General features: G+C 39.2%; 1 protein-coding gene across 1 annotated transcript; it reads right to left on the reverse strand.

Annotated features, from left to right (window-relative positions):
• Positions 1 to 17,208: 17,208 nt before the first annotated feature.
• Positions 17,209 to 100,196, reverse strand: LOC127635124 (zinc finger homeobox protein 4-like). The gene is made up of 13 exons (XM_052114921.1): positions 100,139 to 100,196; positions 81,510 to 84,109; positions 74,200 to 74,702; positions 57,483 to 57,714; positions 53,222 to 53,256; positions 52,872 to 52,893; positions 45,933 to 45,938; positions 33,295 to 33,417; positions 28,337 to 28,470; positions 27,628 to 27,828; positions 27,288 to 27,408; positions 21,934 to 27,144; positions 17,209 to 21,539 (listed from the first exon to the last, which is right to left on the reverse strand). The coding sequence occupies exons 2-13, from the start codon at positions 84,061 to 84,063 to the stop codon at positions 20,056 to 20,058; spliced, it is 10,626 nt and encodes a 3,541-aa protein (XP_051970881.1). The 5' UTR covers positions 84,064 to 84,109; positions 100,139 to 100,196; the 3' UTR covers positions 17,209 to 20,055.
• Positions 100,197 to 144,179: the final 43,983 nt, after the last annotated feature.

Here is a 144,179-nt window from a genome sequence, read left to right on the forward strand (position 1 = left end):
AGTTTATATGTAGGCGCTTTTCCGGGTTTGACCAAAAGACGGAGACAGGCCTGCCCTCGTAAAGGGCCCCCCATCCTATTTTGGAGGCATCTGTCGTGATAATTTTTCTCCACGTATTTACACCCAGACTCACGCCGGTTTGATACCAGTTGACGGCTTTCCAGGGCGTCAGGGCTTTTATACAGCCGTGATTCGCTTTGATCAAAAAGATAGCACGCTCTTTGCAAAATTGATTGTCAGACCCAGGCATTCTAAATGGCTGATAATCCAAGATCTGTGCGTCGTTAACTGACCCTCTGATTGTGCTATGATTACCAATCGTCGAGGTAATTCAGTATTCGCACTCCCCGCTGTCTCAGGGGGGAAAGTGAAGCGTCCATACATTTCGTGAATGTACGGGGGGCCAATGATAGGCCGAATGGTAGTACTGTGTACTGGTATGACTGTCCCTCGAAAGCGAATCTCAGAAAAGGCCTGTGATGAGGCGCTATCGGAATGTGAAAGTAAGCGTCTTTCAAATCCACTGATAGAAACCAATCCCCGGGGCGAACTTGCGTGAGGATATGTTTGGTTGTTAACATTCTGAACGAGCGAATCATTAAAGCTTTGTTCAGATGTCTGAGATCTAGGATGAGGAGGAGGCCACCATCCTTTTTCGGGGATCTAAAAATAGCGGCTGTAAAAACCCGCCTCGCTCATAGAGGGAGGAACAGTTTCTATAGCACCCTTCTCTATCAGTTTGAGCACCTTGGTGCGTAGAACATGTGACACATCTTTCCTCACTTTTGTCTCGACCACCGCTGAAAAGCGGGGTGGTCTGTGAGCGAATTGAAGTGAGTAACCGTGTTTTATTATGTTCAAAACCCATTTCGGCATGTCGGGGATTTGTTCCCAGGCTTTTGCTCGCACAGATATGGGCTGAATGCTGGCTGGGGGCATGTCGCAGTGACGTATGGGCCCCACCGGCAAATTGCCTTGTGCTAACACTGAGTTTACAGCTCTCAGTGGCGCAGGTGCTTCGGGGAAGAAAGGAGAGGGTCTCTGTCGAGGAGCCTGCCGGCGCCCCTGCAGGAACCACTCGTCCAGCCGGCTGCGGGCGGGTTCTTCCGGAGAAGACCAATCGAGCCTGAGGTCTTCCACGGCTTTGGACAGGATGCGGACGATCTCAGAGTCCATGCTGGTGCCCGTGCTCGTGTCCGCTGATGTCGATGGCGCGGGGTCTAAACTCGAGCCCGGCCAGTCGTCGGATGCAGCGTCAATAGAGAGGCTGTCATCCTTTTCATCGTCATCCCTTGACGTGCCGAAAGAGACGAGTCCCACCGCTCTGCTGGAGGGGTGCTGGTCCTCAGGTAGCGGTGAAGCACGCGGGGACTGGGCCGGCGTGACGTCACTGAAGTCTACGTGCTCTGGCAGCCTCTGTGAGCGGCGCTTTTTCTTGCGCGGCTCGAACGGAGGGGGCGGCAGCACGGTGGAAGCAGGCTCGTTTGCGGCGAAAGCGGCAAAGCGAGCGCGCAGCTCGGCGAGACCCAGGGAGTCACATTAGGGGCATCCGCCCTGAATGAGAGCAGCTTCTGCGTGGTCCGGTCCCAGGCAGCGAGTGCAAATGATGTGACGATCCCCATCAGGAAGAGGGCCTCTGCACGAGGCGCAGGCTGAAGGCATTTGCAACAACGCCTTGGAAAATTACTCTTTTACTAAAAAAGCGTCGCAGAGGCAAGCGCTTGCAGTAAAAGGATATCGTTGCGCGCCGGATGGCGTAGCAGAAGGCTTCGAAGGTGGCTGAAGGCGCCGGCGTCCTCTTTAGCGGTCCTGCTTTAGGCTTTCCGACGGCGGGCGAAAGACTCCAACAATCCGGAGGATCCAGTGAAGAACAGGTCTTGAAGAGTGCTGAAGGAGATTAAATCTAAAGAACTCTCATGACGGGGCGCCTAATATATAGCCCTAAGCCACGCCCATCTTGGACTCTGAGCCCATTGGTCACGCGTTCAGAGTCACCCCGTCATTGGTTCGAGCAAGTTGCTGCAGCACAGCCAATGACCGAGCTGCCTCGCTCATTGCTGTCTGCTGTGCAGCTGCAATGCGTTTTACATAAAGACTTCAATATTTCTTGAGAAACGGAGTTTTCCCATAGCGTAAGCTACTTACGCAATAGGAGAGACCTCTCGATAGGGAACTGAAGTGCAGCTTCAGTTTTTTTTGTTTTTGTTTTTAAAGCAGCATTCTAAAACCAATGAAAATTAATTCTAAGAATCATAAACAAGTCTATTTTAATTCAGTCAGAGTGTGGGTCCATACCATTATTTTCCAAATAAACCTCAAGATCAGTTCTACCAGCTACAAAATGACAGATCATAGAGAAGGCATCTAAATACTGAGGTGTTATTTGCTGTATATACTTTTGGGCATCAAGCAGTTCCAGTTCCCACATATTTAATTTTTTTTAATGTAAATCTATTCAAAAGACACTTTAGCTTTACTATTAATTCTTTACCTCTACAGTGTTGAAGAAAACAGAAAGCAGAAAGACAATAACCACGATGAACATGTACTTTCAGTCTGTAGTAGCTATGCCCTTTTTATGCAGTGGTTTGCTGGGGAAACAGCATCAAAGGGGCAGATGCCTACAGGATAAATAAACTGCTGAAGAAGGAAAGGTCTGTCCTGGAGACTAACCTGGATTCACTGAAGGTAGTGACAGAGTGACAACTTTGCCCAATTATTTGATATCATTGTACGTTATTGGAGCACATTCAGTAACAGACTACTGATTCCTACCATCAGCCTGTTTAATTCACTCTTTTAAATTGTGTTTTTAATATAATAATATAAAGTATTAATATATATATATACTAATACTGTGTTTGCCCCCTTTCACCTTCAGAACTGCCTTAATTCTACGTGGCATTGATTCAACAAGGTGCTGAAAGCATTCTTTAGAAATGTTGGCCCATATTGATAGGATAGCATATTGCAGTTGATGGAGATTTGTGGGATGCACATCCAGGGCACGAAGCTCCCGTTCCACCACATCCCAAAGATGCTCTATTGGGTTGAGATCTGGTGACTGTGGGGGCCATTTTAGTACAGTGAACTCATTATCATGTTCAAGAAACCAATTTGAAATGATTTGAGCTTTGTGACATGGTGCATTATCCTGCTGGAAGTAGCCATCAGAGGATGGGTACATGGTGGCCATAAAGGGATGGACATGGTCAGAAACAATGCTCAGGTAGGCCGTGGCATTTAAACGATGCCCAATTGGCACTAAGGGGCCTAAAGTGTGCCAAGAAAACATCCCCCACACCATTACACCATCACCACTAGCCTGCACAGTGGTAACAAGGCATGATGGATCCATGTTCTCATTCTGTTTACGCCAAATTCTGACTCTACCATCTGAATGTCTCAACAGAAATCGAGACTCATCAGACCAGGCAACATTTTTCCAGTCTTCAACTGTCCAATTTTGGTGAGCTCTTGCAAATTGTAGCCTCTTTTTCCTATTTGTAGTGAAGATGAGTGGTACCCGGTGGGGTCTTCTGCTGTTATAGCCCATCCGCCTCAAGGTTGTGCGTGTTGTGGCTTCACAAATGCTTTGCTGCATACCTCGGTTGTAACGAGTGGTTATTTCAGTCAAAGTTGCTCTTCTATCAGCTTGAATCAGTCGGCCCATTCTCCTCTGACCTCTAGCATCAACAAGGCATTTTCGCCCACAGGACTGCCGCATACTGGATGTTTTTCCCTTTTCACACCATTCTTTGTAAACCCTAGAAATGGTTGTGCTTGTACCTGCCTCCCAGTAACTGAGCAGATTGTGAAATACTCAGACTGGCCCGTCTGGCACTAACAACCATGCCACACTCAGAATTGCTTAAATCACCTTTCTTTCCCATTCTGGCATTCAGTTTGGAGTTCAGGAGATTGTCTTGACCAGGACCACACCCCTAAATGTATTGAAGCAACTGCCATGTGATTGGTTGATTAGATAATTGCATTAATGAGAAATTGAACAGGTGTTCCTAATAATCCTTTAGGTGAGTGTATATTATAATAATGCTTGTACCACATTGAATAACACGTGACATTTTTTACTATATGTTTATGCTTTGTGCTGTTTTTCTATAATATGTGTCATAATGTATTTCTCCCTTGTAGTGTGTTTAACATCTGAACTTAATGTGTTGCTATTAGGGCCGTAGCAAGTGGAGTGAAAGATGGTAATGATTCTAGGGGCCCAAAGTTCCAGGGGGCCCCATAAAAAATTAGAAACTGTATTTTTTTTAATAAGTAAGGTGCCCAAAGCAATATTCAATCAGTGGGCCCAGGATTTCTTGCTACAGCCCTAGTTGCTACAGCAACAAAGACATTTTCCCCTGTTGGGATTAACAAAATATTCAATTTCAGTTTCAGTTCAGTGATGGAAAGAGTTATGAAAATCTTAACTTAAGTATTTCCAACTGAAGTACTGAAATATGACTCAAGTAAGAGTAAATAAGTGGTTTGCTGAAAAATGACTTAAGTAATTACATTATAAATGACATGGAAATTATATTATATTAGGTAATTATATAATATAATAATATATATCATATAATACTTAATATAATAAAATTATATTAAGTAAATACTGTATACTCAATTCAGTTTTTAGTTAATGACAAAGCCCCATTTCCTGCGGTCATTATAAGTCTACTGAATAATATACATCTAAACCTTAAGAAATAATTTAAACATGCTAATTTGGTACTCAATAATTTGCTTTTATTATTATTATTATTATTATTATTATTATTATTATTATTATTAGAACAGTTGAAAGTTGCTGAGGTATTGTGCACACTTGCATTTCTCTATAGTCGCTTTACAATTGCAGGTAAAATATTGGCTTTAAAAATGGCCAAAAAGAACCATTTATTTACTGTAATTCTTGATAAATATAATGTGACCATGGTGAACACAAGCACCTGAGAAGCATTCCTTTCTTTCAAAAACAAAATGTCAAAACGTCTTGGTGTTCTATATATGGAACTGAAGTGTTTAGCAGCCTATATAATCTATAGTATATTATGTAGTATATAATATTCGATCTAAGTGTATCTTTTTTTTTTTGTAGTCTCTAAAAACTATTATGGACATTGCAAATATGGTTTCTGCCTCTTTAAGAAAAGTGCATGTAAAAAAATTCAGATTCTGAAAATTACATTCAGAATTTTAATTCAGAATATTACCTAAAAAACATGATAGTGATAAAGAACCTGAAATGTTTGTGGCATTGTATCTTTTAAAGGCATTGTGGCATGGGGGGCGTGGTTACGTGTCTGTCTGCGGAAGAGGGAAAGTGGTGTGGCTCGTCACCTGGGTTGTAATTACTCTAACACTTGTCTCTCATTATAGTGATGGCGGAGGGAGATCTGATAAAGCAAGCCAGAGCCTTTGAGGGGGAGAGAGAGTGTCCGAAGGAAGTAGTGTCTGTGTGTCTGCCAGCGCCATATTGGGGCTGCATTTCAATTTGAGTCTGCTACTGAGAGCCTATTTTTGTTTATTTGTGTGTATGTGTTTATGTGTGCTGGCCACTTAGGTTACGAAAAGAGTTTGAACTGTATAATGGCCCGTTTCTTTTGGCCGGGCATTCACAGCGACGTACACGAATGGTGTACGCCGTGCCATGAATGTCAGTTGGTAAATCCACCGGAAACCCCAAAAATGACATTGCACGTTTTGCCGTTGATCGAGGTCCCCTTTGAGAGAATTGGCATGGACCTCGTAGGGCCATTAGAGTGGACTGCATGTGGCCATCACTTTCTATTAGTTCAGGTAGACTATGCAACATGATATCCGGCAACAGTGCCTCTACGCAACATCTCAGCGTGTAGTGTTGCGGAAGCACTCTTCAAAATTATCTCCCGAGTGGGGATTCCAAAGGAAATACTCACTGACCAAGGCAAAACATTCATGTAACGTACACTACACACACTGTATGAATTATAAGGCATTAAATAGATTCGCACTAGCGTTTAATCACCTGCAAACCGACGGGTTGGTTGAACAATTTAATAAGACCTTGAAAGACATCATTCATAAGTTCGTACACAAAGACGCTAAAAATTGGTAGAAGTGGCTCAAACTCTGTTGTTTGTACTACAAGGAAGCCTCCACAGGGTTTTCCCCATTCAAGCTACTGTATGGGCTTTGGCTGCGCAGCGTGCTCAACATCATACGGGAAGCTTGGGAGGAAGGACCTTCGAATAGCTAACCAAATTCAATACAGGCGTGACCTTAGAGCAAAACTCCACACTTTAGGGCAGATAACACAGGAGAATTTGCTCCAAGCACAAGAACGTCAACACCGACTGTACGACAGGGGCATTCGATAAAGAAAATTCACACAGGGAGGTAAAGTGCTTGTATTGCTGCCCACTTAGAGTTCCAAATTACTTGCCAAATGGCAAGGATCCTTTGAGGCCACACAACGAGTTGAAGATATCGAATACAAGGTTAGGCAAACAGATAGGAGAGAAGCACGTCAAATCTACCACCTCAACCTCCTCAAACCATGGAGGGAGGCGGTGCCTGTAGCGACGGCTCAGTCCGGTTCTGTGTTGACTAACGGAAAGTAAATGTGGTGTCTAAATTTGATACTTATCCAATGCTGCAAATTGACGAGTTACTCGATTGGTTAGGCATGGCTCAATTTTACTCGATGCTGGACTTAACAAAGGGTTATTGTCAGATCCCTTTAACTCCAATATCCAGAGAAAAAAATTGCTTTTTCCACACCGTTCGGATTACACCAATTTGCGACGCTTCCGTTTGGTTTGTCCAGAGCCCCAGCCACGTTTCAGTGTCTCATGGACAAGATCCTCAGACATATCTAGCATATCTAGACTATATTATACATATCATATATATATATAGTAATGACTGGTGGCAGCATATGCAACATCTGAGGGCTGTCCTGAGAGCGCTGTGACAGGTGGGACTCAAGGCCAACCAGAAGAAGTGTGCAATTGGGCAGGTGGAAGTTAGGTATGTGGAGTTCCACTTGGGTAATGGGCAGTTGCATCCATAGGTTAATAAAACCTGTGGATGCAGTTTTGGGGGCTGGCTGGCTACTACCTGAGGTTTGTGCCTAGTTATTTTTATATCACCAGCCCGCTGTTCGCAAAAAGTAGTTAACTTTCACCTTTTGCTGACGCTTTATGCTTCGCAGAGCTAATGTGTGCTTCTAAATCACTTGCACATTTATTAGCAACTGACACATAAGTGCAGCTTTACATGTCATACATTCTGCTTCCCACGGATCTCGACCTGTACGAAAGCATGGGAATTTTTTTGTGCAAATCTTCTGTAAATTTGCACTTTTGTTTGGGCATTGTTTCCACTCAGTGGTCTTTTGCTGCTATTGTCAAGCAACTGTTTGATGCCGAACACAACAGCGTTCGTGGAGAGATTGACAGGCAGGAATTTGCCCAATAGTTTCTGCAAGCCTCTTATAATCGACCAATTGGTGTGCGAGAAGGCAGGACTTACAAAGAGGCGTTAAAGCAAAGCAAATATGCACGCGCACACAATGAAGTATTAGACCAGATGCATATCATAATGCAACTAAAGCCGAATCCTGGACATTTTCGCAAATGTAGAAATCCCGGCCAGACGCTTTTTTAAGGTCCGAAAAAGAGGACATGTCCAGGAAAAAGAGGACGCATGGTCACCCTAGGTGAAAATGTTTAGTTTGAAGTGCCTTGCATTTTATATTGATGCATGATACAGTGTTGTCTACTCTTGTCTTCATCAGTGCTGTTTAAAATGTCATGGTTGTCTTTTCAGATGTTTGATATCCTCAAATAGCGCTTTAGAGTACAATATTCTCTGTAGAATTCAAATATACCTCATAAATTGTGTGCTCTGCTCAGTGTTATCGAGTGAATAATGCAGGACTCGAACAAGAGATTCACACTCTCCTATCTCAGGGAGCAGAGAGATCAGGAAGCTAACTTTCATATAACATTCCAATTGGCTGCATTCAATGAACTGTCTGAGAACAATGAGGAATTATCATCAAACACTAGTTTCATGAGTAACCAATATGCTTATATACTTTTTATTATTATTGTATAGCTGTTACAACACTAATATTGTGTTTCATGGAAGAAAGAAATATGGTTTTGGAAAAAGTGAGTTAAAGATGTCAGAACTTTCTTTGATGGGTGAGCTATCCCTTTAAAGATGGTTGCCTGCAATTATGGCTATAAACAAAAATGCAAAGCCTACTATGGCATACTCATACATACACATACTACTTTCAGTGTTTATGCATGAGTAAAAAAGGGTGGCAAAGGGTCCATACCAACTAATGACATCACTTGAGTTCAGCAGACCTGATCATTCAAAGCACCCTGTATTTGCCCTGTATTACAGATCTGACAAGCCCCTTTGAGCTATAAACACTTTAGAGCGGAAAATGTTTGTAATCCAGGTCCCATGTTTGGAAATCAGAAGGTCTTTTGTTTAGCTCTGATGCATGTGTGATGCAGTGGTTTGTAATTTACATATGGCTGTGCTTTTTGCAAATATGCAGTCAGACATGTGATACCAAAACACATAACAGCTATTCTAGAACACAACGGCTGTCCTCTTGTTCAACAACTTCGCAATGAATAAATGAATAACACTGCAACAGAAGAAGTCAATGCATGCACTCCGATTTTCATTTCAGAGTCTGAATATGCATAATGCTGAAATGTTTTGTGAATTTACTAAGACTGAGAAATAGGATGTTGGCTACCTAAACATGTGTCAATGAATTGTTTAAATTATTCCTAGAGAAACAGTTAAACAGATAATGACAAATCATTTTGGTTACTGTAGTACTACACAAAGATCATTAGTTACCTAACCCAAAAGTCAATAGTGCAATACAGCAGGTCTATAGTTCACCAAAAAAATAATAATCTGAATCATTTACTCACCCTCACGTTGCTCCACATCCATATGACACTTTTTCTAGCAATTAAAACAAAACAAGCTTTCTTGCAGAAAGTCAATGCTGCTCTTCCCCATACAATGAAAGTAAATGGTGACCATGATTGTCCCTGTTCCCCATGCACCTTCACTGTGTATTGGTACATTGCAATTGCATCTTCACTGTATGCTGTCTCAGGGGTTAGTTACAGAACAACCAAGACATCAGACCAGGATTCTTATTCACTGTTACTTTATTCACTCATAATATCAGCTCTATTTCTGAAAACGACCAAGCGCTTATAAAAATTCAGGCCTCTGCTTAAATACATTTTAAAATATATTTAAAGTTTTATGAAAGATGACATGTTTACTGTGGTTGCCATAGTGTTGTTTTCAATGTAAGAAACAATTAAATACAAATACTGAATTATGCTATTCATGGCAGTCCCAGCGGTACGTGGGTTGGAAGTAAAATACAAGAAGGATTTGGGCTTTGGCTGTACTTCCCTTGAGTAGACATTGAGGAGAAAAGCAAATCCAAACTATTTTACATTTATATTTACAGTGTTGCTCTTAGCAGATGCTTTATGACTAAAGAGACTTTCCAGAGGTTACTACTGTCCCTTACAACTCAAGGCATATATAAAACGTAAATAAATATTAGAAAACAGTAAATGCAACACTGTAAATCAAAGAGATAGTACTCTCAAAAATGTAAGTTCTGCCATAATTCACACACCCTCATGTTGTTCCAAAATGTATTTTGTGGAACACGTAGGAAAAGGTTAGGAAAATGACAGCCTCAGTCACCATTCACTTTAACTGTATGATAAAAAGTGAATGGTGACTTAAAGGAAAATTTCCCCCAATTTCTTTTATTCTCTCATCATTTACTCACCCTCATGCCATCCCAGATGTATACAACTTTATTTATTTGACAGACTACAAACAAACATTTTTAGAAGAACAGCTCAGTTCTGGTACAGTCAATGCAAGTGAACAGTGGCAAGAACTTTAAAGGTCCAAAAAACACATTAAGGCAACATAAAAGTAATCCATACAAAAGTAATTAATTTTACAGTGGTTAAATATGTCTTCAGAACCAATGTGATAGGTTTGGGTGAGAAACAGATAAACATAAAGTATTTTTTTGTATATATAAATCTTCACTTTCACTTTCACATTATTGTTCTTTTGTTTTTGGCTATTTGCAGTATTCATGCATATCACTACCAGGGCAGGAAGGATAATTTAGAGTAAAAAAGGACTTGAATATTGATTTCTTCTCACCCACACCTATCATATCACTCCAGAAGACACATATTAGACCACCTGGAGTCGTATTAATTCATTTTAGGCTGCCTTTATGTCCTTTTTGGAGCTTCATATTTGTTGCCACAATTCACTTGCATTGTATGGACCTACAGAGCTGAGATATTCTTCTAAAAATCTTTGTTTGTGTTCAGCAGAAAAAAAAAAAAGTCACACATCTGGGATGGCATGAGTATGAGGACATGATGAGAGAATTTTCATTTTTGAGTAAACTAACCCATTTAAGCTGCCAGTCCCTAACATTCTGCAAAACATATCCTTTCATGCTCCACGGAAGAAAATCATACTAGTTTTGAATGACATGAGAGTGAGTTAATGATGACAGAATTTTCACTTTTTAAAAAAAGAAATAAGTAATAGTGTAATCAACAAATGCTTCCTTTTTTACTTATTTTATACTTGCTTTACTATAAAGACACACATTTTTGCAATCACATTTTCTTGTATATACTATCCAAATTAATCCAAAATGTGTAAAAAAATGTGCATAAAGTTGTTAAAATACGGTTGCATTTTTTTTTTTTACTTTGATCTGCTGACTTCTCGCGTGATCATGTTGCTATATTATAATGGCATCATACATACACACATAAACATAACAAGCAATATATTATATTTAGGTTATACATTTGTTTTTGCATCTTAAAGATTTTCTATGCATACTGCACAGATTTTGTGTAATTCAAATACACCTTAGGTTCGATGGGTTTAAAAAAAAAAGCATCTGCTATTTCAGCCTGCTCAAAGAATGCTCTCCCCAAGCTGAAATACCCATGACTATTTGTTGATTTTACAAACATTAAAGCCAAAAGTTATAAAAGACATTTTCCTATTAAGCAATCTAAAGAGCTCCTAAAAGCAAGAGTTTTACTTTGAGGAAGAACATTTTTTTTAGGCTGGAGAGACAAAACAGGCAGTTTTATGACAAAATGGATCTTTAAACATAATACCAAGAAATACGTTATTTTTGTTTTTGTATAAATAATGCAAAATGATGCTTTTCGTTTGTTATATGAAATCTACAAAACTGAGTGCTGTTCTTCAAATGTTGTCAATGCCTCAGGTGTTCAACAATTCACAGGGTTTCTTTAGATGTATGGCCTCAACAAAAATGCATTGAACATCAGCAGAGAAATATTGTTTTGTTTGGGAGAAGGAAATAAGACATTTCTCTGTGAGGGATGGTATCATACAACTAGTTTTATCTGTCTTAAGCAATAGTGTCTACCAACCTTCATCTCAAGCCATCTGGGAGGTGTGGTTTTCTGAGCATATCGGAAAACATAACAGAACAATCTGCCTGGGAAGTCCCAGCGGGTTCGAAACTGCATCTTTTTGCAAGCATTTGTTTCAGAGGTGTAACTCTCTGGCTTATTTGGCTATCTCCCAGGTCTCCTTACACTCTCATTCCTTATACAGTTGTGTTTGTTGAGCACATTGCGTACATGGATATTGGTGATGTTAGGAACTATTTCACTCACAGAATGGAATAATTCTTGAGGTTACTTTTTTCTTTCCTCCATTTATATTTTATGTTATACACAGTATTGTATTGAAGTTTGAAATCCCAGACATTAAACCATGCTAGAAGTAAGTCTTGATGTGGTCTCTCTTATCATCTGTGTTTATTATGGGCTTCTTGCCATTATGGGATAGGACAATTTAGAGCGACGGGGAGTATTGTTGAGAGAGGGGGGAAATAATAAGAATAGGACATGACACAAGCACAGGAACTCTATCAGGCCATGTGCGCATATCAAGATTTTCACGTAATAATTTCTTACATTTTGGATCGTATATCATTCTGTGGTGATTTTAGTGACACTTATTAAATTTATTTGCATTCCATCAAAATCATATTAGAAAGTATGTTTTTGTAGTTTAACACACCTTTTAAAATCAATACAAAGTACACCTAGACAGTAACTAAGACTCAAAATTATATATATATAAAAAAAAGGAATTAGGGAACTGGTCTATGTCACAAATCTAGAATCACTATATTAATACAAGGCATCTTAAGTCAGAGCAGCATAAATTATTAGCAATTTTGTCAAATATGTGAATGCACACACATCTGGTGGGAGCGCTCAGGTGCAGCATGGTAAATGAAGCGCAGGTGTGCAGAACAGAGTTTATGAATCAAAGAACAAACTCTAAAATAGCTCTTATGATCAGTGGTGAGAGCAGGAGAGAAAGAGATTAAAAAGAAAGAGAAAAGATTAAAGAAGGACAGAAAATAGAAATCCGCAAACACAAAACAGCAAGCAAACCAACAAACACAGGAAAAAGAGTAGGGAAAAACCCTGAATGTGGAATGATTTGTTGTTTAATCATCTGAGAGACTGTTTAATAATAATAATAATAGTAATAATAATAATAGTAATAATAATAATAATAGAGCTGTAAGTTACCTTGGTAAAAAGGAATTGCCAAGAACATGGATATTAAAATGAATAACTGGAATTCAGATCATTTAAAAAAGCTATTTATATAAATGTGCTAATGTGCTTTGCTTCTTTGTGTGTGTGTGTGTGTGTGTGTGTAATGTATGTATCGTTTGGTAAGACTCATGTTTTCTATAGTAAATTATGCTAATTGTGCTGCCACTGTTTTCTCAGAACTGGCAATGTGCATTGTTATTATGGAAGTCACAGCAAATTAAAAAAGAAAAACAAACAGCTATATTTTCATGATATATATATATATACACTCACCTAAAGGATTATTAGGAACACCATACTAATACTGTGTTTGCCCCCTTTCACCTTCAGAACTGCCTTAATTCTACGTGGCATTGATTCAACAAGGTGCTGAAAGCATTCTTTAGAAATGTTGGCCCATATTGATAGGATAGCATATTGCAGTTGATGGAGATTTGTGGGATGCACATCCAGGGCACGAAGCTCCCGTTCCACCACATCCCAAAGATGCACTATTGGGTTGAGATCTGGTGACTGTGGGGGCCATTTTAGTACAGTGAACTCATTGTCATGTTCAAGAAACCAATTTGAAATGATTCGAGCTTTGTGACATGGTGCATTATCCTGCTGGAAGTAGCCATCAGAGGATGGGTACATGGTGGCCATAAAGGGATGGACATGGTCAGAAACAATGCTCAGGTAGGCCGTGGCATTTAAACAATGCCCAATTGGCACTAAGGGGCCTAAAGTGTGCCAAGAAAACATCCCCCACACCATTACACCACCACCACCAGCCTGCACAGTGGTAACACAGTGGCATGATGGATCCATGTTCTCATTCTGTTTATGCCAAATTCTGACTCTACCATCTGAATGTCTCAACAGAAATCGAGACTCATCAGACCAGGCAACATTTTTCCAGTCTTCAACTGTCCAATTTTGGTGAGCTCTTGCAAATTGTAGCCTCTTTTTCCTATTTGTAGTGGAGATGAGTGGTACCCGGTGGGGTCTTCTGCTGTTGTAGCCCATCCGACTCAAGGTTGTGCGTGTTGTGGCTTCACAAATGCTTTGCTGCATACCTCGGTTGTAACGAGTGGTTATTTCAGGCAAAGTTGCTCTTCTATCAGCTTGAATCAGTCGGCCCATTCTCCTCTGACCTCTAGCATCAACAAGGCATTTTCGCCCACAGGACTGCCGCATACTGGATGTTTTTCCCTTTTCACACCATTCTTTGTAAACCCTAGAAATGGTTGTGCGTGAAAATCCCAGTAACTGAGCAGATTGTGAAATACTCAGACCGGCCCGTCTGGCACCAACAACCACGCTCAAAATTGCTTAAATCACCTTTCTTTCCCATTCTGACATTCAGTTTGGAGTTCAGGAGATTGTCTTGACCAGGACCACACCCCTAAATGCATTGAAGCAACTGCCATGTGATTGGTTGATTAGATAATTGCATTAATGAGAAATTGAACAGGTGTTCCTAATAATCCTTTAGGTGAGTGTATATATATATATATATATATATATATATATATATATAAAAGAGACCATGCAGCAATGATACATTCCCATGTGCCATGAGTTTAATTATAGCCGAGTCTGTATAAAATGACAGCCGTGAGTGCAGAGACCAAATACAGGAATTAAAATTCCACACTTGAGATTTCAGTGGCAAGAGAGACAAAGATCCAATCACTTTTTTATTTAGTTTACTGTCTCACCTGACAAATGGTTTGAGAAAATTTCAACCATAAATCAGTCAATAAACATTAGCATATGACACACACAAGCTGTGCATCATCTTTTTGACTGCGTAAGTAAGTACTATGACAAGCATCCCATAAGGATAGCATTAATTATCTGTTTGGCTGATACGATATTGAATTTCCAAGTTGGAGAAATTTAAATAATTACAGATTCTGCTTTTTCATTTAATATTCCATCTGTCAGACTATTAAAGGGATAATTCACTCAAAAAATTATTTTAATTATGTCACCATTCTCTCACCCTCATGTTGTTCAAATCATGTTGTCTGTTCATGTTGTCAGTACCATGTAGGTGAATGGTGACTGAGGATAACATTTTGCTAAGCTATGTTTATTTTCCACAGATGAATGAAGCTCATACTAGCTGGAGCTTACTAGCCATTAGGATTTTCGGGCCCCTGACAACTTTGCTCTCATATCTTATTGCAATAAATTACTAAATGTATTTTTTTTTTTTTTTTTTAAGTTATCATTAATAATAAATGTGGATATAAGCATGAATACACATTCAATAAGAGACCAAAAAATTATCAAAAATGAGCTTGAAAAGTTCATTAAAATATTACATTACAAGTACATTAAAAAATTCATGCAAATAACACATTTTATGAATTACCACGGGTTGGACCATGGATGGCTTATTATTGAATAGGTCAGTGGAACTATGGTTTCTATAAAACAAATTATAACATTTGTTATGAGGGAAAAAACAGTAGCCAAAAAAATTAACATATATAATTAAAACTGCCTTTCTTCTAATAAAACTAAGTAGACTTCTTCCTCTTTTATAGTTTTAACAAGAATCTATAACTTGTTTCTATAGTTGGCGTTACGACAGTAATGGCAGGTCTTATGAGATGTTAGACTTTCTCCATAGTACTTTAAAGTAGAAAATGAACGTTTTCATTCAGGTTTTGTGGTCTATGCCGTGCTGTTTAGCACACTGCACGATCCAGTCAAGCCTGGTTTATGACGTGTCCAGTGAAAGGATGCACTTTGCTCGGAACTGCCCACAAGACTTTCACCTACTGTTGCAGTGTTGTACATGGTAGTGTGACAATAAAGTGATTTGATTTGAACAAATGGTTAGCACATTTATCGCTTAAAGGTGCTTTTGGGACAAACCACTCAAAGCCTTCAGTTTTGGGGGTTCTGCTGGGCCCCCTGTCTGTCCAGGGCCATTAGAATGTCCTAATCCCCCCATTATGTCACCTCTGCATACTAGTTTGAAACAACATAATAGTTAGTAAATAATTATAGTACATGTTGGTGAACTCTCTTTATGAACTGACAGTGAATGCCTTGTGAAATATGAAAACCAGTCCCAAAAGTGATGATGATGTGTAATGAAAACCATTAACAAGGACATGTGACCGTCTGTGGATTAACATCAGATGTCCTCTCATGGAGCAAAACAATACAACAATCCACCAATATCACGTGACACGGGATACATACAGAGCTACTGGGATAGGTCTCTGAGTCTTAAATGTCATCAAACAACTGTGAAAAGAGAGAGAGATGGTCTGTAGAGAGGGCAGAACTGAAATGCCTTTTGCTATTGTTCTTCCAAAGAACAAACCAAATCACAGAATAATGTGACCCTCCACTTATGGAGTGGTAAGATACAGGAAAAATAAATAAATAATATTCAAGTGTCCACAGATCCCTTTAATGTTTGCACTGGGAGGCAAAATAGATTTGTGAGAAACTTCAGTCAGAATACAAAAAAATGGACAATTATGCAAATAATAATTTGGATGTGCTGAGCAAAGGGATTATGACTCCAGTCAAAGATATTAGCTCTGTTCAAACTGGGCTAAATGCCTTGGCTTTGTAGAATAGTTTACTTGTCACAGAAGTGGGAAAGGCTGGCCTGGAGTTGGACTGTGAAGGGGAACTGTTGGATGAAAGATGGTGTTCTAAACATTGTACTAATCTGAGGGTGGCTGCAGAAAATTGGTGCAGTCAAAGATTGTCTGGTTCATCCATCCATCGTCAACCGCTTATCCTGTGTACAGGGTCGCGGGATTGTCTGGTTCATTTTAAATAAAAATGTAACTTTTTATACACCATGCAAGAAACTGAAATGATCCTTTTTGCTGTGTGTGTGTGTGTGTGTGTTTGATTAAAAATGACTAGGGATTAAAACAAAAGTACCTGTAGTCCTTTAACTTCAAGCCCCTTTCACGGTTAGATGATTTGCTTGGTAGATCTATGAATTATCCATTATATATGCATTATCTCTGCCAAGGGAGAAGCTTAGAAAAATACCTGCTGAAGGATTGACACTTCTAGAGATAATCCATTGCTTCTGGATAAAGACAGATTACAACCAAATAGCATGTAAAGGCATACTATGTGAAATTAAAAGTGTTCTTCTCAGTATGGATTTAGGGATAATGTGACCTCTGCCTTTACTTCACTGACAGTATGAGCTCAGTGCAATTAATTGAGACACACCAACACAGAACTATAAATGCAAACCAACCCGTTGGCCACTACGTGGAGCCTACGCCGTAGGTTCGACACAGAAGTATAATAAGCCTTAAGGATGTAATGGATAGATGTGAAGTGGGGACTCCTTGATTTACAGTCCATATTTTACTTGTGATATTGCAATTTTAAATACACTGTTATGTAACGATACTGACTGTAAGGGGTGTTGGCGTAACAGGAGAGAAACAAAGACAATATACCAGGCCCAGAAATGGTTTGCAGATACAGTTTTTAATGTATCACAACAATGAGCAACAAACATACTTGATGAACTATTTCCAGAAGACGTTATTCAAATACCATCTACAATAAATGTCATTTCAACTATGACAACAGGTCTGTGACAAAATAAAAAAAGTTTCAAAACCATGTTATTACCGTAATACGGTACAGCTGAGACCTCAAACATTACAGTAACAAAAACTAATGAGACTACTCTCTATATATAAAACATCAATAACATTTTTGGTTTAGTTTATTTAAAGTTTTAGCCATAGGGGCATCTTTTTTATTAAAACCTTGGGGTGAACTTCCTATGTTACCCAGGCGTGAAAAGCGTATTGTGTAGAATATGATTACGCCTTGAGCATCCCTTTGATATCCAGAAGAACAATCCCAATTTAACCTTTAGAAGGTTGTCCTCCTATGTTTGACACTATCCATCTGTAGAAAGGTTTTTTTTGTTTTGTTCTTTTTTTTTTTTTTTTTGGCTGCTGTGCAGTTGCAACAATTATGTACAATTACATTATTGGACAATCCTTTTTTTTTTTTTTTTTTTTTTTTTTATAATAATTTTTTTATTTAGTTTTTTTTTCACTTTACCAGTCCTTTGAGTGGGAAGCATTCTGGTCCAGGCTAACACCTTAGCGCATGGTGCTAGCTGACAGCTCAGTCTTGAAATGCTGTTCCACATACAGGGAAAGGCAAAAGCAGAGTTCTAAAAGCCTTTGGAATCAGGACAGTTGCTCAGGTTTTGGACAGAGGCAGGATTGCACCTTAGGAGGCCAAGATGTCTCTTGTGAAACACAATCAAAAAGTGTCTTCAGGATTAAAATAAGCATTAAAATATTAAAAATCCAAATAAGAACATTAAAAAGTCCACAAAAAAAGAACTGTGATTTTACCTTTAACAAAAAATAAAATCACCTGTACAGCAATTAAAAGTAAGTGAAATGTTACATAATTTCATCGTTTGAAACTATTTTTAAGCATGATTTGATTTAACCTGTCAAACAGTTGCATTACATGCTACTTGTTCATCTCAGAATAGGAATACCAAAAGCAATACATTTTTGCATTTCTTCATATTAATAAATTTGTACCATGCACAGCCAACTACGAATATGTACAACAACTTAGCTTTCTTTGTTCACAAGCCTTTTACTTTCATACCTTAAGCCTTCTGTTACTTTGGAATGAATCACATTGTCCAACTGTCTCCAAACAGAAAGTGATTCATAAAAAAATTAAACACCCTTGACAGCGTTCACATTCTTTAAGTTACACAGCCAAAAAAAAAAAAAGAAAAAAGAAGGAAATAGAAACCAACAAAACAAAAACAGTAAAGCAATGTCATTCATGAATCAGTACTCTGCCTAGAAGGAAGCTGAAAATGTATGGCAAGCGCTAAAAAAAATAAATAAAAACAAATCTGACAAAAATAAAGACAAAAACATTACACAGTAGCAGCATAACTTTGTAAGATAATATTTTGTAACCCACATATCACTAAACATGATGGAAAATTGAATATTTGCATGACATTAACAGAAGTGCCCAGAGTACAATGGAAGAAACAGCCTATCCACTATATGGCAGTGTACAGGGGTAGCACTGTTTTCAGTCCTACAAATACAGGAAAAAATAATTTCATGTTTATAAAACACGTTTTGCCCCCCTTTTTAAAAGCAGCTTTCTTTTTTAAATGAAGCAAATGTTCATACCATATTCTATCCAACTTGCACTTTTACAGTTTCAAGCATACAGTACTACTTTCATGGATGCACCAATTGTTAAATGTCTCTGGATCGTTAGGCTTCAAATTTCTAACAAATGTGGTCCAATCTGCTGCTGAACTAGACACAAATACTAATTAAAACAAACAGACAGATAACAAACGAACACTGAAAACCAATATCTATTAAATTAAGACATGGTGTACCTCAAATAAAAAAAAAACTATATATATAAAATAAAAATAAGTGCACTGTAGTCCAGACACAAGCAAGTACTGTAACAGTATAGCAATTCACAAATGAAAAATGTCCTATTCACATAATCTTCAAGAGTCTATCAAAACTAGAATTATTACCTCTTAAGAAAAGGGTGTGATGAGAGGTAAAAGAAAGGTAAGAGTTGGCACAGATCATTAGTATATTCTACAAGGACAGAGGGTGTTGTATATAAATACAGCTTGTGGCAATCCAAACTGGCAAACACAGGGGCACACATTACTTCACCTTTCTAAATTCCCTCAGTGGTAAAACCATACTCTTTTTGTAGGGCAAACTAAAAGGATATGCACGCTGTCCTGTAACAGTTATATTGTCTCTTGGTACACTACACACATCAAGGAAATGCCTCCAATAAAGCTTGACATGTTTTGGTAAAAGCCATTTATAAGCAGGCTTCTTCGCTGTTTCAACAAATGAGAAATGTTATGTACTGACCTGAGAATTTAAAGCTACTGAATTACACCTAACTAAACTAAGAGAAATTCTCTTTGAAAGTTCTGGATCATTATCCCATACAGTACATGCTAGCATTTGGAAATCAATCCAGCTGAGGTGCAATTTGCTATCATGAGAATTTTTGGCTTGAATCAAGCTCCAAAAGAACTTGTGAAAGTTTTCCTATTACATGTTTTTGTATACAATATAAGCTCAGTCAAGCATCTGCAACAGTTCTGTCCATAACAAAAATCAATCAATATCTTGCCAGCATATCAATATGGGAAAAACAATCCTGAGTCAATCTTTTGGTACTGTAATTTTTTGGGTTAGAGAAACTTTGGAACTGCGGTTAAAAGTCTTTTTTTTCTTTTAAGCAAGAGATCTGTTTTTCACTCCTACACACTGAACATATCCATTCTGATACTACTGAAATTGCCATCTAGACCGGATGTCGCCTTAGCCTTGACTTCCAACGTGTTATCTAAGTCATCCAGCTTCTGGCTTAACTCACTGTCAGACTCGTCTGAACAACTTTCGGTGGGTAGTGAGGTTTGAGCCCCTGAGGTGCTGCACGAAGTTGAGGTAACCGTTGAAGGCAAGGAAAGGGGAGGAGGAGAAGCAGATGGGCAGGAAGCAGCTTTCCTGGCTGATGCCTGGAAAAGAATATTTGGCCAGGACTTCATGGACAAGTGAGAGAGATGAGGCAAGGTGTTATTAGAAGAAGCTTCAGACTGCGAGGTAGATGTGGTGTTAGGACAAGGGGAGCAGACTGAGTGAGGTAATAATCTAGCATGCTCTTTGGCATTTCTCATTGCTTGTTTGATTGTTTTCTCTTTGTGCAAGCTCGACTGAAGGTGTTGGCCAAGTGCTTCGTTCCCACTGACAGACACATTGCAGGCTATGCAATTATACTTGCTCACTGCCTTACGAAGCACTGTCTCTTGCGGATCGATAAAAGGGTGACCAAAGTAACAGAAGGATTTCTGATGGTGAGCTGCTGAGTCTTCATCAGCGAAAATCGCCTGGCACTTTCTGCATATAAACTCATGTTTGATGGATGGAACAATAAATGCATCTGGAAAGCCGGAACTTTTGGTATTTGTTGGGGGTTCTTCATTTGTGCTTTCTTTTGAAGAGCCTTTATCATCCTTATTTTCGGTAGCCTCTTTTGGTTTGACGAAGTTGCTCTGTGCACCACGTGACTTTGTAAGTGGTGTTTTCTGCTGCGGCTCATTTAGCTTTTGCTGCTGTTGTTGCTGCTTCTGTAAGGAATCCTGGAGGGACTGCTGGTACTGATGGTACTGCTGCAACAAGGCAGTTGGAGAAATCCCTGCGATAGCCTGCGGCATAGCAGGGCCATAGGGGAACAGGTTCTCCATTCCACAGAGAGGAGGGAAATAACCCCCCTGTACTCCGCCAGGAAGTTGGGGTGAGAAGCAAGATGCAAATCCAGGGATGAAATAAGGTAAGAACTGTCCCCCTAAGAAGGAGCCTGGGTCACCAGCAATAGCATTCTGAAGTGCTTGCAGTTGTGCTGGGTCCACTGAAGCCTCACTTCCCAATTTTCCTATCATAGAGAGTGGCGGAGAGGGCTTTTCCCTTTTCTTCACAACTGGGGTCTCGGGGCGGGCAGTGTCAGCTTCTTTGTTGACCTTGAACTTTTCTAACTTCTTGTCTTTTTCAGATTCTTTTATGTGCTGCTCAGTCTGATTTGCTGCCAAAGGAGTGGAAGGAAGAGGAAGTGTGGGGGGTGGAGGAGGAGGAGCAGGAGGAGGTGTCTGAAGAAGAGTCTTGGTTGGGGTACTGCTGAGAGACATGGCAGGAGAAGGGGTGGCTGGAGTAGGGAACCCAAGCATGCCAGCACCAGGAGATGCTAAAGCTGAAATACAGTGGTATAGACAATATTGACATATTTTTCTACAGAATCACTCCTACACTTTGCAAGAAAAGATTTGTGGGGCTCTACCAATGATAAACATTTATTAATCAAAACAGCCACAAGCACATTATTTAAAAATGATAAAAACATGAACAAAAATATAGAACAAGAAAAAAAACACAAACATGAAAGCATTTTTCCCCCCCAAAGTAAAGTGTCTATTGCAGTGAATGCATGTAATAAATGTCCTAATGACTCCTAATTTGAATGTATCAGTGACTGTAACAGTCCTCAACATCAGAAAGAAGCATATGAGACAGTAACATGATGTGCTTTTAATGTATAAATTATTTATAAAGGTACTACACACTGTGCTTTCGTCATACTAACTCACCAGGTGTATTTGGTGGGAAACCCGGAAGGGATGATGGCCCATTAACACCAGGAAGAAGCACTGGTGGTAGACTAGATATTCCTGGGTAGGCAGTTGGCAGGCTAAGGCCATGAAGTGCATTATTGTCCACTGCAGGTTGCTGCTGGGCTGGCATGTTGAGTACATCGGTTGCCTTCTTCAAACGGTCAAGTTCTTGTTGGGCCATAAGCTGGCGGACAGTGGTAGGTGCAAGATAGTCTTTTTCTCGATCAACCTGGTTGCCCAGTGTTTCCTGCACTTTTGCAATGTGTTGCTTTGAGAAGATATGATCACGAATTGAAAGTCTGGCTGTATACTTCACTCCACATAAAGTACACTCGGGCCTTGGCCCATCTGGGCAACCTTGGCTTATCATGAAAGGCTTTCCAATGTTTATTTTAAATTTCTTTTCTTTTGCACGGGCATTCTGGAACCAAACCTGGATGACACGTTTTGGGAGTCTTATTTCGCTGCCCAGCATTTCACACTCTTGCATAGTAGGTGTGCGGTAGTCACTGAAGCAAGCCTTGAGAACTTTAAGCTGTAGGTTGCTCATTTGAGTTCGAAAACGCTTGTGGCCTGGTCTCTCTCCACCTGCCTTTGCTGACTTGAAGGGATTGGAACCTCCAAATGGACAGGGTGAACTTGGATCAGCAAAACTCGAAGTCTCACTCTGGTCTGCATTTTCATCTAGGTCATCATCTCTGAAATTGAAGTAATCACTATCTTTGCCAGAGAAACTTAGAGCTGGGCTAACCATGTTGAAAGGAAATCTATCCTCATTTGTCTCAGAGGTTTGTGCTTGGTTCAATTTGCTCTCAACCATTTTCCCAATCCCATTAATTGTGAGACTCTCAACTTCATTATTAGTCTCGTCGCCAGTTGTAATGTCACTTACAGCTGTGTTAATTGAGGAGGTCTCATCAAAGTCAATTTTGTTACCATCAAAAGAGGCTTCTGCAGAACTCATATTAAGTCCCTCAAGTTCATCAATGTTTTCTGCTTTTAAGGATAAGTTCAAAAAGTTTTTTAGTGGCATCTCAGAAGGTTTCCCTGGAGTGGAGGATGCTGTTGGTTGCTCACTTTCATTTGTTTCAGTCTTTGTGGTCATCTGTATATAATCAGAGAAATTGTACTTACAAGGGCTTTGACCTCCATCATCTTGTGGCATCATTGGACTTGGGGGCAAACTAAAGCCTGCCTGTTTAGCCTCATGCCAGTGCCTTGAACGAATGTGGCTATCAAGAGCTGATTTGGCCTTGAACAAAGCCCTGCAGAAGGGGCACTTTTTATGAGTTTGGGAAGGTCCAACTGCTCTAAAATGTCCTTTCCTCTCTCTTGCTCGGGTGTTCTGAAACCAGACTTGAACAACTCTTTTCTTTAGACCGACTTCACGAGCAATGTGATCTAACATCTTTCGTGTTGGGTTTGAATCTAGTAAGTACTTATCGTAGAGGATCTCAAGTTGCTCTGGAGTAATGGTAGTCCTAAGACGTTTATCTCTGTGCTGATCTTCACCACTGTTAAGACCATCTTTTTCATGTTGCCCATCATCTTTTTCATCTAATTTACGTTTCATAGAGTTAGAGCTAACAGCAGAGGCAAGGCCAGAGTTGCTTGGAGTCGGCATCTGTGACAAGGCTCCAGACAGGAGTTGACTAGTCATAAGAGGGTTATTTGGGTCAAAGATCATATAGGGCATATCCAGTGGCCTTTCTAAAAACTGTGAGTGCAGAAATTGGTTTTGGGCAGCCAGAAAATGTATGTGCTGGTGCTCCTGCCACAGCTCTCCAGTTGGGAAAGTGATTTTGCACTGATCACAGTGGTACTGTAACATCTGTGGGGGAAGGCTATTGTTAAGAGAAGACAGTGCAATGGATAGAGGACTTGAAGGGACAGTTGTAGACTGGTGCTGGGAATGGGATCTTGACATTTGTGGTTGAGATACTTTCGGCTGTGGGGTTGAGGCCTTGGAAGATTTTAGATCACTCAAGCTCTTGGCTGTTTGCATTTGGGCAATATCTCCCAATTTGGGTTTGTCATAGAGGAGTTCAGGTTTTGGTGAATTTTTCCCTACATCAGGTTGAGGTGAAGGCATTAAGGGAGAACTGGAGCCTGAGCTGCTTGCAGGGTGTTTTGCTGGTTCAGCTGGCCTTGCTGAGCACTGCTCACTGTTTTCTGCTAAATCATCAGAGTAGTTTTCGTCTCCAACTTCATCATCCTCATCTTTGTAGCATTGTTTCTTTTGGTGAGTAATGAGGTCAAAAATTCGGGGGAAAATCACACTGCATTTCTTACATTGGTACTGCATGTTGCTGGTCCTGATGTATCGTTCATTTGTCAGTTCTTTCTTTTCAATGTCTTTTGTATCTGCTTGGTTCTCATAACTTTTTCTGGCCTTCTGACGGGCATTTTGGAACCACACCACAATCACTCGTGTTGGCAGGTTGAGTACAGTGGAAAGCTGCTCGATTTCATCATCCTTAGGGTAAGCATTGGTATCGAAGAAGTCTTGGAGTACTCGTAGTTGATAATCTGTGAAGCGTGTCCTTGATGACCGTTTGTTCGCTGTAGCATCAGTTCTGTAGTACTCCAGCATGTTTACTTGGGATTCAAGTCTGATATCTTCCAGTGTGGTCATGGGTGGAATGTTGAAATTGTAAGGAGAGTCTTTGCTTCTTTGACGCTCTTTGAAGAGTGTATTGCGGAACCAATGCTTTATGACTTTCTGCGGAAGGCCAGATTTGTCGGCCATTTCTTGAATCTGCTCTTCGTTGGGAGAATTGTTGATGTCAAAGTGAGCACGGAGGATTTTTAGCTGATCATCCGTGATTCTGGTGCGAGGACGCTTGAACTGAGAATGCCGTAGGAAGTTTGGATCCAGTCCCAGTTGTTGTTGACATAACTGTGTGAGATCAGAAGATATAGAGTCCATTGTTGGAAGCTGTAGCGCAAGCTGTGGTAGTAGCCCGGGGTGCTGCAATGATTGCATCATAAGTGGTGGGAAAATTGGCAAGTCGAGAGAAACAGGGAGCTGCACTTGAGAAGGTGCTGTGGGTGGTGTAGGTGGTGGTGGTGGTGGTGGTGGTGGAGGTGGTGGTGGCTGAGGAGCCTGCAGAGGTGCTGGAGATGGTGTCTGTGATTTCCCCACAGAGTTAGTGGCAGGGAGAGTAGTCACTGGAGCAGAAGGGGGAGGAGGAGGTGGGGGAGGAGTTTCTGGAGATGATGGGTTTATGGGGTACAACTTGTCATATGCCTCCCTGTATTGCTGTGCAAACTTCTCTAGCTTCACATATGGAAAGAACTGCCCATGCACATGTTCCTGATGGCTTTTGAGAATCAGCATGTTAGAGAAGAACTTTCCACAAAGACCACACTCCAGCTTGTCAGTCAACTCTTCCTCTCTGTTCTTTTTCTGGCTTTTCTGTCTATTCTCATTATACTGAATGACCAGTTCAAAGCCAAAGTTCTCCAGTAGCGCTTTAGCAGCATTACCTCTAGCCCCTGAGATGATGCGTGGTGGAGGAACGAGAGGTTCTGAAAATGTAGGCTTTCTAGAATCTTTAGTATCTTTTGCACTGTCAGTATCACTAGCTATATCCTGTTTTGCTTTGCACTCCTGACTCTCTAGGTGCTCTTCAGCTTCTCTGGACAACTGAATCTCAGACAGAGCAATGTGGTTGGACTCAGTTTTAGTCTTTTGGCTCTGCTGCTGTGCTTTCTGCTGATATTGCTGCATCTGAGACTGGGAGGCCAGCTGTTGAGTCTGCTGCTGAGAGAGCTGAAGCTGTTGTTGTTGGCCCAGCTGATGTTGCTGCTGCATCTGCTGCTTGAGATCTTCTAGGAATGATCCTGTCATGCTAGGCATGCCAAATGCAGCTGAATGCATTGCAAGCTCAGAACTTATGTTAAATTCAGCACCAGGGATGTAGAATGGGAAGAGGAACTGGGGCTGCTGGAACTGCAGCAGGGCTTCTGGTGTCATTGGGAAGTGGGGGAAAAATGCTGGATTCAAAAACTGTGGCTGAAAGAATGCAGCTTGCTGCTGCAGCTCATGTTGCAGCTGCATCTGAAGCTGTGCTGGTGATTGGGCAGGTGGGAGGGTGGGCTGCACAGAGATATGATCAGTAGTTTGTTTCATGGTAACTTCTTTGGCATCTACAGTGTTTTCTTTGTTAGATGATACTGGTGGACTTTCAGAATCTGTGTTGCCCTGATTGAGTGGAATAGGGCTTTTGGCTGAAGTACTTCCACTGCTATCACCACTGGTACAAGTGCTAGTCTCCGTTTTAGCAGTTCTGGCTTTTGTCTGATGAAGTACAGACCTCATGTGAATCTCCAGGGTTGAACTTTGGCTATAAGCAACGTTACATATATTGCATTTGTATGGTTTGTTGTCAACATTGTTGCTGGTCTCCTGTGGAACTGGGCTTGAGACCTCTTGGATAACTTTCTTAAGCTTATGCAAATGTGAAACAGAATTATAGTGAACAAGGAGAATGTTCTTTTGGGTGAAGGACTCCTTGCAGACTGTGCATTTGTATGGACGTGAGGGGTCTAAAAACTTTTCCATGGTGAAATTTGGACCTTTCCTAAAAGGTAAGGTGCGCTTTGGCTCTGAGCCCATGTCATCAAGCAAAGAGCTGCCGTCACTTCCAGTGGGACTGGCCTTCCCCTCTTGGTCAAGATCCTCATCTTTGTCTAGTTCATGCTCAAAAGCTTGTGCCTCTTCCAGAGCCCTCATCTCACTCTCAGCAATGTCACCATTTAGAGGCAGGTTTCCACAGAGCTGTTGCACTTCGGCATCACTCAGCTCAGGGTGACCAGTCTCCAGATGCTTTCGTAGGGCAAGGAATGTCCTGAAGCTTCGCTGGCAAAGGTTGCACATGGTGGCTGCACGAATGGCGTGGTACTGGGAATGTATCTCAAGTTTCTGCATAGTCTTGAAAGCCAAGCTGCAATGGTTACAACGGTATTTGTAGACATGGCGATCAGAGACTGAGAGCTGCTGGCTCCTCTGCAGATCGGTAAGATGCTCCTGCAGGGAGTCTGGGCTCTTCCTGTCCTGCCCACTGGCTTTCTTCCAATCAGGGGCCTCAGAAGCCTCTTTTGGTGGCTTGAGTTCCTCATTAGCAAGTTCAACCTCACTTTTGTCTTGGCCTGTGCTGCTTTTCAAATCCTTAGAGTTGTTTCCTGTTGATATTCAGAAAGAGGAGAGAGTTCAGAATTCTTCTCAGGAAATTTCATTATAAAATATTTGTATGACTTTTCTAAAGAATTCTCTGTAATACAGTTCATACATTTCAGATGACATTGTGGCTGCATAATGTGCTTACCCAAGGGTTTTCCAGATCCCTCTGGGATAACAGCTGACGAATCAATCAAAGATAGGACTTTGTCTTGTAATGATACAGGCAGCAAAGAATTATTGGGCACTGTAACATCTGGTCCTGCAACCTAAGAGGAAAATATATAGAACTATGTTATATCAGTCCCAAAACTGATTAAAATTAACCTAAAAGAAAAAATTTGTTATAAACACGTAAACAATTAACAAATTAATTGATTTATTCAAAATGCTAAGCTTGAAAACAAGTACAGATAGAGGTACTTTCAAACAAATCCTTTTTCAAAACTGCTGTTTTTAACGTCAGTCATTTCATGGAATATACATACTGTCATAAGCAACTTCTCCACACAATCTGGAGCCACACTGTGCAGGTGAGTAAGATGCAGCTGCAAATGAATCTTGTTGCTGAGGACATCCTGACATAGAGGGCAGCTGATGACAGGCTGCATGGAATGCTGAGACATGATGTGCAGCTGTAAACGGTTTGCATCCTTGTTACTGTAGTTACAGTATGGGCACTGTTGCACCTGAAAGAGTTTATCATAACATTGCCATACTTTATAGTTTTGCTCTGAAACACTTCATATGAGAGAATGTGCTGTAAATTACAAGATGATCCCTCAGGAAAATTAACTAAAATCCAAACAAAACATGTAGGATTCCCAAAAATGTTTTAAAGTCTTCATTTTAAGTAACAAAAATAAATAAATAAAAATAAAAATAAACAAATGGTTGGAATTTCGAATCAAAAGATTACAATGATGTTAACATGAACCATTTTAGACTTTGCATACTTTTCATTACAAGGAGTACTTTTAAACTAAAACCTCTCACTACCTGTCTTAACCCTTTCAGAAACAGTTTAGAAAGCACTCTCCCACTCAGGGACTAAATATAATTGAGTATATTATTTTAATTAATATACTTACTTTTTATATAATTAAGAAAGACAAAAAGCACAGAATTGAACCTCATGCAGGCACAATCAGTCTCATTATTAAGTCATACTTTTGTAAACCGATCAAAGTATCTAACCTGCTCATTGGACAGTGTCTTCTCTTCAGCAGATTTAGGCCTCTTGGGTGGAGTGTCATTTTCTTTCTCCTGCTGAAGTGACCGCTTCCCTGTTGTAGCATTCCTTAGGGTTTCCTTAGCCAGATTATTAATTCCTGTGAATATCAGACAAGATATCTTCTGTCACATGCTTATTCTGGACTCCTGATCCTGAAAATCTCCTGACAGACGTACAATGTCCCTGACTTTAATAAGAAGCCATATTTTGGTAACATAGGCTTGTTGTTAAGAATGCAGGATATTGGGGGACTCAGGTAATGTAAAAGGTTTATTAAGCAAAAGAAAAAAACATAATATAAAAAAAATATCCCAAATTATCTAAATAAAAGTATCTATTAAAGTTCAAATTGAATTACAATACACGTAAAAATATTTTTTTTATTTTAATCATGAACACTAGATGACCCAACAAAAATCTATATTCACGAAATGATTTCTGGTATGAAGATCTTTGCAAATAAATAGGTTCAAATTAATTGTTATAGCATGGCAGGTCACCACTATGCAGTTCATTTGGGGGTATAGACAGACAAATCACCTTCCCCAGCTTCCCCCTGAATATCCATGCCTCATACTCTGTATTAGAGGGGGTTGCCATGTTATTTCCATTTCAGCTGAGCTCAATTCAGCAAATCAGCGCCCAGTTGTATTTAGAGTATGCTGCGCAGAGTGATAAATCTTTCATTACCCCGTATCCTCAGATACAGACAGTGTCCCAGCCTCCTCAGTCAATGCAATTCATCTACCTGCTGAATAAGCAGTGCACAAAGAAACTGAGCTTGCTGTTCTTCACTCTAATCTTGTCACTCTAAGCTAAATGTGTGTATTACTCTTATGAATCAAAGCTTAGCAAAGCAGGCATTGAAAATACATTGTGGAAAAAATATGTAGAAATAAACAGCATGTGAGTCGGCTCTTTATTTGTTTAAAATATATTTCAATATATACTGCATGTTGCTATGCATTTAAATTATTTGCATTACAAGGAATTCAGCTTATTTTATTGCAGTCTTTCATATCAGGAGCCTGACATATTAGCCTGCCAAAAAAAGTGACAAGAGGGGGGGAACCACAAGGGCACAATACAAATTTCTAAGAGCATCAGAGTAAGGTCTGCAGTCTCAAATAGCTACGTAATATTTTTTCTCTCCTGGCCTTGATATCCCTGCTGCGTTGGGTTGAGGTGGGGGGGAGGGGGGCATTTCATGACAAACAGAACACCTAATTTGCAAAACCTTTTTTTTCCCTCCCCTCTCTGTTTATTATTTGGATTTCTAAATTTAACTTTCAATTTTCGCCATCTTCCAGTCAATCTGCAACTAAATAATTTCCCGGGTGGAAAGGCGACTCCTGGACAGCCGGGTGCAAATACATTTCACAATGAGGCCCTTCCATTGATTGCCTTCATATTGAATGTAAATATATGGTCTGGGGGCTGATCTGCACAACATAAGTACCCACCAGCCTTTGCATAGGTTATTATCTCCATAAACATGCAGCAGTTCTGCTGTGGTTAAAGCTTTGCGGAATTATCAGCTAAATGAACTATTTAAATCTTCTGATGATGGACTTTTGAATATATTTTTATTAAAACATTTGATAATACCTGCACACAATAGTATTTATCTGCCTGTAGAATTGTGTGAGGAACCAATGGAAATGCTCTTTGTGTAGTCTGTATCTCACACTAAATGAGACTGCCCTTTTTCTTTGTCTTCAGACACACACACACACACACACAGTGCAATGAAGCAATAGATAAAATAATTGTGACGCACAGCCCCCCTTTCCCATCCAAATGACAAATGTCTTTGAGAAGCAGGACCTTGCTTGATTAGATAAATCAAACTGTGATTTATGACAGTCAAGCTGTTTGCATTACATTGACCAGGGCTACAGACTGGCCACCCATCTTTATTTACAACTGTCAATGAGATTTTTAAAATCATGCAACCTACACAAGGCTTCTTGAAACACCTTTGATCATTTAAGCAAACAGTTTCTCTAAAGGAGAAACAACAGTTATGTCACTAATATGATCTTCCTGATCTTCCTCACACAGAGAGAGGCCATTTTGAGTCCTGTTAATTTTCAACGCTTGGTTTTCTCCATTTCATGTCTCGAAGAGTCATCTAATTCAACCAAAATGTTACATGAACAAAAACAGCAATAGCTGCTGGCCTCAGTTTGAAAGCACTGCAAGATACTTCTCTTTAAAACATAAATAGGCTCTTATATGACAAGCTATTTTATTTCAAAATTTCTTTCGCCTGCAAATGCCAATTACACAGGACTTGCTTGATATAGGCATCATAAATTTACTATTCAATTTACTGTTCTTCAGTCCAGCCAGTCTGGCCGAGGTGACAGGGCAATAAATAAAGCAGGACCCTGGGACGCTCCGAGAACTTTAGTGATTTACAAGGACAAGAGGTTAAGGTTACGCATTAGTGTGACCTACAGTTCAGCAGATAACATTTACCACACTGTGAATTTTAAACTTGCACAGAGGAGCCCTGCTTTCTCTCTGCTCTCGCAAAATGAATCAGAGTCCATCGGCTTTGGCATCGCACTTCAGACGAGGCGTAAAACGACAGATGTCATATTTGGCAAATCCTACAGGACTCACTGAATTGATTAAGTCAGAATTCATAGCTCTAGGCTTTCAATGAAATATGCAAATCATTTTAATTTATTTTAATTCAATATCTAGAAAGACAGCAATTGAATAAATGCTCATTTCAAAGCTGGAAACATGCATATAATGTTTCAAATGCAAATGCTAACTTTAAATATGCAGGATTTGATCAGCCTTGCATTTGATTTAATTCAGCTGCATTATTCTAAAACTGATTTAAAAAATAGGCATTGTGAAAAATGACCTTTCTTATTTATGGCAGGTATGCAGAAAATTTTCTCAGCAATAATGACAGCTAATTTTCATCTTTTCTTGAGATTTTAGAATTATCTCTTTACCCTAAAGCCAACGCACTGACCTGCTTCCATGTAACATATAAACAATGCACATAGTAATCAGGATTTGATCCAGATTAGGACATTTGCATGGAGAATGCAATTTGGATTATAATTAATCCACAGTGACGCTAGATTAAAATGACAAAATAAATGAGGATGAGGGGTAAATTGGGCTGTTTTGAAAGATCTTGCCTGTGAAGATGAACTTCTTAATATTGTGAATATCTCTATGCAAAATCTTTAATATGCAGGAGCCTGAAGTTTTCTTTTCCAAACAACAATAAGGATTTAGTTTTTAGATAAAAACAAACAAACAAAGAAACATCTGGCATATGGGTTCAACAGAGCAACCCCTAAAATCCATTTGCTACCCATTCAAAGTGTATCATCACACTAAAGTAATTGATAAAAAAAATCAGCCATTTGGGGATGATATAATATCAATTTAAAGGGATTGTTCTCACAAAAAAAAGAATAATTTGCCTTTCTTCCTTCTGTGGAACACAAAAGGAGATGTTAGCCATGTGCTAATCTCAGGCACATTCACTTTCACTGCATCTTTTTCATATCTGCAGGATTTTGTGTTCCATGGAAGATAGACAGTAACACAGGGGAGTGAGTAAATTATGATAGAATTTTACATTTTGGGTAAACTATCCCTTTAAATGTTGCAGCCTTAAAAACAAGAAAAGGAAACTATTGCATTGCAAAAGTTAACATAAATGCTAGTGTAAATGAGATCTGCATCCCGACCACAACGTTAAATGATGCCGCATGTAATAGGTCATGTAAATGCATTGAGTAAGAGCTGCCTCAGACAAGCCTGTCATGCCTATAAGGATAAAAGATAAACGACAGGCTAAACTAATAGGCTCTGTCCTGTTTCAGCATTTCTTCTGCTCCATTGAACCCAACATTATGTAGCTAGGTATGGTGTGCATGAAAAGACGTCTAATGTAATATCCATTTCGACCATATATTTCCATCTCATACATAAAAAGCACATAGGAATTCTTTTTTGGCAAATCAAATATAACTGAGCTGTAGGTAGTGATGCCAGATGCTAGCTCCAGGGGCTGTTTCCTGATCTCAACACAACGCTGTTTTGTAAGGGCTGTTGCCCTTGATAATATGTCACCAGTCAGATGTTTATGCATGCAGATCCACAGTAATTCTCCACTGAGGACAATGAGCTCTAGTAGGTGGTGTGTTGCCTGAATCACACCACAGCAAAGAGGGGAAAAAACATTAAAGGGATTGTTCTCTCAAAAATAAAAATGTTGTCATTATTTACCTAAATTAATGTTGTTCCAAACCGGTATTCATTTCTTTTCTTTTTTTTCAAAGAGATGTGAGGGTAAATTACAGCCTCATTCAACATTCACTTTCATTGTTTGGAAAAAAGGTTTACAATGAAAATAAAAGGTGAAGAAAGAAGAGGATGTGAACAATGACAGAAATAAACATTTTCTGTGAACTATCCCTTTATGGGTTAAAAGGGTGCAATGTTTTCACAAAAAAAGTAGTAGTGGTATAAACTTGAAGGTTATATAATCCTATGCTTACAGAAAATTAATATGTCATCAGAGGAATCGCAAGAACAGCAAAGATTAATGAAAGGCGCTTAAAAGTTACAAGCATGCAAACTGATTTGATTAAAAAATAATCGTATTGGTCATTGCAAAATATTCTTTGCCTTATCTACATCTCTGCCATCAGATGGCTATGATTAAAATGGGTCAATGGGAAGCTATTCATAGCATTCAAATGCAGCCATTATTAGCAAGAAAAGCCCCACTGTTGAGGATGGAAAAGAACTGAGGGTGTGCATAGCAGCAAAGCAAGTAGGAGCAGAATGTGTTTGTGTCTTACAGAGAGACTTAGTAACTAAACAAGGTAGGAGAGAGGGTACCAGGAAAAAAGACCAAAACTAAAGGTCTTACTGGGATCCTTGTCTGTTGTCTTGCCCTCTATGGAGTCCCTCTTGCTCGAGTCTTTGTCCTCGGCCGCAGCCAGAGAGGAGGCTCGTGGGGATTCTTCGCTGTCTTCACCTGGTTCTTCTACAACTGAACACAGGAAGGGCACTCGGTTACCCACTATAGGTTACGTGACTCCATATTAATGAGCTCTGAAACGATGCCCACGTCACAGATAACTGGCACCTCAACAGTTTAAAGGTGAAGTGTGTAATTTCTGTGCCTTAAGCAACAGCAAATGGAATTGCAAAAATAAGGACAGACAGTCCCGCCACAAATTCACACCATTGGTTAAGCCAATATTGCTGTTTTGGGCTGGTTGGGATTCTCAAACAAATAGAGCTTCTCAAATTCTCACATTTTTAGAAATGAACCTACAAAAGGCTTACATATGTTTTTGTACATTAATATCAGATTGGAGGACGTATTTAAAAAATATATTACACACTTCAGCTTTAATTGAGTAAAACATTCTGAAATATGAATTGTCTTCTGGAGTCCACATCACACACCTCTCCAGATTATTAGTGCTGGGCAGATTACATGGACATTTTTCTGTAGGATCAACTACCACAACCCCCACCCCCCGTTTAATAATTCTGTGTATCTATGCAGCACTGCCAGTGGATTAATCTATTTATGCTGTTAGGTGATAGGTCGAGGCCGTGTGCCTCTAATCCCTGAAAGGCCTACTGTTCCCTTTCATCCAGAGAGCATTTGTCTCTCACTGCGCTGATGTCACATTTTAATGAATTTTTAGCAGGCTGAGTAATGCCAGATAACCACTCCTGTCTCTCCCCCTCCACCCCATGCAGCTTCCATCACACGGCACACGACAGGGGGAAGAAAGAAAAATGGAGGGCGAGAGAAAGAGAGAGAGTGTGGAACAGAAATAAACATATTTTGGAAGACCCCGTGAGAAATTAAATAAATTAGGGCAACATGAGGCAGGAAAATGGCGCTTAAAGTGCTGTGCTCATCCATTTTATAAAACCTTAATAACCATATAAATTGACCATGGGGAGGCGAAAAGGTCACCAGCACATTTGCATACAATCACTCAAGTCATTGTTTAGTAACCAGAGGGGCCGACTCTGTGGACACATGATATAATTAACCCTTAAAAACTCCCCACAATATACTGGCACCAACATTTTAAGTGCAAGTGGAAATTTTATACAGCACGAAACTTTCATTGCAGATGCTGGTAGTGATTGAAAGGAAAAATTGTTCTGCACTCTAGTCCTGATGTTTTATTAATAATATTCTGACAACAGGATGAAATATCTCCTGTCACTGCTGGCAGCCGGCTGCAAAAATTGCTATTTTGGCACACATGCGGTGACGATGTGCTTTAATACGTCCTGCATCAAAGACAATGTCTCAGTATATGTGTGTATGTATGTGCACATCTGTCTGTCTATCTAACTGTCTGTCTGTCTGTCAGTCCGTCTATCTGTCTCACTGTTTTAATTATCTCTCTATTTGAATTACCTTTTTGCATTCACTAGTTTTATTGCATTCACATTTTAAATGGTCCTGCATTGTGGCAAATTGATTTTTAAAAGCACAAATATTTCATTTATTTTCAGTTAAAAACTGCATGTATATTAACTGCAAAAAAAATTTTTTTTAAATAGTTTTATATTATGGCATGTCACACTGCCCATATTAATATACAACAGGATCACAAAAATGTGTCTCCTGCTCTCTGTTCCTCTCCTCCCCTCTGTCATACGTGTCAGAGGTAGGGCTGCAAGCAAGAAAGGGTGAGTGGTGATGGTGGGGGGGAAGGAGAGGGTGTTTGGGGCAAAGAGGTTCCAAACGGAGGTTGTGTTTGAGCTTAAACCAGTGTCAGAAGGCTAATCAGAGAGTGAGAGTGAGAGAGAGAGAGAAAGTAGGCAGATGAGAATATGTGCGACTCCAGTTGGGAGGACCAGCTGAAAGTCTGTGATCATGACCATATTTCAGGTTGGTTAATAAAGGAGACACACAAACAAACAGATACACTCACACACACATACATACACAAACACCATAGCACAATGTCACACCCTTAAGGTACAGGGCAAGCTTGTGGCACCTCCCCTTTCATCCCCCCACCCTCCTCCTCTAACATTCGTCCTCAGCGTGAGGCGCTCTCTTCAGTTGCTTAGATTTACTGACCCAGTCCTTCTAGCTGGGAAATGAAGTGTCAAAGTGCTAGTGAGTGTCTCTACCTCGAGGGGGCAACACATTTTTAAGGCAATCGTGGAACGCATTAATAAAACATGAAGTGTCACGAAAAAGAAGAGGGCGAATTATGAAGGTAGTAACAGAAGGAATAAGGGGAAAAAAAGGATGGGTTGCTATCATCTGGGTCTCATCAGACAGTATTTTTTTTCTCTTTCCTTCCACTGTCCTTCTCTCTCTCTCCCTTGTCTTTTCATAGTGTTCTGCATTTTTTTCTGGTATGCATTTCAAGCATGAGAGAAACTCCCAAACATGCTTTCCTATACATCATAGCAGTGTCTGCCCTGCGCCTGACCCTGGCAATAGTTTGAGTAATCTGAATACTTTACAGAGGCAACGTAACAGCAGCATGTGGGGTGGGGGGGTGATTAAGTTTGCCCATCAAACTTAATCACAAACAGCAGAGCCATAGAAAACTTTTACTGCCCCCGCCATCCCTTTCAAGCAAACCCACAAACACATCAACCGCACATCTTCGACAGCTCTCTGTTCACCAGTGTGAGTCTCCCGTGACCTACTCTGATGTGGGAAGATCAGTGTGAAGGAGGCATCACAACTATAGCAATGGTGTGTTTTGGCCTCATCAAAATGCACACGGACCCCTTACAAGACTACCATAACTAAAACAAATTACCCAATCTTGAGCTGCACTGTTAGGAATATTGTTTTTGAATATGTATAAATGCGATGGTGGACACTTTCTTTTCATTAAGGCCTGTCTGATGGAAAGAGTGTAATAAAGAAGGTGGAGGGCAAGCCAAAACTTTTCTCTTCTATCTGGTGCTAGAACACCTCAGTTTGGTCTTTATCTGGCTAGTAAAAGAGACACCCACCACACACAGACGTAGATACCCCAAAAATGATTGTGCTCATTAAAATTTGTCCCCCATCTCCACTATAGACTTATTGTTTATTTATGGTTTTCAACAAAAAAATAACAAAGAATCTTAAGGTAGTGAGGCCATGACTTCAGATAGTGGGGTTATTAAAAGAAAAATTAAACACACATACTGTAATTATCATTATTACTGTTAATTTTATGATAGTTGTGTTCAATTTCTTCTGATTTCAGTGGTTGCAAAAATTCAATCTGGTTATTTTGTATAATCTCTCGACTGTCTTCTCTTGTTGAGGTGTAAGCAACACTAATTTCTCTGCGCACCACAGGTTGGCTCTGAGGTTTTCATGATGTCACATTCTTTACCCCCATGGTTTTCATTTGGGCCACTCCATTTTAACGGAATCTTTGAAACTCAAAACCCTGTACTACTTTGTTAAGGGCCAGTTGTAATACTTTCAGGATAATAAGCTTTACAGACTTGTTGATCCCCCGTCCCCCTACCCAAACCGTTTTTTCTCCCCTTTCCTGCTCCATCTTTTTCCAAATTTCAGTGTATTTAACAAGCATTTAGATCTTAACCAGATGCCGTTAATGTACCATGTCTAAAATACTAAACATCCACGCAGAGAGTGGGCCCGTCTCCCTTCATGGCGCTGCTGCTGGGAGCAGAGCTCAGACAGAGAAAAGCTGTTCCGCACATTCAGACATATTCAAATGCTGATGGCATTGCTGTGGAGAGGTCCAAGTATCTCGGGTATTAACCTAAAATTCTAGTATAAGGATTTAGAGGCCAAAAAAATAAAAAAATATACTATTTTCAAATCATGATTACAAGAATAAAGCCTTTTTTTTGCGAGAGAGAGAGAGAGAGAGAGAGAGAGAGAGAGAGAGAGAGAGAGATTGTTGGGATTTTTTACAGTTTTTCTCAATCACTTTGACTAATTTCTTGAAACAGTCTTAACATTCTCTAAACTGTAAGTGAAATTGTCTTTATGGGACATCACAACTCTATTGCATGTGTGCAAAATGTAGTAACACACCCAAAACATTTAATTCATGCTTCAAAACCTATTTATTGTGTCAAGTAAATTGGCCAATCCCACCAAAATGAAAAGTTGTTTTGTCATTCTGTATGCCATATTGGTCAAAATGTTTACATTTCTTTTCACAATGGCAGTCAACCCTGGAAATGTTTGTTATATACAAATAAAATTTTTGTTCTACTTTTTTGTTGACACTGAATGCTTACTGTACTATTGTCAAGCTGAATGCTATTGTGTATCACGCTGAGCTTTTTAGATACAGATTCCAACAGTAGGTACAATTTTAATGGGAAAAGTCAATACTGTATGATACTGTAATACACAGAAAAAGGATATGCACATTTGTATGTATACAGTAAATTTATTTTTGTATCAACAAGTTACACATTTCTTACATGTAGTCATAAATAGTGAAACAGACATTTTGCATGTGATGACTCGATGAAAGAATGTTTAGAAGTTCAATTCCACTGAGATTGCACTCATCAGTTTTGATCAGCATGCCATGTGCATTTAGTTTAGCATTTAATTGTAGACAATTGCACTTACTCTTTTGCACACATGTGCCAAAACATGTGCAATTTGCTTAAATGAATAAGAAATTTAAATCTGGTGTGAACAAGAATATAACTGTTCAGAGATGTGAACTTCTCATTCGAGAATTGAGCCAAAGCGACTGAGAAAAACTGTAATATTAATTTTGAATTTCATTGTAAACAACACGCTTATAAAAACATTAAGCATTATTTCATACCATGGATAATGACAGCTCTTTGGCAATTGTTTGATACTAATGCAGCACATATTTGTATGTAGTATTTTGACCAAACACATCATTGATTGTTTTTAAAAACTTTTTTCCTTCTATCCTGATTTCAGATAAGGACAAAAAATATTTACTTATTATTTTAATTTGGATCAAGGAAAAGCATACTACATTTAAATTTTATTTCACTGGAACCACAAGGTGATACATTCAAACCCTGTCTTTTTTCTAAAGCAAGTACATTTCTACTGCAGGAAACTGAGGAAATGTATATATCAGCAGCTCTTGAGAGAATTTTCTTTGTGATGTCAGTTACTTTCATCCAAGAAAGTTCTCTTATGCTTCCATCTTCTCTGTAATGTGCACAGGATGTATTATGCACTCATAACCATTAATCACCTCCATCAAATGAATAAACATGATGAAGATTAAAGCTTCTCCTTTTGCTGCACCAACAAAAATGTTCCACCTTCGTTTTTGCAAACGTCTGTATCCGCACTGCCTGCATGAAGGATATTAATGGTTTCAAATAACTAGCATTAAATCTTTTAAAGAATGCATCTTCAAAGGTTTCTGCAGACAAACCTTTAAACACCTGCATCGTACACAAAATACATTTTTGTGTCCGTGCCATTCAGATCACCTGTGGCATCCAGAAAATATCAACCAGGGCATGAGGAGGCACCATGTCTGGGCTTACTTTAGTATAAAATAAACAGAATCGTGCTCGTTTTCACCCTCCCTCCAATCTCCATCTTCTTCCCTTCTCTTTTCCTCACATCCCTCCTTTTTTATTATTATCCATCCAATATTTATTCAAGACATGATTATAAACATCTGCCCGGGTAGCCATTTCATCTACACAGGAGCCAGGAGGGCTGAAAATTTCACACATGGCCGTCAACATGACCTTGGTTCAGACAGAGCATAGCAAGGTTTTTTTCTCTCCTGCGCACCACACGGCTTCCTGTCTGTGACGTTTGAAAAGCACTGGGGGCCAGGGTTAATGGCTTTTCCAATCTATGTGATAAGAATTAATTTTGTTCTATTACCAGCAGTTATCAGAGCAGGCTGCAGCATCACTTCAGCAGGAGGTTCAATCAATGAGAGAACATAATGAAGTAACCAGCTCTAGATCTATTTTCTTGCTCAACTCTATCAAACAAATAAGACCTATCTGTCACCCCTGTGCAGGTCTGCTCTGGAAAACCAAGAAAGACTTGGCCATACCTGACCGCAATATTGAGAAGACACAGACGACTGAGACTGTGGTCTGGCGTACATGCAAATTCTTCAAATATATATACAAAGCTGCATCATCCTTTGAGAAGAGAGAATGGAGAATGAAAGAAACGAAAAAGGGGAAAAGCATGGACTGGAAATAATCAAACTGACAAATGATAAATAATTTTCTTAAGCACATTATAAGAACTTAATCAAAACAGTGGAGGTCATTTAGCGGTAACATATGTAGTCCCCATAACAATAGATGTCGTTTGATCAAAACTTCTCCGATTGACCAGCAGGGATATGTGTCATCCAGAAAATTGTTACAATTTTTTCATGAGAGAAAAGAAGACAAAGGAAACAAAAAATCTCAGTGGCTGCATGTAATTAGACTGCTTAGACACAATCTTGGTCAAATCTCTTAATGGAAACAGGGTTGACAATAGCTGTGCAGCTCAAGGAGAAAGGAAGTGGGGCATTCTCTGGCAATGGCTGGGAGATGGCATCCACTGAGGGAAATGAATGAGCCTGTCCACTCCCTTCCAACTCTATAAAGACATGCAAAAAATGTCCATTTCATTACTCACTAAACAATGTCATATGGGCTGCACTGCCCCCTAATATACCCTGACAAAGGAGTACCAGCAGACATATGCTTTAAATAAATAAGATTACCCTGACAGACAGAGGCCTCTGACAATGTTCCCTGTTCTCTCTCTCTCTCTCTCTCTCTCTCTCTCTCTCTCTTTCCCTTTTATTTTTTTCCAGCGCCTGCCATTCTTGCCCTCATTTGTCTGATAGAAAGAAAATCAGAAGTACAGCTGATGCTCTGCATTTGGGGCCCATAAGCATGTGCTTTGTCTCTTTAATGGCTTCGGACCTGCAATTATGTACCTTCACTCATAAGAGGAACATTTTCTATGTGTTTTTGCTTTAGAGAGCCATGTTACAGCAATTGTTACGTTTTATGGTGATTTAATACATTTAAAACTCCACAAAAGTACTTTTTAATTAAGGCCATACTATATCTACACCAGAAAAGACAATGAAATATACCCCATGGGCCTTTAGGAAGTGTCAATGGCTGTTTCACAACAAACTAATTGTGGCTTATTGATTGAATTTTAACAAAGTTGCTTCAAAAAGAGGCTAAGAGGAATAATGGGGGAATTATGCAGGGTTGGGGATGTATAGTTACAATTTGAGTCAAAAGAGTGCAATCAATATTTAAATGACTCCCTTCATTGATTTAAAATTAACTTTCAATTAAGACATCTGTTGGACTTTTAACTACAACACTTATCCATTGAGGAGGAAATAAGGGAACATTTATTGATACTCTTAAACAGCAGTGGCCATTCTGCCATCGATTCGGTCATTTGCGCTGGCATTGGTATGCAGGAGGTTCTAACTCTTTCCTCCCAGGCACCATACTAACAGCCCTTGGCCCTGGCTTAAGCGGAGGAATGAAATAAATATATAAAGCTGAGACCCATCTCACCGGACAGGCAGAGGGAGATTAACCTTTATCCGGAGCTAAGTCAAAGGCATGTTATCTGCGGAACTGTTCGGCGCTATAATTACATGGGCTCCATGTTTGTAGCTGATCGAAAGGAACTCCTTGTGCTGTGTTGGCAGTCCGGAGGGGGAGAGAATTTCTGGCCAGCCTAATCAGGTAACAGACACCTTTTGTTTTGGGAGCTCATTGATGGATGAAATCTTTATCTGTAATATTGATCAGCCGGGACTCTAAACTGTCTATCTTGGCTACTGGAAGCTCTAACAAGATTGCCAACCGGAGTATATCAGTTAACATTTAATCAATGACAGTTTAAGACACAGATGCTTTAAAAAGGCTGTGTGTTTTCCTCCTGCTCTGAACGATTAGGGGAGGGATTGCTCAGAATTTATCATCCACCTGTGCAGGAGCGACCCTTGAAGACCACCGTCCTTGAATGTCAATGCAAGGAATACTAAGTGGTGACATGCAATTAATTAAACATAAAAACATGTTGAAAACTGTAACTCCATCCATCAAAAACACAAACAAGAAGAGCCGGTCCTGTTTCCGCAAACTGCCTGATTTCACTGTCATACATCAAACAATAGGGTGTCTAGAAAGAGACAAATACATGCCTCCGCCATCTTAGTAAATGTAGAATTTTTGCCACCCTTGCAAAATATAGTGATGTTAGGTGCAATGAGGTGTCAGCAAGCCATGCATGCAATCTGTGATTTGCTTGTCTGCTGTTTGTGCATTTTACTTACAACCCCCTCCCACATAGATTCTCGATTCTTCCATTTTCTTCCTTCTACAGACCCCAGCTCAATTAAGGCCCTGAGCTCGTCACAATGGCTACGGCAGCTGTCACTCACGCTTGGACTTTACTGCCCATGGACACTGCAATCATTAGCTATTAATTTGCTTGCCTTAGCTGTCCCTTAAAGGAAAATGTGAGTGGGCTAATTATGTAAAACATCACAGTAAGAAAAGCCTGCAATTTCTCATCCTCTTCTCTCCTACGAGAAGGGCTTATTTTCCTCTGCCTTCTTTAATAGCCAGTTTTGTTTGGAATGGAGCAAACAAGTATCCAGACCTAAGTGCCATGTTAAGCATAAGCCACATGGAAAACAATGCTCACATGATATATGGAGTAGAGTACAAAGAGAGAAGTATTTATTTCTACCAGCAACAATCCAACACATGCATGTTTGCAGTTCTAATAACGCCTGTGATCACAACCCATAAACTTCTGTGATATTAACGAAAAGCAGCAATACATTGCATTATGTGATAACGGCATGCAATGCTCTCTGATTTGCATTTGACACAGTTGCGGTGGTGCTTTTGAATAATGTTCTTGCTCCACCTTGTTCCTGGGTCTCAGATCAAAGGCACTTCAGTGTGAAAGTGGCACTGGAGATCTCCGTTCCCTTCATGTCAAGTCAGGAAACACAATCGTCAGGCACATATTATGACAGAGGCAATTACACTGAGGTACATGACACTATTATTGCCATTTGCTAGAGAGTGATTATACTAATGGAGAGATGTATGGCAGGTGGCACACATGATGGCAGCTGCCAGCCAGAGATATGCACACACGAATGTGTGCGGACCCCTCCTTTTACACGTGATCTCACTCATACCCGCCCTTCTTACAATATGAACAATGCCTTACAACCAGCCAGTCCCATGATATGTAATTAGGCCTCACTTTGATTTAACACTTCCTCATCACATCAAAGGCACAGGAATTAGTAGTGGCAGTGGAGAGGCAGAATGAGACAGAAAGACACAAAATGGGACCATGAGAAACAGAGAGTGAGGTGAAGAGAAGCAGATGTTAACAGGAAGTGGAATAGTGGCACATAAGCCTTGCATTTGTCAAAATACATGTGTATTACACAATTCAGTTTTTGAAACCTTTTTGTTTTTCCTATAATTAAGCTTTTATTTACTAATATATATATATATATATATATATATATATATATATATATTAAAGGCATATTTGAAGGTAAGTCATACTGGTCTGCAACAACACGAGGGCGAGTAAATGATGACAGTTAAAAAAAAAACATTTGGGGGGTAAACTAACCTTTAAAGTGTGTGCGGATATTAAGTTTTAACCTAACAGAGTGCCGAGGCTTTAGTGGCCCTGTGTGTTTCAAATTCTTTCGGCCAGGTTGTTGAAACAGAATACCCCCAGCTCTCCAGGAACACTCTGGCAAAAGGGGGAAGCCCTCTCCTCATCCCAGCATGGATCCTGCCTCTACATGAAAGCCCCAGAGATCCCCGCCAACAAAAATCAATGTATGGATGTTCAGAGCAGGTTTCAAGGTTTTGTAAGACAAATCTTTGGAGCATGAGCTGGTTTAGTGCTATCGAGCTGAGCTTAGATCAGTCTGCCCGGTGAATAATACGAGATGGACTTGCTCACTTTGCCAGTCTTGTGAAATGAAGACAGGGTGCCGGCCGACCAGCAACTTCCCTTTAAAGAATGTAACCTGAGAAACTCCCGCATCACAAACAACCTCCCTTAATCTAAAGTCAGATACTGCCTCTCTAAAGCTGTTCCCAAATCAGGCTCCAGCGAGGCATGGGTGTTATCGCTTGCTCGGGCAGCATCCTCACAGAGTCCTTTGTATCTAGCTCACATTCTTCCCCTAATTAGAAGAGAAGGGTGATTATACCTTTAAAAGGAGGCTACTGTTTGCAATTTTCACTGGAGGCAGGAAGTGAGGCGTCACAAGGCTTGCTTGACAAGCAAATAAATTAGATTAATAATGAGCACACATATAACATTTTATAACCTGGGGTAAAAGAAAATAAAATCAAGTAAACGCAAATAACAATAATACATAGTAATTAAAATAATACAACATGACATCATAAGGGTCGCTCTAAGTGGCTTTGTTGACATAGCTACAGGGAAGATGCCACTGCATATGTTCTACTATTCCTCTCGTTTTGTAAAGGTAATTAACTATGCTATTGTTTTTGAGGCAATTAAACAAACATCTGTGTCTCAGCCAATAATCCTATCCCTCCTCTGCCTCTTTTGCTTTGCTCTCTCTACTAAAGTACTCAATATTCCTACACTTGGCTCAAGATACTAGCCAGTTAAAAGCAATTGTTGTCAATGCACATATTACCTTGTATACTCATTGCTCTGAAACTTGATTATACATGGTGGTTAGGGACATTTCTTAGATTTTAGTGGATGTCATAAAGAGTTTGCTATTGGTAACCACATATAATGGGAAAGAAAGGTCGGTTTGAGTATGATGAAACTTGTGTGTGTGTGAGTGTGTGTGTGTGGTGTTGGGGTAAGGGACAGCATTGACTAACCAGCAGGTTTCAATTTCAAATTGCTGATTATCTCACCCCCCAATTCGATGCATGCCTAAATCTAAAAATCTCAGTCAGTGTCTCCATACAAACTCCCTTCCTCTCCAAACACCTTTTATACACACACACACATACTTCCCAAGGAGCACCATCTCTCCAAGCTTAAATAGCAGAAAATTGCTCTGCTTTTCCATGGTCTACCTTCTCATTCCTATCAGCCCAAGTGGGAACAAAAGGCTCAGATTCATTGGTGTGTGAGACCTGCTGATTGGCCGCAAGATGTGTTGCAGTTTGGTGCCATTGATGCCCTGCTGACGGACAAGCCGGCTGAGTGGAAGACAGGGATTTGTGAGCCTGTCAGCTCCTACCCAGTTGCCATTTTGTCCCCACCCAGATAAATGCAAGGTGGGGTGACACTTGTTTCGCAAAGACTTGCAGTCGTTGCGCCATTAGCATCGAAATAACATGAGAGGCAGGATACAATGTTTGATTTCATTATGGAAAACAGAACAATGACTATAAATGTCTGGGTGGGATATATCTGGGTTTAGGCCCAGCTCAACGAAAAGGCTGCTAATATAAAAAGAACTGTTCCAGTGACAGCAAAGGGCCTGGTGTAAATTTACAGTGATGGCAGAGAAAGAGCAGGCCTCTCTTAGCCTCTTTTTCTCCCCATATCCCTCTCTTTTTTCCATTGGAGAGTTATTATAGGATGATAAAAGCAACAACAATGTTGTGACATGAAACCGTTAGCATTAGGGTGGACGAATGGAAGATGAAAGTATGTTCTTGGGATCTGATGATTGCTCACAAGGCCCTGATTTCAGCCTTTAATCTCATAGCACCCTTACATTTTCCTTGCATGCTGCTGGGCTGAGAAAGGGGGGAAAATAAGTGAGGTAACAGAGGAATTAGAGGTGTACTATATAGTCAGTAATAGTATACAATCGGCTCCGGAACACGTACACATTATGTGTACGTATACGCCTGTTCGTAATACTGTATATATATAACTGTGATGTACTTTCAGCCAGAGAATTCACTTGAAGTATTTAGATGTAATATCCACTCAGATGTGTATCATAGTATATAATAGTAATATTATATTCTATATTGGGAGGCATATATTCAGCGAGTCTGCGTGACCAACTCTGTTTCATCATATTCTAATGGATAATCTGAAAGTGGAGAGCTCTCGCTGTGTGCTTTGTAAACAATGCTTTTATTAAGCATGAATTCCTCTGATGCCCCCAGTTATTCATAACATGGCATTGGCTGATGAAGACTGGCTTGTTAAGAACCTCCAGAAGCAATTAAAGTGACAAGGAGGCAAGGCCCTGATGTGTACATTTACTATGATGAGCTTTCCAAAGTAAATTCCCTTATTAAGAACCACTGTTCAACTCTCTGGCCTACCACTTTGAGACAGACTGAGGGGGGAAAGAGAGAGAGAGAGAGAGAGAGAGAGAGAGAGAGAGAGAGAGAGAAGAACAACATGCCAGAGGTAAACGCCTGGAGAAATACCTATTCCTGGAGTGAGGGCGATTTGATAATGAACCTTTCATTTCACTCCTGGGGTAATACATTCTGACTAGTGCATTAATTACTCGATAACATCCCATCAAAATGCAAATGCAGCACTTGACCCTCGAGAGCATCACATTGGCTCTCTACTCACAGGAGTTTCTGCACGAAACGTCTGTTTTCCCGTCGTTGCCATATCAGGGAGAGCAGGGCTACTCAGATCCATCTGTGTCTGTTCGGTCACACACCCCACCATTCCACCCGCTGTCCCCTCACAGTCAGACAGGACTGTGGCCGCATGCTGACACTCCTAATTGCAGCACTTGAAGACAATGTGCCACTCAGATGGAATATTTCCCCTCTGCCTGGCCATGATCTGACAAGCTCAAGACAATGTCTTAATAGCTTTTCCAGATAGGTGGGGCCACAGAAGAGAAGGAAGGGGCAAAAAACATGGAGGATATGAAAAAGATGGCCAGTACCTTTTGAAGACCCCATGAAATCAAAATTGCCAGTTTGTGGATTTTAGTCCATGTCTATTAGCTATTATCCATTTATACAGTTGTTTTTTTTTTCATTTCATTCATTCATTCACAGAACACAACAAATTCATGTTTACAGATTTAAAGAACCATTCTGTAAAAGAAAAGGACCTCCCAGAAGCCAAGTCCTGGCTTATAAATAGGGCCCTTAAAGACACATAATTAGTACTAATAACATCACAAAATAATCCACCCACCCAGTACCCATCCACAACAAACAACAACACCATTCACCACAAAATATCCACCCCCAACCAGCATATATCACGCATCTCATCCAACCCTCAAACAAAATCCGATAGTAGGGTATTCGAGAAAGCCAGATACATTAATAAATATGAATGAAACCTTCAGCCTTGTGGGGTCTATCATGCATAATGTTGTAACAATTTGTGTTTAAGATACTTTTTAAATATATCGAGAGAAGGTAGTTCCTTTATAGAATTGTCAATCTCATTCCAGATCCCAGGACCCCTACATGTTATACTAAAGCTGGTACACTTCAGCTTACGCTTTTTCCCTCGTAATAAGGTTCTCCTTCTAGTGTTGTGGTCATGAATAGATGAGGTAACTGGAATGAGATGGCAAAGTTTTGGATGCAATTTATAAACTACATTATACATAATACAAGCATTTTGAAAACTGTTGCACTCAGCGAGCTTCAAAAGCTTATACCTATAAAAAAGCGGATCAGAGGGAGCATCATGCTTTGCCCATGATATTACACGTATAACTTCTAAAAGTTGACACAATATATATTGATGACCCATCCTGCAAAACACATACTTTTTGTCTAATCAAATGCTCTAAAATAAGAATGTCTCTCCTCCTAATAGCACCTGAAACCCAAGTAGCAAATCATTGTTCACAGCTATGACATAAGCTAAAGGCTATTGACTATTAAAAAAAGGACAAGCCTTTTAATATATCTAGGCCAAACTTCCTGCTTCAAAAGGAAATATGTCAATACTGTAAAATAGTGATTTCATGGGGTCTTTAAGGCAAGAAGACCTGTCTATGGCACATGGCCAGAGGGGCTGAGAGATGATTATTTTATTTTCTATCAACAGGGCTGGATTACGAGCTTAAGCTGTTAGATGATTCTCCCACACAGGAATGTCAGACAGACTCACGCCACATCAATCCATTCGTTTTCTCATCCCTCAATCTTCTCTCGCTCCGATCACCTGACCACAGCAGGCTGTTCATTCAAAATTAGGACTAATTAAGTCATAAGCAAATGGCTTCTAGGAAGAATGGTGTGATTCTTAGAGCAGCGCTGTAGCTGAAATATGTGGTGGTGGAGAAGAAGCCCTAATGAATTGACTGTATTGTGCAGTATTCAGCAGCAGGTCATGGGAAAGTGAGCTGATAGAGGCATGAGGTGTTTATAGCAGAGAGAATCAGTGTGAATGGTATGTGGCATTATCAGACATACAATCATGTGACAATGAAAGATAAAATGACCTTCTCTGGCACAGCTCCTTCATGCATACTGAAGGTTTACATCTAGGTGTCTATGCTGTCCTACTTTGCTGTACATTAGGATCTGGCTTATTATCAGTTTGTTCCTTTCTGGACCAGGGTTGCCCCTGAATGATGAATTATTCAAACCAAGTTAATTGGCTTGTGAGAGGGTGTCCACAGAAGAAGATATTCCTTAGCAGCAGCTAATGAAAGAAAAATACCCACATTTTTCAGCTGTTATAACCCCTGCACTTGCACACAAAGCAATGGTTGAGCCCTAGAGGGGACCCTTGTTTCAGGTATCCTTGGTTGTAATTACTAGGGTTGAAAAGCTAAAAATGGGCTCAAAATCATCAGGTTTTTTTCCCCATTGCATTATGCATACGCCACAGAGTTTCTTTGCACAATTAGACATAGCCACGGAACATTCAACAACTCTTTGCCCCAATGAAAGTACTTAACCCTACATATCGGTTCTTCAAATCTCCTAAGTGTCTGTGAAAAACATTACATTCTCATCAGAAATAATAACTGTGAAGAGTAAAGTCACTCTATTCAAAAGTAAAATTCACTGATACAGTCACTGAGAGGTGCACATATAAAGTGTATGCACCACAAAACATAATGGGACACACAAACGTCCACACGCGCACCTGCTCTAGATGCCATATCTCCACACAAACAAATTAAATGAAAATCCAGCATGACCGCGGAGTGGAGCACTCTACTTACACCAGCCCACTGTCTTCTGATTAAGGAAAAAAGCTTTTGCCCTAGAGAGCAAAATTTCATAAAATACTAGTGCCTGTGCTTGATGAATCATGTCTCTTTAATGCAGTGCAGTATGATGGAAGAGAGAGATACAGGCGAGGAATCATCAGCTGCTGCTCCCTCTGATAACACCCCATCTGCAGATTGCCTTGATCAGATTCACGTTTTATTTAAAACAGGACCAATCCCAGGGCCCGGCTCCTTTTAATTTGCATATATTAACAGGGTTCAAATGCAGCAATAGCTAGGAGCACTTCCCAGTCAACTTCCCTATCTGCCTGCATAATGGCAGCCTATTAAAAAGAGTTACTCATCAGTGCAGGAATCAGACATGGAAAAAAAAAAAGATGAGGAAAATGCAGGCTAATGTGAGCATATTTCCTTTGGATTGAACGGAGTTGTCTGAATCTACCTCTAGTATTAAACATAGTAAGAAATAACATACTTTCATAATAAACATCCTTGTGCACAATTTATCTATAATCTTTCATCAAAATTACTTTCTACAAATCTGAAACAAAATATCTCTTCTAATGAAATCTAATATTAACAAATAATATCCCTGATAACCAATAATATATTTCCTGCGGAAATATGTGACAATACAGGAGCTGAATGCATGCCAAATTGCGTTTCATGTTGTTTTTAAGTCTCTGTGCATTCTACATTCAGATGGTTTTGCATTTGGTAAAGCAACAGTTTTGTCCAGACTGGGAAAATGGGAAAAAATAAGCAATCTCAATCAAAGAAAAAGAGAGAGGGAGCAGTAGAGAGAAATAATAAAATAAACAGATTGCATAAGAGAAGTCACCAATGCAGGTTGAATATATAAGCAGACAGTGGGGTTTCAAAAGCCTTGCTCAGTTACAAATTATATATACTGTACATATATATATATATATATATATATATATATATATATATATATATATTGTTTATCTCCAGATTTTAATTTGATTTGGAATAACAGATTATCAATGTGGTCTCAGACATGAATATGTAAATGTATTAGGGATGCACCGATACCACTTTTTCTCTTCAGAATATATTTACATTATTGTGTGAAACTAATTGGGTGTGCTCTTTAATATGTATAGAAACACAAACCTCTAACTACAAATTTTTCAATATAAATGTAAAGCTTTTTAAGAAACACATTATTATTAACTAGTATACTTGATAATGTAGCAGCAAAATTAACAGTAATTCCAGTCTTCAAGTCTTTAATAGAATTTTTTATTTTTTTTGTTTTTCTTTTCTTTTTTCAAAAATGTTTTAATGTCTCTTTTTTGTTCAATTTAGTTGTAAGACATAAGTCCATTTTCATTCACACAGTTACTGTATTTTTTTGGAACCCATTCAACTAAAATATTGTTATAAATTGTTAAAAAATACTAATGATGACAAGAATAATAATAATAATAATCTGTTTTATTTTTGCCATTGGTTTTCTTTTCTTTTTTCTTGTAAAAAAGTTTTTCTTTTTTCTTGTAAGACATAAGTCCATTTTCATTCACACAGTTATTTTTTGGAACCCATTCAACTTAAATATTGTTATAAATTGTGAAAAAATACTAATGATAATAATAATAATAATACATTGTTATTAATATTATTATTATTGACTTTTAATTTTAAATACAACAGTAATGTATTTAAATAGTACACTTTTTAAACCCTCATGCTTTTATTTTGACATTCTAAACTCTCCAGGAAGTCCTGTATGTGTGTCTGTTTGCAGGCACGTTCACAGTAGATTAATTCGCTTCTTATTAAAATTCTGGTAAAATGCACCTCCGCTGCCGTTCTAAATGCATATTATAAGTGAACCGAACTATTGAGAATCTACATCTGAGATGTTGTTCGTGAGTATCGCTCAAATACTGCACAATGTGTGAAGGCTAAAAATAGCTGCGAGTGAATCACCTAGGGCTGCATGTGCTTATGTGTAAACAAAGCAGCACCACTCACTAACGTGCTAGCACTGCGCGTGCGTGCATACTATATTACTATAAAATATAAAATACTATTTACTTATTAAACACTAGCTATTGCACATCATCAAGTGGCTTTGAATAAAATGCACGAGTCATATGAACAACTTTGATGGTGCAAACATGACTAAGACACAGTATCGGATTTGGATCGGGCTTGTCGGACCGATACCCGATCCATTTAAAAACGTCAGAATAGATCGGTGCATCCACAATATGTTTATGTATGTACTGTATGTGTGTGTGTGTGTAATATGTAATAAATCTAAACACAAAAATCCCACACACATAGGATCTTATAGCAAATGAATGAGAGAGAGGATGCAAGGTCAGAGGAGTAAAAGAAAGAGAGACACAGCGAGAGTGGGGGAGGGGGAAGGCAGAGTGAGAGAGGGAGGGAGAAGAAATGATGGTTGGAGTCAAGACTAATTACTTGCAGGAAAGATGCACTGGGGAGGAAGGGGTCACTAACTTTACCTTGATGGTCCAGTCATCAATGGCCAGTGCCCTAATCAGAAGTGAAGGGGTTCAGGGCCCAGCGCTCTCCCAGAGATGATAGCTAATGACAAGGGTGTTGGACACAAACCCACACACGTCACACCTTTGCAGTCTCATCACAAGTATAACCCAGTGGAAGTGTATGTGTGTGAGCAGAGATCCACCCGTATTATCACACATTAATAATAACACTAGTCTGCTGTTGTACTGCTTGAGGCAATTAGTTAATTGCTGCTTTATCAGAGCTCTATGCTGTCTGTCTTTGTGACGTCCTTCAAGCTTTGAAAATGCCTTGTTTCCCTTAATGCCCTGTGACAGTGAGCATTGTACTATCTCCTATGGTCAGTGTCAGTAGTCATCACACAAAGAGAGAGTTGCAGAGCAATGTTCAATTCCCTGTTTGAATTAAGACCAGATCATGTCTCCTTACACTGTCATGTTACACCTTTGTCAGTCATACCATATGTTAATTAAAATATGCTACTTTTAGTCACCTGCTCACTATGCAGGGCTTACTTATGTTGTTTGCTATGAACAAAAGAGGACCTACTTTTAAAAGTGTATGTAAATCAAATCTGTCAGGATTTTCTTAAGGCATCATATTCCAGCATGTTTACTACCTGCCATTTACAAAGCCACAGAGAATAAATAAATAAAATGTCCCCATGGAACAAATTAATACATATTACTATGCAAAGAAAACATCCCTTGGCTGTGTGTCATAAATGGTTTAAAGTCAGGTATGTTAATGTGAATAATCATTGCAATTTTTGTTAATTTTAAATGTCGCTGGCCACAACAGACTGCGAAAACAGGAGGTAACACTTAAGCATCTGAATCACTCCTTTGCAAAGTAGGATCTTATTGAAAGAAAAACAACCAAGAACGACAGTCCTAGAACATGTCTTTTCGAAAAACACTAACTGGCTATTTTCAAAAATTATTTAGGACTTTCTTGCACACAGCAACCACAGAATTATTATGACAGCGTTGGATAGAATTGTTCAGAAATGACTCAATCTTGAGTGCCTGCCATGTGAAAAATGGTTTTGAGCATTTCTGGTAAAATCACTACTCTTTGCAAAAATAATTACACGCATATGCATAACTGAGTTATTATGATATGAGAAAAAAAATATTCAAGCATTGAGTATTGTCTCCATTTAATGATACAGCTATATAAATGCTGGGTCTGGCTATGGATCTCCTGAGACAATTTACGTCCATCAACAAAAAGCCTTTCTTGGTGGACATTGCTAGTGTAAAGAGTATTTTGTTTCATGGGGGATGGCCTAATTTCCATTGTGAGGAATGTTCCATTCCATTGTAATTTCCAAGTAAGCCTTGGTTTCTTTGAGATCACGAGTTGTTGACAACATGGCACTGCTTATTTAACAAATTATTTTTATACAAAACATTTTTTTTTAGCAAAATATACAGTATATTCAAATTTGTCTTGTCTATTTGTCTTGCGCCAATTCTCACGAACATCAATAAAAAAAAATATTGTAGGACAAAACAATCAGATGAAAGGTCCGAATTGGATCCAAGCATCTTCTGTCATTTTTCTGCCCGGTCTGTTTGAAGTTGTAATTTTTTATATAAATGTCCTCAGGTATGGTTGCAGGAAAAAAAAAAGATTGTGAAAAAGAGTGCTGGCTTGTATTCCTGCTAATCACAGTGGAATGGGGATGCCTCTGTGCCTCATGCTTAGTGTAAGGAATCAAAGGAAAATGGATGGCCTTGCATTAGTACATCACCCATGGCTAACAGAATGATGAGACTGATTTGGCTGTATGTCATATCCTTCACTTCACTGCTTTCCCATTTCAGTTCATGTAATGGCTACAAATTATGGCCACAAACCTTGTGAAACACTGTCTAGGGAGGCGATTTTGAAAAGTAACTGTAATAATTGCTTGTGTGCCCTAAAATGAAAAAACAAAACAAAAGTAAATGTTAAAATATAATATCACTGCACTAAAATGCAGGCGGTAGAAAATGCGACCACAGGGAAAACAAAGAGCAGTTTTGAGAATTGTATTCAGAGTGTAAGCGAACAAAAGCATGCAGACCTCTTTGTTAATATGTTTGCATCAGACTAAAACAAAACGCATCTTTCTTTCTTTCTGACGATCTCACAAATACGTGCACTTATACATGGACTCTCTCACACACACACAAAAAAATAACAATAAATAGAGAGAGCACATCCATTAGAGTATGTTGTTTGCCTACAGCTGCCATGAAAATGGTTTGCACTGCATTGGTGGTAATTTGGCCCTGGTATGTCCTGAAGCATTTTCACTCAGAAGAAACAAAAGAGGCGGATATACAAGGTTCTTTAAGCTCTCATCCGGCTGCAGCATTTAAAGACTAGTTCATCTCCAAAGTTAGCTAGGCCTTTTGTTTAAGCCCCAGCCAGACAAAGGTCTCCTCTTCTTGCCTAGTTTTAATACATATGAAGGGGGTAAGTGTGGCGGGCAGACTCTCTGAAATAATTACCTCCTTAAGATCCCATCTCCTCTCCTAGACCCATGACAAAATGGAGAAGCAACCCAAGGATGCAAAAAAGCCCTTTATGCATCAACAAGCCCATCAGGCATTTTACAGGCCAAGCTACAATCCAGGGAAATAGGTCCCACTTCACACGCACACAATTACAGTCCTTTTTTTTTCTATTTTTCTTTAAGGAGGAACAAAACACACACAAAGGCATTGTTACTGTTATTGAAACTTTTTATAAAAAATATGTGCATTAAATATTTATATATAAATATTGCAATAGAGATACACAGTCATTCAATATAATATATAAAATATTAATACAATTAGACTTATTTAAGATATTGATTCAGCTTTATGAGAAAAGCGGAGGACTTAGTTCTTTTGGAATGGAAGAATAGTGATATAGTATATAAATTATATAAATATAATTTAGAAGTTAACAAAAAAAAAAAAAACTGCTTATCAAGACAAACCCTTTGGCTTAGTTTGTTGTGTTTTACACATTTTACGTACCGCACATCTGTGTAAAATGTGAGTTTGCAGGAGCAACATACATGGCGGCTAAGATTATTGTGATTTACAAATGAGGGGAGCCACTTCAAAAACTTGCTTAACCACACAACCCAACTGTCTTTCCAATTTCTCAGCTTCACGATGTTTACCTTGTGTAAATGATGAGCCTTCTGGGTCCAGAGCAGAGGGAATTACGGTCGCCCTGGGAGTCTTGGCAGTCTGATTCTCAGGGAGGATAGGCTCAAATAGTCTCTTTAGGAGGGAATATTACTGGACTGCACTGGGGCTGACTAGGAGAGCTCTGACATAGTTGGTCTCATTTGGCTAATTTAGGGCATTGGGCTGTAGAGGTCGGATTCATTATTACGCACCAGCAGCAGACATAAAATGTAAGTGTGTCTGGATTTTTCAAAGACCGAAATACACGATTTCATGCATCACAGATGTATGCATTTTATTTTATGCCTATACTGCAGAAGAGGGACTGAAAAACATAGGTGTTTTCTGCTATTTTCTGCATTAATACCATTTCCAAGAAACAGCAGCAATATTGGCAGGACAATAATTTTATGAATTCTGTTAATATCAACAAAATAACACTGGCAAATTTTGCAGAGCAAACTCTTCCAGCTTGTGTGCTTTTATACTCTAATTAAACAATAAATAGATATATGGCCCTTGTGCTATGCCGTTGCTCTGTGCATGGCTGTAGTTTGCTGAGTGAGGCTTTTGCCACTATTGCATTTCTCCTTTATTTACCACTCTAAGCACCACAAAATCTCCCTTTAATTACGCCTTAAAAATGGCATCAAAATTGTTTAACAAAATCCATTCACATGTACATGAAGTCAATGGCATTCTAACCTTTATTCCCAAATGGTTCTATAATTATTTGGCAAGTTGCCATGGAGCTGGTTTTAAAAGAAAGATACAGGTCAGCATAAATCTCTCTCTCTCTCTCTCTCTCTCTTCATGAAACTGACTAATGACCAGAAAATGCTTAACTAATACGTTATACCCATGAAAACCTACCAACCCCTTTAACATAGAGCTGTAATTCAGCAAGGGCTGAAATGTTGCTTACTCCAGGACCTTTCTATGGAGCAGAGACACAAATTATTACCATCACATACACACAGGCACCGGGCCCGGTCCTGAGAACGCAGTGGGCACTATGTCACGGGGAGGGCAGACTCCCACCGACTTTGGCAATTTATCCTTCCCTCCCTACTCTGCTGGCATTTGGAAATGTTTTTTTTTTTTTTTTACATTTATTTACTGCTTACACTTGCGTTTCCAGTTGGAACAATTAACCACAATAAGTTACAATTTATCTGGTGCCAGTGATACATTTCATTAACACTGGTTTTGGACCAGTTTGAATGCACTTCAAACATTGGGATTATGGGGTTAAATTACCAGAAAAATCTCTCTCCTACTAAGATCTGGAGCTGTTAAAAAGTTCAACGCCACTCCTAACCCACCTACGCACTTTGCTCAAACCTTAGACCTGTTAAAGCTAGCTACTCCTTAAAACTGAACCAAGTATAGTTTTGTGAAATCAAAACATTAACTTCACGGAAGTGGGTACAGCTCCTCTTAAGTCTGTATTGAGCACCAAAACAATGCCAACAGGTTTATCTCTTCCATAATGTACAGTCCATACAATTAAAAAATTTGAAAAAAGTATGGTCGTTAAATGCTAGGCATAAATTCTGAATGTGTCTGTTAGTTTATATACGTTTGCACAGTTCTGAAGGACTGGTGTAAATAAAAAGGCATGAGCTATGAGGGGGAAGTGGGAAGTTGAGAAATTCACCTTCGGATTACTCTTTAACATTTTAAAGTATGCCATAGAGAAATATACACGATAAACTCTTTTTTCAACAAATGCAGTTGAAAAAATAATGCAATCTGTTAAAATCATGGCATCTCGGAGCACAAATCTTTGGAGAAGGCTTCAAGTAACACATGATGCTTTCCCATACTTTTTTTTGTATTTACTTTGTGGCATACAAAAGATTTTTGTGCATTTCATGGTAACAATAACACAGTTAATTCAATTTCAAAGACAAAGTACAAGGTTATGGGATGGGATTTGGGGAAGGGTATTTGTGTGTGTGTGTGTGTGTGTGTGTGGGCATGTTTATGTGGTTTACGAGGACAATTTTTTAGGTTACAAACTGTTAATTATAAGGGCATTATGCTATAAATGTGGTTTATGAGGACATTTCTAGTGTCCCCATAATTTAAATAGCTTAAAAAACATATTAAACAATGTTTTATTGAAAATGTAAAAATGCATAAAGTTTTTTGTGAGGGTTAGGTTTAGGGGTATGGTTAGGGGATATAATCTATAATTTGTACAGTATAAAAATCATTATGTCCATGGAAACTTCTCATAATGATATGTAGACCAACGTGTGTGTGTGTGTGTGTGTGTGTGTGTGTGTGTGTGTGTGTGTGTGTGTGTGTGTGTGTGTGTGTGTGTGTGTGTGTGTGTGTGTGTGTGTGTGTGTGTGTGAAAGAGAGGTGGGCTGTCTTTCTAAATGCAAAATAATGATTTATCTAACTGGGCCTTTTTGGTGCACCCAGAATCTGAAGCACCTTTGATCCAGATATAATTAATGCCAAATGTAAAACACACTCGTTTATTTCCAATATGGGAAGTTTAAGAGCTGGAGTTTCACATATTGTTCTCTGTTTAATCCCATCTTGTTCTGGAGTTCATGTAGAAACAGGACACTTTGGGGAACAGAGATGAATTCAGCTTTGGAATGCCATTCAAAACATGTTAGTCGTTTCCCTCAGCCAGGTCAGGCACAGCAAAAACAAGTTAAGCGTTCATTTCGTTGTGCGGCACTAACATAGGCATTATTATATAATGGATGCTGACTTTGTCTTCTGTTTTAAATTACAGGTCCCTCTCAAATAAAACTATGAATCTTTTTTCCTTCTTTTGTGTGTCTCCGAATGTTTTACAGTTCTGTTACACTTATTAGCTCATGGCAGCTCCAAAACTTTTAAATGAAAGCCAAATTGCTTTGGTTATGAAAAAGGAAATTAAAGCTCACTCCAGGGGGAAGAATTTCACTCGGAGATCCTCCCAAGGTAGAGTTTCATAACCTTCTGCATGCCTGCTAAAGATGTCACTGCGTACAGAGCCGAACATGGTACTGATATAAAAAGAAGGCTCTTAATGGGAACAACATGTTCATTTTATGACGATTAGGCAGCTGGCATGTTTTACATTGGGAGAAGACATGCTCAGGGTTTGAAGAAGGGTGGCAGACAACCGTCTAGACTGGGGTTTAAGGGAGGGATGAAGATGAGGAGGAGGAAGATGTATGGAGAGGGCAAAACGGTGCACTCACCAGATTCGTTCGGAGGACAGTCCTTGACAAAGTAAATATCGGCGAGGTTGTCTTCGTCGGGTGGAAGGCCCTGCTGGTGCAACTGCAATTTGCGGAGCCCCTCGCTCTGCTGGTGCTTGACTGATCGGAGGTGCTGCAGCAAGTTCAGCTTGGCTCGGCTGGAGTGGTCACACAACGCACAGTAGTAGTAGCAGGACTCCAAGTTACACACACTCTCTTGTTTTTGCAAGTGCTGTGGGAGGGGAGGAGGTGGAAGCACAGATGGAAAGGGAGAGAGAAAGAAAGAGAGAGGGGAAAAAGTCATTAGGGGCTATATGCTTCACATAAAATTACAGCCGTCGTTTGTTTCCCATCCTGAGACAGCACCTACATGAAACAGATACTTCCTTTCCCCCGTAATAATCTCCCAACATGAAATGCATTCCTTCCAGCTTTGTTCCAAACATAAATACTGATAACAAAGAGAGATTGTCAAAGCCGGGTGCTTTAGAGGGGCTGCCCGATAAGGAAAGACAGAGAGAGAGAGAGAGAGAGAGAGAGAGAGAGAGAGTGCAGAGGGGATACGAGCCAACGTGTCTCTGCCTGGCATCATGTAATCGAGGACATACGAGTAATTTACCTCGACAAAAAGTCTAGCTTAACTTTAAGTCTGGACTGTGCAACTTTAGAAAGGGATAAGGGGATGAAAGGAGATGGGATCTGGTGAGGGTAATTTACTATCTGTGCAGCGATAAAGATAAGAAAACAAATTTACCAGGTCTTCACAATAAAACTACCAGAGGTCTGCGGCTTCATTCAATAGGAGAGAAGCAATTCTGACTCCATCCAATAAATAAAAACCTATGGAGTACTGTGAAACAAATTAAACATGTACCGACACACACATATTCATGTTTATTTAGTCTAAATACTCGACACACTTGTGTGTGTATGGAGAGGAATATGAAGGCCTGAGAAGTATTAGCAGGCAACAGTGGAAGATGAACCCCTGCGTGGCCTCTCTCTCTTTCTGATTCTCTACTGACACAAAGACTCCTGTTCTCCAGGCCCCACTGTGTATGTGTGTGCGTGTATCTCAGTGACTTAAGGAAACACAGTGGTTTTACTGCAACCATGTTGCTTATGTTTAAAAGACAGATTACAATGATTCGTAGAAAGCACACACAACATGATTTTGCTGGCAACATAGAGAAAATGTTACATGTTGATATGATTTTAATCTACTTTTTATTGTATATCTCATGACTAGTACATTGAGCATTATGAAAGGATAAAGATAGAAATGTTTTAATAGCATCTCTGGTTTAAACTTGATTAGCAAAAATGATTCAGTTAGAATTGTTATGTTTCATTAAATTGCAAAGATACATTTTAGTGAATCAGATACACACACACACATATATATATATATATATATATATATATATATATATATATATATATATATATATATATATAGCATTAATGCATGTGATTAATTTAAAAATGTTTCATTTTTCTTAATCGCGACTAAGGCATTTGACATTAGATTCTGACATTTCATTCAGCTCCGTGTGAGTTGTACTCACTGTTAAGAGGACGGGGCCTTTGCAATGTGTTTAGTGGAGATATTACACTCATATACACACTAAAACAAACACACAACAGCGAGTCCATGCCAATGCTGGAGAAAGAAACTCTTATAAAACTAATGCTATAGGGACTTTGCGGGACTTCACTGAAGTCCTTCACACATCTTTTGTAAGTCAGCATTTTATCACATAAGCATGTCGATTCTTACAAGCCCGCTGTGCAGCTTGTTCTCCCGTGGAGAGTCTGTTGACACCACTCAAATTCCATATAATTTCAACTTTGCTTTTGAAGTGTCAGCTAATGATCACCGGACAGTTCAGATTAATTATCTTTTTAATAGAAGTGCCAGGGCTAAGACACACTTTTCATGGAGTTCATTGCAGTGCTGGATGCCCTGACATGAATCATGTGCATTCCATATCTAAAATAAGACAGCCTGCCATCTGATTAATATTAAATGAGGGTTTAATGCGCATTGCAATGAATAATAGTAGTCAACATCCCACTTTGGCTTAGGGAAATGTTTAATGTTACTCGAATTGGAGTTAATTTAGTGAATTTCTGTCTTTATATTGTGGAGTTTGGAAAATGTTAATAAAGCATTTTTGTTACTTAGTGTATTGTTTTGTTATAATGTGTTGTTTTTTCCAAAGATCCAAATATGCATCATGACAGGAAATAAGTATATTTATAGTAAAATTTGAGATTAATCGTGATTAACATTATAAACTACTGACAGCCCTAATTCATACAATATATATATATATATATATATATATATATTATTGCTGGAAAATGTAACACTTAATATTTTTTGTTTAACGCAGTAAAAATGTATGTATGCAGTTAATGCAGTATCAGTTTTTGTTCCTTCCTGAGCCTTTGCGAGAAGGGAGACAGGTGCACATGACACGTAATAAACAGGGGAGCAGATATACTGTACAGAGAATGGAGACTTTGCGTGAACCATGCGTGTGAGAGGTACGGGCAAGCTGCTGTATCTCTTCATAGAGCCTGTAAATGCTCAATTATTGTCATCTGAACTAGTTTCAAAAGCAGAACTGCGATAGAGAGACTGCGTGCGCACATGAGAGACTGAAGGATGAGTCCATTCAGCGAGCTGCAGACAGGTACTGTATACTTGAGATTTTAAACTTCAGCATTCAATATGCTTTATATCTGTATATATAGTGTCTAATAATGCATTGTCAATGTACAGTACATTTAAGTTTCTCTTGCCGATAAATCTTGATTTGAATTTAATTTGCCCATTTGATCCAATTATTAAACCAAGTCCACTGGAAAACGGCAACTTTTAATAACAGCATTATGCTTTCCTAACAGTGAGGAGCAAACTCACTGTAACACAATAACCCTACTCTGTCGGCATGTCCATTGATTTTATGTCACGTATAATGTATACTTGTATAAAAGATAATACCTGTAAAATTGTGTCTTATTAACCCTATCCACAAAAAAGAAAAAACATTTAAACGTACATTTTATTTAAAATAAATTATGACAAACCAATTTCTTGCAAATTCTTTTAAGACAAAGTATAAATGAAATATATGTATTATGATTGTTTTAATGTTTTTTGTAATGTATCACTTACCATAATTTAATTGTGATTAATCACAATTAATTACAGAAATATTGTGTGAATAATTAGTTAAAAATAAATCCAGTGAGCGGCAGTTCTGTGGACGGAAATGTCTTGTTGATGAGAGAGGGCAACATTGAATGGCCAGACAGGTTCAAACTGACAAAGTCTACGGTAACTCAGATAACCGCTCTGTACAATTGCTGGGAGAAGCGCTGTTTTGGCGTCACGAGGGGGACCTTCACAATATTAGGCAGGTGGTTTTAATGTTGTGGCTGATCAGTGTATGTATATAAATATCATCAAAAGGCTCATTGAGATATAATAGTTTTTTGCCATATCTCCCAGCCCTAACACGCAAATAAGTGTTAAACTTTTCCTGAAGCCCAAGACGAAATCCTGGCTACTTTCTCATGCTAATTCTGCCACTTTTAACACCTATTAAACTGCACCTAAAAGCTTCATTTCTCTTGGATATTTGGTTTCCAGTGGGTCAACTGGTACAAATACGAATGAGGTGAACAGCCTCCTTCCCCCTCTGCCTCTGACACAGGATTGGTCTTTTTAGGGAAAGTCACACACAAATACAAAACAACACGCACACATACTCACACACTGTGTTGGTGGGACATCCTAAGCTTGTTAATTCTGACAAGGGACTCCAAGCAAAGGCTGGACACAGAAGGGGAAAGCGAGTATTTAAAACAGTGCTTTGTGGGCGAAATTCGAACTGTCCAGCTTTACACATTGTTCTATTCAGCTCTAATGTGTTTCAAACAGCAGGGCTCCTGCATTCAGCCCTGCCTGACAATTATGCACTTTCATTTGGGCTAAAGTTTTGCATTAAAATTGTGCAGCAGTGCAACATGCAAGGCCACAAGAGAGCCGCTGGGCCTCCCATCCAACTAACACATCCACATTTGCACAAAGCCCCCCATCCAACAAACACCCCCCTCACTATTCCCCAGGCAAGCCAAGCATATCAAGTGTGCCTACAGTACTGCCAGACTAATGAACAATGCACAAAAACAAAAGCTCGAGCAAGGCCTCCATTATCTGATCTTCCGCTAGAACACAAAAAACTGCCTTCTCCAAGCTTGAAGAAAGTTTCAGTGTGCCTGCAGGTGTGAGCAGGCTAAAAAGAAAACCCTTTTCACTAAATAGATTCTTGGACTGTCAGGGATTAGAGTCATGGCACCAGTGGTAACACACATCTTTTCTTTCATAAACTCGGCAGAATTTTCTCACGAGTCTGCAGGACAGAGCTTCATAAGGGGCTCTCAGTGGCTATTGAAACGTCTTAAGCTTTAATTAAGTTGAAGTTGTCAGAAGAAAGCCTTTTTGGCACAGATTCAGGGTCATTAATTACAGATATCTTTGTTTCTTTCGAAAAGGAAGTCCTCCGAAGACATGCAGGGTTACTTGTAAGAACTCCCTCCCTGTGTCCTAAATAGACTCGAACCCTGTGCAATTGGCATATAAAGCTCTCCAAAACCTGCTGCTCTTAGACAACTGCTACATGTAACAGTACGGGCCATAAATTAAACAGACAATTTGCTCAAAATGCAGGATATTATCTTAATTTATTCTTCAAATCAATTATTGCTCAGAAACTTTCTGATTTCTTCAGAAATGTCTGCAGCTCTGTGCAACCTTTGAATCATAAATAGATTTTTAGTAGTAGTTGTAGTGTTAGCGAAACAGACCACATAACATTTCAGCCCGGCTCTATTAAGATGGTTTCTAAGAAAACAGCAATATAATTAGTTTTTCTGGAGGATGACTAAACCTTATTAGGATGAATAAGTATCGCTAATAAACAAGCATTTACTTGAAGGCTACTGGCTCCCTATTTTTGAAGGTCCTTAAATTGCATTTATTCATATTTTGTGTTTTATCCAGATTTAGCAGACTCCATTACTTACTTTTTTCATACAAATATTAAACAGATATGTGTTGCATGTGAACAGGGCTGACCGCACACCTTAAATTATTCTGAATCACGGCTGAGTATTCATTTTATGATCCTAATAAAATACAAGCAGACATGTCTAATGTTTAAAGCAACAGGCAGAGAAACTGTGCATAGCTTCAGAAAATATTAATTTATTCACTATCAGCATTCTTGCTTTGTTTGATTAAGACCTATATTGAAATCATGTATTTTTCTTCCTTCTTTTATAGACCATGTGGCACTGGTGCAAGCTGTTCAGAGGCTCTAGCCTGGGCTTTCTGATTTATTAGGTTTAAGCTAACCATTTTTAGTCCTGCCAGACTCACAAGCTGTTATATACTACCTGCAAAGTTCAACATGTTTGTAGCATCATGCAGCAGATTCTGCCTACCAAAAAATCAGGATGCCGCAAGCAAGGAAAAGAAGGCCTATTTATTACCAAAATAAATACATAAATGATGAAGACTTTGGTTTCTCTCACCTCTGCTTGGTTTAGTAGAAAGCTGGAGGATAAATCTTGCAGTGGTTCTGTCAAGCACAGAGCAAAATCTATGACAACGCACCAAGTGCTGTTGTTGTAGGTGGTGAAGAGGCTATCTATGACATTATAGTGGAGCGCTCTTGCCTTTGATGTATAATTGTTCAAGATTAGCATTTGGCGAACATCCAAGAGTTGAAACCCCATGTGAAACCCCAAATCATTTTAGCTAACTTGTTGTCTCTGGGTGCCCCTTGGCATGTCGAAGTGCAAATCCAGCTGAACAGGAACCCCCGGGCACAGGGGTCTGAGGAAGAGCACCCACCACTCGCTCTCTGGGCTCTTAGGACTGCACCAAGCATTAGCCAGACAACTCTAATGCAAAGACACCATCGTACCATGCTGCCAAAACAATGCAAATCAAAGCACCAGGGACTCCCCTTCACCTGTCAAACTAGGCCCCAATTCCCAGGGAGTGGGAATTTTTTTCCCCCAATCTGACTTATTTATTTATTTATTTATTATTTATGACTTCAGTGATTACAAAGCACCTTTCCTTGCCTTTCCCTCTGCCCATCTGCTGTTGGAAGTAGGAGCCTGGTTTCGTTTGTACTGCCTATAGTGACCAAACAAACTCATTAGTGGCATTCAGAATAAAATAAGGATGACCAAGACAAAAAAGGAAGGGTTAAAAAGAAGAATGGAGAAAAATATCTTGTCCCTAAATAAAGACAAATTAGGGCATTCCATCCAACCATTTTTATGTTGTCATTAGTGATAACAAAATAAAATTAAAAAAAATAATGAACACAAAGGAAAAATAAGATGTTTTATAATTGCTCTGGAAGCTTTCACCACCACATTTGAATAAAAATGACTGGCAAAAATAAAAACTTAAACTGTACTAATTTCTGGTATTTTGTTGTTTGTGTGCTTTCAAAGAAGCACCAGTTTTTGTGTAACTCTGGGGGCTCCGAAAATGAAAAACTAAAATAAACAAAAGCTTGTTTTGTCCCACAAAGCATTTTAAACACATTCCAGCCTTACTTGGAGGCCAGCCAGGTATATGATCCATCAATGCTGATGCCGTCCAAACACATGTTACCAGTAAGCACTATTGAGCCTGGAGACATAAATGCAATGTTATATCATGGGTACTGTAGGAGTTGGCAACCCGAGTGAAATTCTTGTGACTGAGGTATGCCCCCTGCATTCCATTAAGAGATCTCGCACAAGGCCAACGTTTTGTCCGCTACAGGCACAAAACAAGCCTGAAAAACCATCTCCTTTATACTTTTTTCTTCCCCTACCTCAACAAATCCAAAGGAATGCATCAGAGAGCCCCAAAGTACCTCGCCTATTTATTTTTTTTCTCAGACTCTGTCTGGTTCATCATATGTAATTATGGTTTAGGACATTCCGCCAGCGCATGGAGTATGGTTAGCTGCTTAGGTCATATAATAATAATAATCATCCTTGCAAATGGATGCCAAGTTAAATAAGTGAATTAGCACAATGTGTCTTTCACCAGGACTCTCTCATCTGAGGTGGCTTGTGGAGCTACAGTAAGAAGAGCAGGACACACCCTGGGGTCCCTCCAAAATGACTAAAACCACGACTACTGCAGCATCTATCCACAGTCTCTCATTAACTGTAATAGCTCTCGGACCAGCAGGACCAGTCTGGGGCGACAGGCCCATTTTTCCAGGACAAGTGTAGGACATTGTTTCTGAATAGGAGCTACAATGTACTGCATAGTCAGAGAACAACAAGGAAGAACATTACAACTTCAACGCTCTCCAATCACCCTTTAATATGTTGCAGCAGGCTTATGCTAGTTGGTAACATCACTTTGGAATAGTTCTTGTAAACGTTGGTTAGCCAAGCATGGTCTAAACAGAAATCCACAAAAAACACATATTTCTACAAATTGACAGCTGGTTAGCGGAAAGTCTTAAAAGAACTTCTGTTAGCGTGCGTGTGTGTTTCTTTGGAAATGTTTTTTTCCCTCTCATGTACATTTACATTCATATTAATCATGTCAATGTCTGTGTGTATGACTTTGAGAAATGTGTTTTAACCGCATTTTAATATGTGGATTGATCTGCAATGCAATATTTCATTCATTGCTGTTAGTGCCAAATCCTGTCGACTCACTATTAAAGTAAACAGTGCTCAGTGCATTGGGAACCAATCATGCCATAGCTTCACAAATTCCTTGCCGAACGGTAAACAGATGAAGGGGACAAATGGAGATAAATATTTCCATGTGGTGCTAATGTTGTTGATCTAATATATATCATTAGACTTGCAATAATGTTCCTATATGACAGAAGTAAATAAATAAGAGTGAATGGAACCTTAGAACACTAGAGGCTTGAAAGCACAGGAGACTACACCATCACTTGTCACGTTACCACTCTCTGTGTGAAGTAAAGCAAAAAAGTGAGACTGGCATGCAACTGCATTCTCTGATCACATGTCTGACTGTGTCAAAGGTCAACCAGAGGTCTCTATTGCACTGTAAAGACCTCCAGACAAATATGACAGAATTAGCACATGTAATCCTTTGATTTTAATGCTCATCTATTAATGTGATGGAGTATATTCTAATGTAGATCTTCACTTCTCTGCATCACACAAAAATAAACAAAAATATAAAGAGGCTATGTTTCAAAACCTAGTACGTTCTTAACCTAAACAGCATTTTTAAACGTTTAAACTTTTAATTAGAATTTTTTATTATTTTAAATTCTTGTGAGGTGCCCTCCTTTTTTAGAGAGCATAATATGTGTTTGAAAGTCAGAATAAAATGTTTAGAATGTTTTAAAACCTAGTCAGCACTCTACCTAGATTGCATGTTGGACAATGCCTATTATTTGACGCTAAACTTGCTGTGTAGGTAGGTAGGTCACAAGGTTTTAAAACACAGCCGATTGAGACAAATTAAATGGATATGATAACATCCTCTTGCTTATGACTGGTAACTGAATAATTGATTCTCTTGTATCTCTAAACAGAACAACTGGACTGAAACATGAAGCAGGAGCATCTGAAAATTCAATTTGCATGTACTGTAACCTCTAACTGCTGTAGTTGATATGGAAGATTAAGAAGTAGTCCTTAATCTTTACTCCTCTAATCCTTCCTACTGCCAAGACAGGCACGAGTGTTCGTCTGTTTCTCAAATTGCCTTAAAAGAAAGCAAACTCCCTAAGAAAATGTAGGTGTATTAATATTATTGTGATTTAAAAATCTGTCGCCTGGACACTTCTCTCCAATTAAATCCACTGACCTCACTATTACCCTAAAATGTTTTGCCTGTCTCAAGCAGGAAGTGAAAAAGACCATCTTAATGCTGCACTATCACGATCTGGTTTTCCACAACTGAGCGTTCTGGTGTGGCCTGAAATCAGGCTACTCATTTAGTCGATTTAAAGGGATAGCTCCACCAAAAAATTTAAATTCTGACATCACTAACTCATGTTAATTGTGACTAACTTAAGGCATTATGTTGGTCTCAGTCACCATTATATTTCATTTTAAAAGAAAGACACAATGACAGTGAATTGTGACTGAGGTCAACACTTTGCCAAGCATCTCCTTTTGTGGTAATTTTTGGGTAAACTATCTCTTTAAAATGTTCGAATTGTATTGATTTTGTTCCATCATACACTATAATTCATATGCCTTTATTTTTGAGATGCTTATTTGAGACGCTTTGTAAAGTGTTTTCAGTGTCTAGAAAAGGAATCACTACGGTACAGCAAAAAATAAACAAACAAGCATTTCAAGCTTCATAACACCAGCTAATAGGTCTTCAATAATTTACACTTAAGTAAAATGTAAGACCGTTTTTATATATCAAACCCTTCTCCCAAATCCCAGCATATGTTTTTAATGTGCAGCAATGTAAACAAAGAGTTATGAGCTCACAGTCTCAGGTGGGAGGGATGATCCAAGCGTGACCCTCAACGAGTTCGGTACGAGACTGTGGCATTCCAAATAATTATGATGCATGGTCTCCTGGCTGAAATCTTTCCTTTAAAATGAGCCCATGCAAATATGAAACAATCTCCCACCTTGTGTATCTGATAAGAGCGAAATCAAAGCCCAGCTAACCACTGTGTGCTCTCCCTATTCATACTTTTAAGCATTAAACCCTTTCATGTTCCATCTGCCTTCTACCCTTCCAAAACAACATAGAGGAGGGCTCCTGATTTGCATCCTATTATAGGAGGAAGGGCAAGAGCGAGGGGGAATGGGGGTAGGAAGAGAGTGCAGGGATCATCAAGAGGAGATGTTTAAAGAGCCCTGCCTCTTGCCTACTCTCACTCCTAAATGGGCACATTTCTTAGCCAAACACTTTGCATATTCCCAAAGAAAATCTTCAGGAGTCGAGTCTGTAGGGGCAAATGCTTTTAACCTATGCTCTATCAAAAGAGTTTAAGTAAATAACACCCTTACCCACCCACCTACCCACACATCAAGAGAAGATGGGGGTATGTACAAACATACCCCCACACACACATGTACATGGTAAGTATATGAATATTATAGTACATTATATAGACAGATACACAAACGTACACACACAAATATACCTACTTCTAATTCATATAAACACATAAATTCACATCTTGGCTTCAGAAACCCAAATTTTTAACTGTGGTATTGTAAGTCGAATTAACTGATACAGCTAATGCTTCAACCACAGTTTATGTAGTTATCACTTATAAAAGGAAAGCCATTGTTTTTTCGCTGAAAAGCCCAAGCCATAGTCTGCATTCCACGGTCAACTTGACATACCACTGGCCACTTTGAAGATTACTGAAATGTGTGCCTTTGTTCTCCTCTTTTCAATCACACCGCACCTTAAGGTGAACCATTATGATTCCTGCATTCAGTAAAGCATTATATAAAGAGGATGTTATAGGAAAAAGAAGTCAGTATTCAAATACGAAAGAAGAAAACTTATAAGTACAATATATATATATAAAAAAAAACTGGACATCTGGATGTCACGCAAATGCTTTTAAGCATTTAAACTAATTGTAAAAATAATAATTCAATGAGTTAATTCAAATAATGTGGAAAAAACAAATAATGTGCATGATCTCAAACAAGTGAGTGGGACGTCTATCAGGTCTATTTCAAAGCATTAAGGATTACTAGTAGCTGTCTAATCCTGCTGAACCTAAGGGGAGGTAAATCGTATAGTGTTGGAAATCCTGGCCAGGAAAGAACAGGAGGTTAAATGAGTTATTTGCTCTGTAATCGAATATCACACTCTACTTATCTATTCAGTGAGCACCTAATGTTTAAAATCAATTACTTGAGGAATGCTTTCTTGCATTCAGGTCTGTTAATGTGAGCAAAAATTGCCAACCATGACTGCAGCTCTGTCTTCACTCGGGCATCTGTTCATGGCCAGGGCTTTTATTAAAAGACGCACATCAATATTGATCTTAATTCCAATCCTTTCTGCAAACTCTGACTTTGCCGTTAATTGTTGACCAGCCCTAATCATTTTCTGGATTCTATTTTTTATTTTTTAAAGCATGATCGTTGGCTGCACGTGTACTCTTAAATAAAATAACAGTGAAAATTAAGGTTAACATTGAAAGAAACATCTCCACTGAGTTGCAGGCAAGACCTCAAGAGAATGTGTGATGTTCAGGCATACATTTATTGTTCATTAATACTTTCCAGACAAAGTCACATGTTTGCTCTCCGTCTGTGTCTGGAGAGTTAAAACACAGCTAATTACCTTCAGCTAGCTATTTCACCAAGAATATCATATTATTGCAATTCAAGTCCTTCCACGGCTGGTCTTATCAGAGAACTGTGAGTCATCCTTTGTTCAGCTGGGCCCAAATCCCATGAGAAATGGATGGGTGGAGGGGGAGCAGTGAAAAAAGAACAAAAAAAGAGAGGAAAGAAAGAAAAGTGGTAAAAAATGACAAACTCCTGCCACTCTTTGTTCCTGGGAGTGCCATGCTCCCTTTTAGGGCTCTGTAAGTCTTGTTTCCCCTGCTACGGTTCCCATACCTGTCAGCCTCAATAGCCTTCACAGTGCCTGCACATAGACAAATGGGCTGACCTGGCTGGCCTCTATGAGCCTGGGCTAACAGGAAGATCACATCTGGTTATTAATATCAGAGCATCCTTGAATGGCGGCCCCCACCCATCTAACAGGAAAGAAAAAAGAAAGAAAACAGGAAGAAAAAAGAAAGCAGGAGAGATCCAACCAGAGAGTGGTGTCTGGCGTGCCACACTTTAACACAATGCTATAAGTTGTCCGTCAGCAAACGTTAGTTCTGCAGGGCCGGTGTGGAGATGACCATCTGCTTACAAGTGGGGAGGGCATGATGGGAGAAATACCTATTAATATCTATGAGGATTAATGACAGCAGGGCCTAGCTGAAGCCTAGGCTTTATGTTTGCACCCACACTCATCTGTCTGTACGTTTTAATTATACCCCTTCCCCCTCATGCCCTCCCCTGCAAGATTCCCATTGTAATCCGCGTGCAGGTGAAAGACGAGAGCGTCTGAATAATCTGGCCCCACTGTTGGGTCAGAGCGGTAGGCTGAGAGAGTGCTGACATACTTTTATGCCTGCAGAGAGTAAGTGGATAAACTGACGCATTTGTGAGGCTGTGGTTTTGTTTGCATTTGTAAAGTGAGGGCTGATATAATGCTGTTTGGACCTGAGCAAAGTCCTTCAGCAACACGGCGGTCCCTCTCTTGTTTACAAACAGCTGAGACCAGGCAATCTCTGCTTTTTCTATTTATTTTGGTCTTTCCATCTATTTTCTTCAATGTTTGAAGAAATGACAGTGCCTATTATGCAGTGTAGTGTCAAATTTTTAAGATCCTAAAAGCAAAATGATACAAATATATACTCTAATAAAATATATAGATGTTTATGTCAGTCAAAAAATGACTATTTACTAGCGATCAAAGATCCAAAACCAGTCAAATCCAAACCAGTAAAAATTAAATATTTTTATGGCACTTCACAGAGTCGGAATTGTGGCCTAGAAGATCACGGTGCTTATGTGGGAGATACAGGTGTTGGAGATACAGGCCTGTGCCTTGTCCCAATCCTTTCCTTCTCCATCTCTACTGTCTCTTAATTATAATTGGTAAATAATAATAATAATAATAATGTGTGCTAACTGACAACAATGATGATGATGATGCAATCGGAAGGGTGCATGCTTAATGGATCCTCTCTGTTCTTCTATACCACAATGGCTTTTTATAAAAATAAAAATACCCTCAACTCAATCTCCTGTCCATTTTACCATCAGATCGGGTGAAATGACAGACAATAATTTGAGCTGCATATATATGGGGCATTTGTTTTCAAATACGATGAAGAGACGCTGACCTTCAGTAATGAATGTGCTATAACCACCAACATAATAATGTGCCATCAACCGGCAGCCATTTTGGTTTTGAAAGACAGGCCGAGAGGAGAGGGAGAGAGATGGAAGAAGAAATAGAGAGATGAGGAGGATATGCTGACCTTCTGAATGAGAATAAACACATAAATGGGGAAAAAAGTGGTTGGGGGAATTTTTTTTAAAAAGGGTTGGGGAAAAAACAAGTTTTTGATAAATCTGAAATTCCAGTCTTCTCTCTCTCTCACATTCTCTCCTCCTCCCTCCTTTCTCTGGCCCCTGCTTTTAATTTCCCCTCTCATTTCCCTGCCCCAACCAATGGTGTTGCCATCCGTATCATGGATAATGAGATGGGCTATCTGTCTCTCCCTGGGGACAAGGCCAAGGAAAGCCAGTCACAGAGGCTCCATCTCCCCGCCTACTTCAACCAGAGAGAGGTGTATTATGTGGCTCTAATCGGGGAGAAAAGAGAAAAGGAGAAAAAGAGGAGGAGGGAAATAGAAATATGAAAATGATGTCTTGGACTCTAGATGGACAGAAAACTCTGCTTGGCTGATGACAAATGCCCTGGGAGGGGACTGGCTGTTGTAATTAAGCAATTCATAGCTCCTGACATGCAAATGGGGGATAGACACTGGACATCCTTGTGTTCTGCACACAAGCCTCCAGAGAGATGAAGTATAAAGAGAGAAGGAAACAGAGAGAGGGAAAAGGAGAGAGAGTAGGAGATAGAAGAGGAGCAAAATGTGAAGACCACCTGGTGAACAGGTGCTGGTCATTATTTGCGTTTCGGCAAGCTTTCTAACACACTGACCATGAACATTCTTTGCTTCAAATGACCCGTGTGCCCAGCGCAAATCGGCTCTTTGGAGCAACACACATTTCTCACCATTTCTTAATCAAGTATTACGCCACCTTCGAATGGCCTTGACAGATTTACACTCTGCAATATCTGGGTTTATTGAGTGTTTATTCATAATAATTGTATCATGACAATACATCATTACTATAAGATAAAGCCAAACACTATTAGAAGCCAAGTATGTCCATTTTATTTATTTTAATAGCAGTATTATTTCATAATGGTGATTTTTTTTTTTAAGGTTGTTTAAGGTGTGGGCTTGGGAGATTTAAAACCTCTGAAGCCACGTCCTCAGCCTCTAATGTGAAGCTTTTTGAAGATTTACACACAGTACTCTTTGAGAAGAATGAAACATTGCACTACTAATGTAATTTAGGTCTTTTCTTAAAGTCTGCAAAATCTGCAATCTGTATTCTCTCCGAAAATCATAGGAACAAAGCTGCAATAAAAATACTGAATATGCTTTTTGTTTGTCTCCTCAATCATTTTTGGTCATAAAAATACTTATGTTCCATACTCATATGGAAAGGTCATCAATACTTTGTTCTTTAGTATGCTACCCTTTTACCTTCAAAACATTAAAGACAAGGTGTTTTTCTGGTCAAATAAAGAAACCTTTTTTTTTCCTTTTCTTTTTTTCTCACAACATTTACAACCAAATATACATGAGTGAAATGGCCTCATTTCTGCCAAAAGCATTAGAAGCCGCATCTGTAGAACAGATTTCCCTCTCTCCCTGGGTAAAGGTGGGGGTGCAAGGAGATGAGAGAGCCAGACCGAAACCCCCTCACCCCCTCTGTGTCAAATGGACACCCCTCTCTCTCAATCATAATTGAGCGCTATCACCTGTTCTGAGACTTTTTAAAGTGTGAGCTAAAAACAATCTGTCCATTTGAGCGCTAATATTTTTTACCTTCACAAGAACTTAAGGGCAGTTCATATAAAAGCCCTTTGACAAGATCATTCACTTTCAAGCTTCAAAGGAAGCTACACAATTGTCATCCTGGTTAAGGATTTACCATTGAATAAACTTGAATGATCAACACAATTTTAATCCTACATATTCCTGAAAAGCCACCTGCTGTTCTAGAAAAGAACTGATGACTGTGTAAGCATAAAATATGTTTCTTAGTTTAGGAAAATAATGTAACCTAAAAATACAGGTTAACTTCAATTGAACATTTCAGATTGGTTTACAGGTCGAACAGATACAATTATCTCAATAATCGATCATTCACATGTGCACGTGATCAAACAAATATGTAAGGGTAAGACTTGCTGAGATAATAGCTAAGCTAGGCCTTTCTCACCTTCTAATCTTCAATCTAATTGTCTTTCGACATGATTCAAAACGGTCTTTGTTGCCATGGAGCTTTTTTATTTGCTAAGAGAATTAGCCGAGCCCCTTGACCCCCCACCCCTTTCTAAACTGCTAAGGATTTCAAAACATTCCCATGGACTGTGTCTTTAATGCCAGGCCTCCAAATACCACATGCAATTCTTTTAGCCCTTCATTTGCCTCATGCTGACTTCACCCCTTGGAGGATTTGCTCTTTGTTGTTTGGTTACTCGCTTCGTATTTCTAACACTGTCTGAATACATTAAAAACATGGAGCTGCTCAAAGTCTCTTTCCTTTAAGAAGTAGAAATGGATCATTTATTATTCTTGGAGGGCTTTAAGTATTTTGGTTCTATTCTAATTGTTTTAGTGGAGTCCACAGTGTAAGATAGTTGTCCATTCCTTTTAAAAAAGCCTCTCAGAATGATCATACATTAATATGGGTCAAAGTAATGAGTTGTTTTTATTATTGCTATCATTACAGGTCTGCCAAATTTGCATGCAGTCTCGCCATTGTCAGCTGCTAAATTCACTTTTCTAAATAAACAGCCGAGCCTGGCTTACGAGCACACACAAGTCAAAAGTGACTAATGCTGGTCAATAGATCCTCATTAAGTTAATACAGTTTATCCAGAGGAGTCCACTAATGTGTCTGGGATGTGATGCTGGTCTATGATTTCAGGATGTTAGTATTATTGTTTCAGGCAATCACACCAGTCCAGTAAGTCAACACCCAAATGCACTTAAGAACAGGATGAGGCTGCAGTGGCCTCTGTTCAACCCCCCCTCCGCCCCATCACTGTGAATCAGTTATCTGCCCCAGGCCTGGAACAAAGCAACAAAATATGACCCGGAAATCAAAATAAGAATGTCTGGAAAATCTAAACATGACTTGTGTGCATTACAAAACTATTAAACACAGGGTCATTTAAAAACAACCAAGACATTCTCCCTATCTTATGCATGCATGTGAAAAACATACAGTCACACATTCAGAAATTGTCAGCTGTTCACATGATGTTAGCTGTTGTTTGCTAGATGACAGAGCAGCTTTCCTCAGTGGTGAAAATTCAGTGAACCACTACAACACCAGCCAACTTCACTGTTAAAAATATTGATATTTCCGACATAAATTCAATTAAGTTTGATTTCTGAAAGGCATCGTGTAAATAGGCTGACTGGCATATTCCTGTCTTTAGAATCTTTTCAGGAAAGAGACAAAGGCAAATTTACAGCTGCACTAATGACATCTGACATCATAATAAAACCAAGGTGCAGGAAAACAAATGTTCACTGTTTACAATCTTTTTACTGAATCAGCTATCCATCTAAGCTGTCTCTTCTATCCAATTTACATTTTAAATAGTAAATAAATAGATACTCTCTAATGCAACACATGTAAGAGAAAACAAACTATTCAAAAAATTTGACACAAAGAACATACAGAATTAGGACAGTGGGTCATGACACAGAATGATACAAAGTAAAGCATTACTGACCTTGTACACTTTCAGAGCAGCTTCGTGCCTCTGGTTGGTCGCATGCAATCTCAGCTTCTCCACACTGTTGCTGTAGTAGTCGCAGGCGTTGCACTTCAGGTGCACGGGATTGCCAATGGCAATGCACTTGAGCCGCCACTGGTTGGCTTTGCCACCTTCCTTGATGTGGGCCACCAGCTGATACTTCTGCATGTGCTTATCAGTCTTGCAGTGTAGTTGGAAGTTAGCCTTGAGCTGCGTGTTGTAGTTGCACAGCTTGCATTGGTAGACATCTCCCATCACTGCCCTCCACTCCTCTTCCGGAAGCGATCGCTCGGCCGTCACGTGCCCGCTCAGGGCCTCCAGGCTGTCGGAGCTGAATTTGTTGCACACTGCACACTGGAAGAGTTTCAGCAGCGGGTCACTGATGCAAGGTGACAGCTCCCCAGCAGAGAGGATGGACAGGTCATCACCCATTAGCTGACCACTCGCAAGACACAGCTCGGCAGGCAGCTCATTATTTACTGCAGGGGGAGAGAGAGAAAGAAAGACACAGGGAAAGTGAAGGGGAGAAGGGAAGAGGTGGGGCAGAGAGTCACAGGGAGGAGAAATGAGAAAATAGTTTTTTATTAAATAAAATTTAAAAATAGCTGAGAGACTGGTGTAGGGCACCCTTACAAAAGGATTTGATAAAATAAAGCCCCAGTAAGGAGTATGGCTTTTAATAAACCTTAACTATAAAAAGCTATAATAGGATTGAATCAGGATCAATTACAATCACCCCTTTCAAGTTTTAAACTCCCTCATCAGATAGCTTTAATTACTCCTACCAGGCATTCCAGAGTTTGTACTCAGGCACACTGTTTTGTTCTTTCTTTCAAGATGTGAAATAAAAAGATCCTGCTTCAATTGTAAAAAAAAAAAACAGATCATCTAATTGTTATTTAGTGCTTTGATCTTTGTACTTTTACAAGTGAGATAGATTATTTTCCATACCATCAACCCACTGGTAAAAAGCCTTTAATTTAATAATTACACAAGATCAAGACAAGGTACAAATACGGTATTTTGTTAGACACAACATTTCTGAGTTAAGTTGCCTGTAGGATAAAAGGCTATGTTATATCTGGAAACAATATTTCTTGACATGCCAATGTATATGTGTCAGCCTATACTTAGTATGGAGATAAATATCCATGGGTGGAATGCAAAAGGGTATCAGTTTTCAGAAACGTCTCGGGTTACATGCGTAACCCTTGTTCCCTGAAAAAAGCGGAACGAGATGTTGCGCTGCTAAGCGCTACGGGGAACAGCTTTAGCCGTGAGCCGAGCTGAATAATGTGTGGAACACGTCAATGAACATTGACTGGAATTTATAGCCTCGGCTGATGTAATCATTAGATGCACCTGAGGCCAGGCTATTAATGGATACGTCACCAGGTGTCGTCAGATACTTCTTTTTGAAGAGCAGTCCTGGGACGTCCCAGTGCGGCAAAGCAGCGCAACATCTCGTTCCGCTTTTTTCAGGGAACAAGGGTTACACATGTAACCCGAGACGTTCCCTTTACAAAAAGCTTTACTACGATGTTGCGCTGCTAAGCGCTACGGGGAACGCAATACCCACGCCGCCGCACTTGGGGCTGTCCGGACCCCTACGGTTGTGCAGTGTACTCACAAAAACGCGAGAGGTCTCAGACATGAGCTTCAGATGTCGACTCAAGGACATAAGAGCCCGGAGTAGCAAAGCATCTAACCCATAAAGTTCGATGAATTTGTGCGAAGAGAACCCTATCGCAACACAAACTTGTCATAAAAACTGATGAATGTGAGCGGAGAGGACCAGCCTGCCACATCACAAACTTGTTCAGGCATGAGCTGAGATGTCAACTCAAGGGCATAAGAGCCCGGGGTAGCAAAGCATCTAACCCATAAAGTTCGATGAATGTGTGCAAAGAGAACCCTATCACAACACAAACTTGTCATAAAAACTGATGAATGTGAGCGGAGAGGACCAACCTGCTGCACCACAAACTTGCTGCAGAGGGGGACCTCTAGCCAAGGCTTTAGAGGAGGAGAGCCCTCTGGTAGAGTTCGCCCTAAAACCTACTGGCGAAGCTTGATCGCTACCGTAGGCCCGGGCAGTAATGTCCCTCACCCAAAGTGACATAGTCTGTCAGGACGTGACCGCCACCCAGTCACGGCTTCCAAATGAAGAATTGCTGCCCTGATTTTATGCCACTAGCAAATGCGGTGGACATAAGTCTGACGGGTACAGACTGGACAAAGTCTGAGAAGTCTTAGCTGCTCCGGCGTTACAAACGGCAGGGAGCAGAAGGCTTAGAGAATAACCGGCCAAGGGTCGCGAAAGGCACCTTGGGCAGGTAGTCAGGGTAAGGGTGCAAAGAATGCTTTTGGTCCTACCTGGGGCAACTCAAAACAGGCCGGCAAGAGAGACAGAGCCTGTAGGTACCCAAGTCTACTCAGAGACGTAATTGCCATAAGAAAAACCATCTTGAGAGTCAGAAGTCTACCAAACGCTGACTCTAGAGGTTTTAAAAAGGGGGGTCTTACCCTATGAAGAGGTCCTAGTAAGGATGCCTCTTAGAGGGCACCCCGCCCACCAAGGCGTGGCAAACCGCCAGCACCCCCGAGGGGGGGGACTGGGTGACTCGGGGAGAAGTAGAGGAGACATTGCGCTATCAACAGAGGCGAAGAGGTCCTCTTCTGCCCTGTAAAATCTACCCAGATCAGTTCCAAGGGAGGGAGCCCTAGCACTTGCAATGGTCTCGATAACTTCAGGAGAAAGCCCTGTGAACCTCAGTTGGTACCCTACAGGGGCCAAGCATGAAAGGTTTCACAATTCAGGCCGGGGATGAATATGTCCCCTGTGCCTGAGAAAGAAGGTCCTACCTGTTTGGAATCGCCCAAGGCGAGCCGTCGAGGAGAGATATTAACTATTAGAACCATATCCTGTTCAGCCAGCGCAGCGCCATTAATAGGAGGCAAGACCCTTGCTGGTGAACATTGCCAAGACTCCCGGGAGCAGAGAAACCGGGGAAAGAAACGCATACAGACGCATTCTGGGTCATGTATGTGTCTTAACGTCCAGACCCAAGGGGGCTGGGTGATTTCAGGGAGAAGTAGAGGAGACATTGCGCTATTCATAGAGGCGAAGAGGTCCTCTTCTGCCCTAAGATCTCACCCAAACTTGTTCCAAGTGGAAAAAGCCTGGCATTTAAAAAGGTCTCGATAACCTCAGGAGAGAGCCCTGTGTCCCTCAGTTGGTACCCTTAATGGCCAAACATGTAAGATTCCACAATTTGGGGCAGGGATGAAATATTGCCCTGTGCCTGAGACAGAAGATCCTTCCTGTTCGGCATCGCCAAAGGCGAGCCGTCGAGGGAAGAGATTAGCTCCGAGAACCAAGCCCTGTTCGGCCAGCGCGGTGCTATCAGTAAGAGGCAAAAACCCTTGCTGGCGAACTCTGGGCAACTACCACCTTAGGGTGGAGTTCTTAACTCCCCCATTGGCATTTTCTGTCTGGACCGTAAATCTGCTCCCATATACGGGCATCGATGCATATAACTGACCTGAGTGACAAGAGCTTGCCCTGGGCCCTAAGGAGAACCCAGCATGTCAGAAATACAGCTGACAAGAACGTGGGTCTCCTTGATGATTTATGTAAGAGGCTACCGCTGCATTGTCCACCCGCACCAAGACATGGCAGCCTCAGGAGGAGGTATTTCAGGGCCAGAAATACAGCCATCAACCCGAGACAGTGACTGTGACAACCGAGCTGACGACCCTCCTATCCCCTTAAGCTGGACGACCACTTAAGGCCGCTACCCCGCCCATCAGGGAGGCGTCTGTCGTTAGCAGCCTGCGACAACAAGATGCACCTAGAGTGGGACCCAAGGCAGATAACCGGGGTCTGAACCACATAGAAAGGGAACGAAGCCTGAGGCGCGTAACCCTATTTAGCCTAGGGGTTTTGGCCCTTGGAAGAATCCCCTGGCTTTTGGCCACAACAAAAACGGTCTCATGAGCAGAAGGTCCAGAGGGATCACTGTGGACGCATTCGCCCTGAGACCTGGAAATCATTGATACTGATAACAGTGCAACCTTGACCTAGCCTGACTTTGCTCAGGGTGATCTAAATGGACTCAATCCTAGCGGGAGACAGTTGTGCCCGCATTGAGATTGAACTCCATACGATGCCCAAAAATAGACAGTGTTCTGAGTGGGAGAGAGGACGCTTTTCTTGGCGTAAAGCCTCAACCCCAGAGAAACAGATGAGCTAAGATGATGTCCCTGTGCTGAACTGCCAGTTCCTGGAACTGCGCTAGGATCAGCCAGTCGTCTACATAATTCAGAATGCAGATGCCCCGGAGTCGCAAGGAGCCAGCGCTACATCATGCATTGTGAATGTGCAGGTAAAAGGGCTAGGCTGAGTGAAAGAACCTGACCCTGGAAGACTTCGCCCCCGGAAGTGAACCTCAGGAACTTTCCATGTTGTGGCAGAACTTCTAAATGAAGTATAGAAGTGCGTCATAAGATCGATGATGACCAGCCAAACGAGTTGTAGGGCTTGAGACACGACCGTCTTGACAGGCATCATCTTGGACTTGAACACCCACGGGTAGTTCAAGCTTTAAGATCTAAGCCAGACGCCACCCCTCACCCTCCTTGGGTAACGGGAAGTATTTAGTGTAATAACCTAACTCTCTCTCTCTGGAAGGGGAAAACATACCATGGCCCCTTTAACCAGGAGAATGAGTTTTTGTTTTTATAAAAAATAAATCCGGTTTACGGTAGTGAGAACACGCCGTTGAAACACGGAAAAGCGGCGAGTGAATTAAATCCTGACGCCCTTATAAGACCCACAGAAAAGAATATATCCGGCAGGAGTTTCCACGCTGCCAGGATCTCTGAGATGGGTATTATATTTTAACACTTCCTGTTGAGGGGTTGTCGGGTGTTTCGCGTCCTGAATAAGATGCAGGAACAGCGAAAACACCCAATTTTGATGGAAGCCTCTGCAACCCGAAAACACCAAGAGGTGGCAGGAATGGAGGGCTTCGAGGGGGTACCGGGAGGGGTGAAGTGAAACACGCGCCCCGTCCCGAGGGGAGCTACCCCCTAATCTAGGTGCAAGACCGTCAGGGTTTTCTCTTGGGACTTGCTTCGGGGCTGGCGAGGGCGGCGAGACTGTCCCCAATCCCTGGGAGGAGGAGCACGACTCGCCACGCTTTGTTTTTGAGCCTCCCTTCAGTCAGGACCGAGGCGGGTCTGCGGCTTGCTCGTCAAGCGCAGAACCCACACTCAGGTCATCCAGGGGGTCAGCCTGGTACGCCTGTAAAACAGCATAGTGTGCAGAGCAGCACCAGCCTGACCTGCTGCTTGATAAGCCCTTCCCACTAAAGTGGAGGTTGTCCTACAAGGCTTTGAGGGGAGAGAGGGCTTCTTAAGTGACGATGCCGAGCCCGGCGAGAGATAGCCCTCAAGCGTCTCTTCGACCGGCGGCATCACTGAATACCGCCGTGCCTCAGCACCCACGATAGTCGAATATAATGACGTCGAGGGTCTGCAACCCGAAACACCAAGAGGTGGCGGGAATGGAGGGCTTCGAGGGGGTACCGGGAGGGGTGAAGTGAAACACGCGCCCCGTTCCGAGGGGAGCTACCCCCTAATCTAGGTGCAAGACCGTCAGGGTTTTCTCTTGGGTCTTGCTTCGGGGCTGGCGTGGGCGGCGAGACTGTCCCCAATCCCTGGGAGGAGGATCAAGACTCGCCACACTTTGTTTTTGAGCCTCCCTTCAGTCAGGACCGAGGCGGGTCTGCGGCTTGCTCGTCAAGCGCAGAACCCACACTCAGGTCGTCCAGGGGGTCAGCCTGGTACGCCTGTAAAACAGCATAGTGTGCAGAGCAGCACCAGCCTGACCTGCTGCTTGATAAGCCATTCCCACTAAAGTGGAGGTTGTCCTACAAGGCTTTGAGGGGAGAGAGGGCTTTAAGTGACGATGCCGAGCCCGGCGAGAAATAGCCCGCAGCGTCTCTTCGACCGGCGGCATCACTGAATATCGCCGTGCCTCAGCACCCACTGATAGTCGAATATAATGACGCCAAGGGTATGCTGAACACGGGAAGGAAATATATATATATATATATATATATATATATATATATATATATATATATTTATTTATTTTTATTTATTTTTTTTTATTTTTTTTTTTGGGGTTCTCCATGAGCAAAAAAGCTCTTCATGGAGGTTATCAAAGAAGGGAAGGGACCCATGAGGCGTTCCCTTTCTTAGACTGGAAGATAAAATATATCCCCTAATTTGAAGCGTTTGGAGTGTTTGGGGGTCTCTTTTTCGCGTGGCCAGTCCAATCTGGCAACCGCACGAGTAACAACATCGAGCAATTTCCTCCGTAGATTTTTTTTATCGCGGACGGAAAGCTAGGACGCGGGAAGAGAATCGCGATCCACCTCATGACCCGAAGAAGCGTCGAGATCATGTGTGAAGGACCAGCTGGGTTTAGGGAGAGAGTGAGAGAAAGGGATCAACCCGTCTCTTGCTCCTCAGCCACATCCATGCAAGAGCCCCACAAACGATTTTTATTTTTTTTAAATTTTTTCGTGAGTGCTGACTCCCGGAAGCCAGCGAGGCGAGCACGACGCACTCTGCCTGTTAAAGCAAATCGCAGTGCTCGCACCCGCCAAAAGGTTTTGACAGGGTTTGTGAAACACACAGAAACAGAATCGCTCTGAAAAAAGAGTTTCTGACGACACCTGGTGACGTATCCATTTATAGCCTGGCCTCAGGTGCATCTAATGATTACATCAGCCGAGGCTATAAATTCCGGTCAATGTTCATTGCCGTGTTCCACACATTATTCAGCTCGGCTCACAGCTAAAGCTGTTCCCCGTAGCGCTTAGCAGGGCAACATCATAGTGAAGCTTTTTGTAAAGGGAACAGGAAGGATGTATTTGGTCTGAGCCAACATAGTGAGAGTAAAGTTTCTGCTGCAAGTGTTGTGTGTTGGGGCATTGTTATAACACAGAATCTATGGGCAATCTGCTCTTTATAGGCCATGTTTAGATTATATTTTTTTTCTGGATAGAGCAGAGTAATAAGCTGACTTTAAAATTAGGAAAGAGATATTAAGAATAATTCTAACTCGGCAGCTCATAATATTTAAAAAATAATCATACAACTGGTTGAGAACAGGATATAATAATGGTAGGAGTGAAAAGACGAGAGCCAGTGAGAGAGAGAGAGAACAAAAGAAAGTGAGTGATAAGCATGTCCAAGAGCAAACTACTCACCGTGACCAGGAGCCAGAGCTGCGGCAGTGCTAGAGTCAAGCTGGAATGGGTTGATCATCAACTGTGGGTCTGAATGGTTCTCTAGTGTCATCCCACTGAGGCCAATATTCTGGGCTAGGTAGTACTGGTAGAGCTCTGCCTCAGCTGGTGCCAAGCCCAGGTGTAGGTTGTGCTGGATCTGCTTCATGTTCTGCTGTAGAAGCATCATGTTGTGCATGTGCTTCTCGCTTGTCATGTGAATGCGCAAGTTGCGTGCTACGTTGGTCTCGTAGTCGCAGACCTCGCATCGCCACGTGGGCTTCTGTTTTGGCTTAGAGGGCGAGGGTGTGCCACATCCACTCAGGCTGGTGTTCGAGACAGGAGCGGCGTGGTTGTAGATGGCTTCCGTTCCTCCATTCTGCAGTGTCTGCACATTGTTGAGGTGCTTGTCTGACTGCATGTGTATGCTAAGGTTGCCTTTGGTAGTTGTAGAGTAGTTGCACACCTCACAGCGGAAAGGTTTGTAGCCACAGGTGTAGCTCTCGCCTCGAGCTAGTCGAGGGTGAGGCTGACCCGTGCGACAATAAACACAGGAGCCTTCAGACTCTGGGTGCTTCTCCTTCATGTGGGCATCCAGGGTCTGCTGGTACTTGTAGTGCCAATTGCATTTAGGGCATTTTAGCGTCTTGCAGGAGTTCCGTGAGTGCACCATGGTCATATGGCCACCGAGTGAACGAGAGGAACCTAAGACAGTATCACATTTGGGGCATTCAATCCCGCTTCCAGGAGAGCCCTCTCCTGGGCCGGGAGTGCCAGGGGTGCTGGGCGTGGCAGCATGCTGGTGCAGTGGGCCTGGGCTCTCATCATCTCGTCGCATTAGGTCAAGAGGAAGAGATGGCGGTGTGCCATCTCTGCCACCATTGGAGTCACACCCATCTTTGCTGGCTCCACTAGTAGAATCATTGCTGTAGTCCAAAATGGCAGCGGCTTGCTTTGTCTTCTCTAGGTCATTGGCAACAGTCACAGAGGAAGTAGTGCCCCTTTCAGTAAATTTTACCACACTGGACGATAAAGGAGAAATGCTTTGGTTTAAGAGAGAGAAATCTTTGCTACTGATACTATCCCCTAGTTCACCAACACCATCATCATCAAGCTCATTTGAATACATGTCATCATCCTCCTCAGCATCAGCGACATCTCTGGGCTCACTTTTGATGGGGAGCTCGCCATTCGCATGCAAAGTGCTAATGTCCTTCTGCCGATCACAGTTCCTTTCCTGATCCCTGCACCCAGCCCCGAGCGAAGAGTGCTGGAGAGACGCTGAACTAACGGGGGACTTAAGTGCAGAGGTGACCACGCCCCCAAGGTTCAATTCAGCCTTTGGCATCTGGGCACTCCTGGGCGACTGGTCTGCAGAAGATGCCAAACTGGCACTTCCTTTCAGGAAGGCAAAACCAGCCTGCAGGGAATCACCATTGTCCATGTGAAAGGTATTCCACAGGCTGCAAATGCCTGGATCAGAGCCCATGAAGTTTGCAGTAGAAAAGTGGGGTAACACAGAATTGTTTTTTTTTGGTTCCAGAAAGCTTATAAGAGGTTCTTTGTCTTTACCAATCCCCTGTATGATGGCAGAGACATATTTATTACTAAGGAGCTTCTGCTCCTGCTCATTGAGGGTCATTCGATGATCATGCACAGCATGGGTTATAAATGACCTACTATAACCAAAAGACAATTTGCACAAGAAACACATCAGAATAGGTTTTCTTTTCCCATCACTAATGCACCCATCAAATTTAGACAAGTCCACATTGTTTGGAACATCTTTGGACACACAGGAGTTTTTGGCTGAGCCGTCAATTGTAAGATAGTCTTTTTCACTCTTGTGTCGGAGATCGTAGACACGGAAACTGTGCAACACAGGACCATCTCCTGCTAATGCTGAGGTATTTGGGAAAGACTGATTGGCGATAAACGGTTTCCCGAGGGATGAAGCAATGTGAAAGGTATTGATCAATTGTGGATAAAAGGACATGGGGGCTGTGGCAGACTGCTCAGTATTGTCCCCAGCATCAGTTTGGTAGTTTGAAAACAGTGCTGGGGAAAAGAGGCTTTTGACCCCCGACTGGGCGTTCTGGCCACCTTCTTTGGAGTCCTCAAGAATAAAAGCTGAGCCATCGGGCTGGTAAACTATGTCTCCTGTCAGGTTCTCGACATCACTGTCCTCGAGGTCACTGACCTCACTCTCATTTTCATCCTTCAGAAGAGGAAGGCGAGCGTTTGGGCAGTGGTGTTCCATGTATTTTTGTAAACTCGAGAAAGAAGTGGCACATTCGTTGCAGGGAATTTCGTTAGTGGCAGCGCCTACTGCATTCTCTGTGTTCAGTCCCAATGCAATCTCTCTCCGGCTCTCCTCCGTCCTCAGGTTGTCGTCCATAGGGTAGTTTTCCTTGTCAGGCTCCATCCCAGGGACTTTCTCTGGCACCTCATTATCAAGATGTGTCGTCTGACGTAGCTTTGAAATCTGCTGCCCATTTTCCTGCCTTGAGAGAGAAGGGGAGTCACGAGTTTCCATGGTAATCGCTACATGGGGATCTCATTTCATCCAGCCTGTTAAGGACCTGCATAAATAAATGTAAAAAAAAAATAATTAAATACATGTTTCTTAGAAAACAAATTTAGGAAATACAATAAAATAGACACTTTTAATATAAGCATTTAACAACCAGAACAGCCAATGCAGTCAAAATCAATCCCCACACAAAAGTGTCTGTGAGCCTCTTTATTACTGCAACATAATTACAATAAGTAAAGACAAGAGGGACAGCCTACCAATTTCAAATCATGATCACTTTGGCAGAAAGAGGCAGTATCTCTTTGGTTCTTCTGTTTCTCAGTAAATCAGCATACTCTAAATATTCCCTCTGAAAGATTCCCAGCAGGTATCCAACAAACCTTGATTAAGTAGCCATCCAAATTCGAACCCACACTTGACAATCACCCCAAACTTAAATAAATATTAAGCACAACCATCCCATGAAAACTATCTTGCAATGTCTTTCTCTCTCTGTCTCTCTTTTTTGTTTTTCATTTTTTATCATTGGCAACTCACAAAAAACTCCTAACACATAAATCTAACAATTTTAAATACAATGTTATCTTTCATTGATAGCTGCCCATCTCCCAACCATTCCTGCCTCAATCAGGGTCTCTTCTGGCTTTCACAAATCTTATGCACACCTTGCTGATCTAAACCCTTCAATCATATTTTTTCTCTGCCATTATGGGACCAGAGACAATTTATTTCCCAGACTGGTAATGCAGATTCCAAGACTGGGACTCGACACATAGAAATGGAAGTTAAAACAGAGTTGAATCCATCTCCCATGCATAGTGTCGGCGAGTGAGGCCTGGTAAGAAACTAGCCAGAAACACAGATGTTCCAAATTTCCAGCATTACAGGGTGATAGCAGTGTGTGCAAAACAGGTAGGTACCAGATTTGTGGTAAAGGCCAACAATGACAGGTTCACAACTGCTGTGCTTTCAATTTAAATGAGATACACTCAAGACAGGTTCAGAATTTAAAAACTGTTGCACTGTCTCCTGCGCCATGCTTTACTTTCTAATTATTCTCAAGAATAAAGGAAATCTGATAATAGGATATTGAACATGATGCAATTTGAAAAGGACATTTTCTTCCAAATGTGAATAAGGGTGAAAGATAATTCAAAATTAAACACCATTTAAAGCCATGTACTGCCCACCTAGCTACTATATGTGCAAAAAAACAATTCATGAGATATCTTTTGCTGCAATACAACACGATTTGGGGATTCATTTACAAGAACTGTTGGCTAAATGCATTTGCAGATGAGATCTTTTGGTTATTAGACAAGTGAATGATATAAATTCTGTTTTTTCTATACTCAAATCAAGTGTAATCATAGCAGAAAGCCTGCTAGGGAAAACAGAGGTATATAGAATAAGAATACAAGTCACTTCTACTACAAAATACAGGATACACTACCTAATTAATAAACAGAAAATACAATTTTGTGATGAATGGTTGGGGGTTATTTGCACAATGGACTGCTGTGAAAATAAAGACCTGAAATCCTAAATGCTCAGAAAGCAAATTTCCTTGGTAATTAGTGCAAAATGACCACCTATTACCATTAGCTTCACACAAACACACACAAAAAAGAAAAAAGTTTGTGTGTGTGTGTGTGTGTGTGTGTGTGTGTGTGTGTAGTGGAGAATTGGGACAGGGGGGTCATTTATGCAAGGCGAGAGGAATCTGCATCTCAAAAAACACACATTTGGCAGTGAAGTGAGTGCTTACAATGTTCTCCAGTGATAATTTTTGCATCTCCTGGTGTAAGATCACAAGGCACATCACAAATCCAGCAGCTGTGCCTCCAGGGCCTGTTGGAGCTGAATGAGTGTGTGAGCCTCACACAACATTCCAGCGACGTTAACAAAACATGCACTGCACATCATAAAACTAGCAACCTTCACAAACACACACACTACCCGTCTACTTTGTCAGCGGCCGTCTGTAATTTGTTTCTGTAAGGATTCAGCCTTTAAAAAGTATCAAATACAATATGTAAGATGTAATTATTCTGCCAGCTTCCTTATTCTCTTTTTTATTTCTTCATATTTTCACATGGCAGAAACGTCCTTTAAAATTTTAGTGTGTGTATTTGTTGCTGTAACACACAGTATCTCTTAATCTGGGCCCAGATATAAAAAGCACAGTTTGAAATGAATTATGTATTCCTTGACAGTTGAAGTGCTGTGAGATGCCTCCTCTGTATATGCATACGTCTCAACATTTTTGGCTATGCGTGTGAATCATTACATAGCTATGAATTATAAAGCAAGCCACAAAAGAGCTAAACAACTCAAGGCTATGCTTGTTTTGATATGAGGCAAGTATACAGGGATATTGAGAGCACCTCCAGCTTTCATATTGATATTCCACATCAGACGACATTTCATTGACAATCAGCAGTGAAGCCTGGCAACTTAAGTGTGACCAACAATTTCTTCTTGAAAAATCACTGTTTACTACAGCAAGTCACTGTGCATATCAAGACATCTTCAAGCACTCAAAATGTCTGACGAACCCATAAGAATGACTGTTTTACATCATTGGCCATCTTTTAAAAGAATTACAAGCAGGCATCTCTTCAAAGCAGCAGCTGAAAAGACAATCTCACTAGTTAACATGCTCTTTATCCACCCTAGAAGAAAGAAGCTAGTCTTAAGTACATACCTTTCCTTAAATAGGGGCTCTATGTTCTTTTAACTGCTTTTTGCCCCTGTTAACACTTTTTTGAGCAATGTGCACCAAATCTATAAACTATTCTATGATTCCTCCAACGTGTTGTAACTTAACTGTGAAACAGTGTTTCTCTCTTGTCTTACTTTCTCCCTTCTATTCAGTCTACTAGGCAAAACCAACAGAAAAAGAAAACAAATACTAAGATATTTTTCTTGTAACCAGTAGAGCGCTCTCTCAAAACAATGAGGACAGATCTCATTGCATGGAAATGGCTCCCGTTCCCATTCAAAAAAAAAAAAGATGGCAAACAGTGTTTCTATCTCTGTTTTTTAATTAAGACTGTCTCTGCATTTCTCTTGGTGCTCTGTGAAGATGCTGCCTGTGAAGTGATTAAAAAGAATGTGATTTGATCAAGAGACAAGAATAATAGAGTAGGAATGCTATATTTGCCAGAGTGTAGAGTTCTTGGGAAAAAGAGCCAGGAAACTCCCCTAAGATCCAACCCACACACCCCCTAGGAAAAATAATTTCACTCACTCTTTCTTCCCTAAACAGTTTTCCTATTTAAGGCTTTCTCTTATTTTTCTCTATTTTTTTTTTTTTGGATGTAGACAAATGTTAAACCTTAGCAAATGTGTGTAGTTTATTGTAGTGTAACTGGACTACGACAGGACAAATAAAAGGAAAAATAAGTACAACATCTCTGAATTAAATTCGATTTAGGAAAGGTCACCCCAGTCTCTGCCGGGGCTTTTCTCAACAAAAAATCCTCGATCAAAATGTCATAGTGAGTTAGGGAAAGACAAAGGAGAGTCACAGCATGCAAACTGCACATATATCTAATCCTAACAAAGCCATGAATGGGCCTTCACAAGTCTAATTATACTTGTTTATTTGTTGCCATGCAGAAAGTACTGATGAAAAATCCATCAAAGTGGTATTATACAAACATCAAGAGCTTCTCTGGCCTCAGAGGACATCGGGAGGCCTAATTCTTTCTTGTTTAAGTCCAAAAAGCAGGAAGAGGGAGAAAGAGAATAGAAAAAAGTAGTTTTGCATGATTCTTATTTAACAAAGGCTTTTCCCGACCCTGTCAATGCCCAGAGGTGTAACAGTAGAGGCAGGAGAGGAGTTCTCCCCTGTGCCATAACCACATTTAAAGGCCTCATTTTCAATACACACCATATCATTACTGCCGGGTGTGGCAAATCCACATCAGCAAAACAACATCTATTTAGCTGTGGAATCTTGTTAACAAATTACCTGGAATCACACAATTCAAAGTACAATAATTCATAATTTTGAAAAGAGAATACTTTTAACTGTGAAACTCACAAATCTTTAAATATCTTTCATATGATATGAGTTTTAAACAAAACATTCCTGGAGAGAAGTTACTTTGATTTTGCTTAAGACCTTTTACATGGGGAGAAGAAAAAAAAAAAAAGAGTATGCTATGCCTTGGTCTTGCCTGGGTTTATACAACTCCCTCTCCCATTTGAAAACTTTTAACATAATGGCCAGTATCAAAAGGAAACATAATCTACATAGCTAATGTCTTTCTTCAATTCAAAGCAGAGAAGGCTGCAGTTTCTCTTTGCTGGCAATCTGGAAACCCTCTGGAGTTAATTACGCCTGATTCGAAATGAACCGCACAAACAAAGGCCAGTCTATGTCCAGACTATTATACTGCATTAACCAGCTTTAAGCTTCCTGCGGATCGTGCGGAGGCTCTTCCATTGCCCTCCCCTACCTTCCCAGCACGGATAGAAATGCCTGCACACCCAGGATTAATGAAAAGTACCGTAAAAAGAATGTGTGACGACCTCTCCTGACACAGTGCAAACTTTCAGTCCAAGTCACCAAAAAGGGGAGAAGGTAATTAAGTTTGAAAGAAAAGGTCCTCGCAACAAACAATGAGGCTGTGTCTCTGGAGGAGCAGGGAGGGGGGACAGAGGGGCCAAAAAAATCATTAACATTCTTTTTCAACTGTGAAAAAGAGAAGGGGTGGGGGGGAAGGGGAGCGTATGCTGGCAGGTTCCCCACTAGTCTTCCTCTTTAGCCTTTTTTTCACCCCACATCTGGTTTCACATCTTTTCTCTCTGGTGCCCATATCCACGTGATGGCAGATCATCCCTTTAACTCCAACTCTCCCTTGCTGCTGATCTGCTATCAATGGGCAGCTTTGCAAAGTTAACGTCACCAGTTAACTGCATTTTAACTCAGATCGGGTTTGAGAGTGTCACAGAGAGGGGTGTAATTAAAAAAACGCATGCCTTCCCACCTGAGACACATCAGCCATCTTTGTTGTTTGTATTTTGCAAAGAGAAATAACCCAGATGCAAATAAGTTCATTAAACTTGCAAACTGTATATACTATACCTAACTTTGCCAATTTTCCTGGCAAGTCTTATGGCTTAATTAATAAAGCAGATGTATTGTTTCCACACTCACACAGTATACGAATGACACACAAACAAATGAAAACATGCACAGATGCTGACAGAAAAAAATGAGTAAACACACTCTGTAGAAATCTGTAGAAACAAAGGCTATATCACATTTCTCAAAAGAGGCACTGACTAAAATAAAAAGTTGTTTTCTCTGATTCACTGGCTTGACATAAATTCATCTCGTGATCTTTCTGCTGTCCGCACAAGCGCGAGTGATGAATATGTTTGCTTTCTGCTTTTTTTCACAGGAGGGGAAAAAAGTTCAAGCTTTTTCTTTTGTGTGTGCGTGTGTGTGTGTGTGTGTGTGTGTGTGTGTGTGTTTCATTCTTAACAAGAAAGCAGAGAATCTAATTGTAGCTTTGCCAGTCAGTGTTCAGTAATCACCCTATTTCTCTAGTTTTTGCAAAGCAGGATTAGAGATAAAATGATGACTATCTAATCCCTTGATTTCCCTGTGCTAAATAAATATTAATCTACTGGTCAAGCATGTTCTTGTGGAGTACAATACATACAATATGAAAGTGCTTACCAGTTACATAAATCACAGTTTTACGCACATCTGTTCGGCACTGCTAACTTCCAATACAATCCAAAATAAACAAATAAAGAGAATATATAAAGTGAAATTAAAAACCGTGCAAGACAATCCTTGAGATGTTGTTTAAAGAGTGGCACTAACATATTCATGCTTCAAATGAACTAATCACATGCTTTGATTTTTGGCTGTGTTTGTAATTAAGGCCTGTACATAGCCTCTATAGTCTAGACATAAGTGGGGACCATTATAGATACCCTATTGTGAGAGTAATAAATAAACACATAAACACAAAACAATGGCAAGACATATTTCACCTCTGAAAAAACATGCAGAAATTAAATATGCTTGTCTAAAAATATACCCCATTAAGCCTGTTGGACAGGTGATATGTTTCAATAGTCTTCCTCTCTTAACTAACTTTAAGCTGATGAATGTTTTGACACTCGACAGTGTAGGCCAGGAGTGGTAAACAGCCGCCATTTCCAACAAGAGCCCATTTCTCATTCACAGATTTTGACCTTTACGTGCTGTCATATTCCCTGAGAAACAATAAAGGTTTAAAGTTCAAGCTGCTCAGTAAAGACGATGCATCCAGCTTCCCAGTCCTGTAATTATCTAGTATTATAAACATAATCACAGGCCAGGTATCCCTGCATGCATTTAAACAAGCGTTTAAAACAAACTCTGTTCTGACAGCTGTTGCGAGTTTACCCCTCTTTGACCACAAAAAAAACATTTGTTTTCAGTGCCATCATGGGGTCATTATTTCTTTAAGAAAGGAACCAGAGTATTCCGCTTGAAAAGTGTACACTTTAATTGGATTTCACTCCAAACAAACAACTGTCAGATGTAATTAGAATGAGTCGAAATTAGGGCTGCAATATGCCTTTATCAAATAAACAGAATGTCACGCAAACTACCGATTACATTTTCAAAGTTAATTTCAACGAATCTGGCAGTCTGGCAGCACTCCCTGCAATCAACAGACAAAATGACACACATACTAAAATGATTAATCCTTTTTTTAACTCATTAAAAAAAATATTCATTTAATTGCATGGCATACTGTAAGAGAGCCAAAAAAAACATTTTTCTTAGATGAAAAGTACAAGAGACTGAAAAGTATATGTAAGAAGTGCTAATGAACAGAAACACTAAAAGAGTCAGTGATTATTGCCACTTGTGCCATTTGAAAGCCTATAGGGGTCAGTTTGGCTCAGCTGCAACATTATCAGTGTGCTGCATAAGGAAGGCCACACACACGTTATGATTTTCAGATCACCAAGGCCTCAACAAACACTGGGGGTATTTTAAGGTCAATGACAACATAAAAGAGAAAACAAGCTCTAGATCAGCATAACTGCCAACTAATTAAAGCAAATAAAACACATTATACCTACAGCTCTGAATAGTAATAGTCAGGGGAATGAATGATTTGTTTTGCTATCAAATGCCATGCAGTAATAAGCATAAACCTGTGGTAAGGGAGTGTTTTGAAATGCAAAGTCCAGATGCAAGCACATGAAATGGCGCATATACATTTGTTTCAACAAACCTCACAGACTCTGGCATTAAATGGAAAATAATCTTTTCTTTTCAAATAATCTTTAAGCCTGTCTCCCTCCATTCTTCATCAGATTTAACAGCTCTCCATTCCATCGTTTGCATGCATTACTTGATCTTTGCAAAGGTTTCTGATTTCATTTTATATGAAAAATCCCAAAGGACACCAATTTTACATCATGTTTTTTTCATACCGTTTCCATAGATCTTTTTTATTACACTGTCAATACTTTCTTTAATCGTCCATAACTTAAACTGTTAAGGGAATGCAAGCTGGGCAGTCTATTGTCTCTGTAAAACTAAAATACATTTCTAAAGAGGAAAAGGTGAGGCAGAACATTTTTGTTTCTTCAAAAGCCAAAAATACCACAAAAATTGGACAAGACAAATGTGATAGTTCTGACTTGGATATAATTTTTTGATGCAAGCTCCGCGGGTCGCACATTAAATCTTGTTCCTTCTACACGTCATTAAAACTAAAGAGCAGATGACCCACACCAGGACAATGAGAACCCACACAAAACCAGCCTTCAGTCCCAGTCGCTCATCTGCACTGATGGAAATTCTAACCCCCTTTAAAGCAAATAATTAAAGATGATTCCAATGCAGATGCCAGACCAGAGTGAGACAGGATATGAGAAGTCTAGTATTAACCAAATACTTCTCTGGGGACTGTTGCAGCTTTGCTCAGCCTCTGCACTAACACAAACAGTGGGCCAGTGTCATGTCTGGAAAACTGCTCTTTACTTCACATACATATAATACACACACAGGTGGAACAGCCATGTTAATATCCTCATCTCAGGGCCAGATGAGCTGCATGAATATTCATGAGGGCTGGCTCTCATTTATCTGTTTACATAAAGCCATAGCGGTCATACATATTCAATTATGGTCTCATCCCTCTCTTGACGACTAATGGGCTTGTTATCCAGTTTAGATTACTTTAGATTGGCAACGATTGGTGTATGATTTCTCTGAGTGTACATCTGTCTGAATAGTGCATCTATATGGCTTTAGAACGTGATCATTGAGGTCGACCTTTGCTCGCTATTAATAAGAGAAAACATATAACTGTACTTGGACTGTTACATCCATGAAACAAATCAATTCACAGCTGGCACTTCACATAACCCTCCCTTTCAAATCTTGGCATGATCCTTTGTCAAGGAGGAGGTAACCCTTTAATGTCCACTCGATTGCTTTACAGAGATACTCTGATCTATAGAGACACACATTAGATTATATCATGGTAGGAACATTTCAGCTTCTTGATGATTCCAGAATAAAATATTTTGCTAATTTGAAATGTGAGACAGACTTAATGTCAATTGTGTACAAGTAAATGAAAATATTTTTCATCATGGCTCCAGTAAATCCTTTCAGATAAGAACTTATTTTTACATGTCCATTGCAAATAAACAGACAGGGCTGAAAAACATAATTAAGCAGGGACCTCTGCAATGGTGACTAAACATGTACCCAGAAACTCTACAACACACGTTTTGCTTGGATCGTCAAAACCCGGCCAGCATACTTGCCAACCCAGGAGCGGGTGTACAATTCTGCCAGATTAAACAAACACAGCTGCGTTTACATACACAAGATGTCTTTTCCAACCTGAATTGTTGCTTAAAAAATCTCAAAGATTCTCTTATATTTTGTGCACAACACAGAACTGATGTTTTAACACATGCAGTCCATCCTGTTGAGATCCATAAATCTCAGCTTTTTTTCTAACAGATGCATAAGCGCTGCTTTAGTTGGATTTCCATATTCTTTTTTCCCTCTTTTTAATATCCTGTAGAGAAGGCGTCACAAAACCAAAGAAGGCCTGAGAATAAGAAGGGGAAAAATCCCCTTCTCCGATGAGACGCAAGCTGACAGTAAAAGTAATATAATCCTGAATGGCAGAGGACCAAGAGCAACAAAAACATTTAGATAACTGCGCACAAAAATGAAAATTCTCAATGAGGACAAAAATTACATTTCCTCACAATAACAAGTCCTTCCCATAACAACCCTTACAATTGTTTGAAATGTCCGTGTCCTCATCAGTCATGTGTTCTCACAGATCAAGGGAATCGTGTGTAAATTACCTCATTGCCTCCTTACAAATGAAGAGATGTTTTAACTACATCCAATCTGCGTTGTAAAGAGAGCACATCTCGAAGTGCCTGTGGAGGTGGACAGTGGGTATAAGGGACAATCCACTTCATTCAAGTTTCACTTGGCAACCGGACCCACATCAAAATCTGGTTGAGCTTGTCAGTACACGCCTGATCCAATCAGACGCTAAAGCATGACTTGTCTGACTGCAAGCCCTGTTTAAAATGAACAAACGTAAACTGTCATCCACGGTGTATCCTTTTCTTTAGTGACGAGGTTAAAAAGAGTGACACTGCCACCTTTCACAATTGACTCAAAGCTCCACTTCCTTTTCACCCTTGGAACTGTTAGAAAAACAGGGCGAAAAGAAAAGAAGAATAATTGTTTTGTTCAAGATAACCTGTGAGCACTTATCCCAAATTAAATTCCTTTTCCTTTAACATTTGCATATAAAAGGATATGGGGTTAGAGTCTCTAAAAGGTCATTGTAAGATGATCAAGGCCATGCAGAATGCAAGAAAACACTGGAAAATTACTATTGTGGCAGCTCGTGTTATGATGTCAGTTACACTGAGATCTTGAAAGCATGTTGTGCTCATGTAACATTGGACCATTAACCCCAAAACAAAAACTAAAAAGAGTAAGACCATCCTCTAAAACATCTCATCGATAGTAAATGAATGCTGTATTTAGTGTTCCATTTTTCAAACACACAAATAAGTTCAAGATTTGAATGTTTTGCTAGAAAAAAACAAAAGGATAGATATATAAAAATTACCAAAAAATGACATTATCTTCAGAAAGCTGACTAACAGACTACAGCATCATCAACAGGTGATCACACACACTCCATATCTCTTTCTCTCTCTCGCTCTCTCTCTCACACTATCTCTCTCTCGATCTCTCTCTCACACACACACACACACACACACACACACACACACACACACACACACACACACACACATCCTTGTGTCTCCAATAACATGTTAGAAACAGCCCAAGCCGTGATACTAGTGGTTCTAAAGTGATGTTTTTGAGAGGCTTGAACACATCATTTGTTTTGAAACAGCAATGGCAGATTCTGATCCGAGGTGTAAGAAAGTAGTTCCATGCACAAATGCATTTTTTATGACCGTATTCAGTTTTTCCTAATTTTTTAAAATGTACTTCTTCATGGAACTGTTGTATATCACCAATATCACACTCGCAATCGTGCGATATAGCCCTAAATCAGCACTCCTGTATTTACCTGTGGCCGAATCCCAGCAGTGCTGATGTAGGATCATATCGCACTCTTGCTTGTGTGATATTTCTTATATATATTATATTATAAATATATAAAGAATATATATATATAGATATATTCTTAGTGTTGTCAATCAAAACCTTCCTGTTAAATTGAGGACACTAAAAAAAAAACTAGAAAGAAGTATAGACATATCTAGCAATCCCAATCAAAACCTTTTACTGTTTAAATTGAGAACACTGGGAAAAAAGAAAGCAAAAGAAAAAAAGATATCCCATCTTTGCAGAATACTCTCTTAGTGTGCCTGAAAGCCGCTGAATAAAGCATAGGGGCTGCTATTTACCAGTTGAGAGAGAGGCCATTATCATACATATTACTTCACATGATGACAAAATCTGCAGGCATCTTGGGAGGCTTCTGGAATATGAAGCAAGGGGCTGTTGTCTCAGTACCTTGTCAAACATCTTTGGGGACAACCAGGGCCTAGAAATAAAGGGAGAGAAGGTACCGTTTCCATCTAGCTTTCATCTAAGTCACTCAGTCAACCATTCAGTGTCCCATTCAAAGCCACTGTGCATTATGCAAAAAAAATGCTAATCCTTTTCCGATGCTTTTTACACTTGTACGAACCCTGCATTCCCTTTCCTGAAAAGCAATTATATCAGTTTACATTTCTGTCAAAAAACAGGATTACTGCAGGAGAACTAGCACTGCACCAGGCTTTCCCCATCTATAGCTGAAGGAAACTAGAGATTATCTGAAACAGTATTTTTTTCCTCTTCTGCTTCCTTCAAAAAAAGTGGAGAGGGTTTAAGAATGTGATTTAATTAGCCAAAGGGAAAAGAATAGATCTTTAGTTGCTGTGGAAACTCTTTATGATCTGACCTTCTCATTGCTAAAAGCCTGAACAGAAAAGGCCTCAGTCTGGTCTATTAATCAGAAACAAATTATGAAAGAATGTTGTCGGCCTGAATAATACTGTCTATTCTGTGGTGAAACCAGAAACAGCCTTTGCTCTCCCTTTCCTCGTCTTTCCGCACGTTTGACAGTATGACACGATGAACGAGATCAGGAAGACCCCAGATTTGCATATGCAAATTCCCACATAAGGGAAACATGTTTTACAAGTGTTATTGTGAGACGCATTAAGTAAATCATCATGCTTTTTCTGTTTTGGGGAGCCACCAATGTAGTCAAGGCCATTAGTCAGCACAATTAACCCCATCTCCATGGCTACTAATTAAATTTTGCTATGGTACGACTTAAATTAGATAGCTGGTTATGCGTTTCCACCATCCAACTCGAAATCCATTATTTGTCCCAGAAACAATGAGTCGTTTGTGCTCAGCTGATCTCCACAAGTTGAACAAACCTTTGAATTAACAATTTGCATATGTTAATAAAATTAAGTCGTAATTACATGAAACTTGTACATATTCAAATGCACTTTCCCTAGGCATGGTGGAGCTTGAACCCCATCCAAGTGTTTAACCCTTCAGAAAGCCTCTAAGCAGGGGAGGCTCTTGCTGCCTCAGAAATGCCTCAGGGCTGACACAAAAAGGCCACCCTTAATACATTAAGCCAGCTCCTGACTTCTCAGCTTTCCACCCACTGCTCTGCGGCCCAGGGCAAGTACTGCATCCTCCGAACCAGATTCAATGGGGCCCACAACAAAAGTCCTACAGTTCCTCTAAGTACAATGTGACAATTTTTTCAATGCCGTCTTTGGCATTCATGAGGAATGCAATCACACACACATGCACAGGAGGTTTTTAAACACTTAATGTGTTTGGGAAACCACAACAAGCACCAGCAAATAAGAGCATAATAATCTGTTTCGCAACTAGCTACAGTATCTGGCAGTGTTGATTTTTTTTGTGATCAAAAGATTCAAAAGTCTGGGTACAACAAACCTTAAAACATTTAGTTAGAAAATGCTAAAAAGTACAAATAAAAGATTGATAATATAACACCCCAATGACATTGAGCTTTTAAAATCGTAATAGACAGGGAATCTTAAATGAAATCTTACAGTCGCAGCCAGATTTAAAATGCCTTTGTCATGCACCATGTACATTTTTTTCTTCGGTGCAGGCAAAATTAAATTGGTCTGTTCAAAGGTTTAAAGATCAGACCAAATGAAAAAAAAAATTCTACCACATATAAAATGCGTGCCACTCTGAGAAGAATAGTCCAGATGGTGCATGATAAATAAAAAAAAAAAAAAACCTAATGATAGACAGCAGAAAGCTCAGAGGACTATGATAATATCAGGGTTAAAGAAAAAAAATCTCCCCTGCTCCTTTTCAGTTTTGCTGACCAACAATTAATTTCCATTACTGCAACGTAATAACAAGCCATGCTCTCATGAATTGAAGCTCTTGGTGCTCTACATAGTTCATATCGCCACATTCTAAAATAGAAACTGTATTTTATTGTCTGTCCCTGAACAAGGCCTTTAAGGAATAAAATGTTCTATTGCAATCTATGAGGTGAAACTGATTCCAGCAGTGATTATTTTTAATGATTGACACCTTAAAAATATGTGCATATATTGTCTGTGTGTGTGTGTGTGTGGTTTACGATTATATTTTTTAGGTTACAAACTGGTAATGACAAGGGTATTATCCTATAAAAGTGGTTTATGAGGACCTTTCTAGTATCTCCATAATTCAAATGCTACTAAAAAACATACTAAACTATGTTTTTTTTGAGAGGGTTAGGTTTAGGGGATAGAATCTATAGTTCATACACTATAAAAACATTAGGTCTATGGAGAGTCCTCATAAGGATAGCTGTGTGTGTGTGTGTGTGTGTGTGTGTGTGTGTGTGTGTGTGTGTGTGTGTGTGTGTGTGTGTGTGTGTGTGTATGCAAACATCGGCTTGCCAATGTGAGTGTGTGTGTATTTGAACAGGGCTTCTCTTTTACAACTATCAATACTGGGATAACCACGTATTAGCATTCACCCGAACATGCAGTCATCTCACAGCCTTTTAGCCAAATTGGGTGTCTTAATGTCACAAAGCAGTGGCAGTCAACCCCTGCACGTTGCCATAGGAGTTTTGTAGTGAACAGCAAAACGCTGTGATAGGCTTGTAGCTAGCCACTCCGCAGAGGCAGATTTTAAGTCATCCAGCCTCTTCTATTAGACTTGAGACTTATTGAGGTAGAAACCATAAAGAAATGAAGAAGGGAAATTTAATCCCTGAAATATTGATTTGCACAATAATATCATATAGGCAGTAGGCAATTTGGCTTCATGGAAATGACACATTGTCGACCCTAGGAGAAGCTTCAGCCAATCTTACTGCAGAACATGTCTGAGTCTCAAGAGTTATTAAAGGCTTCTCTCGTTGGCTTCACAATATTCAGAGTAGCCTAGAATCAATCTGTACACTCTATGAAATTATGTGGATTCAAAAAGGCAAAACAAATGAAAAACACTCCTATATTAAAACAGAACCTAACGCTTAACACTTACGCTAATAAAACATGCATTGCATAAAAACACAAAATTAAACTGCATTTAAATTAACAATACAATTACATACACTAACTAACTGGACAACATTTTATCATCCTTAGTCTGCTGTTTCCCTCTGTGACAGTAGATAGTAGACACTTCCTGTAACTGATCCTTAAATAATAATTAATTCTAAAAATATGATTCTTGCAGCTAACTGTTGTTGCCACATAGCACAGCACAACTGCTAAAAGGAACACACAACCATTTATGCACTAATAAAAACACAAATAATTTGAGTAGAAAAATAGGAGTTTAATATGATTTAAATACAGAAAGCAGTGCCTTTGTTTACATGCGATATAAACACATAATAATAATAATAATAATAATAATAATAATAATAATAATAATAATAGTAATAATAATACAGTGGAAAAATAGCCTATTACATTTATAAAAACTAAATTATAAAAAAACTATAACGCACAAAATTGTCGTCCTTATTGAGAGAAAAGCTGCACAGCCCGATCCAATTCGCACACAAATCCAGGTATCCACAAAGGATCGCATTACTACAAAAAGCAAACAAATCCACTTTGTCTAATGAAGAATATAATCAAAAGCCGCTCAATTTAAGAAACAAGCACGCATACTGCCAACAGTAGAGAGTTAGCCCCAACATAACTTTAAATCCTATAAATACGGTGATCCAGGCAGTGAAAATCTGGCGATTTTGTTGGAATAGAGAGCTGAGAGCGCAGACACACAGCGATACACACCGCGGCTCTGTGCTCTGCCTCCCCACTGCCTGCGTTTTTTTCTGTGCTCTCAATGGAAGCGATCGATGCCCTTGTCACTGTCGCGTTCCAATCGGAGCCAAGAGTCTGTCTCACACACACCATCAACCCAAAAGCCAAGCGCACCACACATGCCACGCTCTTCAATGCCAATGTTAACGTTTCACAACAAAAAAAGAAAAATCTGAACTTTAAGAATCTACAGACTTCCCACCGTATCCTTCTATAAACTCGGACACAATTCACCCAGAAAAAAAAAAAATGAAGGGAATGAAGGGAGAAGACAAGACAACTTACGGGCCATACAGAAGACAAGTAGTTTAAACGCGGAATGGGTTTTTGATGAAAACGCGAATCGTCTCGGTCCTTATCATTCCATTTTTCTACGTCTGCCACAGACATGAAGGAGTCCGGGATATGGCAGAAGGGACCCTCGGCTGCCTTTAGAGCTCAGTCCCTCCTATCGTTCCCATCATCCGAGTCGCAGCGTGGAGAAACTCTTTTACACGTCGCAGGTAACAGTGAAATGTACCAGGACGCATCTTCTGATTAAACGAGATGAACTGGCTACACCTTCTTGTGTAGGCTATGTCTTATGATAAATTACTTAAAACATCGGTGATGTCTAGTCGCCGACGTCGCGGACACAATGTAGACTACCCTTCTCGTTTCTTAATATGGGATGTTTACCTTATCGAACACATTACCTGAGCAATGGTTATTATTTCTTGTTTTAGTCATATAATAGACTATTTGGTCAAATGTAAGAAACCCCTGCTGTTTAGCGACTGCTGTGAAAATGCGAATCCATCTCCTGAGGCGTGCACAACAGCTGACCACGTTTAGTCGGTATCGGAAAATAACACCGTAAAATACATCGGAACTTCACATATAGGACGGTTTACTTCCAAAGGAGGAGGAAAGAGGCTTTAGGGGGTACGGTGTGATAACACCGCCTGTTACGGTGTACCGCCTGACAGTTCGCGGCTCTCCAGCAAAACGACTGTTTTTCAAACTGAGAGAAAAATATTTACGCTGACATTTGACGAAATGATATCACATAAAGACGTAATCCGAGAGTGGAATATCGCAGATTCGGCCGGTCTCGCGCGAACGAAAATCGATACTCGACCTAAATTTAACAGCAACTACTCAATAAAAGTTGTTAAAGAAAAAAACTTACTTTCTTCCCCCGCAGGTCCCTCCGCTTGTTCTCTCGATATTTGCGTTTTGAAGAAAATCACATCCAATGATAGCGAAAGAAAATATGATTTAAAAAAAAAAGAAAATAAAAAATATATATATAAATATATATATATATATATATAACAATAATCCGCCAACTTTATTGGAAAAAACGTAAATGCTATAGTGGGAAAGAGTATGAGTCGATCCTTTGGGTCCGGTTGTGTAAAAGATGTGTCGACGACTGCCTTGCAGTTTCGGTTGTGGAGGGGTAAGGGAAAGGAGGAAAGGAAATGAAAATCCGATATGTCTTTATTCTGCTAATTATTATCGTTTTAGCCCTGTTTAAAAAAATGGCTGATTAAGTTGAGTGCGCATGTCTTTGTGTGTCTATTCTCGATATGCACTCTGGGAATGAGAGAGAGAGGGGGGAGTGGGTGCGCGAGAGAGGGAGAGAGAAAGCGCGAGGCAGAAAGAGAGATACGTAATTAGTGAGGTGATCAACAGCCTCCACATTGCAAATGACGCGCTGTTTCAACCTGGAGAGCCGAAGAGCTGCATGGGCCAGATTCTTAAAACGATCTAATTGGGGGGAAATATTTTTTTTCGGTGGGCAAGACGTCCTGTTTCAGGCCTGGAACGTTTGGTGTGACAATAAGAGATTTTTCATTTATTTGTGTATTTATTTATTTTACGTTATTCAAGAAGTCATACATGTGATCAAATATGGTTATTCCTTCCAGTTAAAATATATACATTAATGATTAAGACAACTTGTTAGAGGATAAGACTAGGACGTTATCATGCTGTTATTGCAGGACAACATCAGTTTGATTCTGTTTTAATGCAGTCGGCATTAATATCAGAATTGTAGCTTTGCTTTCTTAGGGAAATGCATTTTTGTGAAAAAGAAATAAGAAATCTGCACAGATGCCTCGATGTATGAAAACGTACAGATTTTAAACAATTAAAATTTGTACTTGGACAGCGTTATTACAATTAGGCTACATCTGTCAGCAGTGTAGTGAATATTCTATAGTGTAGCCTACATTACAAATAATATTTAACAACGTTATGTTATGAGAGTGTCATTTAATGAATAAACAACACTACACCACACTCAAATAAAAAATCTATTTTTGTTAATGTAGTCTTTCAGTCGACAACACTGAGTGAATAAAATACAGAAAATACATAACATTAAAAGAGCATGATTAGTGTACATGTATCGCCCAATGATATCTCCTGACACATATAAAATGTAAAATAGTTGACCAGATTAAGGCACAAACCTTTTCACGGTTAAAGGTTTTGCATTTAAAAATGACTTTAGGTGGTTTAATTGCATTGTAATAGAACGTGCAGCTTGCGAACATTGTTTTGCTTCTAAAAAACATATCAGCTGTTTGATGAAACCGATAATTAGTAGCCTAATATTATAGTTTGTGTGGCGTACAACAATTGTATGCTATTTTAAATGTAAAGTAATTAATGATTAGTGTTGATAATAGCACCTACAGGAATGCCAAGGTAGACAGTAAATGGGCCTCGGACATAAAGTCCACTACTGTCAAAATAATGAACTTTACATTGTTATATTGCACTCATCAGGCATTTAGTTCATATTTAGCCCCTTATGCAAATACTCCGATTGACCTGCTGGTGCTGTTTCTTAAAATGACGCCATTGAAAGGAGACCCGACAAGATGTTAATCGTGAAGAAAATCAAGAGATCGGCTCTCCTTTATGGAAAAAAAAATCGAAGCGGTTGAATTAAATGGGGGTCTGGTTCCGGATAGCACGATAAGGATGCTATACCAGTGCTGTGTTTGCAGTAAAACAAGAGCCCTTGGATTGGCATGTCTTGGATACAGTGGGTGAGGATGGGCGAGAGGTGGTCAACAGAGGCGTTACTTTTTCAACCCTGATCCACTGTTTCTAGTCCTCGGGGACATCGTTCCTGCCAGACCCAAGTGGTGTTTCGGTAGGATGAACGAGTGAACAGAAGAAAGAACCAGACGTGCTACAGGACACCGCGAGCTTCAGATTTTACCTTCATATAAACGCAAAGCAAATGCGCCGGAGTAAAGGTTATTTCACATATTTTCAACAGACGACCGTATTCTTGCTGCTGCGCCGCGAAGGACTTTAACACTATTGATTTAAAGGTCTCACCTCTTATGCAAGTATACTTTGAAGGATACATTTGTATGCCACATTTGCGTAGTAATGGCAGAGTTTTGCTCTCGTTTGAACTGTTTTGCACTGTGAAAACGTAAAAGTAAGCTGACAGTGCTCATCTTAGTCTTATCACTTTCAAATCTGCCTACCCTCCACTTTCTGCTGTTCTTTCTTTCTTTCTCTCATTATTTTCTTATCAATGTAATCACAATTAATTTAAGCGGAACACTTTCTTGTAATGTGTTTAAAAAAAAAAGGTATTGTATTTTACCCAGTGGTGTAGACTATATGGCAAGCTTTAATCAATTGTAGTTATTATTTTTTTCTTTCTTTTTCCTTTATCTTTTTTCAATGTAATATCATCGCTTACAGCAATTAATTTTTTCTTTTTTTTTTTTTTGTGACATTTTGAAGTGTTGTCTATGGGACGTTTCAAAAACTGCATGAATATTGATTTCAGTGAAATGTCAATAAAGCAATCATCACACAATTCGCGACCTGTGATTTCTTATAATTGTCTTTCTAAAACGTATTATGTCAAACAATGACTAGAGGGTATTCGTTGCTTTTTCGGCTGTTTGGTCGTGTTGAATTAGTAAATGACTGTCCTGCCCCAGAAACGAAAGGTTTGGCCAAACCGCCTGGCGCCCTCTGGGGTCTGAAAGGTTACGTTTTGACAGTAACTGACCCTTTATAGTCGCACAACACACACATAAATAAAAATACTTCACCAACAGAGAACTAAGTCTCAGTTCAAAACATAACACAGCAAAAATCGAATCTCTCACACATGCATAAAAAAAAAAAAAATTAAACATGAACATACAGTCCAACACTGAGAACTAACACGCATTTAAGGCACAACTGATTAGCTATAAAATCATTTAAAATGTTATTATTTGGTAAGTAAAGTTAATGGAAAAGTGCTCACAAAAATCGATCACATTTTGACTGAGTAAACAATAACAACATCAAAAGCAGCAAAGAATAGCCACTAAACAATCAACCATGTAACAAGAAAAAATATTGTAAAGTCCACATATTCTGTTGTGATTTCCCCTAAAGGACAGAGCGACCCATATGTTTCATGCATGTCCCACAGTGGAAGCAAAAAGTTCTCCCAAAACAACAAAAAGAAAAGTCTTAAAATCTACAATAAATCAAAATCCTTCTGTATCCGATCAAGTCTCTTTTTTGTTTTAATTGTAGTTATAATAAAACGACACATTACATGTGCAATCTGTTTTAAAATATTAAATAAAATAAAACACCATTATATTTGCTTTAGCATGTGATGTATTCCCTTAAACCCAGCTGAAAAGAAAATCGCCTACCTTTGGTATAAGGGCATCCCGGTGTCTCTCTGATGCTCCGTTATAGCATATGGAAACTCTTTTGAAAATGCCTAGATTTGGCACATTGTCATTGAAAAGAGCGGAGCGCGGTGATGCTGGGACAGAAAATGGGAAATAAGTTGGGGATTGGGTGCTGCCTCCCTCAATACGGATTTATCTAACATAAAATTCATATACTACCACAATCATCTTCAGATGGCAATCCAGAAAGATTTGAACAATTAGAACATTCATTTTCTGACAGAATAAGAACTGGAGAGCACAATGCTTTGCGCGTTCATTCTTAATATGTCATTCTCTTTGCTTTATTGTTTAAGAACAAATCAAAGCTCGTTTTGCCAAAAGACCAGTAAACAACGTCATGGTAAAATCACTTCCAACGTAAAATCGAGATTCACAAATGCTTGTTTGTAAAACACTGGACTTTCGATCAATGTATTGGGACGTTTCGATCGATTATATAAACGAAAATCCATATACAACATGAGACCGGTATCAGCACGGCTTTCACCTTTCATGGGAAACAGAATGAAGTGGCAGAGAGCAGTGAGAACAGAAATAAGCGATTAAATGACATGTATTATAAACAGTATTTAAAACGTAAACTGGTAGCAACAATTAGGCCACTAAAAAAGGTTGTGCGTTCAAAATAAAAACGCTGCTTACTAAAGACAAATTAAAAAAATTGACAAATCACAAAATGTCACTTTTATTTAATGATATCAAATAATCAATTATTTATTTAAGCGTTAATGATCATGCAAAAAAACATTGCAACATAACTGGCATATTTGACGTTCTACGCTGAAACTATAGATTTTTAACGACAGACAACAGTCTTGTTCATGCTGATGTTTGTGTTTGGATTGTTAAAATGTGGTAAATTCACATGAGCTCCCAGCTGATGGGTCCCGGGATCACAGATGAGGGAGGCGGTCAGGCATGCACGCAGTGCCATTCTGTTTATTTGATAAAGAAAATCAATGAGAGTGACTGTGGACTATTTAGCGAGACGTTTGAGAGGGGAAAATGGTTGGTTGAAAAGTGACTTCAGATGGCTGGTCGATCTCCTTGGGAAATGTACACTAAACTCCACTCTCAGAGACCCACTTGGTCCTCTCTTTGAGTCCATTCACCCCCACTGCCCCCTCCCACTTGGCCCTTTGCCCCTCGTGGTGCGGAGGTGTTCATTGTTGATCCCTCTTTAATAGACAAACGGGCAGGAGTTGCACCTTCAGCTATCTATCCTATAGCGCAATCCATTGATTATCCATCTACTGAGCATCAACTACTTTGTTTATTAGATAAAGCCAAATTATTTAAATTTTATAATAATTTTGGGTCTAAAAAAAGTGCGTTATAAAAGCCACTCTTTAGATGAAATTTAGGGATGCACCTGTATTCTTTGTTCTTTTGTTAGAATGGGCATAAAAGAGCTTGTTTAATATTATTATTATTATTATTATTATTATTATTATTATTATTATTTGAGTCATTATTATTATATTAATTCTTATTATTATTCTAGTCATTATTTTTATTACATTAATAATAATTATTATTATTTTAGTAATTATTATTACATTAATTATTATTATTATTACTTTTAAACTGATAATTGTTAATAAAGGATTGTTGTTTTACATGCAAAATCATTATAATGCAAACTATATAATCATTAAAATGATCAATAATTAACTAATTAATTAGAAGAAATATAAGTTGCCCTGCTGTTTGTGGTGAATATTACTTCTGAAAAGCTACCCTCACTATGACAGGGTTTAAGCCCTCAGGACCAGAGCACCTACTGAGCAGTCTGCACTTACACACACTAAAACCAGAATCATTCAGAACACATATCAGTTAAAGCCATCGCCCCTGTTCAGGAGAGTGTATACTGTATTTCACTAATGGCTAATGCTCTAAACAAGAGAAGAAACCATGCTTTTCTTCTTATGAACTTTATTAAATTATTTGTCTTTTTGTGTGCTAGATAATTGCATTTCCAGCTTTCCCAGTTCAAATGAGTCTTTAACATGGCTAGATGTATTCTTCTGCATCTTTAGGGGTTATTAACTGCCTTCTCCCCCACACACAGTGGTGCATTCTATGTAGCGGATTACCTGGTTACCTTTGGTCAGTACAGGAAATGCAAGAGAGCAAAACCATGGCAACATGACAGATTCTAAACCCATCAGCCAAACTGGATGATAACACAGTCAACTTGGTCAAGCGGCTTCAATTTTCCTTTTGTAAAAAAAACTAACTCTATTTAGTTTCAATACTGGAAAAACATTATGGGATTACGTGTGTGAAAAAAAGACTTTTAAATAATACTGCCTGATACTCATATGTTAAATTCACTTTGATCAGTTACTGTACATATTGGTAAATTAATGTGATGTTATGTTATTTTTAATCCTTGTGTAATAAAATAAAAATGATTGATGACAAAAGTCAGAAAGCACAACACAAATTTAAATATACAAAATCACATACAACAATTATTCATATTTGTTTGTGTATATGTATGAATATGGATCATCCTTTTGAGAAACAAGAGAAATTGTGTGTGTGGGCGGGTTTGGGTGGTTTATGAGAAAAAAAATTTTAGGTTACAAACTGGTAATTACAACGGTATTATACAATAAATGTTGTTTCTAGTGTCCCCATAATTCAAATCACTTTTTGTTTTTTGTAAATGTAAAAAATGCAGATAGTTTTTTGTGAGGGTTAGGTTTAGGGGTAGGGTTAGGGGGTTGAATCTATAGTTCGTACAGTATAAAAATCACTATATCTAAGGAGAGTCCTCATAAGGATAGCTGCACCAACATATGTGTGTGTGTGTGTGTGTGTGTGTGTGTGTGTGTGTGTGTGTGTGTATGTGTGTGTGTGTGTGTGTGTGTGTGTGTGTGTGTGTGCGTGCATGAGGGCGGGCATGTGTGTGTTCAACTCTTTGTGTGAATTTACATAATTAATCCTATAAACAAAAAACATACTTAAGTGAATTACATTCCAATTAGCCAACAAATGAACTAATCTGTCAAAATAATGACTCATTTGAATAGTCAAAGACAATCACATTTAAATCCAATGTTTATCCTTGTTGTGTAACACCCATATGACACACTCAATTAAATGCACTCAGTCAAAACCAAAATGTCAGGACACATTACGCATGAGCACCTTAATGGAGCTGTATCTGCAAAACTATACAAGAGGAAACTGATATTAAACCCCAAAATCAAAAATCACAGCAGGTCAGTGAAAATATCCATATTACACATTTATAAACAATTAGCATACAGTATGTCTAAGTGCCAGATCTACTGATTAGCCAGACAATGTGCATATTGATTGCAATTATCAGTTAAGCTCTGTGATTGATTTTTAGATAATAGCCTGTATCATCATATTTAATAGGCCTGAAGCTTCTGCCATCAGAAACACTGCTCAAAACTAACCTATAGAATCAATTAAGCCAATTATTTATGCATTTCCTAGTAAATATTTACTATAGGTGGTTGTAGCAGGATTGTGTGTAGCTGTGAGGACAGTGAATTGGGGGCTATGAACCCTATGGAGAAGAATCTCAGGCTTCTCTTAGCTTTATCACATTTAAAATGCACCCGTGGGTCAGACAGCTGAGAATGACTCCTTGGTGTCTCAGAAAAAGGCTGGATATTTCACCAGTACCAGTACTGACGACACTTGGATAAAGGGCTGGGGGGTGGGTGGGTGGTGGGGTCAAATCTGCGTGTCACTTCTTTATGACGGAGGTGTGTGTGAAGGTAACTGTGGATTGGTTAAAGGAGTTCGTTGGATTGTCATGCATAAGGTAAGTGCCCGTCCGTGAGCTTTGTTTGAAAGCGCTGATGTTGAGGAGGTGCTGACAGCCTTCACTGGGGTTTCTAAAGCGAGCAATTTCTGTGCTTTGATTTCTTCCTATGATATGTCAGATGCACAAAACACATTGTGCGATTTGAATTCATATGCGATGGATCTATTCCTGCCATCGCCGTCTTTCATGCATGTCTTCAGAATTATTTAGCTTAAAATTTATTTATTACAACATTTATTTCCCTAATTGTGTCTAGCCTGTAGAGTAAGTAGGATTACTGTATATGCATAGAGGAAAAAAATACACAATGTGCTTAAAATAAGGACTATTACTAAATAGTTCATTTTCATGCAACAACGATAAGGTAACGGAAGCAGATTATGACACTGTATAATGCAGCAGGGGCATTTGGTTAGTGAGTGTTTGTTTTGCATCGTCTTGCTAACCAGTCATAAGATTACATTCATGCTCCATATGCATGCAAGCAGTCACACTTGCACTGTGAGGGGTTCTCTATCTCTCTCTCTCACCACCAGGGCTGCAGGGGAGATAATTTGAGTCTAATCTGCTGGTGCAGAAAAGTGAGGAGTGAGTCTGGACAATGAGATGCCCTCTCTCACCTGAGAGAGGTTTCTGCTTAAATCATGCCTGTCTCACTGGCCACAGAGCCAGATCCCCAACTTTAATGGAAAGACAGTTAATAAACTTTTCTTCTCCCTCTCCTTCTACTTCTTCTTCTTCTTTTTTATTCCCTGTACACTATCAGTCTGACCTGTCAGGGCACTGCTGAATCAAAGCAAAAGTCCTCTTCACAGATGACTGATTAGAAACGCAAAATCACAAGATCCATCTTCATGGTCACTTTTATTACGGTCATTTTTAAACTGACATCAACCTGCTCAGGCTCAGAACAGAGCTTGTGGTACAGATTGTGTATTGGAGAGAAAGAGAGAGAGAGAGAGAGAGAGAGAGAGAGAGATGAAAGGATACAGAGAACTGAGCGAGAGATAACCTATTGTCTGTAGGAAGTGGAGTGCATCATATACATTTTTCATAAATACACTTGCATGCTTACACATGCACATGCACTAATGTATGCATGCGTTTGTGCATTCACACACACGCTCAAATGCACACACATAATAATTACAGCCACATATACATATTGACATGCATATACTGTAAATGTATGCACAAATATATGGATAGTTCACACGTAACATGTCCATGCGCTTTTTTCTTAATCAGCATCAAGATAAAATGTTTAGGTCAAAATGTTGTATGAATGAATGAATAAGGGAAAGTGCACAATTGAGGTGTTATGACTTATTTTTAATAACCAGTTTGCCGTCATTAGTTTATTTTAAATGAAGATACTATGGTGTGTACAAAGTACAAATATTCAATGTAATCTCACAATTAATATGCGGACATCAAAAGTGCATGCGTGATAATAATAAATATTTAGCACAATTCTGTTTGTAAAAAGTTTTGGTGGAGGCATAGTTGATTATTGCATTTCACACTGCAGGAAATGTCAGCTCCCCAAAAGTATTTAAATACATATTTAATATGTGTATAATAAGCACATAATGACTATTACACTGTACACACAAATAAAAAAAGGACAATTAAAGGAATATTCTGGGTTCAATACAAGTTAAGGTCAATTGACAGCATGTATGGCATATTGTTGATTACCACTAAAATGTATTTTGACTCGTCCTTAAAAAAATAAAATTACAATTAAAATTAAAAGGTTACAGTGAGGCACTTGGCTATGACACTATGGATGTAAATGGGGACAATTTTTGGAGGGTTTAAAGGCAGAAATGTGAAGCTTTTAATTTTATAAAAGCACTTACATTATTTATTCTGTTAAAACGTATGTATTATTTAAGCTGTAAAGTTGTTTAAATTGTAATTTTATTGTAGTTTTAGGGTTTGTTGACATTACATCGTCATGGCAACGAAGTTGTAAAATTACACAAAAGATGAAAAAGAAAAAAAGATTAAAATCAATAAATATTATTACAATGAGATGATAACAATGTAATCAAAAAAAGAACACGGAGGTGGAAGGGAAGTCTTTTAGTAGAATAGCCGACTTTCACTCCTTTCTGAACATGTCTGTCAGGGCCCGGTCCTGGTCTAATCCTTCTCGACATCATTCAGGAGAGGTTACGTGTGTCTTGGTTACATTCATACACAGAACAAAGGAAAATGGGTCACGAAAGAAAGAATACACACCATTTCATAGAAACCTGGGGAACAGACAGCCTGCCACATTTAATGTTCTTAAAACAACTGATTGAACAGCTTGTCAAAATATTAAAGCTCACTTACGAAGGCCTAAGAGTCAAAACGGAGGGGGATTATTCTATTTAACAAATGATTTTCAATGTAAATTAAATTGCATTTCATATGAATATGAAATGGTGCAAACAATTTCTTAAAATGTCGTTGTGGTGTTTATACTTCAGTTTTTAGGTTTTAAATTAACATCTTTTTTTGTCGTTGATTCATTTATTTAATGCGCCGTCTGTAAGATGAATTTAGGCAAATAAATAATTTTTTAAAACGATAAAGCCATCTGTCATTTCATAAACTTCAATAACGTGATACAGTCTGACCTACCCTCAAAATATATGAACCACATTCTAATATGTTTGGACAAGGATTTAAATGTGTATGGTTTGGACTAAGGCGGTAGTCAAGTCAAGTAATTTTTATTTGTATAGCGCTTTTCACAACATGCATCGCTTCAAAGCAGCTTTACAGAAAATCATGCATTAACAAAAAATGAAACTGTAATATCTATACAGACTTAGTCATCATTGTGTAGTTTGATTAAATATGATTGTAAATTGTGTACAGCAACTGTCACAAGGAGCACAAAACTCCATAAGTTTTTGGTTAATGGAGAAAAATAACCTTGGGAGAAGTGTCAGAGTGTGTCAGAGTATGGAAGCAGCTGTGCTCTAGAAATGAATGCCCCTGACTGTATGCCTGTCACTGGACTGAGACCTCACTGACCTGATGGGTTTGATTACGCCCCTGAAATTCAATGGCATTAAAAAAAAAAATGGTAAAAAGAGACCCGGGGAAATTCTGCAGAAGACGAAATTCTACTGCGCATAGGCAAACTGTCTATCCACACACACGCACTGAAGGCATACGCAAACAACACTGACCCGCACATGCGACACATATGTTCTGTATAAAAGTCACAGATACAAGGCACGAAAGCCCCAAAGTGAAGCACAAGAGTGAAAGCATTTTTATCTCCTGAACAAGCAGATAACGGTATGAGACATTACATGAACTGCACAAAATTTGGAAACAGATGAGGAAATTTGTCCTCAAATTTGTCCAAAACATTTGGAATGAGCAATAAAGAACTGCAGCAGTATTTTACATTTGACTCCATCGATGACAAGCACTAACTAGCACGAAATTCCCTAAAGATTAAATGTCCCGGGACAGTATTCTGTCTCCTCTTCCTCTCTCGACAGGAGGGAACAGAGGAAAGGCAGATAAATCCAAATGAACCACCCCACAATTCTCAGCGAGAAGCAAACCAAGACAAACAGCGCATCAAACCTTAGCCTGCAAAGCCTTCTTTTTATCCTGCTGGCATTAAAGCCCAGACACACACACACACACACACACACACACGCATGCACACACTCACGCACACACTCAGTGGGAGACTGTAGGGAGAGAGAGAGAGTACGAGCAAGAGAGAGAACAACACACACTCACGGTATCGGGACTGAGAACCCTAGACAAACAGAAATGGCACAAGCTACACTCCACAGAAAGCAAATCGCAGTATTCCAACACAAACACACAAGCCGTTCGTCTACCACACCTGCCTTTGTGTGTCTGCAGCGTCAACTGCCAGTCCTGTCTTTACTGCAGGGCAGCGTTGAGTCCTTTCAAGAGAGGGGGGCTGATCAGTCTGCCATAGACAGGTTTTACAGGGGTAAATCAGCAGATCAGGGGTTTCAGTTGGGTTCGGGTACGCAGTACAAGCAGGCCGGAGCGGGTAACTTTCAGTTCACATCCTGACTCCCCCATTTGTGCTCTTCAAAGGGAAAAAAGAGGAAGCAGAGAGAGAGAGATAGAGAGAGAGAGAGGAGTAAGAAGCACAGGTCATGTAAAATGTATAAGCTGCATTTAAAAATAATTTCATTCTGGAACCGAGCAGCTCATATCCTGCCACTGAGGATCTGGGTGAGGGGATTCTTCTCTTTTTTTTCCATGAATGCACCTTTTCTGACAGCCTACATTTCAGCTCAGGGGAGAGCAAGAAATGAGAAACTTGTTTATGAGCACTAGAGCAAATATATTTTTTAACCAAAATCTCTTAAGATAGTCCGGTGAAGCGTATAAGACAGTTATCACTGGCATTTGCGGATATTACAAGTCATTCTTTGCTATTTGTTTGCAGTGTCCACTCATTTTGTTCATGTCATCCAGCTTGATTTTAAATTCACTAACATCTGAGAGATATTTGAGGTAGTTGAACTAGTGCTTTTTACTGTGAATGTGTGTGTGTGTGTGTGTGTGTGTGTGTGTGCAGCTACTCTTTACAGGTAGGCTTGTGTATTTCGCACTGGCTGACTCAGTCATAAGCAAAACTCCCCCCAGGAACCAGCTTAAACAAACCTAAATTACAGGGGTTAATGAAAGCTGAATAAATTAAACAAATTCTCACCTGTTATTTGACATACCGTTAACAAGATATACATTCAGATGATAATGTTTTATTTCCATAAAAAACACTTTGACCAGAAGATGCATACTGCTCCACTGCTGAAGGCAGTGTATTCTAAAATCAGCTGGATTTGAAGCAAATGTTTCCTAAAGCTCCGTTTTGCTGTATAAATTATGTTATACTTTTGACCTTTGCCTGAAAAAAACTTTGAACATTTTAATGTGAACCAGTTTAAACCCCAGAGAGGAAAGAAAAAAGCAAAATGCCATATTTGGCATGTTAAACATTATACAGTGCCAGCTGAAATGTTTTCTGCCTTTTATTTTCACTTCATATTCTCAAATGAAAATGTCTTTGTTGTCTGTTGCCTGATTGAGTGTAATCGAAAATATGCCGTGCAGCAAAACATTGTTGCATACAGATTACTTCAGACCCTTGGTCACATTGTATTTAACACATCGCAAGCCCTCTGTTATAATAACACGTGAGGGGTACAGCCTGTCTGCACTGCAGTCATTTTATGAGAGACATATTGCTGAAATGTCGATTTCTGTTGCTTTTAATAACAAGCACATGACAAGGCACAAAACTGCATTGTGGGATACTGACGAGGAGGGGGGGGGGAAAAGAGGGCAACAATTTGGATTGAGGATAATATTCTCTTTAAAGTGCACTGTGTAAATTGTACGTATAAAGTCATTGGAAGTGATTCCTCAGGACAGCCTAAGAGGACAGCTACCTGCTGGCTTGAAGAAGCCAATCAATAGCAGGAAATAGAGCCGTGCATGAGGCTGGAAGAGTGAGCGGTTAGCGCTAATAAAAACGGCCAATGTCAATATTTGGGAATAACAGACGAGAAGGATAATAGACAAAAGACAGCATATGCTGTTGCGTACTCAAATAGGGGATCCGAATTAATGCGCAGAGTCCAGCTGCTTCCAAAGGGTAAACCCCTGCACATTAGTTACCGCAGGTAATGCCAAACTATAGTAAAATCAATGTGCTCAGGCCTGATATAAAGAGGGACAAAACTTCACAGGAGGAATGACTGAGTGTGACGAGTCTCTCTCTCTCTCTCTAAATCCAAAGAGTGGTAATAATTATGCTTATTGGAAGATGTGTGCTTCCCAAAAATAGAGGCAATTACAAGCAACAGGAATGATCCAATTTCATCTGCATCACCTAAATGACAATTATTTAATATTTTTAGAATGTCCACGAATGTCCACAAATGTGAACAGTACTGACAGATGTAATTTGTGTTTGCTTACATTTACATTTATGCATTTGGCAGACGCTTTTATCCAAAGCAACTTACAGTGCAGTTATTAAAGGGACAATCCCCCTGGAGCAACCTGGAGTTAAGTGCCTTGCTCAAGGACACAATGGTGGTGGCTGTGGGGATCGAACAGCAACCTTCTGATTAACAGTTAAGTGCTTTAGCCCATTACGCCACCACCACTCCCTACTTGCTTGATCCATTGTCATTGGTGTGATGCTTAGAAAATGTATCTAATTTTATTTTGCATTTATTTGCCTAGTTAGGACCATCATCATATAATTACACTCATATTTTTATTTTATTTTATGGGGCCCTTAAAGTGATAGTTCACCCAAAATTTGTAATTCTCTCATCATTTACTCACCCTCATGGCATCCCAGATGTTTATGACTTTCTTTCTTCAGTAGAACCCAAACAAAGATTTTTAGAACAATATATCAGTGCTATAGGTCCATAAAATTCAAGTGAATGGTGACCAGACCTTCGTAGCTCCAAAAATCACATAAAGGAAACATAAAAGTAATCCATATGACTCCTGTGTTTATATCCACATCTTCAGAAGCAATATAATATAATAACAGTGTGGGTGAGAAGAAAAACAATATTTAAGTCTTTTTTAACACTAAATCTACACTTTCACTTTATATTTAGCCATGGGAGGCTTATGGATTACTTCTATGTTTCCTTTATGTGATCTTTGGAGTTACAATGGCCTGATCACCATTCACTTGCATTGTACGGACCTACAGAACTGAAATCTTCTTCTAAAAATCTTTATTTTGTGTTCTGCTGAAGAAAGAAAGGCATACATATATGAGTTGCAATGAGGGTAGGTAAATGATGAGAGAATGTTCATTTTTGGGTGAATTATCCATTTAAATGCTTTTGTTTATCTGGTAATGTCTTAGCTATCTCAAAAATACAATAATGTTTTGCATAGAGAATAGTGCAAAATGTACTATATACGCAAGTATATAGAACTATATAAATCAGAACATGACCAGATATGTCGATAAAGCAAAAGGCACAAATTTTGCAGTCAAGTCTTTTCTTGAAAAATGGGATTCTGGAAATAATAGTTGGATGAAATTGTCTCAGTCTTTCTCAGATGCACTGGATGTACTTGTACAAAATGGTATGGTAAGAACAGAGAATTGCATCTGAAATGCTGCTATTTACAGGCTCTATCCTCACATAGTCATCATGTCCTCGCACCCAGAGTTCTGAGTATGGACTGGATGGGTTTCAATAACATGCGCTTAGTATTAAAGGGATAGTTCACCCCCCCAAAAAAATGATGTCATCATATACTCACCTGCATTTCGTTCCAAACCTGTATTACTATATTTCTTCCATGGAGCATAAAAGGAGATGTTAGGCAAGATGTTAGCCTCAGTCACCAATCACACTCGTCTTTAAAACAATAAAAGTGAATGATGACTAAGGCTGTCAGTCCTTACAATTTTGCCTATTATGTCCTTTTGTGTTTCATGGATGTCACATGGGTTTGGAAAGCCATGAGGGTGAGTAAATGTGAAGAATTTTCTTTTTCAGGTGAACTATTACTTTAATGTTTCAAGCAGAAAGAAGAACAAATATGAAAAACAAAATATCTAATTGCAGCAATTTCAGACTGTCAAATGAAAGGTTTGTAAGCATTTATGACAGCAGAAACAAGGTCAAATATACTACTTTCTTTGAATGCATGTCATAAACACACTTCTAGTACCTGTCTTGTTCTACAATGCAATTGTGCAGGTTGATGTTGCAAGTGGCTGACATGCTGTCTATATGCATAAGCACAGGTTCATCATTGGTGTGAGAGGTGGACAAATATGGGGCTGACTGGGGCAGGATGAACTCACCACTGTCCATCAGTCTAATCGAAACCCCTGGCGCTGGAAATCCTACTTCGGTAGAGATCCCATCACTGGACGGGACACAAAATGACAGTGTTAAACCATGACATTAAAAGGATAGTTCACACAAAAATATAAATTGTGATAATTTGCTCACCCTCATGTTGTTAAAAACCCATAATCATTTTCTTTCTTCTTTTTTTGTGGGAGTAAAAGGAGATTTAAGTCAGAATGACAGCCTCAGTCACCATTTACTTACATTGTATGGAACAAAAGATGTCATGACAGCAAATGGTGACTGAGATTAACATACTGCCTAACATCTACTTGTATGTTCCATGTTAGAAAGGAAGAAAGGATTTTTTTCAGAATTGTTTCTACTATCCCTTTAAATGTTTCCTTCGTGCAGCAAAATATCTGCACCATTTTCTAAAAGATTGTTTGGACACATTGCATCCAAACTAGTGAAATTATACCTATTATGCACAAATCTTGTGAGAGAAACAGAGAGTAAAACATATTTAAGGCTCACTATGAATGCGTGTCAAATGCATTTGGGTGTCTATAATGACCAGTTTAAGGATGAGCACAAAGCACAGCTGAGAACTGCAAAAGTCTGCAATGTGAATTTCCCATCTAGTTTTCAGCACACTATAATTTGGGCTGCATTCAAAATGGCCACCACTTTTTTTACTCCACGTCAATCCATTACCTCCTTATGATACCCAGAAAACATTTCAATTGGATTGTGATGGCCTGTTTGGGCCCTTTGATCCTTCTTCCTTTTAAGACCTCCATTGTGCAAGATTCGCCATCCTGTGCTACCGAGAGGCTGACCCAAGGCAAATCTTCATAATGAGCTTCTTGTCTGATCCATTATGGATTCTTGGATGTGCCCACATCACACATGCCTCTGGTGCATTGTTGTGTTTTCCCCATCCTCAAAATGCTCATAAATGCATAAAGAAGGATCAAAATCCAGCAAAACACACTCATCAAAGTCCTCAAGGTAGGGATTGATTATGCTAGTTTGAATTTAGACATTGTGTGCAGCTCTAATGACAGATTAAAGACTAGTAGTAAGGAGCAATACAATTTAGAACAAATAATTGATGATGGGTTTCATCTCTTCCCATACACATATGAACGATACGCTGTTCCTCATCTACATCAACAAAGTCTGCTAATGTGTTTGGGTTGTGCTTTGAAATTTTACTTTGTCTATGCCTGTATTCACTTAGCATGTATTCAAAGCCTCATTAAAAGAATGTAGATACCTGTTTGAGAACATCTTCAAGGTAAAATTGATACATCAGTAAGCCTGCTGTCTACGACCAATGAAAAGTCTCATTACATTTGGATCTACATTGGTAAAAAGTCCTCTGTATGTTTACCAATTTCTGTGTGATTTACACAAATGCATGCAAGTCAATTAATTGATAATAGCAACGATTACAAATCAAGGCTCTGAGGGCAAATCCATTAGCTTATACATATTTATGTAAATCAACAAACATAGCCAAACTACCCTGGTTCAAATATGAAAAGCTAACTCTTGCATGCTGAACACTGAATAATCATTTAGCATATAAGGTAGATTGCTTTATCAAGCATTTGCTGTGTGTCGCTGAATGATGAACATATATTTAATATACAACGTTCAGCATATGAGGTTAATATATTTTCACATACTTTCTTAAGAATGGCAACAGCATCCAAAACACTGGCTTTTATGATCGCCTCTAGAGCAAACAAAAAAAATAAAAAAAATAAAAAAAATAAAAATGCATGCTCCAAAAACAAACAACACGTCAACAGAAAAAAAGGAAGCAGGGGGAAAAAGGAAAACATCAATTGTCCTTGCTTTGTAGCTCTTCTGTCATATCTCATAGAGTTGAATGGACAGCAGGATAGCTGGCTTGACTGGCTTTCTGACATCCCTAGAGACAGCTTTCTCTTTCCGGTGCCTCTCAGGAGACGGCTGGACTTTATGAATTAGTTACAAGCTTTGTCCTTTTCTTATTGCATGGTAGATGAAACCCGCACCAGATAAGACAGAGGTGTAGGGAAAGGAAGAACATCAATTTAGAGGGAATTGCTCTGTATCCTGAGAAGTGTTCTTGGGAAAAAAGGAAGGAAGAAAAATCGGCAAAAGCAAATGAAAGAAAAAGTTTTGCTTGCATTTGCAAATGAAATGCAGCTGTGTGTCATTTTTTGTCCATACCCTCCTCCCATTCTAAGATTGGAAAGATGGAGTGTGTGTTGGTGTGTGTGAATGATGGTGGAAGAGCTCTGTACCCTTTGTGAACATTTGCTTTGACCTAAAACGTGGCTGTGGGGGAAACAGCAGTTTTTACAGTGTGTGGTTGAATGTCGAACTTATATTTAATATATGACATTTCACACAAATCATATAACCAAAGACATGACCCTGGGGTACTTTTGCAGATTGATTTTTCAGTACCTCAGCAACTGTGGAATTACTCTTCCCTAAGAAAGCCTTTGAGTTGGGTGAGGTGATCACCTTGGATGGCTGTGGCCATCCTGATCTGGAAAAGCTCAGAGAATGTGATATTATGATCGGGGAGCCATGCTAAATTGAAAACATCTTGGTGGCTGGAGGCTGTGCAAAATACCTATATATTACATATTGTATAACACTCAATTGGCTGGACAAGCAATTATTCTGTTTTTGCATCTCAGATGGTCTGTTTTAAGCTAACGTTCATATCTGCAAGCATTCATTTTAATAGAGGAACTATTTTAAGACTACGAAATGTCTACTGGAGTTTTCATTAATTTTCTATACGTTAAGATATGGATGACATCAAAGGAGGAACATAAATGGTGATAAACCATGAGCCACAAAAGGTCTGTTTTTTTTTTCAATACAAATTATATTATCAACATAACCATTTGAGTGCATATAAGTGCAATACCTGTTGATCCCTGTTATCCCAACATGATTTGAGATGTTCCAAAGAGCATCTTGTATTCTTCAACAAACGAATTAACATGGTCAGTGTATCAAATGTCTTTGTTTTGATTTGTTTTCGAACCTTTGTTTACTTTCAGGTTTAAATTAAAATTTTAATCTTAGATTTTCAATGTGGTACCAGATTTTTGTTCATACAACACAACCAAACCCCACATTTCCCCCAAAACAAGACAAACTGCATTCCACATTCTCAAGGTTAGTGTGCCTATCAGGCTTTCGCTATATTAAATCCACAGAGCCCATCTATAGTTCCAGGATTCTCCTCACATACAGAAGCATTCTGTCTCTACCCACTTACTCTAATTAAGCAATTATTTTGAGCTAACACTATTAAAATTGAATAAAGAACACAAAAGATGAAAGTGTTCTGTATATTAGGTGTGTATATCTAATATACCCCCCTCCATCACAACAGAATAATTAGCCGTTCTCCCTCAGGGCAGCGGAAAACCTGTTTTTAATTGGAATCCAGCCGGGAATTTACCAGTATTAAAATACATGAGGCTTCATCAACAATAAAGTACACAGAATATGATGTGTTGCCTCGAATTTGTTTACCTAGAGTTCCTTCCACTCGTGTCAAAAACATGCATGGTAACAGCTGCTAAACTAAGTCACAATTATACACATATTTTATTCTCGCTCTCTGTTTTTTTGTCTGTATCTTAAGCTTTTGTAAAATGGATACAAGTGTGCCTAAAGGGATCCCATCCAATTTAGGTCAGATGCTTTTCACCAATTTGCAAGGAAGACCTTTGGATTTCTTAGATGGCCAATTAGCCGCTGTTCTGACAGTCCTTTTCTGTGGCTATTAAAAGCACATTCTGCTGGTCTTGGCCGGACAGATGGCATTAAAAGTGTGGGTGTACAGTATGTAGTTGGGAGGGTGACCTGATGTGGCTTTAGCCTTCTACATACAGAGTGCTGAGGGTGGACTGTGGTACTCCTTCCCTAGTTTAACCTACGAGATTCCCCAGCCCATAGCTCTTTCCCAGGGGACTCGCCCCCGACCCTGCAGAGGGGGGTAGATGCTGAGGCTGTGGGTAGCTGAGGCCCGGGTTACCTTTGTTTTTCTCCAGCCCTGTCATTCCCCTCCCTATCTCTGCCTCAGTCAAGTTCAAGGATATCCTCAATTGGCTGACTGCAGGTCATTTCTGAGGACCTTTGAGCGTGCTGATGCTAGTTCACCCACAAACCTCCACACTGTTACCGGCCTATATAAATATTTGGAAAAGGGATTAAGTCGCATGTGTACCTTATGCTAAATAAATCCAAAGCACTACATTTGGTTATAGAAGGCTGTTCTGCTGAGTTGCAGATTTCCTCCTCGCCTAAACGGAGAAAAGGTGATTCTTTTGTCAATCTTTGCTGACAGAGAGCAAAAATCCTGTGCGTTTTCTGTTGGTCTTACTGTTCATGTATTTGACATCATGTGTCTTACTTAAGTGAAAATGCAGGGCAGACAATTGGATAGCTGTGACATGATACCCAAATCTACATTCTGATTTCACTAAACACTAAAATGACGCCCTGTGCTCCTCTGTAGTAGCTTGGTGTTAGAGTCCTGAATCTGCATTCTGATTTCAGTTGATTAACTTTGGATGTTGCAATAATATTATTCTCACAATAGCTTTCCAATGGTTTCCAATTAAGTTGGTTAACAACATTTGCAAATGTATACCAATATCTACATAAACCCAATATACATGTTTGATCTCTGAATCTCCCTAATGGTTTAATAGAATTTAATTACAAATATAAAATTAACTTTCGGTGAATAATTAGCATTCTGTTTTCCTACAAATTTTTTTGGAGAACAAAACAGGCAAAAAAATACAAAGCAGTAAACCCCTATAGGATCTTAGAATCTTTGACAATTCATGTGCGAACTGATAGAGAAAAAGATGAACAGATGGAATCTCTTCTTATTCTCCTATTAAACATTTTCCTTCCATGTATATGCAGGCCTATATAATCTTTATCTCTGTGGCCCAGAGGAGCAGCATTATGTAAAACTATGGATTATGTTAAAGGTGGGTAGGGATGCTGCCAGAAGGAAGGGGCCTGTATAGGGACCACATGTGTGCTGATGTCTGTTTGTCTCTATATGTATATGTCCATCTATCATGCCATCTGCGGGTCTATCAGTTCTCTACTCGGATGTGTAGAGGGAAAATAAATCTAGCTTCCACTTTAAAAATGCACATACATTTCCATACATTGGGGTGAGTTAAAGGGGCTTAAACCTATTTCCCCAACAAACCCAAACACCAACAGACGGAAGATAAATGTGTCTGTCCATTTTACCCAGTCGCTGCTGAAAATCCCCCCATCGCAATATTTATCTTAATAAGGGGCGCAGTGACAGGGACTGCTATTGTACGCGGCCTCACCTGCACATTTTTTTAATCCTACTCTATGTTATCATACAGGGTTTGGAAACCCAAATGAAGCAGAGTCGTCACCCTTTTAGGACACAGAGTCTGCATCTAACATCTATTCACAATTCATTCAGCTGTCACAACATGTTCCCTCATTTACAGGTTTAAATATTCTACCTGTACACACTCTCTCGCCCTGCCTTCCTCAGAGCTTGCTTTGTTTATTTGCTTTTTTAGACTTAAAGGTATTGTGACACCTTTTCACCTAAAACAAAATCCCCCCACGAAATGTGAATAATAAAAATAAATTGAGGAGACTTGCTTGTCGGATATAGAAAGCTGTAATAAATGCCAAGTAGATTAAAAAAGGTTTTACCCACCAAAAGTGTTTCACTTGGAAAAAAAAGTTAAATTTTGTTCTCCTCAGACATATGGGCGTTTGCCCAGGGAAAAGCAGTCTGCCAACAGAGCAAGCTGGTCTGTAACCCTCTCTGTCTATCCCTTTTTGATTTGAATTGCAGAGACAGGTGAGGAGAGATGCACATGCAAATACAGGATTTATATCTTTCAACAGTATCTATTCTGCTGGCCAAAGAAGTAGAGAGAGAGAGAGAGAGAGAGAGAGAGACAGACATCTGAGGGGGAGAGAGCATGACAGAATAGGTTGCCATCCTGTCACCTCGACCTCTAAACATGGAGTGTATCAAGCTCCACTGCCTCACTTTCACACACACACACACACACACACACACACACACACACACACACACACACACACACACACACACACACACACACACACACACACACACACACACACACACACGTTGTGTTTCCATGTTTTATGGGGACTTTCCATAGACATAATGGTTTTTATACTGTACAAACTTTATATTCTATCCCCTAAACCTAACTCTACCCCTAAACCTAACCCTCACAGAAAACTTTCTGCATTTTTACATTTTCAAAAAACATAATTTAGTATGATTTATAAGCTGTTTTCCTCATGGGGACCGACAAAATGTCCCCACAAGGTCAAAAATGTCAGGTTTTACTATCCTTATGGGGATATTTGGTCCCCACAAAGTGATAAATACACGCTCACACCCACACACACACACACACACACACACACACACACACACACACACACACACACACACACATGTTGTGTTTCCATGTTTTATGGGGACTTTCCATAGACATAATTGTTTTTATACTGTACAAACTTTATATTCTATCCCTTAAACCTAACCCTACCCCTAAACCTAACCCTCACAGAAAACTTTCTGCATTTTTACATTTTCAAAAAACATAATTTAGTATGATTTATAAGCTGTTTTCCTCATGGGGACCGACAAAATGTCCCCACAAGGTCAAAAATTTCGGGTTTTACTATCCTTATGGGGACATTTGGTCCTCACAAAGTGATAAATACACGCTCACACACACACACACACACACACACACACACACACACACACACACACACACACACACACACACACACACACACACACACACCAACACACTTTGGTGTTTGGTTTACTTTATTTGCACAATTCCAAATATGATGGTACTCAAGCATTATCATTCAGTTTTATGCGAAAATTAAGGCTCAAATATTTAACTTCTACAACTTCTGACAACTTCAGTCCACTTTCAAGACCAGGGAAAGTGTGAATGCAAAGAGAACTGAGTTCAATTTCACATTTTTTGGTCTAAATAATCAGGGCTTGGATCTTTTCAAGAGGACTGTGTGCAAAAACACATTTATGATAATATAATACAAATTTATGAGTTAGCGTACCACACAGAAATATCATTTACAATCACTTCTTGCTATGAGCACAACATCCCACTGAAAATAAAAGATGACCAGCTCTCTTTTGAACTAGTGCTGAAACTCAATTGGGACTTGTAAACTGACCACTGTCCCAGTTGTCCTGGGGGTAGAAATGAGGGTGAGAGAAAAAATAAAAAACACATAACTGCCCTCTTGAGAGTGTGCACATGCTAACTCATCCTCATGCCTTTTCTCACCATTCATCGGACCTGACACTCTCTCCTTTTTCTCTCACACGTTGTCTCTCATGTCCCACATCCTTCAGGCAGATGGATTGTCAATCAACACCATGTGCTGATAAATTAGCACAAGTGTTTCTCTGATACACTGTACCACATCGACACATCGGATAGAGATCTGTACAATGCAGACAGCTAACTGTGTGTCAGGCCACTCCTAAGCAAACAAAAAATACACACATACACAACTAGTGTACAGAGAACTGTGGCAGAGCTGAAAAAATTCTCAAGATTTCACCCCACTGAGGAACAAAAAGCAAAGACAGAAATGATATCTCTTTTTGTATGGAGGAAGCACTTTTATGTTTGTGTGTTTGTGTGTCAACACGTACATGTGTGTGTGGATAGTACAGGTCCCTTTCATTACAAAAGGAGACAGATCATATTACCTGAAGTAGTATATAGACATATGTTTCTCATGAAGGGCCTTACCGAGTCAAATTAATTCTCTGAAGTTACATGGCGACTGCTACTCTTCTCTTTGAAATTGGGCACACCGTGCTCCATAATCAGTAAGTCAAGCTATCACACACATTTGACAAACCCTGTGGCATTTCAGATGAAAAACTTTAATTTATTTTATAATAAATTCAGAGTCACATTGTAAATATGAGATAAACCATAAAGCATTAAAGTATGTAAAATCGGTGAAGCTGTTTGAAAGTTTCCACACTGGATTTGTGTTGAAAGAAGAAAGGAAGTCCAGGAGGTGTGCAATATTTACATGTTCGGTTCTTTAGTGGAGGCGTTAGCTGGACATGCTCGATGAATCTTGGCTTCAATCTGAAAATAATTACTTACATCGTGGTTGGGTGCCAAAAAGTGCAGCATACCTTCTGAAATTTCAAAGCAAAAAAGCTTAAAAAAAACCAAAAACATTATTTTTAAAAAGGTTGACAAAATTGCTATTTTTTTAGTTTTGCTGGTTCTGTACACATTTTATATAAACATGTGGCACTTATTAAATGACATATACACTTATTAAATGAAATATACACTTATTAAATGAAATATACACTTATTAAATGAAAAATATAACTAGTAATACTTTGTGTAATTTGTAGATAAACCATGGCACACTTTCAGGACAAGTGTGTGTGTGTGTGTGTATGTTTTATTATTATCATCATCATTATTATTATTATTTAAAATGCTTGCTTATTAAAGGAAAAAAGGAAAGAACCTTGAAACAGGAGGAAGCTTACAATGGAAGTGAATGGGGCCAGTCTAAACATGAAAATACACATTGTTTCAAAAGTATAGCCACATGACATGAACACTTAGGTGTTAACATGATTGTACTGTGATAAAATTTCTTACAAACCTTATCAGTGTAAAGTTATATCCAGTATTATTTGACTTTGTTGCCATGATGATGTAAAGCTGTAAGCCTTGTAAGCCATTTTATCACACTAAAATCATGTTAACATGTATAATTTATGTGTCTTGTGGATACACTTTTGGAAAAAGTGTGTATTTTGATGTTTATGGACTTGCCACCTTTTACTTCCATTGTATGCGCATTAATGTAACCTTGATTTTATATATATATATAAACAAGGGACAAGTCTAAATAATTTTCTGTGGTTATCAAAAATATGCTACAAATTTTGTCAGCTGAGCATACTGAACCTGGAACATTCCTATAAAATCTTAAAATGCAAAAAGGTTTGCATGATGGTTACGTTGTTGTAGGGTTGGATAGGGGATAGAAAATATCATTAGCTTAAAAGAACAGTTCACCCAAAAATGATCATATACTCATCCTCATGACATCACAGATGTGTATGACTTTCTTTCTGCTGCTGAACACAAATAAAGATTTTTAAAAGAATATCTCAGTTCTGTTGGTCCATACAATGCAAGTGAATGGGTGCCAAAATTTTGAAGCTCCAAAATCTACATAAGGGCAACATAAAAGTAACCCAGATGGCTCTGGTGGTTAAATTCATGTCTTCAGAAGAAATATGATAGGTGTGGGGGAGAAACGGATCAATATTTAAGTCATTTGTTTTAATCATAAATTCTCCTCCCTGCTCAGTCAAGCTCCACTTCACTTTCACTTTCTCCTTCTGTTTTTGGTGATTCAAATTATTCATGCATATCACCCCCCACTGGACAGGGAGGAGAATTTATGATAAAAAGAATGTCTTATGGACTACTTTTATGCTCCATTTATGTGGATTTTGGAACTTTAAACTTTTTGGTACCCATTCACTTCCATTGAGGACATAGAGAGCTGAGACTTTCTTTTAAAAACCTTAATTTGTGTTCTGCAGAAGAAAGAAAGTCACACACATCTAGGATGCCGGGAGGGTGAGTAAATCATGAGAGAATTTTCATTTTGGGGTGAACTATCCTTTCAAAATAAAAACAAATGTAATTGATGGAAAGTCCCAACCATGACAGAAAAACTATCATTGTGTTAACGTTGTGTTAACAATGAAGGTACTGGTAGTTGTAAGTTGTGCCAAAAATCTGATGTGGCAAAGCGGATACCAGCGAATGCAAACTCCTAGCAGCAGGGACTTTGATTTTCAAATGGTTGCTTTCTTGCATGACATTTGTACGCTCTCCGCGAAAACTGACACATGTTGCCAAGACAACTGTGATGGCTCAGCACCATGACAACAAGGCAAAACTATGATGGTGCCAAAAAAGAGACGAAAAGCAATAAGGAGGCTAAAGATTCACTATTTCTCAACTTGTTCGCTACATTTAAAGGAAGAACCTTCCGGGGGCAATAATCTATAAGATCAAGCTAAGTGCTGCATCTGTGAGGTAACCCGATCTCTGAGATCAAATAGCAGCAATTAAGATGTCAAAATGGTGGGCTAATTGTGTTCAGACTCATTAACAGATCAGAAAAGCAGAGTAACATAATACAAGCGGGGGAAAATAGTTCAAAGAAAGCCTTAAGTGTTGCCATGAAGTCAATCTCACATTATGCAAGATTGTAATTAACTGTGGAATAATGAATGCGCAGTTAAGAATAAAGAGAGACGGGAGGACCACCACCAGGAGATGGCAAACAATTTGTGTGAGAATCTGGGTTGAAAAAATGTGTGTAATTGATTTAGCGTTTTCCACGAAATGTGCTGTTATTCCTATTATATCCAACTAGTTTCAGAAATTAAAAATTAATAATAATAATAATTTTTAAAGTACTTCACTTGAATTATCTAATTAAATTTGTATGATTATTTTTTACCAAGATAATTTTGGTGTGAACATTTTGTTAACTAAAAAAAAATGTCTATGTCTCAGAAACACAAAAGGAGACTCTTTAGTCTTGGCTCAATTTCCCAAAAGTCCATTTAGGAAGTTTCTAACAATACAAAGGCACATGCTTAAGCTATGACGCAATGTCATTTTTTGTCACCTTGTAAATTCCAACATTTTTAAGAGCTTTTTTTTGCCATCTGAGGTGGAGAAAGTGCAGATATCTCTAAAGGAAAGACCAGAGGAAGAGTGCAAGTTTTCTGGCAGTACCACTTGTGCTAAACAAAACTGTCTGCTTTTCAGTTCAGGGTCCCCATTTCAACTTGAAAGTAGTGCAGATTGCGCCTTAAAGTTAATGCTGCCATCGGAATGCTAATGGATCTGAATTTCTGAGTGTCAGAATCATTTCCACAGCTGAGCCAGTGGACAATCCAGTTGATTTAGTTAAGTTTTCTAGGGCAAGCCAGATTTGAGCTCCAGTGGAGAGCTGTGCATTAGTAATTCTCCAATTCACAAAACAAAGAGATTTACTACCACAGCTTCAGGATATGTTGCTGGAAAATACAGTTTATTAAACAGTTCTGAGAAACATGCTTGTTATTATTGGTGTAAAAAAACAAACAAACAAACAAACACAATGACAGAAGTGACACCTGTAATGAAGGTGAAGATTACTGACATTCTAAATTAAGCTTAGATTTAATGAAAGCAGAAATCGCCCGTCAAACATGTCCACCATTTCCCAATATGGCATTTCTCACTTCTAGCAACCATCTTAAACTCTCTCTTTCACTTTCCATGCTTCCCTTTTTTTGTGCTTTTTTTTAACTCTACCATTGTTTTAAACCGTTGTTCACCCAAAAATGTACATGTCACCCATTCCAAAGTACTTTTAATCTATTTATTAAAAGACATTTTCAAACTGAATTAGTTTTTCACCTATAAAATTAAATCAGAATCAACTAATTCTTGAACGGCAATAGATTTAACTAGGCCTAGAATAAAATATATAATATGATACAAACAAAAAAGTTGATTGATTAAAGCTGCACAAAGGAACTCTGTGCTCTCAAGCGACATCTGTGGTTGAAACGTAAAATTGCAAGCAATTTGCGGACGAAAACTTTGCGCGATTTGTGTTACGGCACTGCTCTTCTGCGCCGATGAATCTCAAGATTTGAGCAAGATATTGCATGAGATCATGATTTGGAGATGTTCAAAGCCAGAGTCATTACATGCTATTTTCATTAATTTCAAATTTCTGAACTACATTCAAAGTGTTTTTACAAAAAGAACAGGGGACTCTCCTCAACAGTGGCGGATTTAGGCATGGGCTACATGGGCAACATGGGCGACATGGGCATTTACTTTATTTTTAACCAAAAACTCTTCAGTAGTGCAGCTTTAAGGGGGAATTTTTGGCCCCCACATTTTTAATTTGGGGGCATTTTTGACCCAAACCCCCAGTAATTTCTGACCCTGCTCCAGATTGTGTCAGCCTGATCCCTGATCAGACGAACCCATTACAATTGCTCACAGATGTTAAAGCAGACATGCAGATACTAACTAAGCTCATTTAACTCATTTCATTTCCATGCAGGAAATGGAGAGGGTGAGGGTAAACCAATGTTAAGCCTATCATTAAGAGTGTTTAAGGCAGACAGAGACAGGTGGATCAGCAATGACTTGTGTGACAGTTGGTATGAGAAATAATAATAATGTCCAGGTGCTTGTGAAGGTTACAATGATCACAGTGTGCATGTGTATGTGTGTGTGGTGAGGGAATAAGTTGGAGAATATTTTTTTTATTTCTATTCTTGGGAGATTAGAAGCATTGAGAGACACATATCCCTTAATTTCAATATTAAAAACTTAGAGACAAAAATAAAATCACACAAAAAGTGTACTTATTATCTCCCTTCTTCTCGTCAAGTTGGAGCATCTGTCATATGTGCGTTCAGCTCAGAGTAGGGCAATCAGCAATTACAGAGAAGGTGTTAGTGATGGCAAATTGCATTACCATTTAAGAGCAGAGTGAGGAAAACATACCCAGCCAGAAGAGTTTTCAACGAGAGTGAGATAAGGTTTCATTTATTGATTTTTTTATTTTTAAACTGATACATTAGTGAACCTAATGCTTTAATAATTTCAAATAAACCGTCCTGACTAAAAGTCGTTATGAGCACCTCTGACTCACTTTCGTGCCATCCCAAATGTGTATGACTTTCTTTCTTCAGCAGAACACAAACAAAGATTTTTGAAAAATATTTCAACTCTGTAGGTCCTTACAATGCAAGTGAATGGTGATCAGATATTTGTAGCTCCAACAATCACATAAAGGAAACATAAAAGTTACCCATAAGACTCCAGTGTTTAAATCCTTATCTTCAGAAGTGATATAATAGGTGTGGGTGAGAAACACAACAATATTTATGTCCTTTTTACTCTAACTCTCCACTTTAACCTTCAGATGTGAAAGTGAATCTAAACAGGCACCACATGAGACTTTCAGATGTAAAAGTGACAGAGAAAGTGAAAGTAGAGATTTAGAGTTAAAAACATTTAAATATCATTCTGTTTCTCATCCACATCTATTATATTGCTTCTGAAGATATAGATTTAAACACTGGAGTCATATAGATTTTTTTTATGTTTCCTTATGATTTTTTGAGCTACAAAAGTTCTGATCACCATTCACTTGCATTGTGAGGATCAACAGAGTTGAGATATTCTTCTAAAAATCTTCGTTTGTGTTCTGCTGAAGAAAGTCATACACATCTGGGATGGCATGAGGGTGAGTAAAAGACGAGATATTTTTTTATTTTTGTGTGAACTATCCCTTTAATGAGCAGGGAAAGAAAGAAAGAAAGAAAGAAAGAAAGAAAGAAAGAAAGAAAGAAAAATATAAATATAATCATTGTTATAAAATTATTTTAAGAAACAATATAAAGACAATTTATCACATTGAGTGTTTTTTCTTTCCTGTTCTTTTAATCTATATTGTCCATTTCGTCTTTGCATACATGGTACAAAATGACAGATTTGTGCTCTTCTTCGCCCTCTCACTTTGTCTGTATCTCACCACAAACCGCAGGCCAAGTCAACTTAGAAATCTCTTACATCTGGAAGAGTCATAATTCATGGGATTTCTCTTGACAGCCATGACAGGCATACGGGCAGCCAGAAACAACTGTCTCCTATGTTGTGCTATTTGCACAGAGGCAGGAGAGGAGGAGCAGGCACAGGACCACATCCTTCTCCAGCAGATGCTAGCAGCAGAAGCCCTTTTATTCTTTGCCAGTTACTCCATGAATAGGCCTTAAATATTATATAGACAGTAGCTATTGCTTCCAAAAATTGGGGGCTGTCTGCTAAGCTACGAAGCACATGGGGAGGGTGGAGGGGGGGTTTGGGGATTAATACCGAGATCTGACTGTGTGAGTTTTTAAATAGTAGGAGAACATCTGAAATCACAACTGTTGGTGATGGTGAAGTCCAAACTTGAAAAGAACAGGGTGGTGCATATACAACACATGTTGGTTTTCTTTCTTTTGTTGAAACAAAAAGGAGATACTTTGAAGAAACTTGGGGTCACTCTTTTCCAAACAAAGAGAGTAGATGGTGACTACAACCACAAACGGAGGGAAGATTTTCAGCAAAAATTATTTCAATTTGATTTCCTATATAAAAATCAAATTGGGAGTTTGTGTCTTTTAGTCCACATAAGCTTTGAATCCTAAAAGTTGACCAAATTAACTGAGTATATACACTCACCTAAAGGATTATTAGGAACACCTGTTCAATTTCTCATTAATGCAATTATCTAATCAACCAATCACATGGCAGTTGCTTCAATGCATTTAGGGGTGTGGTCCTGGTCAAGACAATCTCCTGAACTCCAAACTGAATGTCAGAATGGGAAAGAAAGGTGATTTAAGCAATTTTGAGGGTGGCATGGTTGTTGGTGCCAGACGGGCCGGTCTGAGTATTTCACAATCTGCTCAGTTACTGGGATTTTCATGCACAACCATTTCTAGGGTTTACAAAGAATGGTGTGAAAAGGGAAAAACATCCAGTATGCGGCAGTCCTGTGGGCTGAAAATGCCTTGTTGATGCTAGAGGTCAGAGGAGAATGGGCTGACTGATTCAAGCTGATAGAAGAGCAACTTTGACTGAAAATAACCACTGCTACAACCGAGGTATGCAGCAAAGCATTTGTGAAGCCACAACACGCACAACCTTGAGGCGGATGGGCTACAACAGCAGAAGACCCCACTGGGTACCACTCATCTCCACTACAAATAGGAAAAAAGAGGCTACAATTTGCAAGAGCTCACCAAAATTGGACAGTTGAAGACTGGAAAAATGTTGCCTGGTCTGATGAGTCTCGATTTCTGTTGAGACATTCAGATGGTAGAGTCAGAATTTGGCGTAAACAGAATGAGAACATGGATCCATCATGCCTTGTTACCACTGTGCAGGCTGGTGGTGGTGGTGTAATGGTGTGGGGGATGTTTTCCTGGCACACTTTAGGCCCCTTAGTGCCAATTGGGCATCGTTTAAATGCCACGGCCTACCTGAGCATTGTTTCTGACCCTTTATGGCCACCATGTACCCATCCTCTGATGGCTACTTCCAGCAGGATAATGCACCATGTCACAAAGCTCAAATCATTTCAAATTGGTTTCTTGAACATGACAATGAGTTCACTGTACTAAAATGGCCCCCACAGTCACCAGATCTCAACCCAATAGAGCATCTTTGGGATGTGGTGGAACGGGAGCTTCGTGCCATGGATGTGCATCCCACAAATCTCCATCAACTGCAAGACGCTATCCTATCAATATGTTCCAACATTTCTAAAGAATGCTTTCAGCACCTTGTTGAATCAATGCCACGTAGAATTAAGGCAGTTCTGAAGGCGAAAGGGGGTCAAACACAGTATTAGTATGGTGTTCCTAATAATCCTTTAGGTGAGTGTATATGCAATTTAAAATGTACAGTCTTTCTATTCCAGGAAAACCGGAACAAAAATATTGATGACTCATGTTGCAAACACAGGTTTTTGTCCAATCAAATTCTCTCTAGAAATAGAATGTCACTCATCCTAATACCACTTGACACAGACAAGCAAGTAGCAATTCGTGGTCCATTGTTTTGATGTAACTAAAGCCTATTGGATATGTAAAAGGGAGGTTTGATATGTCCTGCCCAAACTTCCTGTTTCAATAAGAAATACAGGACAGAAAACTGTGATCATTAAGCCATTTCATGGGGTCTTTGAGTTTTGGTCATTTATCACACAAAGCTATCATATTGCATTAGAAGACTTGGAATATAGTGGACAAGTCATTTTGACTTTGTAATACATAAGTTGACAAAATTGTAATTTTTTGGTGAACTACTCGTTTGACGTCAACATGAAAAGGAAGTTGCGACCGACTTCCAATTTGTGAAGTATTTCCAAGTGAAACGGCTCATCGAACAAGAAAAAAATGTAGGGCGGGGACTTAATTTTATCCATTGGTTGTTCATTGGATTGTGAAAAGTGGCCGTTGCATACTTGAGTGGAGGCAGATGTGAATGCGAGTTTGCAGTAGACACAAACAGTAGTGAGTAAAAGATAACAATATTTTAACATTTTGAATCACAATGCACTAAATATAAAGGGAAAAAACACTTACTCGTGCTGTTCATCACAAGGTACCTGCATTAAAATGTATGTATAAACTCCAGAAGCATCTGAAGTGTTGTATTCTGTAGCGATCACCTCAGCAATTTAATGGTGAAATATCTTGAACATATACACAAATTCACCAATTCGAAATGTAAAATTCAAGCCAGCTGGCCCATAACCAAGGAAGCTTGCAGTAAGAAATGGGAGTTTTGTAGGGCGGAGTTAAAACTGAGCACTACCTGCATACGTCAGCAGAGCAGATTTAGTCATTTCACAGGAAGAGCAAGTCATGACATTTTGATTAAAGATTACAAGGTCAATTTTATTTTATTTTTTTATAAAATAGCCAATATGCATGGATGAATTGTTCATAATAAGACAAGTAACATGCATTAATAAAATAAATAGGGTCAATTTTGATTTCATGCTGACTTAAATGGCTCAACTGTGTAAGCAAAGAGAAATTGGTATTTCAAAGGGATAAGGTAAGCCCTGGCTTAAAAATTTCCATGAGGGTCAGGCTGGTTGTGGTAGGTGTAAAGGTCCCTGATAGATGAACTTTAGGCAGCTGAGGAGGTCTTTCCAAAAGACCCCTCTCTCTTCCTTATTTTTACTCTCTCTTTCTCTGCTTGCAGACAGTCTGCATCTGACTCTCAGGCCAGGGGAATTTAACGAAAATCCAGAGCTGCAATGGCTGAAGTCATTGCAATGACTCCACCAAAGACATCGAGAGAGGCTCTGTCAGTGTGTGTGTGTGTAAGAGAGAAGTTTAAGAGAGAGTGCCTCCGTTGACAGAATTTTAAAGCATCATAGGCTCACTTTTAACAAGAGTGGCCATTCCAAAAGTAGGCACCATACGCTAGAGAAAATATGAATATAAATATCATTCTTTAGAAAAGTATTGCTAAAATTGTTCACTCTAAATAAAATGTTTATATTTGACACAATATTTGCGTGTGAAGTATTTCTGTTTATTAGAGAATCATGTCATTAGTTTAGCAACATTCTAATCTCTATTCTAAACAATTGTGACTCAACTTTTGTGAGTACAGACCGCTATTTGTATAGCTCACATAGAGGCTACCTTTATAGAGCATCCTATATCAGTTCCATTTTAGTTAGCATGCTGCATCAGAAGGCTGCTGCCTATGTAGGCAGTAGACAGCAAGGCAGCTCACTAGGTTTTGAAACAGAGCCGGTGTGTATTTCTGTGTGTTTGAGAGGAAAAGTATCTAACTGTGACACAAAGCAGCCAGAAATTGAGTGGCAAAGCATATTTAACAGCAATATTGTATTGTTCACGGGCCGTCAGATCAATGAAAAAGGAACAACTCCAATGGGCTCCAATTCACTGCTGCTTTAAACTGTAAATTCCAAATACCGACTCAGACTGAGACAGCGAACACTCATGAATTGATCTGAATATCGTATCTCACCTAACTGTGATTTAACAAGCAGCCTGCAGGGAGAGCAAGTGGGTGATGCAAGCTGATATTACAAAACTGAACTGAGACCAAAAAGCATCTGATGAACAGACGCAGACCTGATGCCAAGGTTGGAGGTTGATAAAAAGTGTTGCAGAATTTATTTATTTAGCCTGTTCTTAATTTAAAATGAAATAAACATTGTTGTTTAAAAGGAATGCGCATTTCTTGGGTTTGTGTGGGTTTTTTTCCCCCCACAGTTTTTTTTGTTTTGGTTTGATTTAGTTTGATGCACTACGCAAAACAAAATGCTACTGTTTTTTTTCCTTCCTTACCCTCATGTTGCTCTAAAACCAGTTTGACATTGGTAGCTTTCAAACTAGTATCTTTCTACCAAGCAACACAAAGAAGTTAGGTAGAAATGCGGCAAACTGATCTCATAGTGAAAACATGATGCTATATAACATTTTGGCAAGATTTTTAAACGTGTCTCCAGGTGAAATGAACACTAGAGGCGCTACACCTACTGTGTGTTTCATTCACTTTCACTCAAATCATGATTTTAATGGCTGATAAGGACTTTATAAATACTTTTTTCTCTCTATTACTCAGACCCTACTATTTTATGATATCGACACACTTTTACTCTAACACATCTTTTGAAAAACTATACATTTGAATGCTTGTATAGACCCATCTACATGTATAAACTTATTCCAGAATGAATAATTTGCACGATTGCTCACCTTGGACTGAGTCGGAGGACCATGGTTCAAGTCCAGTCATAAACTTGAGTGATAGAAGCGGCACAAAATGTGGTGATTGCTTCAGAAAGTGTGATTTTTCAATTTGCTTCTGCATTTTAAAACACTAATGGTTAGTTAGTTAGAATTTTGGGGACTGACAGTCTCTGTCAGAATTCACTTTCATTGCATCTTTTTCAATACAATAAGAGTGAATGGTTACTGGGGCTGTCAGTCCTTAACATTGCGCCTAACATGTTCTTTTGTGTTCCATGGAAGACAGGGGCCGGTTGCATAAACATAGCCATTAACTTAAGACTGCATCTAACAATTAGTTTGACTAGCTAAAGACGCCATAGAAAGCCTGTTGCAAGCTCTATGTTGTCTTTAGTAAGACAGTCTAATTTGCATTGCATTGTGGGAAAAATAAGACACTGAACAGCTTAAAAAAAAATGGCCGACAGTGGACGCTCAATAAATGTTTTATTCGCTGAGAATATTTGCTTATTAGAGGACTACAGTGCTTCAAAATGTATTTTAATGAACACATTTAGTGATTTAACCCAAATAATTAAAAACACAACATTTTGTTACCATTTTTTAAGTCAAAGTCTTCAACCAAGTCTCAACTCAAGCCCCTTTCAGCCCCCACTGGCTCAGCTGACAGTTATCTTCAATGGCAAAATGGAATGTAAACAAAAGTTAGCCTGAGGTGTGCTGTCTTACATTTTGGTCTTTAATTAGACTGATCTATGTTTTTATGCAACTGACTGAAAAAATTAAGACCAACATATTAGACGACTAACTAGTAAGACTAGTCTAAAACAGTTTTATGCAACCGGCCCCAGAACGTTATACAGTTTTGGAATGAATTGAGGATGACTTGAGTTTCCTTTTTTTGAGGTGAACTAACCCTTTTATTCTCATTGTAAACAGGGTCAATCATTTCTAGTCTCATCTTCACTGTCTCTGTTCTTAAAAAAAAAGTGTATAAAGCCCAAGTTGCAAATGTCTTTTGTGACAATTATTGATATAAACCAGTAAATCAGTTTGCATAATGATCAATTGGTAATATGTACAAATCCCAATCATCTACCAACACCAGCTGCATCAAACTTATCTATTAGGAAAGAAAAAGAATTAATGTATTATATCAGCCAAGTCTGCATCCTTTCCACTCAGATTTTCTCTGTGACTGAGACTGTAGTTTGCTGTACTGTAGGAAACGGCAAACAAATTTGTGAAGACACATCTATCTCGAGATCAAAAGTGAAAACAAATAATAAGTATGACGGCAAATTGATAAACACGCTCCCCGCGAACGCAACCTATTGACTTCTGTTTTAAAATATAAAAGTGAGCAAGCCGTAAAAAATATGAGCACACTTTTAAGATATATGACAGATTCAAAAACGGGTGTACTGTGATTTGTAGAAAGATGACATTACACTTGCCTACGAAAAATAAAAGATCTTTCCTCAAAGGAAGAATAGACAGCAAAATGAAAACAAAACGGAAAGTCTGTGATCATTGCGTTTTTGACATTTCTGATGTTTTCTCTTGACATCCAGCTAAAGTAAATTATATGTATTCAACACACACATACATGCACAGGAAAGAGCTCACAAAAGACAGAACGGCAAAGGAAATTGGGAAAACTTATGCCCTAATGTTGTTTTCGGTATAAATATCTGCTTACATTTTGCATCAGATATCCAGGCGATGACGGGCTCAGGTTGAGCCTGCAGCTGATTTGTATGTTTAATACGGCACATATCTCTTCCTTGGATACACTGCCTGGCCTGTGTCATGCTTGAAACAGCTGCAGGCAAGCAAGGCAAATGAAAGAGAAAAAGGTATTTCCTCTGCAGATATCCACAGCTACTGTCACTGTTCTCTCTCTTTCTCTTTCTTTTGCTCTGTCTGAGCCCGTTTTCTCCTGTGAGTTCGATGTGTTGGCTCATATCACACAAATGCACTGTGTATGCCATAACTCTGCCTGGGCCTCTCGATCTTGCTCCCCATGCCAGGAAATTAGCTGTGGCATTTCCAAGAAAAATTCCTTCTAATAAAATGACTTGAGTAAATAAATAAACAACAGTGAAATATTTATGCAGTGCACTATGTTTAAAAACTATGCCAGCCAGGGCAAAGTTGATCCACGGTTATTTGCCTTATCAGGAATATTTAAAACAATCTCCTGAGGATTTTAACCAAAATATCCAAGATGTTTTCTGCTTAGCTGCTTCACTGTGTGATGGCTAGATATTTGTTGTGTAGCATATTGGTAATTGATGCATAGCATGTCTATGAGCTTCTTTCTTTTTTTATCAAAATAAATCATTTTGAATAAAAGAGTGGTTCTGTAGTGTGACAAATGTATTTTTAAAAGTACAAATATTCCCTGTTGTTTCACAGTTTATATGAGGACATAAAACTGCATGCATAAAAATTATTTAAAAAAGGTCAACTTCGCAAAAGTGTTAAATGCCAACTACCTACATACATTATTGTATATTTTATATATGAATGAGCAAAAGAAAAGTACATAAATAAATTATCTGAGCAAATCATAATGTTAGTTACCCAAAAGCAATTGCTTTCAACCAGCATGTACTCACACAGGCAAAAACAGCACTTTACTCTGATCAACAACGGCAGCTTGTGGTACTGTGTGAATGTTAGCGATAGAAGTCCTGCTGTCAGGTGAAAACTTGAGTTGTGAGTGTGTTTAAGCCTTATATGAAGGTGTGATTCAGTACGACAGGTCGGCAGTAGCATGTACCCCAGTGGGAACATACACACGCACACACACAGATACCGTTACTGACACCAGAAGGACAAAAATAACTTTAAGGAAAATAGCATATTCAGCACAAACATCTCCATCCTTGCCGGCATATGCAGCTACAATTCCTAGCCATCAAATTGTTATGCATTAAAATAAGGCAGCATGCCTTTCTGCCCGTCTGTGTTGATTGCCGTATTTATTTGCTGAATTATTTTGATTACCGTGAGCACCTGGGAAATCTAGAAAAATGGCTGTGAGTTGTATGGAGGAAAAGATGAAGTGGCCATGGTAATGTTATGGGATTTCTATGTATAGAATTGCAAGCTTTATGAAGCTAACAACAGGGTCGTGCCAGTCAAAGTCAAGCTGTGGAAGGTCATAAAATAAAGCCAACAGTAACAGTCATCAAACTCTGTGGTCTTGCTTTACTTTCAGCACTCCTTTTCAAAACAACTCCAATTCCACTTTGAACAAACATCTAATAATTTGCTCTACTGTAAGTAAACAAAAAAAGGTGTAGTTCTACCACCTCAAATCAAAGGGGGAATTCACCATGAATTAATTTTGCATTTTAAAAGTATAATGCAAATCAGGTAATGCAACAAACGTACCTAAAATATCTGTGCTGAACGAAACGGAGCAAATTACTAACTCTCATGATATCCCAGGTGTGTATGACTTTCTTTCTTCACCAGAACAAATGAATGGAGATTTCTATTTTGAAGATCCAAAAATCACATACAGTCAGCACAAACTTCATCCATATGACTGCAAATGAAAGTCTTCTAAAGCAACACGACTGCTTTTGGTGTGAAAAAGATAAATATTTAAGTTAATTGTTTAACTCTAAATCATGCAATTTTTTAACTTTAAATCATGCTTCCGGTGAGCAGCGGCATGCACATGTGACGTAATCGCATTTGAAACATGCAAGAACTGACACAAGTGAGTCACAGCCTGAAGAGAAGCGCTGTTTACAAGTGAGAAGGAGGAACACTGTATGGAAGTTGGTTTTTGGTTTAGATCTGTATTTATATGTTTCTTTCCCACTATGGTGTGTTTGTGTGCTTATCCTGGATGCCCCAACCGAGAGGAGAACATGAGATTACATCTGTATCCATGGCAACGCGAATACGTCACACGAGAGACCACTTGAACTCCACCCTCTCGTGAAGCATTGGATTATAGTTAAAGGTTACTTAAATAGTAATCTTTTTTTACACCAAATGTGTAAAAGACGTTTATGCTGACTGTCAGTGATTTTTGGAGCATCAAAAGAGAAATCTTCATTCACTTGCATTTTAAGGACCCACTGAACAAAGATATTTTTCTATTCTTCTTCAACTGTGTTCTGGTGAATAAAGTCATACACACCTGGGATATCATGAGGGTGAGTAAATCATTAGAGAATTTTCATTTTTGGGTGAACTATACCTTTAAAATGAAATATTATTTTAAGTATTTGTGCAAGATCCAATACCGATACTTCTATTTCTTGGGATTTAATGGGCTATATAAAATATTATTTTTATTCATAATTCAAGTCATTTTTATTATTATTATTATGTTTTACATGTATGAGCCTAAACAGAAAATTATTAGACTTCTGTTTTGTTTACCTTTTTTTTTTTATTAACCATGGTTTCACTACAGTAACTATCGTTTAACCATAATATTTATACAATAGGTCTTAAAATAAAGCCAACAGTAATACATTTGAAATATTTTACATATTGTTTTTAGGGATGGGTTATACCACTTATTTCCGATACCAATCATTTTGAGTCCAATATCATTGATACCGATACAAATACCAATAATTAATTATTTTGGGGAATTTCTTGGGATTTAATATGAAAACAAATATAAACAAAATTAAAACATGTTACTACAATATTACATTGGTAAAACCATGGCTAACTTTTTTATTTAATTATTTATTAACAACAATTACCCAAAAACTCATAAGAAATGTCAACTTTAGATATGTTTTTAATTTAGTGTGAAGTTACTCCAGGAGCGGTTTCTCTGATTTTATATCATTACCTCTACAATGCACGGATAACTCTTGTTTGAATGAGCCTTGTGATGGCACAAGCGCTTGTCTGCATGTTAAGATGAGCGGAAGAAGTAGTTGAAGCTTATGATTATTGTTCATGTTCATGATAACCAAATTATAATATCCCTAGTTAAAAAATAAATAAATACAAATTTACAATCAATATTTTACCTTCTGTATCTTGTGTTCAAGTGAAGAGGGATTGTTTTATGTCTTTGACCTAAAGGTCTGCTCTCCGTTTTGCCACATCTATACAGAGTCTAATGCATTCCTACAATGTCTCATGGAGATTAAGGCCACTGCTTGTATAAGGCACAAGAAAAGAGTGTGGATTAAGACACTCAGTTATCTCTCTCTCTCTTTCTGTATTTCTCTATCTCTCTCGCTCTGTTCTTCTCTCATTATTCAGCTCTGCTATGTCAAGGTCCATGCGGAACGGCCAGAATCTCTCTATCTCTAATTCCCTCCATCAGATGAAAATGTGAGTGAGCATGAAGAGATCAAAGATGAGGGAGAAACAGAGAGAGAAAAGGGAGAGTATGCTAGGGCTCTGCAAGAGAGCTAATGAAGGATGGATTGACAGTGTACAGGCACCTTAAAGGCCATGATCTCAGCTTGGAGCTCACACTGAAGAACCAGAGGGTCAGCATAGAGCTAATACATAGAGATATATTAGATCTGTTTGTCTCTTGACATCCACTGTAACTGCTGTTTTAATGGTTCTTGTTTAAAATTTGAAGCAGAAAATGCTAACTCATTTTATTCAAAACACTACTGCTAACTCTCTTATCATCTGTGTTATCCTGCTCCCACTTGCAATATGCAAAAAGGTCATATGAATTAAAGTTATAGTTAAACAAAAAAATTGATTCAGTTATTATTCACCCTCATGTCCAATAAACACAGACAAATTTTTTTTTTTAACAATATCCTGGCAAACGTTTTATTTAAGAAAATTAAAAGAGAATTATGTCTGTTAAGATGCTAAATAAAAAAAAAACGAACAAAAAAATAAAATAAACAAACAATAAGCATAAAAAAAAGTAGTTTTATATGCTTTTTTATGCTCTATAATCTCCTGATGCCATCAGCATTTTCATTTTTGGGGGAATTATCCCTTTAACATTTTATCTGGAAAATGGGACCAGCAAATAAAGTAGCGAAAATAAAAATGTAAACACCAATTAATCTACCATATTTCTGGGGTTGGGAGTTGGAGTTTATTAATGGATTTATTTAATGATCATTTATAATAAAAATAAAAAAAAAAACATCATTAACATGCTTTACTTCTTATTCTCTGCAAACAATTCTTCTCTATGTTTCTTCCCAAGGATCAATTAATAATGCCTAGGGGAGGCAATATGCTGTTTATTTCACAGTATTTTGTCCTCATTAATGATTTTAGCTGCTTGTTCATTAATAATTTTGACTGTGGTGATTCTTCAAAGCAATCAATACCTTGCTCATACCTGATTTCAGCCTTGCCTTCAAAACTTAGTGCTGTGGGTGAGGTTTACCTCCACACCCCAATCCTGACCCATATTCAACAACACCCAGCACCCAATAGAAGTGTGACTGCAACTAGAGTTCGACCTGTAGTTAATTTTGCCGATACCGATAACTAAGGTGGTAGAAAAGGCTGATAACTGATTGCTCGGAAGATAGTTTTTAAAATCGATTTAAAGAAAGATAAAACGTTTACTTTTAATTATAAAGAAGCCCAAAACACACAAAGGACTATTATTTTGAAGTTGGAGACATTATGTATGTGCTGATGGGGGACCTTTCTATATAGTTGCATTTTTCTTTGCATGCCCATTGCTTCAATTTTAAACACATAATTATCTAATAAAAACAACAAAATATGCATTGAAGTGAGGATACAATTAGGGATGAATATTGTAAATCATGAAAGATTTAGATGCAATTAATCCTCACGAGGTGTCAGTGATTGTTTTTATTTCACATATATTGCTGCTTTTTATATTGCAGAACCAACCCATTTTAACTGTAGAATTCAACAGAGGAACACAGTGGAATAATAAAAATAAAAATAATAATAAAAAAATTGCCAATGACCGATGCAACGATTAATAGGTGAAAACGAAATATCGGTCTGCCTCTAACGACAACTTATTAAAATTGTGTTTTAACACAGTTTTCCTCATCACAATATAAAATGTATAAAAGTGCATTATTAAAAGGTGATTTTAATCTGCTTTTTTTTTTTTTTTAATACTCTGAAAAAATATGTTTAATACCTGACAACTATCACTGTGGTACACTACTGGTGTCCTTAGAAATCACTCCTGTCTCTGTAACAGCCCAAAGGTCTGTAAACAGAAAAACAAAAAGGGGATTTACCCTTTTTTACTTTAATCAAAAATCTAGACAATCAGAAAAACTCATTTGGAGAGAAGGCATTAGCAAATGGAAGTTAGCGAAATGGCTGAAATCATGGTTTAAGATGAATCCTACTGTTGCAAGATTAATTAAAAGTGTTTTGAGTGCAATATTTTAGACTTCCAGACATCTGGAATGTACATTGTCCATTTCAGGCATCCTTTTCAAGCATGCACTCTATAAAACACAAACTAAAAGTGGTTCCATTTGCATTTCATTACAGTTCATTAAAAACAAAAGCTTGGGCTGTTTGGGCTGTTATTAGCTCACTTGGAAGCTTGATGGCACAGTCTTGTTGTAATCGGAGATCTTTTAGCCCCAGACTCCAATTGATTGGGTTGTAACTGAGAACTTGCTTATTGCACATGCCACAATATTTAACCAAGAAGTTGACATCAACCCTTCACAATTATACTACTGATGAGCATAGCACTGTCATGTCAATTACCATGAATAAAGTTGATGAACGACATTCACACAGGAATGCAGACGTTACTGCACAATATTCCCAATGCATTACACCCATGACCCAATCAGACCAATCTGTAAACATCACAGGATCATATTCTACCATAAATGAGAATAACTATATTTTTCAAAACAGCCATTTCTGTACATGATGGAGCAACACAGATGAGCCATTTGCTTGAGGCATTAAGGGCACCATCTAAATTACCCCATCAAAGCTGTTTTCCACTGCCTTGACCTCAACTAGCATTCCAGAGAAACTGTACTGCTGTACAGTGCTGGTTACATTTCCATAGAACCGTAAATATAATTAACAGAGCCCAAATCTGCACTATCATTTTCGAAAATCTACATTTCAGAGACACCTCAGAAATAGTATCGAATTGATATGTGGCTGTGCATTGGATGACTCCGTCTGCTGAAAACATGGACATGTGTGGCACTCATTATGAGGTAACAGCCCACGTAATCATTGTGGGGTGCATGTACACATAATTTGGGGGCAAATTATGTGTTTGGCCTTTAAATATTTCATCTGCCTTGAGAAAATTTTACATCCAAGACGTGCAGAATACTTTGGCTAATCACTATGAAGAAACTTTCATAAATCCCTTTCTTTTGGTCATGACCCTGGATAACTTCAATAGTCTGGTGCAACCATAGCCTGCTTTGTGGAAACTTTTACACTGTGCCACTTACTAATCTTTTCAAGTCCCACTGCTCGAACATAAATGACCAATCATAAATAAATAAAAACATAGATAATGTCCTAAAGAAAGCACGAGTTTTATATATAGTGGATTGTTCATGAATAGTACAGATGAGTCACTTAAGGCAAGACAATAGCATAACAGATTGTGGCAAGAGTTGAATCAATAGACCTTATAAACGAAACGAGACTCCCACAAGATATTTTAACGGAGCCATCGAAGGGGAAGGAAACAAATGAGCCTCTAACTGAAGAGGCCATGGACCTGAGTCAGAGAAGTGGTCATTATTAAGATCAGGGAGGGGGGAAGACAGAAAGGTGGAATGAAAATGAGACATGAGGTGTCATCCAGGAGATACTTGCAAGTTTTCATATGACATCTTGTTCAAAAGTGGTTCCCTCCGACACTTGGCCTGTGTGGGTGCAGAGATAAGGAGATTGTAGCATGTTTATAGATTAATTTTATTTTCTCTCTCCTGCTATAATCTCCCCCAGGATATCAGAGGGGTGCATCATCTCTACTAGAAACACGGCACCCAAATCCTGCCAGACAGCCTGGGCTTTGTAGGTGGCTCTCCCCTTCATCCATGGCCTTTGTCACATACACACGCCCGCCCTTTCGCTGAGCCCCCTACATGGCCGAACTGTGAGCCCCGGCTCCCGGCTTTCAGCTCTCTCCCTGAAGTTAGCTTGAGCTACTTGATCCAGTTTCGTGTTCTTCACAGGGCCCGACATTTGCCGGGGCCTATTATCCTGGCAGGGGCCTTATCATATTCTCCCATCAGAAGCTGTAGGAGATGGCAGGAGATGGAAGTGCTTAAGACTCCCCCGTGGTCTCTGCCTATGTCACCCTTCCCTCCCCCGTTAAGGCACTCCCCGCTGTCCTCTCTCTTCCTGGAGATCTCTCCAGACACTTGAATCACACATTGCCTCTCATCCTGCAACCCTCCAGATCTCTTTAAATGTCCCGTGCTCCACCATCTGTAGAGGACACCCCACAGAGACTGTCAGGATTTATTAAGTTAAGAAGTAGCAAAGTTTCTCTGAATGACCCCTGAACTCTTGCGAGCTGCACCTCCCTTTTATAGAGCCCCTCCACCGATTTGTAGTGGGACTGCCTGAAATGACTGGCCCTGAGCCAGGGCTGCACACACCAAACACTAATGAATTTGGCCCAATTCATCAAAATTGGGCAGATTTAATCAAACTGACATGAGGGACAATGCCTGACTGTGATGATGTCATGAGATTTTACATTATTTCACACTTTGTGTAAAATACTTTCAGTTATCTGCATTTTGGAATGCAAATAATGGAACAGAATAAATGAAATTAAATAATGTTCATGTAAAAACAAAAAATATACATAAATATTATTTATAATATGGAAAAAGTCATTCCCACTTCCTTCATCCAAGTGTGGACATTCTGAAATATTCTGGACACAATAATACTGTTCATACAGAAAAGCAAATCTTTACATTTAATGAAAGAGAGCTGCACTATGGTAAATCCAATGCATTTGGTATTGATTTTTCCTATCATCTGTATTCTTAATATCTTCAGTGTTCATTATGTCACGTTAGACATTACGCCAACCCCACCCTCGCCCCTTCACCAAGAGGGTCTTAGCAAGTTCTCCCAATGATAATGGTGATATCTGCTGATAGCTCAGACACCTGCCTTGCAGACTGTGTGATATTTGCCCTTCATTTTATACTGGGGGATATACTTTTGTGGCAATTAGTGCCAGATGTTTGGACACCAAGCACAACAGGAAAAAAATATATACATACATACATATAGATCTCATGATATACATTGATGCACACCAT

Source organism: Xyrauchen texanus, chromosome 42 (assembly GCF_025860055.1).
Source record: "Xyrauchen texanus isolate HMW12.3.18 chromosome 42, RBS_HiC_50CHRs, whole genome shotgun sequence".
In the NCBI taxonomy this organism is placed as follows: Eukaryota; Metazoa; Chordata; class Actinopteri; order Cypriniformes; family Catostomidae; genus Xyrauchen; species Xyrauchen texanus.

Excerpts from the sequence above, each read along its gene's own strand:
- LOC127635124 (XM_052114921.1), bottom strand. The coding sequence starts at position 84,063 with ATGGAAACTCGTGACTCCCCTTCTCTCTCAAGGCAGGAAAATGGGCAG. Across the intron at positions 52,894-53,221 it reads GTGCACGTATTTGTGAGATC|GATATGACATACAGCCAAAT; the intron begins GTCAGAAAGAAA and ends AGTGAAGTGAAG. Across the intron at positions 28,471-33,294 it reads GACAACAGACAAGGATCCCA|GAATTAATAATCTGGCTAAG; the intron begins GTAAGACCTTTA and ends TGATATTCACAG.